The sequence below is a fragment of the Pelobates fuscus genome, chromosome 3, assembly GCF_036172605.1.
Source record: "Pelobates fuscus isolate aPelFus1 chromosome 3, aPelFus1.pri, whole genome shotgun sequence".
NCBI lineage: Eukaryota > Metazoa > Chordata > Amphibia > Anura > Pelobatidae > Pelobates > Pelobates fuscus.
In genome coordinates this window covers 400,300,475-400,419,614 of record NC_086319.1, presented here as the reverse complement: position 1 = coordinate 400,419,614, position 119,140 = coordinate 400,300,475, and the positions used below count along the sequence as shown (strand labels likewise).

The window sequence follows — 119,140 nt, the reverse complement described above, 5'->3', positions numbered from 1 at the left end:
AAAACTCTGTCTTGTTCTTGCTTTGGAGTTTTCCTACTGAGACGGCAAGAATTCCCATAATTGGTACAGAAACGCAATGCTATTATATAATTATCCATAAAAAAACAATTATATATAAGCTCAATTTCCTATCTTGTACAAAAAAGCCATTATGACATGTATAACCAGCAATACAGTGTCTGCCTCCCCCTCACACTCTACAACACACAATAACACAAGGTACATACAGCACAGGTACAATACAGTGCCAGCCTCCCCCATCACACTCTACAACACACTACAACACATCGACATATATATACAGCACAGGTACAATACAGTGCCAGCCTCCCCCTCACACTCTACAACACACTACAACACATCGACATGTATATACAGCACAGGTACAATACAGTGCCAGCCTCCCCATCACACTCTACAACACACTACAACACATCGACATGTATATACAGCACAGGTACAATACAGTGCCAGCCTCCCCCTCACACTCTACAACACACTACAACACATCGACATGTATATACAGCACAGGTACAATACAGTGCCAGCCTCCCCCTCACACTCTACAACACACTACAACACATCGACATGTATATACAGCACAGGTACAATACAGTGCCAGCCTCCCCATCACACTCTACAACACACTACAACACATCGACATGTATATACAGCACATGTACAATACAGTGCCAGCCTTCCCCTCACACTCTACAACACACTACAACACATCGACATGTATATACAGCACATGTACAATACAGTGCCAGCCTCCCCCTCACACTCTACAACACACTACAACACATCGACATGTATATACAGCACAGGTACAATACAGTGCCAGCCTCCCCATCACACTCTACAACACATCGACATGTATATACAGCACATGTACAATACAGTGCCAGCCTCCCCCTCACACTCTACAACACACTACAACACATCGACATGTATATACAGCACATGTACAATACAGTGCCAGCCTCCCCCTCACACTCTACAACACACTACAACACATCGACATGTATATACAGCACAGGTACAATACAGTGCCAGCCTCCCCATCACACTCTACAACACACTACAACACATCGACATGTATATACAGCACATGTACAATACAGTGCCAGCCTCCCCCTTACACTCTACAACACACTACAACACATCGACATGTATATACAGCACAGGTAGAGTGCAGTGTTAGCCTCCCCCTCACACACTATAACACATCAACATGTATATATAACACAGGTAGAGTGCAGTGCCAGCCTCCCCATCACACTACAACACGCTATAACGCAATTACATGTATATACAGCACAGGTACAGTACAGTGCTAGCCCCCCCCTTGCACACTACAACACACTATAACGCAATGACATGTATATACAGCACAGGTACAGTACAGTGCCAGCCTCCACCTTGCACACTACAACACACTATAACACAATGACATGTATATACAGTACAGGTACAGTTCAGTGCCAGCCTCCCCCTTGCACACTACAACACACTATAACACAATGACATGTATACACAGCACAGATACAGTGCAGTGCCAGCCTTCCCCTCACACTCTACACCATTATATTTATACACCGCTCAGATACAATGCTGTGCCCGCCTCCCCCTCACACACTACACCATGACATGTATATACAGCATAGGCACAGTGCAGACTTTACTGGATTAAGGGCTTCGGGGGCCCAGAGCTGAATATGACAATGGGCCTAAATTACACCTCCCAACTTTAGCATCTTGTGAAGTGGGACATTGGTGTGAGGGTTAAATGGGGTGAGCCAGTGATACCCCAATAGGGGCAGACCTGAATAGACAGGTCAGCCAGGCATGAATGCATGCCAGCCTGCCTGCCATTGCAGTAAGTCAGCCCACCAAGCATGTCCTTAACATATTTTATCGAGGTCAGTTCCTGATGTCCCCAAAAGCTGGACACCAACGAACAAATTCGGGGAAGTGGGCAGGATCTGAAAACCAGGACTGTCCCACCGAAAGCGGGATTGTTGGGAGGCCAAATTGTTAATTTTTGCTTTCCTGGTCTCTTGTGCTTAACCCCTTAAGGACACATGACATGTGTGACATGTCATGATTCCCTTTTATTCCAGAAGTTGTGTCCTTAAGGGGTTAAAGGAGTATGTGTCTAACCTCTGTCTGCAGCTGGTAACTAGTAACTTTATGTTCTAACCATCTCCATATACATGCAAACTGGACATTTCAAACATAAAAAATCTTCACAAGGAAGCTGCTCGGAGAGCAAGAGGGGAAGGAAAAAAGTTTTACTGTCTATAACTAACTATAGGACATGGGACACAGAGAATCATTCGGGTAACCAGTTGCAATGAATATCGTAATGAACCCAAGGCACAAGGTTTGCACATAAAAAACATTTATTCATGCATTGAAGAAATACAACAAGAAACTTTGACATAACAAAGTGCATAGAATAGTGCATACCAAATAAATAGTACCAGTACCACAATAGTAATGAAGTAGTAATATCATACACCCATAAAAAAAGTATACTGACCAAGAGCAGGAGAAATGAAAACCCAGACATTCTGCTCTTAAGCCTTCCTCTGGGGAACCTCTCACTGACTGATCTATGATCCCACTTATATACCATGCTAACTCAAACAAATAAACCTAAGTGTGGTCAGCTGGATATGGGAAGGTACTTGTAATGTAGTGACGCATAGGATCTTCTGTATATTGTCGGAGGATACTTCCTGGTGTCAGTGACGTCATGACGTAAATGCATCAAATTACGTTATTACTTGCAGGCATGGTCACATGTTCCGGCATCACAGAGTAACTACAGGAAAACGTAGTGGCCAAACTTAATATAAATCAAAGGAAATTGGTACTATTGCATAATGGCTAATTGTATATACCATCTATTGGCCAGTATATCCTAAATCTCCTGTAGTACATCACAATAATATTATGTATATGCAAATATATGGAATATATTCTTACAAGAATCATGGGGTACAAACCTCAAATTACCCAAAATTAATAACAATTAAAAGTGCACATAATACAATCTGTCCTCATTGAAACCATAATACACAGTGTATAATACTACACAATATAATATATGGCATGCATTTCAACAAACTGCAAACTGTAAATATATTATTCCACAGTCCACCAATAAAGGAAAACAAAGCAGTAGAGTAAAACACTAAATACATATAATAATATAGAAGTAATATGCATATGAGGCCCCATATTTCACAAAAGAAAAGTAAACAATATATATAAAAAAGTATACTAAATAAATAATCAAAAAGTTAAGGAAAGACAAAGGGGTGAAAGAAAGTATACAAACACAAAAATAAAAATATATAACAGATAAATAGAAAAAAATAGTGATAACAATAATAACTAGAAAAGCTACACTTTCTGGGAAAATTGTGTGAAGTGTTCTTGCCTCCACCATTAGTCTACAGCTGGAGTGGGCGGAGTAACTGTTTTTATTTATTTATATAGCACATTTAATTGCCACGTTGTTGCCCAAAGTGCTTCACATTAAAACATACATTTATAAAAACATTAGCAGGTGTACAAAAGGCCCTGTCTATGACATCACTTGTTGCTGCAGCCTGGCACAGGTCAGAGTATTTTTGCGGTTGCCATTTTAAAACGGTCGTATTTTAAAAACTATACATCCTACAGCGAAGAGCTTTATATTGTGAGGATCACAAGACTCAGACCTACATTATGATACATAGTATGTCTCTGAAGTATTAAAAATGAAGGCAAAGTCGCAGTTTAGAAATTGCCCTTCAAATTTGAGCTGGCTAGAGTGAAGTTTCAATGAATGTCAATGGACGGCGTGAGTTGCAAACAAATGATCATATTGTGAAAACTATCAGGACTATGGCTTAGCCGTGGACATTTCTAGTGGCAGCAGGGGTAGCTGAACGTTTCGATATAAGATTTGTGTAGGTGGGCTTGAAAATGAGGGAGTGGTGTCAGTTTAGAAATCATGTCCTGATTTTTCAGCTTTTGCCAGCTCCCACTCTAGTTTTGAACATTTTGCCATTCATTCCTATGGGACCAATTTCGCCACAATAACAACGATCTTCCGTGAACCATTCGGCGAAACGTTCCACAAAGTAATAGCAATCCGATCGGGAACAATCCACATGTTTCAGTATATTACTGTCTATGTAGTGTAAAAACTGTGGGAGGAGTTAGGGTGGCAAATTTGGCTATAATAAGAATAATAAGAATATATACATATGTGAGATAACATTAAGTGGTCTTGCTATGCAAGACCACTTAATAAAAGAAGAGTGCAGGATACCAGATGCATGGGTCCCGGGGTAAAAATTGATCAAATATAAATAGTATTGAAAAAGAAATTGATTACAAAAAAAAACAAACAAACAAAAAAACAGAAATGAACTTCTAATAGACAGAAATATAAAAGTTCCTGCTGAAGGCTTTAGATATGCATTTGTACATAGGATGTATTTGATTATTAATCCAATATCTAGAAATATTTTTGATTATAGTATTTTATGCCATTTGATATATTTTATAATTGTGTGAAATGTCATGTGATTCTGTATATATTTAACTGATTGTGGATGGAGGGTCTGTTTGCCCTATTTTTTTCACTATTTGTCTCTTGTACACCATTCCACAGTTGTTGAATACCCTTCAAATTAAATTTAAAAAAAAAAAAAAAAACATTTGAAAAGATATGCATTTGTAATTAAATATAATGTGGAGAATTACATTTTATTTACGTAAACATTGGTCTACATTATTCCAGGATCCAGTTTATTATCCAAAACACCCTCAATCATTTATGAAAAAATAAATAATTTGAAGAATTTATTGGCACCTAGCTATGTCAGGAGAAACAACAAAATAACAATACAATAAAAAAACAAACAAAAAAATAACAATAACAGATCGCTTTTGGATAAAGACTTTAGGGGATGTAGTATGTATAAAGCATGTTTACAGATAAAGTTGAGTCACAATTCACAGTGTCCAAGTGAAGTCCCGGGTGAGGTTTCTCCAATCCGTTCTGATGTTTGCTGCCACACATACTTTGTGGTATATTTGCTACAGTGTCCACGTGACAAGCAATATGTGAAATGAACAAAGAGGGCTCATGGAACACATGCCCCTCATCTATTAGGAAATAATTCAGTTGTTTGGGTTTTTTTGTTTTTTCAAAAAACATTTTAGACACAACAGGGCAATCACTAAATCCTTGACTGTTAGGAGGTACTTGAAGACTGGGTTGAAAACCACTGAACTAGGAGAAATGTCCGACAAGTCACAATGAACGATAGGGATTAGGCCTAAATACAGGGTGTCAAGGCTGTAGGTTCTATGGTAATTATATTTTGATTGTTTTTATCTACTTTCATCACTGAGAAAGTCCAGTAGGTGGATAACACTTTTAAACATTTCACATTTATTTTATTGTCTGTTAATTTGTTTCCAATAAACCTTTCTAATACCTATCTGGATCCTTGAGATTTTTCCCTGGTTGTGCTAAAGGAAAGGTGAAGAAGGTTCTAGCCCTCCATCCACATCCTCCGTGAGAGCAACAATTATAGCACTGTTCTATAGATGTGCAACAATGTGCTGCTAATTCCTATATAGATACACAGCTGTATCCAATTTCTGTCATATATTTATCTGTATAGGGGCATATGTGGGCATAAGGGATGTCATGAATGTGTGGGTATACGAGTTGTAGCAAATTTGTGTATAGGGGCTATAGTGTGTGTATAGAAGATGCAGTGTGTGTGAATAAAGTTTATGAAGTTTTTCGGTGGGATAGGGGTTGTATTGCAGTGGGTAGAGGGCAGCATATTATTTTTTTAAATGTTATTTTAATTTATTTCAATTATTCATCCTCCCTGTTTCTTACCTTGGGCCTACAGCCAGTGGCGTCGCTAGGGGGGGGCAGAGTGGGCCATGGCCCCCCCTACGTCATGCTGTGCACCCCCTTGGGCCCCCCAAATGCCAGCAACCTGCTGGCCATGTGTTTAAATTCTATTCCCTCGGGCTGTAACAGTGTGTTACAGCCCGAGGGAATGCAGGACAGAGCAGCTCAGCTGGAGGCTGGGGGCTGTCTGTGGCCGGAGAGAGCACTGACAGGCTCCCCGGCACAGGCCCTGCCCCCAAACAAAGCCCCGCCTCCTGCACATGAGCCCTACCCCGCCGTTAAGCAGCAGCCCATGCTGCTGCTGCAAAGGCCAGAAGATGGCTGACCCCCAGCAACAGGTAGGCTTGATGTGTGTGTGTGTGTGTGTATGTGTATGTGTATGGACTCAGCAGTCTGTGTGTGTGTGTGTGTGTGTGTGTATGGACTCAGCAGTCTGTGTGTGTGTGTGTGTGTGTGTGTGTATGGACTCAGCAGTGTGTGTGTGTGTGTGCATGGACTCAGCAGTCTGTGTGTGTGTGTGTGTGTATGGACTCAGCAGTCTGTGTGTGTGTGTGTGTGTGTGCATGGACTCAGCAGTCTGTGTGTGTGTGTGTGTGTGTATGGACTCAGCAGTCTGTGTGTGTATGGACTCAGCAGTCTGTGTGTGTATGGACTCGGCAGTCTGTGTGTGTGTGGACTCAGCAGTATGTGTGTGTGTGTCTGGACTCAGCTGTGTGTGTGTGTGTGTCTGGACTCAGCAGTCTGTATGTGTGTGTGTGTATGGACTCAGCAGTCTGTGTGTGTATGGACTCAGCAGTCTGTGTGTGTGTGTGTGTGTGTGCATGGACTCAGCAGTCTGTGTGTGTGTGTGTGTGTGTGTATGGACTCAGCAGTCTGTGTGTGTATGGACTCAGCAGTCTGTGTGTGTATGGACTCAGCAGTCTGTGTGTGTATGGACTCGGCAGTCTGTGTGTGTATGGACTCGGCAGTCTGTGTGTGTATGGACTCGGCAGTCTGTGTGTGTGTGGACTCAGCAGTCTGTGTGTGTGTGTCTGGACTCAGCTGTGTGTGTGTGTGTGTCTGGACTCAGCAGTCTGTATGTGTGTGTGTGTATGGACTCAGCAGTCTGTGTGCGTGTATGGACTCAGCAGTCTGCGTGTGTGTGTGTGTGTGTGTGTATGGACTCAGCACAGCAGTCTGTGTGTGTGTAAGGACTCAGCAGTCTTTGTGTGTGTCTGTGTCTGTGTATGGAATCAGCAGTATGTGTGTGTGTGTGTGTGTGTATGGACTCAGCAGTCTGTATGTGTGTATGGACTCAGCAGTCTGTGTGTGTGTGTGTGTGTGTGTGTGTATGGACTCAGCAGTCTGTATGTGTGCATGGACTCAGCAGTCTGTGTGTGTGTGCATGGACTCAGCAGTCTGTGTGTGTGTGTATGGATTCAGCAGTCTGCGTGTGTGTATGGACTCAGCAGACTGTGTGTGTATGGACTCAGCAGTCTGTGTGTGTGTCTGTGTGTGTGTATGGACTCAGCAGTCTGTGTATGTATATGGACTCAGCAGTCTGTGTGTGTATGGACTCAGCAGTCTGTATGTCTGTGTGTGTGTGTGTGTGTGTGTGTGTATATGGATTCAGCAGTCTGTGTGTGTATGGACTCAGCAGTCTGTGTGTGTATATGGACTCAGCAGTCTGTGTGTGTGTGTGTATGGATTCAGCAGTCTGCGTGTGTGTATGGACTCAGCAGACTGTTTGTGTATGGACTCAGCAGTCTGTGTGTGTGTGTGTGTGTGTGTGTGTCTGTGTGTGTGTAAGGACTCAGCAGTCTGTGTATGTATATGGACTCAGCAGTCTGTGTGTGTATGGACTCAGCAGTCTGTATGTATGTGTGTGTGTGTGTGTGTGTGTGTATGGATTCAGCAGTCTGTGTGTGTGTATGGACTCAGCAGTCTGTGTGTGTGTGTATGGACTCAGCAGTCTGTGTGTGTGTATGGACTCAGCAGTCTGTGTGTGTATATGGACTCAGCAGTCTGTGTGTGTGTGTGTGTGTGTGTGTGTGTGTGTGTGTGTGTATGAACTCAGCAGTCTGTGTGTGTGTATTAACTCAGCAGTCTGTGTGTGTATTTGGACTCAGCAGTCTGTGTGCGTCTGTGTGTGTGTATGGACTCAGCAGTCTGTGTGTGTCTGTGTGTGTGTGTGTGTATGGACTCAGCAGTCTGTGTGTACGTTTATAAATCAGCCTGTGTGCATTCAGCAACACCTGTGTGCATTCAGTAGTCTGTGTGCATTCAGAAATCTGCGTGTATGTGTGTGTGTGTATGTATTCAGTGTACAGTGTGTATGTACTCAGCAGTCTATCAATAATTACAAATTTTATTCCTGTGAGTTGTTGTGTAGGAAGGGCCCCAGTGCACTGCTTTGCCCGTGGGCCCTTAACGCTGTTAAGATTGTACTGCTTGTCTGTGTCAGTGAGCTTCTATTTAGTGAGCATGTGTGTGCCAGTGAGCTTGTCTTTAGTCTTGTCTTTTTGTCTTTTTGACTGTAATATAATAGCAGTCAGTTTCCTTCACACGTGTGCATTTCAGGGCCTGCCAGGGCACAGTGTCACACCAGTGCAACTCATATCTGGTGTAACAGTAGTGTACATAAAAAAAAACCTAGAAATTTGACTGTGAAATAATAGCAGTCAGTTTCCTTCACACGTGTGCGTTTCAGGGCCTGCCAGGGCACAGTGTCACACCAGCTCATATCTCATATCTGGTGTAACAGTAGTGTACATCAGGGGTCAAGTGCTGGGGAATAAAGTGTGGGAACTCACTCGAGTTCCACCCCCACCCACCACCAAAAAAAAACCAAAACTTGTATGCATATGTAAACGCGTACACACACACTCAGGTGCACACATGCACTTACAGACACACACGTACACTCACACACAAATTCACAGATAGACACACATACTCTCACAGACACACACACACTCCCAGACACACAACACACACACACACAAGAATTATTTGTATATATTTTTTAAATTTAAAAATGTCCACCCAGCCTCCCTACCTGGAGAGCTGGCGTGGACCTGTCCCTGGGGTCCAGTGGGGCTTCAGTGCGGCCGGCTCTTGTCTCGCTGTCAGACACAGCGAGGGAGCTGTGTTCTCTCTGCTCCCTCTCGCCGCGTGGGCTGTCTACTGATGCCGGGAGCCGGAAATGACATCATCTTCCAGCTCCCAGCATCAACAAACGGCGCTCAGCGAGAGGGAGCAGAGAAAACACAGCTCCCTCGCCGCGTCTGACAGCGAGACAAGAGCCGGCCGGGGGGGTCCATCAGGTAGCCATTAGGCCACCTCTTGGGCCCCCCATGACAGGGGGAACACAGGGGCATTTGGGGGCAGCTTTTTTTGCCACCCCCTGAGTGCCTGCAGGACCACAAACGGGAACGGCGTTCCTGCTCTAAAAAAAGTGCAGGAACGCCGTTCCCACGCGTTCCTGCAGGACTCGAGCCCTGGTGTACATTTAAAAAACAATACAGGGGGCTTGTTGTCACCTTTCGGGGACTCTTGGTGTTGCACGTGGCTGGGTGAAGGAAGAGACCTTCAATGACATCAGTGAGGACAAGGAACGGGACATGGCTAGCTTGGTATCCAACCTTGTGCAAATGGGGAGTTTGAGGTTGTGCAAATGGACTGTTTGCAGTTGTTTGTGGTGCGTTAAACGGGGAGTTTGGTCTGTCACTGTGAAGCGGGCGTAACCCTTACACTACCTGATCAATACAACATCATACCTGATGTTTTAAAGCACGTTATTCTAAACAATTTAGGAATGTTAGGTGATTTATGCCCTTTATGGATTAAAACCAGACTCTGCATCAACTATGTAATTTTCCATGGTAGTTTTGCCATGGATCCCCCCCCGGCATGCCACAGTCCAGGTGTTAGTCCCCTTGAAACAACTTTCCCATCACTATTGTGGCCAGAAAGAGTCCCTGTGGGTTTTAAAATTCGCCTGCCTATTGAAGTCTATGGCGGTTCGCCCGGTTCGCCTATTCGCGAACATTTGCGGAAGTTCGCGTTCACCGTTCGCAAACGGAAAATTTTATGTTCGCGACATCTCTATTTACTAACCTTGGTTTGTTATTTTTATCGTACTTTTACCTGTTCTTGACCTTAGCTTATTACCTGAATGAGCTGCTTTCAGTAATCCAGTCTTACTTATGGCAGGAAATGTCAATTTTGTTTTAGTCATAGTCTTTTGACTCAAAGGCCATTTTACTTTTAGTCAGATTTTAGTCATCTGAATTTTTTTAGTTTTAGTTGACTAAATCTCGAAAATTTTAGTCGACTAAAATTTGACTAAAATTGCTAGTTGACAAAATGAACACTGCAGTAATCTTAACCCAGTTTAAATATTCCCTTTTTGTAAGTTGCAACCATTTTTTTTCACCTTTTCAGAGATGTTTTTATTAAAGCGTCCCAGCTATTTTTTTGTTGCTGTTATTTTTTTTTCTTATGCCTTCTGTAGGTAATGCCTTCTGTAGGTTTATTATTTTTTTTTTTACATGCTATTTCTCAATATCTTATTACAGCTATTTAGGTTTCCTCTGCATAAAATATCTGCTGTTTGTCATTTTGTGAGATTGATTTTATTGAGGATTGTGGGTAAATGTAAACCGAAATATGAACCTTGCCAATACGCTGCTCATTTTTGTTGTCATGCTTTGTCAACTTGACTGCTTAACTTAAAATAAAGTAGTTTCCACATTTCCGTGTATATTTTAAGAAAAGTAGAGTGCTCAGAAAAAATAAATAAGTAAATAAAATCAGACAAAGGGAGCTATATGGAAGCAGATAAGATAAAGTAAGAACCCACCACCTACTCCACAGCGTTACCCACACCCTACTGCACATAAGGTTTGGGCACATGCTTTTTATTTATCCCCTGAGTTGCCAGGGATTACAATAAATGCATGAATGATATAGAAGGCCTCTCTCGTGATATAGCACCCACTCAGTTGTTTATAGTTCATATTATTTATAGTTTAGGTTATGTGCAGTCTGAATGGGAAGACACATTAACCCAAAAGGGAAGACCCTAAAATCCACCACATATACAATCAGGAACAAGCTCTGATGTGAACAGTTTCTAGGCAGACACTTCCCTCAAGAAGTAAATCAATCCTTCTAAGAGGTTCTTGAAAGCTTTTATCACCCAAACCCATGCGCTAAGCAATGGTTTACTTATTTATTTATTTATTTATTACTGGCATTTATAAAGCACCAACATATTCCGCAGCACTGTACAATTGGGAAAACAATACAATATAAACAGACCGATACAAAAGGTAGATGGCCCTGCCCATGAGCTTACAATCTAAAGGTAAAGTAGGGGAATGAGACAAGAGGTAACAGAGGAATGTGCAGCTGATGGCAGAGAGAATTTATAGTGTGACTGCAGTGATTGATAACATGTAAAGGGAATGAGGAGGTGGCTGGAAGAGCATACTACGTGGATAGAAGGAACAAGGGTTGGTGGGTGAGTTGTTGAGAACTGAGTAGAAATGAAGATTCTTAGGTGCAGGGACGGAGGTTAAATTGGGTCGTTAGACTAAATACTTCACCTTGTTCATGGCCTTGCAAAATTATCACAAGTAAAAGTCCTCTTAGCAGACACTTAGCATAGACTTTTCTTGTTTCGGATTATTCAACTATATATCTGCATCAAAGAACTAAATAATCAGACGTTCAGAAGTTAGGTTAACACTCTAGTTATTGAATAGGGGATTTTATGCTATTTATTATATTCATTTTTTTAGTACTGTTGTAGACTGGAGACCCTTAGGTCACAAGGCATGTACCATAGTTATAAACTTCAGACCATTATCCAACCCCCTCACCTTTGTTCAATAATATTGGGTTAAGGGATTGGCTATCCCTGGACCATGACTGTATTATAACACTCAGCCTCAACCTATCAGCGGTGTCCGAGAGATAAGCAGAGCTAAACAGTACTGGGTTCAACTTTCTGGGGTAAACTGTTCATTAATGTTGATTAATTACCCCTGAAGGTAAGCCAATGCCAGAGACCTACTGATACCATAATAACTTCTATAAGATGAAGTTCTCATGCTGCCAAAGTTTTCCTTTAAGAAACACAATACAGAGTGGTTACTCTTACTCTAAAGTCAGCTATATAAGGTACCTTGAGAAAGATGAGAGACCCACTCTAATTGAATATCAGGAGGCCTCTTTATAATTTTCAGAGGAACACTCTGAACCCATAAAAAAATGCATCTCTATGAAGTTGTTATGGTTAGTGGAGTGCCTAGGTGACATCTAAAACTTCAGGTATTACATTGGCGTCCAGCCATTTATCCCCAAAGCTTGTTTAGCATTGTCTCAATCCTATTTTGACCACTGTACTGTCGAGAAAGGTTTGCTTTGGAGGCCAGTAATAAATCATAAGCATCAGATGATGCTCTCAGGCTAGCTGTCCACTGGGTGTCCATTGTAAGTAATAGTACCATACACCATCTTAAACCTTACTGTATGGTGGCTGGAGATTGGGGCAGGAAGAAGAGAGGACAGGCCAACTTCAAAAGTAGTTAACCCCTGAAGGTAAGACATTGCTGAGCAACCCCCTTAACAACTTCATTGAGTTAAACATTGGCAGGCATGATGTGATACAGACGTGTGATCCACAGTATTCATGTCACATGGCTATACTTTATACAATGCATGTAGGTTTAGATTTAAATAATATGCAGAGTTGCATAAGCAAATTATTTTCTTATTATAGACATGGATCAAATGCAAGCTATGTGGTGTGTAAGATCTCAAACACAGCCAGCATGGGCAGAAGAGGGTAGCTTCAGATCCAACAAGTAAGTGAACATTCAATGTCCCATATTATAGTAATACGACTCATGCCTATTCAAGCACAATTATTAAAAAGTAAATAAATTCAATAAAACTTTTACAAAAAACAAGTGGGCAAATTTAAAATTAGGGATAACAGTTAATATTTTTGAGAAAAGTGCTTAGCATTTAATTTGTTTGTTATATCAATGTTATAATGTTATTTAAAAAAAAAAAAAAAATTAAGTCATGTTTCCTCCGGTTTAATTTATTTTTTTTCAGTTTGAAAATAATTAACCTGAAAGCGTTCTTTCTCCATATGGATTTGCATCAGTCTGCAGGAAATCTCTTTGAGAATAAAACGTCTTTGAAGACTTTAATTGATCAACACCCTAGGCTGTATTTAAAGTGAATTCTCTACTGTACAATTATAATTAAATCAAACACATTATCCACAAGGAATTCGATTTTTAACGAGCGGAATTAAAATGCTGTTGTCTTAATTATGAATTAGTTCCAGACCATTAACTTTGCAAAACGCATTGTTCCTATAATTGTAGAAAATGTCAGGTGTTTTCATTAGGATAAGTAAGAAAATAACACGTATTTGTTTTGATTTGTAGAGAAATACAAGAGAAGGTCAGCTTGTGCCTGGCTCAGTACCATCTAAAGAAAAAAGAAAAAAAAAAGATAAAAACAGAAAGAAAAAAAAAGAAGTTGAAAAAGAAAAACACAATCTAAAGGATAAAGTGAATAATGTCAAACAGCATAAAGTACACAGTAAAATATAAACAAAAAGAAAATGAAAAGTTAAATACTTTAAAAAGATAAATTAATAAATACAACTATAAATAAATCAATAGTACCAATCAAATATTTTTGTAAAAGTGCCCAGGTCGCTGCTGTAAAAATTTGGTCCTGGGTAATTCGGTAACAACCTTCGGTAACAACATTTGATACAATTTCTAAATTCCCCACATCATAAGCACATATCAAACCTCCAACAAATCATATATTTTTTTTTTTAATCATTCTTTATTTGTCGGATTTTTTGTGTATTTAAATAAACATATCAATATTCGGGAGAGGGGGTACAGAAAAGAAAAGAGGGAAAGGGTTGGGGTGGGGGCATAACATTTGCATCCGTTCAGATTTGTACCATCGCAGGGTACGCATGAGAATATTATAAAGCAAGCAATGGTATACAGTGATGTATCGGTATTGATTGGTGGTCAGGAATCCATGCGTTCATTCTCGCTCTTTTGGGAGCCAGTAATTGTGTATACCAATATCGTCGCGGTGGGGGGTTGCCTTTAGGTTAAGGGGGGGGGGGGTGGGGGTCTGGTCAGGTCGTGAGTCCAGCCAGGGTTAGAGTGTCTAGTCCCGTCGGGGACATTGTTTGGTTCCTATCTGTCGTGTCCGTCGGGGGTGATTCGTTTATGGTTGCGTCAGGGGGCTTGCCTGGTTGATCGCCCAGTTGGTATTGGGTGGTGAGGGTGTTGGGGACTCGTGCTGAGGGTAGTCCTGCTGTAGATCCAGATGTCGGGTTTGTCCATCTCTTGTCGTTTGTGATAGGCTGTGCGTGGTCTCTACAGTGCCCCATCTGTAGGGTCACAGTAATGGTCTGTACTTGTCGGGTTCGGTAATGTGTATGTTGGTGGGGTGGTCGTCTGTGCGTCCCTCTGATGCGTGGGTGTGCTGTGTGTCTGTTTGTGTTGTGTTAGGGGACGTCATGATGGTGGGATTAGGTAGGTGGGTTGATATCCCTGCAGGTGGTCTTATATGGGTGAGTTGGGATATAGGAAGGGGTTACAGCCTGTGGACCGCCCGGGGCGTCGGGCCCCCCCGCCCGAGCCCCGGGAGGGCCTAGAGTGTGTAATGTGGAGTATGAGTTTTGTGGTGAGCCAGTGTTGTGGTGGAGTGTTGGCGGTTCAGTCTTTACTGATGATGTTGATCGTGTCCCTGTCTGTGTGTGCGAGTCACCAGGGGATAGTCGTGTCCCCCTCCAGCCATGTGTCCCATATTTTGTGGAACTGTTTAGGGGTGTCTCGAATTAGTGCCGTCAATTTGTCCATTTGCGAGCACTCTACTATTTTTCGTGTGATCATGTCTTGTGGTGGGATACGGGGCGTGGACCAGAGTTCTGCAATGGATCTGCGGATGGCCAGTGCGATACGGGCAATTAGTTTGTTTTCTGATCTTGTGAATGGTTCTATGGGTTTGGATAGCAACAGGGCCCAAGGGTCCACCGGGCACGGTTTGTGTAACAGTTTGGTGATTAATTGGGTGGCGCTTTGCCACAGCGGGCGGAGTTTCGGGCACGTCCACCAGCAGTATAGGAATGTCCCCGTTTCCCCGCACTGTTTCCAGCATGTGTTAGTCGGCGTCTGGTGCATGGTGGCTAGGCGTTGTGGTGTGAGGTACCACCGGAATAGCATTTTATATGCTTGTTCTGAGTGGGTTACGCATATGGACACTGAGGCTATTGCCTCCCAGATGTCGGGCCAGTCCGTCGACTCAGTTGGTGGGCCTAGGTCTCTTTCCCATGCTAAAATGTATGGGAGGGAGCGTTGTGTAGGGTGGTTGGCGATGGTCATGTATAGGTCTGATATTTGGCCTTTTCTGTTTGGGCGGGTTGTGCAGTCACGTTCGAATTTGGTGAGCGTAGCCGTCCCCGCTTGCTTGATGCTCGGTGTAGCCGCGAAGCTTCGCAGTTGGATATACCTGAAGTGGTCAAATGTTGTTAGGGAAGAAGATTCTGGGATGTCCGCGAATTGGATGGTTTCGGTGCCCTGATAGAGGTGTCCTATTCTGGATATATCTCTTTGCTCAAAGTTGGCAAAGTGTTTGGGGGTGAGACCTGGGGGGAACAGTTTGTTCCTCCAGATGGGGGTCATCGGGGATAGGAAAGAGGAGAGGTCATATTTGTCCCTCGTCTTGTCCCACAGGTCCAGTGCGTGGTTAATCGCGGGAGCCGTTGGCGGTGGTAGGGGTCTATGAGGTCTGGGTGTCCACATGTATAGGGACGGGTGGTCGCGTCCAAAGATCAGGTGTTCCAGGTCCACCCATCTTTTCTTTCCAGGCGGGATATGCCATTGCTGGATCTGGGCTAAATGTGCTGCCGTATGGTAGTGTAAAAAGTTAGGTAGGCCCAGACCTCCTGTTTTCTTTGGCACGTATAGTGTGCTCCTTCGCACCCTTGGTCTACGTCCGTTCCATATGAACGTGTCAATAGCTGATTGGAGGGCTTTGAAGTCTGGTTTATGTAGCGGGATGGGTAGGGTTTGGAAGAGGTAGAGGAACCTAGGGAGGAGATTCATTTTAATGGAGGTCACGCGCCCTATCCATGATATCCCCAGGGGTCTCCATTTGATGAGGTCCTCATGTGCTTTAAGGAGTATGGGGGTGTAGTTCTTGGCATATAGGGAGGAGACGTCAGCTGGCAATTGGATTCCGAGGTAGGAAATAGCCAGGTGGCAGATCCTAAGTGGGAATGTTTGGCGTAACCTTTCTAGGCTCGCGGGGTCTAACTGCACGGGAAGGAGTTCAGATTTGTTTAAATTGAGCTTGTAGCCCGAGATGTCGGAGTATTCCTGTACGATGCTTAGAAAGTGCCCTAGGGAGTGTTCCGGGTTGGTCAGAGTCAGGAGAATGTCGTCGGCGTACGCCGAGATCTTGAATGTCTCCCCCCTTACAGTGATCCCCTCCACCTCCCCGCTGGCTCGCGCCGCCTGGAGTAAGGGTTCCAGGGAGAGGGCAAACAACAGGGGTGATAGAGGGCACCCCTGGCATGTGCCGTTGGTGATGGGAAAGCGCGGGGGCGGTATGTGGGGTAGTAGGAGTGCCCCTTGAGGATCGTGGTATACCGCCTGCAAGAATGAGGTGAATTCCGGTGGTAGTCCTATGTGCGTTAGGGTGTGGTGTAAAAAGGGCCATGTCAGGCGGTCAAAGGCCTTTTCGGCGTCGAGTGATATTACTGCAGTTGGAATCTGTCTATGGTTAGCGAGCCATATAAGGTCCACCGCTCGTCGAGTGTTGTCCGCGGCCTGTCTGTGGGGGATAAATCCCACTTGATCTGGGTGGATCAGGGATTCTAGGTACGGGTTCAGTCTATTTGCCATGACCTTAGTCATGAGTTTGAGGTCCACGTTAAGTAGAGATATTGGCCTATAGTGAGAGGGCTCTAGGTGGTCCTTACCGGGTTTGGGCAGGAGGCAGATGTTCGCGCTAGTCATATCCGGTGGGAGGGTTTCTCCCCTAAGTGTAGCGTTAAATACCCTGCACAGGTGGGGGAGCAGTAGTGGGCTAAATTCCTTATAATATAAGGCAGAGTAGCCATCTGGGCCCGGGCTTTTGTTGGGCTTGAAGGAGCCAAGGGCTAACGCCATCTCTTCCACCGTCACATCTTGCCCCATTGAGGCCTTTGCCTCCTGGGTCATCGTGGGTAGGGACACGTCGTTCAGGAATTTATCTATACGGGCGTGTAAGGAGTCTAGGTTGTTCTGGGAATGTCGGGAGTGGTTATAGAGGTCAGTGTAGTAGTCTTGGAAGATACGACCTATGTGTGTCGGGCAATTGCTTGTATCACCTTTTTCGGTGCGTATAGCGGAAATCCGTTTAGCTTCGATTCGTTGCTTAAGGCGGCGGGCCAGCATTGTGTTCGCCTTGTTCCCTTTTTCGTAAAAAGTGCGTTTTAGCCACATCAAGGCTTTGGTGGTGTCTTTTTGCGTAAGGCTTTTGAGTAAGTCCCGAAGTGCTGTTAATTTAGTTAGCGTGTTGGGGTGTGGGTTCTTTTTGTGTATGGTTTCTAGGTGACGGAGCTCCGTCATTGCGTCTGTGATTTGTTGTTGCGATCGTTTTTTCTTATGTGAAGCTAAGCTAATAAGGGTGCCTCTAATGACCGTTTTGTGCGCGGCCCATATCATCGCGGGAGTGGTGTCTGTCCGTGTATTGAGGTCGAAGTAGTCCTTTAATTCCTTTGTGATTTTGTCTTTGATTAGGTCGTCGTGTAAGAGGAGAGGGTTTAGCCTCCATGTCCAATGTTTGTGGATGGTCGGCAGGGTCAAAGTAATAGCGATCTCAGCATGGTCTGACCATGATATGGAGCCTATTTCCGATCTAGTGACCTGGGGTACTAGGTTAGGGGTCACTAAGAAGTGGTCTATACGGGAATACGTGCCGTGTGGGTGGGAGTAAAATGTGTAGTCCCTGATTGTTGGGTGTTCTGCCCTCCATATGTCGATCAGGTTTTGTGACGTTAGGAATTGGTGGAATAAAGCGTCATTTTGCGATGGGCGGGTGCGCGTGTTATGGGGATGCGTCCTGTCGATGGCCGGAGTATGGACTGCATTGCAGTCTCCTCCCACGATGAGGCGTGCAGTGGAATAGGTGTTGAAGTGTGTCGTTAATTGTTGCCAAAATGATGTATCTGGTGTTGTAGGTGCATAAACTGAAGAGAAGGCATAGGCCGTGGTGCCCACCCTCCCTTGTATCGTGACGTAGCGTCCCTGTGGGTCCCTGTTGCATACTATATCAGAGAGGGGGCAATTGGCTTTTAGTAAAATGGCAACTCCTTTTGTTTTGGAGTCTGGGGACGTAGCCATATAGCTTTTCGTGTAGTATCTATTTGTTAAGGGGAAGGCTCGTTGGGTTGTGAAATGAGTTTCTTGAATAAGCAGGATGTCTATGTTTTGTTTATGTGCCCATCTGAGTATGCTGTGGCGTTTGGTGGGTGAGTTTAGGCCTTTTGCGTTAATGGATACGCAGCGCAGGTGTGTGGGCATTGTGCTAGTGGTGCTCGTGAACGGTAGCTAGGTGTGGAGTGTGAACGGGCGTGGGGCCCGCGCCCGGGCGGTCCAAGGCTGTGGGGCTGAGGGGAAGGGAGAGAGGGAAAGATGGGGGGGGGGCTCTAGTCCTCGCTTCCAGAAAGGGGAAAAGGGAGAGGGGGGGGAAGCCGGGGAGGAAGGGACGGTAAAGGGTAAGCGAAAAGTCGGGGGGGGTGAGCTACTGGGCTTATAGTGTGGCCAGTAGGGAATGGGGGTGAGCGTCTAGCCGCTCCGTGGGTATTCTTACCCTGGTGGTGTTGTGTCGTCTGGGGTTGGCGGTCTCTCTAACAGAGTCGCCGGCAGGCATGTAAGCTGGTGATGCGTATACCTTAGTGTGTGGTGGTCGGTCCGTGTCACTGGTGGTTCCGTATGGTCTGTAATGTCTTACCTTATGCCAAGGCGTAAGTGTCGTAGGTCAGTGCTGTCAGGTCGTTGGGAAGTTGGTACAGTATCTTGGAGTTGTCGATCAGGTAGCTGTCCGTGTCGTCCTTTGTGCGTCGGTGGGTCCAGTCTTCCATGTTGCTTACGCTAAGTCTAGAGGGGAGGCAGCGTCACAGTGAATAAGACATATAACAATCAAAACATTTAAAACATTGAAAACATGGCATGCATAACATAAACAGCTTGAATGTTCCCTAATGCGGTTTAGCTTCATATATACTAAGTCCTGATCTCTATGAGACCCTGCGCGGGGGTTGCAGGCATGGTGAGAAGGGGATGCCAATCATTTGGTGACGGTTTCCCTGTATTTCGCGCCTCCGAGGTCAGGCGAGGTGGCATCTAGTGAGCGTGGAATAAAGCGGGGTGGCCATGGGTCTTGGATTACTCGTATGTCTCCCCCAGGGGCAATGGAAAGTTGCTTGCCTATCCTTTCTTGAGCATCCCCTACATCACCTATTCCCTGTGATGCAGTCAGAGGGGTTTAAAGTCAGCGCGAGCGGCTATAGGTGAGGATCTAAGCTATAGGGTTAGGCAATCATGAATACTTTTTTTTTTGTTTTGTTTTTTTTGTGTTTTTTTTTGTTTTTATATCTTATTAGTATTTTAGCATTTTTTTTTTTTTTTTTGTATCTTTTCCCCTTTTTTTTTTTTTTCCGGTTTCTAAATGTGGGGGGGGGGGGGGAGGAGGAGGGGGGAGTGTAGCGGGTTGCGCTCAGGGACACCGGCTAAGGTCGAGGCTGGTGTTTTATCGTGCCCCTCTAGCCTGTCATAGGGGCAAGGGCTAGGTGTACATGTTCAGGACAAAGTCATATCTTATCTGGTTCTTGTCGACAATTGGCCGGGAAAATGTTGTCTTCTGGTGAGCGTGTCCGTGGGTTCGGCAATCTCACGGATACAGTCCTTATAGTCCTGGTGGCTTATTGATGGTGAGGTTTGTGGAGGAAGTGGTTGTCTAGTCCCTGATGTCTCTCGCATATAATCGTGGTTAGTTGGTGGTTGGGGGACGAGGTCCTCCGGGCGCTGGGTTTCCTGCTAGATTTGGGTGTGGGCCTCTGGCTGCTGGCCTTCCAGAGGGTCGCCTGTCTGTCGATTCCGCAGAGAAGTCAATGGCGGGTAGGCCCAGACGTTCTGCGAATTCAGCGGCCTCCGAAATGTTGTGCAAGGTGTGGGTTCTGTCATTCCGCCTGACCTGCAGCTTGAAGGGGTGTCCCCAGGTATACCTAATATGTCTTCTGGCCAGTTCCAGGGTGAGGGGCCGCAGTTCCCGCCTTTTGCGTAGAGTGCTCGGGGCTAGATCTTGGTAGAAGGATATCTGATGCCCCTCTATCTGCAGTGGGTTGTCTCTAGCCGCCCTCATGAGTGCTTCCTTGATGTGGAAGTAATGCATGCGGATAATAATGTCCCTGGGCTGGGTTGCATTGGGGAGGGGGGCTTTGAGGGCCCTGTGTGCCCTGTCGAGCAGGAGTTCGGCTGGTGAGGCTTCGGGTAGTAGGCCGCAGAATAGTTCCCGTAGCGTGGATGCTAGCGTGTCAATTCCCACTGACTCTGGCACCCCTCTAATCCGTATGTTATTACGGCGGGAGCGGTTATTAAGGTCTTCTTGGGCCTCTTCTAATTGGTGTACCTGCTCTTGTAGTGCAGCAATGGCGGTCTCGTTCGCCTGGGTCCGCGAGGATGTGCGGTCCATTTGATCTTCAATGGCTGTGGTTCTGTGTGTCAAGTCATTGAGGCTCGCAGTGATAGGTGCCAGGTGCCTGGTGAACTCAGCGGCCATGTTAGTTTTGATCTCCTGTAGCAGGTGCCGGAGGTCGTCCTTTGTGAGGGGTTTTGCGGCTGCTGTGCGGGTTGTATCACTTGCCGCGGAGTCAGAGTCCTCATCGCGGCCATCTTCCCCGCGTGTGGAGCTCTCTGCCCTGCGGGCGCGGAATATCGGCGCCACCTCCGCGCCGTGTTTCGATTTTCTTCCTCCACCCATGTTAGGTCGGTCAGGGGCGTTGTGGGGATGTTGTGGACCGAGTGTGGGGGAATTTCGTCGGGTATACTTGCGGTTAGGTGTGCTTAAGAAGCCTGCCGGTACGGAGCTCTAGCAGAAAGCAGCCATCCGCACCGGAAGTCAGGCACCGCCCTGTAATATCCCCAACAAATCATATTTTAAGGCAGTACCTTATACAGGCATTTTTTATTGTTTACATAAAAAAATGAACCTTTTATTTAGTAATCGGTGTGCTTATTTAAAGGGTCATTCATTAATGTCTAAATTATAGCAAATTTAAATTTGAATAAAAAATTGATGCCAAAATAGGTGATCTTGATAAAGTGTTCAGATATAATCTCAGCAAGGCTATTTTAACCTAATTTGTAGAAGTTGGATTTTAATTAGATAGGTATAATCCAGTGTTTAGAGAATAAGCCATAAAGCATTATTTTTTTCTTACTTTATTATGCAATAAAAAGTTAATGCTTATTTGGCGACAATAAATATTTAATACTAATCGCGATGAAGGGAGTGATGGGATGCAAGGCTGCTAACTGATATATGCAATTACGGTAAGTGTGTATTTTAAAGAGTGTGTGTGTGAATGTGTGTGAATGTGTGTCTGCATGGGTCAGTGTGTGTGTGTATGTGTGTGTCTGCATGGGTCAGTGTGTGTCTGCATGGGTCAGTGTGTGTGCATGGGTCAGTGTGTGTGTATGTCTGCATGGGTCAGTGTGTGTCTGCATGGGTCAGTGTGTGTGTGTTTGTGCATGGTTCAATGTGTGTGTCTGCATGGGTTAGTGTGTGTGTTTGCATGGTTCAGTGTATGTGTGGATCTGTATGGATCTGTGTGGGTGTCAGTCCGCATTGGGTCAGTGTGGGTGTCAGTCCTCATGTGTCAGTGAATTGATGTGTGGATTGATCACTGATTGTGAGTGTGTGGACCATTGAATGTGTGTGTGTGTGTGTGTGTGTGTTATGTGTATGTCAGTGATTGCATTTGTGCACAAAGGACAGTTCTAATTTAATTTAAAAAATCAATACTTTTAAACAAACACTATAGTTTTAGGAAGATAAACCTGTATTCCAAATACTATAGTGTTTCTGTCCCTTCATAGAATCAAAGCTTCCTCCCCCCCCCTATAAATATTATTTAAAAATATACCATTTTAAAAAGTCGTTTTATATAAGTTTTTCAATTGCAGTGAGGTGTCACTAGAGGCATTTTTAACCCTTCAAGGTAAACAATGCAGTTTCTGAAAAATGGCAATGTTTTACCTTGTGTGGTTAAAGCTACAGGACCACTGCACACAGACCACTTCATTTAAAGTGGTCATTTAAATTGTGGGAGAGTATTATACATGTATATTAAGATATGCGTATTATATTAATATGTATATGTTCTGTACACACACACGCATATATATATATATATATATATATATATATATATATATATATATATATATATATTTGTGTTCAGGGCATAGAAAGCCGTAATGACAGCATGTAACTTGTATAACTTATACCTTATGATAACATAGTAAATATGAACAGTCGGTGGTGGTGTGCCGAAACCGACGATGCGGTAGGCCTGTAATAAAGAGGGAAAAAAGAGTATACCATGCAAGATTTTATTCAGTCTACAAGGACAGTCATATACGATATATCACATATTCAGATTACAAAAGGGTTCACATATTTCTTGTATTGGATGAGGTATGTATCTGGTATATGCAGATGAATTCCACCGCCCCAATGTTTTGATAAAATGAACTGGTATGTTTCTGCTGGAAGCAGTGGTGGCTGCTCCAAAGTGGAAGGAGTGTCCTGAGTAGTGAGATGGATTAAGACAGGGGTTCTCAACCCAGTCCTCAGGACCCCCTCCCAGTCCAGGATTTGGGGATTACCTTAGACTCTAAGGTGTTTTTTTTTTCTTTTTCTAAACACCTTAGACACACCCAGGTAATCCCTAAACCCTGGACTGTTAGGGGGTCCTTGAGGACAAGGTTGAGAACCCCTGGATTAAGACCTAACTTAGTAAGCAATACTGTTATATACAGCATGAATTTACTGGTAGTAAGAACCTTACCATGTAATGTGAGCAGAAGTTGGTTTGGAGACCCTGGAACGGTGGTTAGGAATGTATCTACGACTTAAACTGGGCACCATTTGTTGCTAGTAGGGTAATAGGGTATTTTAGCCAGCTGGTCCCTTGGTGTGGTTTTGGTGTGTTTGAGGGAAAATATGTAGTGGTCCTGTATTTTAACGTTTTGGGATCTCTTAAGGCCATCTTGGGAAGTGATATGTGTGGTGAATTCTCTTGGTCTGAGGAACCCATAGAAAGCTAAGTAGATATCAATTTTTATAACATGATAGGTATGTGATTTGAAAGGGGTTGCATCCATGAGGTCTGATAATGATTTGAAGAGTTGACTATGGATAGGTGATCTAGAAGATGTTGGCATCGTTTTTTTTTTTTTTTTTTTTGCTTGTTTATTTTTTATAAAAAATTTTTCCTTTTTTTGTTTTGATAAATTACAAAAAGACAAACATATCACATAGACGAGCAAGATGCCACAGACAAAAAAAAAGAGGCATCTTAATCCGGAGATAACATATAATACAGTTACACACATCATTTAAGACACAAAATGTCAATTTACATTATTAAATTCAATAATAGCAAAACATAGCCATAACCACATCTACACAGGGAGACAAAGATGGGCTATAGCTAATAAAGACACACCGTTTTTGCTTTTTTAATGCCTTTGAGTATGTTTTTTTTTTTTTTTAATAAGAAGATAGAAAACTGTGGTTGTTTGGCCATAGTGTGAGTATATGGTGTTATATCCCTGTCAGATAGATTTTGATAGTGTTGTATGATAATTTGAATTTAAGGTGGCAAAAATAAGTGAAGGCTACAATAGTTTCCATTGAGTGTTGAGTTACAACTTTAAAGTCCAACAAGAATTTGTTATTCACATGGAAAGCTCTGTCGTATGACTTCCTAGTGTTGTCGGACAAAGCTAGTTGAGAAAGGAGTCTGCCATGCTTTAACATATCTCCGAATCCAATGTCATGTCCTGCCATGACGGAGCTGTGGTAGCCACTAGGGCTGCCGTAGGTAATGCATTGTGGAATTCCTGAAAATGAGAGCGAGATAAATGATCAGCCACTAAGTTCTGAATGCCAGGAATATGCACACATACCAGGAAGAAATTATAGTTGGCTGCCAGGCTAGTCAATTTCCTAAGAAAGCTCATGATGGTCAAAGACTTGGAACAAGCTTTGTTCATTTTTTGGCAGGTTGCCAAATTATCCGAACAGCATCTCACCACTTGACCTGACCAGGCTGTTCACCAAGCTACTGCAGCAGCTATGATTGGGTAGAGCTCGAACAGGGCAGACGTGGTGAAAAACATTATATACCTCCCTAGGTCAAGCCCCCCAAAGCCAGTGATCACCAAAAATAGCTGCAAAGCCAGAGGTGGCTGTTGCATCCATGAAAATAGTGAGGGAGTCAGAGGTAAGTGAAGGGATAAACAAACTTCTCCCATTCCAACTTCTGAGAAATTCCTGCCACATGTGTAAATCTGCTGTAGCAGGTCCACCTAGTGTAATGCGGGAACTGTCTGTCTGAAAATGGGGAAACAGATTGAGCAGTCTTGATATGAATGCTGATATGCAAAGTTGAGGGAGCCTAATAAGGACTGCAGTTCTGTGTGATTACAGGATTCAGTAGAGAGATATAAGTCGATGTTTGATAGGATGCGTTTAATCTTATCTCTCAGTAAACTGGCCAGCATGTTGACTGAATCTAGTGTGATACCCAGAAAGCTAATCAATGTGTAGGGACCTACTGTCTTTTTAGGGGAGACACGGACCCCCAGAGATTGGAATAGCTGGGTCATGATTCCTAGGCTTTTGGATGGGAATAGGTTACTCTCAACAGTCAAGAAGTCATCCAGATAGTGAATAATGTGGGGCATCTACAGACATTGAGCAGTAGCCAGCATAATATCTCAGTGAAGGTATCAAAGATCCTGGGGCTACTCTTTGCACCAAAAGTGAGACAAGTAAAAAAGTAATAAGAACCTTCCCACTTAATGCCATGTAGATGGCACAAAGAAGGGTGAATGGGGAGGAGTTTGAAGGCGTTAATGAAGTCTGTCTTACTAAGCCATGCTCCCTTCCCTGCTTTCATAATGGCGTCAATGGCGTTATCGATGATAGCGTACTGCAGGGAAAATTCCTCTGAAGGAATGAGCGAGTTCAAATTGGGTGTTGTGGAAGAGTGGGGAGCAGAGAAACATAGAAACATAGAAACATAGAAACATAGAATGTGACGGCAGATAAGAACCATTCGGCCCATCTAGTCTGCCCAGTTTTCTAAATACTTTCGTTAGTCCCTGGCCTTATCTTATAGTTAGGATAGCCTTATGCCTATCTCACGCATGCTTAAACTCCTTTACTGTGTTAACCTCTACCACTTCAGCTGGAAGGCTATTCCATGCATCCACTACCCTCTCAGTAAAGTAATACTTCCTGATATTATTTTTAAACCTTTGTCCCTCTAATTTAAGACTATGTCCTCTTGTTGTGGTAGTTTTTCTTCTTTTAAATATAGTCTCCTCCTTTACTGTGTTGATTCCCTTTATGTATTTAAATGTTTCTATCATATCCCCCCTGTCTCGTCTTTCCTCCAAGCTATACATGTTAAGATCCTTTAACCTTTCCTGGTAAGTTTTATCCTGCAATCCATGAACCAGTTTAGTAGCCCTTCTTTGAACTCTCTCTAAGGTATCAATATCCTTCTGAAGATAGGGTCTCCAGTACTGTGTACAGTACTCCAAGTGAGGTCTCACCAGTGTTCTGTACAATGGCATGAGCACTTCCCTCTTTCTACTGCTAATACCTCTCCCTATACAACCAAGCATTCTGCTAGCATTTCCTGCTGCTCTATTACATTGTCTGCCTACCTTTAAGTCATCAGAAATAATCACCCCTAAATCCCTTTCCTCAGATGTTGAGGTTAGGACTCTATCAAATATTTTGTACTCTACCCTTGGGTTTTTACGTCCAAGATACATTATCTTGCACTTATCCACATTAAATGTCAGTTGCCACAACTCTGACCATTTTTCTAGTTTACCTAAATCATTTTCCATTTGGCTTATCCCTCCTGGAACATCAACCCTGTTACATATCTTAGTATCATCCGCAAAAAGACACACCTTACCATCAAGACCTTCTGCAATATCACTAATAAAAATATTAAAGAGAATGGGTCCAAGTACAGATCCCTGAGGTACCCCACTGGTGACAAGCCCAAGCTTCGAATATACTCCATTGACTACAACCCTCTGTTGCCTGTCACTCAGCCACTGCCTTACCCATTCAACAATATTGGAATCCAAACTCAAAGATTGTAGTTTATTGATAAGCCTTCTATGTGCAACAGTGTCAAAAGCCTTACTGAAATCTAGGTAAGCAGAGAGGTCGACAATCAACCTTTGCTTATCTGTTTTTTTCCAGAGACTTCCCCAATGGGGCTAGTTCTCCAAGCTGAGAAAGGTGGAGAAATGAATGGCCTTAGTAGGAAACATTGATCGAATTCAATCTGTAACAAATTGTTTACTGATGTTGGATTGGTGAGGGTGGATAGTAGGTTCTTACATTTCACGATGCCGTAAGGCATGTAAATGATACCTGTATGAAACCCTTCTGTGAATCCCGACACCAAAAACTCCACCAAATGGGGTAAGGGGTGATTCTGCAGCAATTCGGTGAAATAAGTCACATTGATTAAGGCCATGTAGGGTTTAGGAAAACAATTTATTAGGACACATTGTTTTGGCATGTGCCCTGAAACAAAGAGAACAGACATGCAATGCGCTAAATTCACAGGAACCCGCATTGTTATTGCAGATCTGGGATTTGCCAAAGAAAACAATATTACGGCCGAGCTTGTCCTTAATCACTTTCTCAGGTTTAGCTGAGGGAGTAGGAAAAGGATAGGTCGCACCCTGCTCGGGGGTATTGGTGTGTGAGGATGAGGAGCAAACACTACAAACTGGGGACCTAAGGCCCGCGAAGTGACTGCAAAATAGTTCTTTATCCAGCTGGCCACAGTCTGTCTGAAAATTAAACTGGGCCAGGGCTGCAGACACCTTCGCAGAGTATGATCTGTGGTAATGATAAAAAGAAGTACCACCATATTTATGCCCCAGGCCCACCAACTTGTGTAAATACAAGTCAAACTCCTCTCTGCAGTGTGGATAACTTGAGCACACCACGTCCCTATGAATTCCAAAAGCTAGGATGAACTCAGGGATAGATAATTTCCTATTCAACCTGGGATCGCTAGCCTTTAGTACCACAGACACAACGCCATAGGCATACTTTTTGTTTTCTAGGATATCTTGGGAGGCAATCAGCAGCGAAACTGGATTAACACCCTTGCCTTCCAAGATATCCTTCTTAATATGTACTGGTACAATATGAGCTGGGTTAATGATGTTTGGATTTTGGAGTGGGCCAATGAATTTATCAGTCAGGGTGCTTGAGAGACCAGTAGTTTCTGAAGTAACCAATCCAGATGGAGCCACTGGCCTATCATTTGCATCCAACCGATGCAGTTTATCCATAATGCGTCCCAATGAGGACAGGACTGATGATAGTATGGCATGGAGGTCGGGTCGCTGGGCACTACTGGAGCCTTCGCCAGCCCCGGTATTTTCCATGTTGGTATTAAGCAATCTATACAACTCTGCCTTCCTGGCAGTGGCAGGGTATAGAATATTCATGCGTCTTAGTTCGGCCATGATCCTGGGTATTGTCCAGGATCTGAGAGAAGATGGGCTGGCGTTGTCCCATTCCTGAGATGGAGAGATGGACCTTGCCGGAGTACTGGGAATGGACACCTCATCATTTGCTTCTGGTAGTTCAGACATGCTAGAATAGGATAAAATTAAAAGAGCAACTCAGGAGATAGTAATGTACTGGCTAGCTTATCTAATACCAAGCGGCGAAGTAATTATCTACGACAGGAGAGGGAAGCCCTTACTAGTTGCCAAGTGGCATGAGAGGCTCTAGCTCTGTGTTGGCCCGATGGGATTGTTGAGTCCACTGACGTTGTGGCGGGGTGGAGGCCACTCAGTGACTAGTAAGGCAAAAGATGGAATGGGAGTGACAGGGGAGGCCCTCTCTATACCATGATGCGAGGCGACTAACTATGCGCTGGCAGTTTGGGCATTGAGTACCTCTGAATATGAGGATGGGTGTTGGCCTCGCAGGACCACTAAGACTTGGCAAGAAGGCCAGAAAATCAGTGGATTCTGAATCCTTTCAGCCAGTAGACCAAAACTCACCCTAGTAGGTAGAGCCTGGATTGGGATTGAAAGGTATAACTACCTCTGAGTACACCTACCTGTATTTGATCAGATGAATAGGCTAGGAAAGCATAGATGACTTTGAGTGATACCTACGAGAGTAAATAGTCATCATGTAGTAGCCATCACGTGACTGTGAGGAGATAGTAATATGACAAAATTTGTAATACCTACCAGGCAATAGACTAGGCCTAAAAATAAAGCAGCTGGAACGTAATTGGTAGTATAAGCAGTAGAGTCTAGTACCTAGTAACATAAATAAAACAGTTAGGTTTCCGAGTAAATGAGGGGAAGAATGTGAAATTGGAAGATAATCCAAAACACTAACTGAAGTAATATTGTAGTAATGACAGGAGACACATGCAAATATGCAGAGAGACCACAATCTGTACACCCTGTTCCAAATTATTATGCAAATTCTATTTATGTTTCACAAAGATTAAATATTTTGTTTTTCGGTTTAACTCATGGATGGCATTGTGTCCCAGGGCTCTTTGGATCACTGAAAACAATCTCGGGCACCTATGATAATTAGATTGCCAGGTGAGCCCAATGTGTTCCACATTATTAAGCAGAGCACCATTTTCATGCAATATGGGGAAGAAAAAGGATATCTCTGCTGCCAAAAAGAGTGAAATAGTTCAATGCCTTGGACGAGGTATGAAAACATTAGATATTTCACGAAAACTTAAGCGTGATCATCGCATTATTAAGAGATTTGTGGTTGATTCAGAGCACAGACGGGTTCGTGCAGTTAAAGGCACATTGAGGAAGATTTCTGCCAGATCCATGCATCGGATTAAGAGAGCAGCTGATAAAATACAATTACATAGCAGCAAACAGATATTTGAAGCTGCTGGTGCCTCTGGAGTCCCACGGACATCAAGGTGTAGAGTCCTCCAGAGTCTTGCAACTATGCATAAACCTTCTATTCGGCCATCACTAACCAATGCTTACAAGCAGAAACAGCTGCATTTGGCAGAAAAATACATGAAGACTAATTTTCAAACAGTCCTGTTCACTGATGAGTGCCGTGCAACCCTGGATGGTCCAGATGGATGGAGTAGTGGATGGTTGGTGGACGGCCACCCTGTTCCAACAAGGCTGCGACGTCAGCAAGGCGGTGGTGGAGTCATGTTTTGGGAAGAATCATGGGAAGAGAGCTGGTCGGCCCCTTTAGCGTCCCCTGACCTCTGCAAAGTATGTGGAGTTTCTGACTGACCACTTTCTTCCCTGGTATGGAAGCAAGAACTATGCTTTCCGTAATAAAATCATCTGACAATGCACCATGACAATGACAATGACAATGCACCATCTCATGCTGCAAAGAATACCTCTGCATCAATGGCTGCTATGGGGAAAAAAGGAGAGAAAGTGTGGCCTCCATCCTCCCCTGACCTCAATCCTATTGAGAACCTTTGGAGCATCCTCAAGCAAAGGATCTATGAGGGTGGGAGGCAGTTTACATCCAAACAGCAGCTCTGGGAGGCTATTCTGACATCTTGCAAACAAATTCAAGCAGAAACTGTCCAAAAACTCACAAATTCAATGGATGCAAGACTTGTGAAGCCGCTATCAAATAAGGGGTCCTATGTTAAAATGTAACATGACCTGTTAAAATGTTTAAAGAGTTAAAATGTTGTTATAAGTTTGATTGAAATAGCTTTTGATTTCAGTAAATATGCTGCAAACACAACAAATGACAATTTCCAGTTCTTTACAACCTATAAAGTGTTTTGAAACTTACTGTGTTTAATAATTTGGAACAGTGCATTGTAAGTTTTTTTTATATTTAAAAAATATACTGTTATCATTAGGAGGTTTGTTCAATAACATTTGAATTGTACTCTTAATAGTTGATAACTAGAGTTCAGCGAACCCGAACCACAAAGTTCGGGTTCGTACCGAACATTACGGTTTTTGGACCCCGGACCCGGACCCGAACACGAACATATCACTGTATGTTCGGGTTGGAGTTCGGTGTTCGGCGATTTAATGGTGCGTTTTGAAAGGCTGCAAGGCAGCCAATCAACAATCGTTTGACTTGTGTGCCCTTAGAAGCCATCACAGCCATGCCTACTAATGGCATGGCTGTGATTGGCCAGTGCAGCATGTGACCCAGTCTCTATATATAAGCTGGAGTCACGTAGCGCTGCACGTACATGAGGTCTTATTAGTGTAGGGAGAGGATGCTGCCGCTGTTAGGGACAGATTAGGAAAGAATTCTGCAAACTAGTACATTAGTTAGGTGCACTTCATATCTGAGAGTCAAATAGAAGCGTCAAATACTGCGGTTACATCAGAGTTTTAAAAAGTCAAATTTTTTTTGTGCTAAATAGTACATTAGTGGGGTGTACTTCATATCTGATAGTCAAATAGAAGCGTCAAATATTGTCTTTACAGCGCACTTTGACAAATTCCCATTTTTTTGATCCTAAGAAGTAAATTTCGGGTGTGCACTTCATATCTGACAGTCAAATAGAACCGTCAAATACTGTGGTTACAGCACAGTTTGACCAATTCAATTTTTTTGGGGTGCTAAATAGTACATTTGCGGCCTGCACTTCATATTTGACAGTCAAATAGAACCGTCAAATACCAATATAACAATATTGTAATTCGGGGGCAATACCCTCACAAGTCAAACTGAGAGGTCAGTTTATAGGGAAAACTGTTGCCTGGATACAATTCTAAAACAATTTCCATATGTCCTTTGCAGAGTTTACATGCTGGAAAAACACAGGTGCCAACTGCTTTGGCTTTCTGCAGTGTGCAGACCGGCAAGGAGGGAAGGGTTGAGGAATGATGTGGAGGGTGTGGAATGGATTAGTAGGGTCTGGTGCAGGGTAACCACACGCCCCCTGGTGTTGAGCACCAGTGTTTGTGCGGCCCCTGATGCAGCTTCAGTAAAAAGAGTACTGGATACCAGAAGCCATCACCAGACTGATCCGCAACTTGGAACAGGATGTGACATTCACTGTAGCGGCTGTGCGCGCTTTCGGCGTTCTCACCCTGCTGCTGCTCGCCTATCTTTGGCCTTTCCGCTCACCACCTCATATGCGACGTTCCCCCAAGGTGTAACTCCACCTTGCACATGCTGGAGAGACTGTGCAAGCAGCAGCAGGCGATAGTGGAGTTTCAGCTGCAGCATGCATTGGTCAGTCGCTCTGCACCAGACTTGCCCTCCAATTGATCAGAGTTAAAGGATTTCAAGTGGACTCATTACAATTACAGGGCCTCTAAAGAGTCCTGTATTGTTATTTGTCGTCACTACCTTCCCGCGTCGGGAGTGGGTCATTTGCGCCCCTGCTGCCTTCCTTGCATGTGGTAGCTGTTTGTCAGGGATTTGTCAATCCATATCTGCCAAGTGACCCTATGACAGGGTGAAGATTTCTTGCACATGGGTGTGACAGGGTGAAGATTTCTTGCACAGGGCGCCCAAAGGCCTAAGGCTGGCCCTGCGCATGGGTCAGTGCCTCTGCACCAGACTTCCCTCCAATTGATCAAAGTTAAAGGATTTCAAGTGGACTGATTACAATTACAGGGCCTCTAAAGAGTCCTGTATTGTTATTTGTCGTCACTACCTTCCCGCGTCGGGAGTGGGTAATTTGCGCGCCCGCTACCTTCCTTGCATGTGGTTGCCGTTTCTCAGGCTCCCTCTCCGGAATCGAACCCTGATTCCCCGTTACCCATGGTCACCATGTAAATGGCATTGAAAGTTAATATGGATGACATACGAATGCGTTGTCGCCTTGTCGTTGGGGAGCCAATTGAAAATGTGCTCTAGCATGACGAGCTCGGTGATCTCCTCTGGGAACTTGGCTTGATGTGAGTTGAGCCAGTTCTGGGTAGCCCTTGTGATGTGGCATGCCCACTCCGCATGGGAGTCCATCTCCCCTTTCCGGGTCTCCCTAAACTTTCGGCGGTGTTGCTCGGGGGTGACCGCATACCGGACCAGGAGGATTTGGGTAATAAAGGGATAGTCTCTGATCTGCTCTTCTGGTACAGCCCGGTAAATATCCGCTGCCTTCCCCACTAGTTTGCTGGCCAGGATGGTGACCCAATCGCTGGGGTCCACGTCTTGGAGTGGCACTGGCGCTCAAAGTCTTGTAAAAAGTCATTGATGCCCTCTTCTGCTTCCTTGAAGTCTTCAAAGGCATTGTATGGTAGCTTGTGGGCCAGGGTGGTTGTGCTCCCCGGCGCCCTCTGCTCCCTTCTTCCTTCATCTGGGTTCATGGAGGTCGCCCTGTGTCTATTGGCAAGCACCTCCAAAAAGGTCCTGCTGACAATCTCCTCTGAGGGTGGCTCTCATTAATATGCCAGGTGCCGTTCCACCTCCTTGCTCACTTCCTACTCATCTCCGGCCCTTGGCTGGGGTTCGTTGCCTCACTGCATGCCTGGTCGTCCTCCATGAGCGCAGCAGTCAATTCGGCCTTGTTACGCCCACCAGGCGTTATTCCTCTGGCTCCACACTAGTCCTGCAGTGTAGATCGCTTTAGAGCACTGTAGTCCATGGGTCTGTTGTCAGGGACATGGTATCCCGCCGCTTGCCACCAATTGAAGCGGGACCTGGGTAACCGATGGTTATCCCCTTTGATTAGAATAGGTCAGACCCATTTCCCCAGTAACCGGATTGGACACAGTTCCAGGATACAACGTTTGACAATCTTTATTTGGGTACACAGCTTTGCCTCCTGTTGCCTCCTCCTCCTACTCAGCTTCTTCCTCCTCCTCCTCTACCACCTCCTCCTCCGGTCAGCGTAACACCAACTTGAGCACAGCCAAGGGGAAACGACAGCAGGCTGTTTTAAAACTCATATGTTTGGGTGAAAAACCCCACACCGCGCAGGAGCTGTGGACAGGCATGGAACAACAGACCAATGAGTGGTTGTTGCCCCTGAACCTCAAGCCCGGCCTGGTGGTGTACGATAAATGGTGAAATCTAGTAGCAGCTCTGGGCCTCGCTGGTTTGATGCACATCCCTTGCCTGGCGCATGTGCTGAATTTGGTGGTGAAGAAATTCCTGAAAAACTACCAAAATATATATCGGAGCTGCTGCAGAAAGTGCGGCTATCTGTGCGCGCTTTCGGCGTTCTCATCCTGCTGCTGCTTTCCTGTCTGTGCTGCAGCGTAACTTCGGTCTTCCCACTCACCGCCTCATGAGAGTGTGCGAGCAGCAGCAGGCGATAGTGGAGTTTCAGCTGCAGCACACACGGGTCAGTCGCTCTGCGGAACAGAGTTTTCTTTTTTTATATGTCCCAATATTTTGGGGGCTGCCCCAATTAAAAAAATATATATAAAAAACAGTGTTGGCTACCTCCTCCTACTCCACCGCCGCTTCCACCTACACCGCCACGGTCACCGCCTCCTCAACCTATGGGTCACTTAGTATAAACTATGTACACAATAGCAGAGGCTTGTGAAGGCCTTTTCTCCATGCATCAGGAGTTGAGCCTTTCTCCATGCATCAGAACTGCAAGAAATGCACCGCAGGCCACAAATGTTTATTTTTTTATATGTCCCAATATTTTGGGGGCTACCCCAATTAAAAAAAAAAATATATATATATATATATATATATATATATATATATATATAAAAAAACAGTGTTGGCTACCTCCTCCTCCTCCACCCCTGCTTCCACCTACACCGCCACGGTCACGGCCTCCTCAACCTATGGGTCACTTAGTATAAACTATGTACACAATAGCAGAGGCTTGTGAAGGCCTTTTCTTCATGCATCAGGAGTTGAGCATTTCTCAATGCATCAGAACTTCAAGAAATGCACCGCAGGCCGCAAATGTTTCTTTTTTTATATGTCCCAATATTTTGGGGGCTACCCCAATTAAAAAAATATATATATATATATAAAAAAAACAGTGTTGGCTACCTCCTCCTCCTCCACCGCTGCTTCCACCTACACCGCCACGGTCCCCGCCTCCTCAACTTATGGGTCACTTAGTATAAACTATGTACACAATAGCAGAGGCTTGTGAAGGCCTTTTCTCCATGCATCAGGAGTTGAGCCTTTCTCCATGCATCAGAACTGCAAGAAATGCACCGCAGGCCACAAATGTTTATTTTTTTATATGTCCCAATATTTTGGGGGCTACCCCAATTAAAAAAAAAAAAAAATATATATATATATATATAAAAACAGTGTTGGCTACCTCCTCCTCCTCCACCACTGCTTCCACCTACACCGCCACGGTCACGGCCTCCTCAACCTATGGGTCACTTAGTATAAACTATGTACACAATAGCAGAGGCTTGTGAAGGCCTTTTCTTCATGCATCAGGAGTTGAGCATTTCTCAATGCATCAGAACTTCAAGAAATGCACCGCAGGCCGCAAATGTTTCTTTTTTTATATGTCCCAATATTTTGTGGGCTACCCCAATTAAAAAAATATATATATATATATATAAAAAACAGTGTTGGCTACCTCCTCCTCCTCCACCGCTGCTTCCACCTACACCGCCACGGTCCCCGCCTCCTCAACTTATGGGTCACTTAGTATAAACTATGTACACAATAGCAGAGGCTTGTGAAGGCCTTTTCTCCATGCATCAGGAGTTGAGCCTTTCTCCATGCATCAGAACTGCAAGAAATGCACCGCAGGCCACAAATGTTTATTTTTTTATATGTCCCAATATTTTGGGGGCTACCCCAATTAAATATATATATATATATATATATATATATATATATAAAAAACAGTGTTGGCTACCTCCTCCTCCTCCACCACTGCTTCCACCTACACCGCCACGCTCACGGCCTCCTCAACCTATGGGTCACTTAGTATAAACTATGTACACAATAGCAGAGGCTTGTGAAGGCCTTTTCTTCATGCATCAGGAGTTGAGCATTTCTCAATGCATCAGAACTTCAAGAAATGCACCGCAGGCCGCAAATGTTTCTTTTTTTATATGTCCCAATATTTTGGGGGCTACCCCAATTAAAAAAAAAATATATATATATATATATATATATATATATAAAAAACAGTGTTGGCTACCTCCTCCTCCTCCACCGCTGCTTCTACCTACACCGCCACGGTCCCCGCCTCCTCAACTTATGGGTCACTTAGTATAAACTATGTACACAATAGCAGAGGCTTGTGAAGGCCTTTTCTCCATGCATCAGGAGTTGAACTCAGTTTGAACAATGAAAGAGAATACCCTGCACTCCAACCCTCTCTCAAATGGATAATTCTGGTGATCCTCCTGACAGCCATGCTTTAGATTTTGATTTATGTTCTTCCAAAGCTAAAATCAGAGATTCCATCTAGTGCTATTTTATGGCTCAGCTGTATTTTTTATTTTTATGTTATTTTAAGTGATTTCCCTATCCACATTTGTTTGCAGGGCACTTGTCCTACTCTTACCCCCATTTTACTTCCTTTTGCAGCCCTCTAGCCCTTTCCAGGACTTTTTAGAGGCATTTTTGTGCCCAAAAGTTCGGGTCCCCATTGACTTCAATGGGGTTCGAGTTCGGGGTCAAGTTCGATCCCGAACCTGGACTTTTTTTTAAAGTTCAGCCGAACCCGCCAGACCCGAACATCCAGGTGTCTGCTCAACTATTGATAACATGAGAATTATGCTGACTGTTATTTACATCAATTATTTAGGTAAATGAGAAAAATATAATTTGCATAATAATTTGGAACAGGGTGTATATGTATTCGCAAGGACCATGAAGGGATTTCTAGTAGTACAGCTTACTAAAAACAGAATGTAAAAAACATTTTTCAATTTGAACACAATGCCCACATACAGTAAATACAGTTAAATCACATATTTCTAAAATAAATGTCTTTAAAACTGCTATAACAATCTTTATCAATCTCTTGAAGGCTAATGTAATACTAACAGTGAAAATGGTAGAGTCCATTCAATCCTCTCCCATTCTTGACTGTAGGAATGATATCATTCAGTGAATCTCCCTGTACAATTTGAAAACAGGAGGTGAGCTTATATGTTCAGCTACTTTACATTCATTATATCAGTAACTGGGGGGCGAGGCCTGACCGCGATGCCGAGCGGAGGCAAGTAAGCTGAGCTCCTGCCGAATTTAGGCCCTACAGCACACAAAAGCACACAAACAAGCGAAAATCACCCCAAAGTGCACCCCGTGCAGCAGCATGGACAAAAGAATCCGGCGAAAACCCCACAAGAAGCCGTCAGAAGCGGGCACATCTGTGGCTGACATGTTCGCGGTATCCCGCGTGGCCCAGCCAGACCAACAAGATGGCTGCCGTCACAGCCCCAAAACCTCCTCGATGCCGGCGCACCTGGAGTCTCCCCAGGGCCCCAACTCACCAAAAGGGCATACCTCCCAGATCCTCACCAAGTTGATGGAGGTGAAAACTTACCTGGCGGGGGAGATCAATAGATCCACGGCAGAGGTTAAAGCTGAGATCGCGGCACTGGGGCACCGCACGACCACCCTAGAACAAAGGCAGGTGACAACCGTTATAGCGCACAACGAGGTAACCAGCCACGTGAACAACCTCACCACATGGCTGATAGCAGCAGAAACAGCACTGGAAGACTTAGCCAACCGCTCCCACCGAAATAATATCAGGCTGAGAGGCCTACACGAAAGGGAGGGTGAGGGAAGCCTGTCAGACACAGTAATGGTGATCCTGAAGCCCCTCGCACCAGGCATCCCAGACAACAATTGGCACCTTGACCGGCTTCATAGAGCCCTGGGCACGAGGAAAGCGGATGCCAAACAGCCGAGGGATATAATCATGCGCTTCCAACACTTCTAGACAAAATAAACTATAATGAAGCACAGCAGGGAAGGCCCCATAACCTACAAAGGGGCGAGTATCCTCCTGTTTCAAGACCTGGCCCCAGCGACACTCCAGAGGCGCAGGGAATGGCGACCGATCACAGACATCCTCAGGAATCACAACATAAAATATGCTTGGGGACACCCCTTCAAGCTCATGGCGTTCAAGAACGGCAGACTGAAGATGCTATCACCTGAGGGGGACGCAGCGGCCTTTCTTCAGGCGCTAGACATTCAGGCCCCGCCAGGCCTGCAATGGCAGACAGCAAATCCAGCGGACCTGCAGCTGCTACCCAGGGAGTGGTATACAGCGGGAGAGTAAAGACACGAACCGCAGAGCAGACACACCGAACAGTTTTCACTGGACCACCTCGCATAGGCAGACAAACCCAAGAGGGAGAGATATACGAGGTCGCTAAGGGCAAGTATAGACGCCCAAACCCCCCCCCCCAGATGCAACACGTAAGAAGCCCATGAAAAAAAAGAGAGAGAAAAACATGTATAATCCCAACATTAAAAAAAAAAAAAAAAAGGGAAGGAAAGTTTAACCAAGGGGCAACAACACTATGTTTCCAACCTGAGGAGGCAAAACGCCACTAGGGCACTAGACTCAAGATAACTTTTGTAAATATGATTATGTTAAGATTAACAACCTTTCTCTTTCCCTCCCCCTTTCCCCCCTCATGGTGGCCGGAGCGACCCAAACTTGGCGATCACAGCAACAGAGATCAGAGACACCCCAACGACAAAACCCCGGAACCAGCCGGATGACAACACCTGTAAGTCAGCCCACACGCACCCACCCCAGACACCACTATGTCCACACGCATTAACTCCCAAAATGTCAAAGAGCTGAATGCCCCTAAAAAGCGCAGGCTCTTATACAGAGAACTTAAAAGACTAGGCCCAGACATAGCCTTTCTGCAAGAAACCCACCTACCCAAGACCCTGGGAATATCCCTCAGAGACCACATATACGGTACAGGATACGAGGCTAGAGCACACTCCAAATGCAACGGAGTAGCGATACTAATACACAAACGCTGTCCACTACGGGTCACGGGGGTCAACCCAGACACAGACAGACGATACCTTATAGTCTCCGGGACGTTATTCGCACACACCATACACCTTATAAATATTTACGCACCTAATGAACCATCCAGAGATTTTTGGGATTAAATAGCAGATTATTTAATAATGGGATTATAATGGGATTATAATGGGAGGCAACTTCAACGCCGCTCCATGCCCGGCCACAGACAGAGGGACCATAAGAGGCTTACCACGCTCACACGGCAGGGGGAGACAAGATAGATTGGTACACGACTTCATAAGCACGACAGGACTAATAGATGTGTGGAGGGCCCACCACCCAGGAGAGGTAGACTACACATTCTATTCCGCACCCCACGACTCATACTCCCGCATCGACTACTTCTTAGTTAACGACCAAGCCATCCAAAAGACCACAAAGTCCTCAGTAGGATCTATCACATGGTCCGACCATGCAGACATAAGCATAGAACTAGGCAACCTCTGCACCGCGACCCAGTGGAACTGGAAACTAAACACCTCCCTACTACAGGACCCAGCTATTAAAGAGACTATACGCAAAGAGATAATACACTACTTCCAACTAAACACCACACAGGACCTGACACCCACCACCATATGGGTACCCTCATTAGGGAAGCTACCAGAAAAAAAGAAACTAAAAACACAACACTTAAAATCCATCCTACGTGACCTACACACTCAAGAACAGAGACACAAATCCAACCCCACCCCCGACAGGCTCATAGCCCTACAAACTACCCGACGCCACATCAAAGAGACCCTACTAGACGACATCGCGAAGGTGATGACATGGTCTAAGACAGTGTTTTCCAACACATTCCTCAAGGCACACCTACCAGTCCAGGATTTAAGGATTACCCAGTTTTGTCTAAGGTGTTTTTAGAAAAAAAAGAAAAAAACACCTTAGACAAAACTGGGTAATCCTTAAATCCTTGACTGGTAGGTGTGCCTTGAGGACTGGGTTGGGAAACACTGGTCTAAGATAACATTCTATGAACAGGCCAACAAAATGCACACGTTACTGGCACGCACACTCCGCCCGCGACCAAAACAAACACACATTACGACAATCAGGGACTGCACAGGTCAGATTAAGACAGCACCAGCAGATATAGCTCAAATATTCACCGAGTTCTATAAAACCCTATACAACCACACACCCACAGATGCCGACAAAGCACCACACATGCGGCACGAGATCGGACAATACCTTAGCAAAATTGACCTCCCAAAACTGACCCCCTCAGCAATAGAGACCATGGAGGAAGAATTCACAGTGGACGAAATAGACAGAGCTATATCACGGGAACGAAAAGCCCCGGGTCCTGACGGATATGAGGGCAGCTATTATAAGACATATAGAGAAGAACTGACACCTCACCTATTAAAGTGGTTCAACCACCTGATGCAGGGCAGACATCCTGACCCAGATATGTCCACGGCCCACATAGTACTAATACCAAAACCGGGAAAAGACACGACTTACCCAGAACATTACAGACCCATATCGTTGATCAACCATGATGTAAAACTACTGGCCAAGATATTAGCGGACAGACTATCTCCACACTTAACGAACCTAGTCCACGCAGATCAAGTGGGCTTCATCCCCGAACGTCAGTTATTTGAAAACACTAGACGCAACATAGACTTAATATGGACACAGATGACCTCACACATCCCAACGCTCATCCTCTCTCTCAACGCTGAAAAGGCGTTCGACAGAGTTAAGTGGACATACCTGTTCGAACTCCTACGACATCTCCGATTCCCGTACATCAAAATGATCCAAGACATGTACACAGATGTCAAGGCACACATCCGGATCCCGGGCGCCATGACAGCCCCTATCACCCTACACAATGGCACACGTCAGGGCTGCCCACTGTCACCCCTCCTGTGCGTACTCACATTAGAACCCCTAATGCAAGCATTCAGATCAAACCGATCTATAGAGGGAATCACAGTGGGTGACCAAACATATAAAGTATCGGGATACGCGGACGACGTCCTTCTCACCCTTACAAACTCAGGGAGCTCAATGATGGCTTTAGATAGAGAATTAACAGAATATGGAGACCTATCAGGATACAAGGTCAACCTATCCAAATCCGCTGCTCTCCCAATAGCCATGACAACAAACGACACAACGCACATAAGGAACCAACACCACATACCTATAGCTCAAAATACCATAAAATATCTAGGGATACAACTGACCTCAGTCCCCAAAAAGCTATACAGGGCGAACTACACCCCCCTTCTTAGGACCCTTGGTGCCGACCTTGACAGATGGGCAGACAAACCTGTATCCTGGATAGGAAGGGTCCACACGATAAAAATGAACATTCTCCCCAGGCTTCTCTTCCTCTTCCAAGCCCTCCCCATATCCATCACTAAAACGGATCTGGCCCCCTTGCAGAGTACAATAGGGGATTTTATTTGGCAACACAAACGACACAGAGTGGCACGCAACATATTGTATAGACCCAAAGACGGAGGAGGGCTAGGTTTACCCCATCTCTATAACTACTCTCTAGCGGCCCAATTGGCCCAAATAGCCATGTGGCACTCGTCACCGGGCGACCGCTGATGGGCGGACCTAGAATCCGGCATAACGGGAGCCGACCTACCCCAATTCTACATCTGGCTACCCAGGGAACACAGGGCCATTTTACGCACCGATTGTCCAGCCATCCTTAACTCCCTCCGGGTCTGGGACACAGTGGTCCTAAAATATAAGCTAACCACTTCACCCTCTCCAATGATGCCCCTGTTGAGAAACAGAGCATTCCCACCGGGAATGAGGGCCAGAGATTTCAAAAATATAGAGGAGATGAGACTACAGAGGGCGATACACCTATATGAAGGGAACCAAATAGTGCCATTTGAGAAGTTCATGGAAAGGACCAGGCTACGACCCCCAGACTTCTTTAGATATATCCAAATTAGAGACTTTGCAGAACACAACCTAGCAAAAATGGCAGCACAAACTACATCAACAGGTTTTGAACAAATGTGCCTCAAAAAAATCCCCCAAAGGGACTTATCACTAACCTATACGCACATCTGTGCACAAACAGCACTGACTGGGGCGACCTACACTACACCACACAATGGGAAATGGACCTCAAAGAGACCCTAGAGGGCACAGACTGGAGAGAAATATGGGACGCAAACAAAGCTATCTCAGTGTGTGTCACCCAACAAGAGCAGGCCTACAAGACCATGCTGAGATGGTATACCACCCCGGTAAAATTGTACCGTATGCAAAAAAAAACAGACGACTTGTGCTGGAGAGGCTGCAGACACAAAGGGACGTACATCCATATGTGGTGGGACTGCCCGAAAGCACAGACCTTCTGGAGGGAAATTGGGAGCCTACTTGATAAGGTATTCCACAGGAAAGAAAAAAAAGACCCATGGGTGTTTCTGCTCTCTAGAACACTAGATGATTGGCCGAGGAAGGAACAAAAATTCCTACACAAAATCACGCGTGCTGCCAGACTTACCATGGCACAGGTGTGGCTTAAACCAGCAATCCCCCAGGTAAACACAGTAATCCACAAAATACAAGACATACAGGTCATGGACCACCTCACGGCACTGGTGAGAGGCAACATGAAAACCTATGAAAAAGTCTGGGAACTGTGGATGGCTGGAGATTGGGGGAACTGAAAGGATAACACACTAGGGTCACCCCGCAGACCCAACACCCAAAGCAGATACCAAGAGAACCTCACACCACGGCGCTCCGAACTCCACCATGAGGAGCCCCCCCTCTATCCTGCTACCCCCCCCTCTTTCCCCTCGACTCATCCTAACATCGTTGCTGGAGGAGAGACCATGTCTATCAATCCCCAACCATGAAAGGTCCTTAAACGTTGGGCCGCTCCGCAACGATTAAGGTTTCATAATTCAGAAATCTGAATCCTGAGTAAGATATTAGCCATCAGTCATAAATAATGACACCAAATAGCAAATACATGCAAACTGAGTAACTACATGCAAACTGAAGACGCGGTCAGATGCAAACTGGAACATGATCTGTTTACGAACCAATGTCGACTAATGAATATACCATGTAACATATGCATTAACACACCAGTGTACAACAATGTCATACCAAAAGTAAAGAATTAAAAAAAAAAGTAGTGACTTCTGACAGAGACATCTGTTCCACTACAGGCTGGTAATCATAACTAGAGCATAGCTACTGGTAATAATGGTAGAGCATACCTACCAACTTTCAAATGGACAAAGAGAGACACTTTCATCTTGGGGTGTGGTGTAGGTGTAGTCAAGGGCGGGATGTCCTAAGAAATTTTAGGAGACTTACGAATTGCAAATTAGGCATCTAAAATGTAATTTAGAACAAGAACAATGTATCTTATTTACACAATCTGATTTCTAAACAGATATATTGTAATTTAAAGACACATTACTGTGGAATTCCTAGAAAAGAGAGAAATTAGGATAGAAAAGATAAACAGAGGAATTTGTGCCCAAAATAGGGACTGTCCCTCCCAAATAGGGACACTTGGTGGGTATGAATTAGGGTGAGTAAGGCTTTATGGACTAGATCTCATACTATTCTTCTAGACTGTGTGCATTTTATTTGAACATTTCTGTAAACTATCTTTTGACCTCATGTTTTTTTTTAAGGTTTACAGTAGGCACCATAACTGCTTCATATCATTGAAGTGGTTATAGTGTCTAGAGTCCCTGGCACCAAACAGTTTTTAATGTTTTAATGCTAAAACCATCACCACTGTGCTGCTTGGGCTAATAAGAAATCTTTGGCCTGGGAGTAATGAGTGGTTGTGATTGGCTGGGTGTGTCAGCTGACTGCATTCAGCCTATCAGAGTGCGAATGTTGGTAGGAATTTAAATGCCTACAAAGAAGTGTATGATATCTCCTCTAGTAGAGGAGTGGCTGTTGGAAGCCAGGAACCCTAATTCATGGTTAAACTAACCCACAATGGAGGGACAGTGCCAGGGGACTCCAGGCACTATAACCAATTCAATTAGATAAAATGATTATAGTGCCTACAGTGTCTCTCTGATCTTCAAAAGATGGTCTAGCACTCCTTATGTCTGTGAACAATCAGATCCCTTTATACAGGTTATTACCAAGAATAATACAACAAACTATAAATTATAAACATTTAGTGCTGTTTTTGCAGTTTTAATGAATAAACTCACTGTGGCGGACCGCCAGTATATCGCTGCCACAGACTCCCTTTCCCAGTGTGAAGAAGCTCTACCATGTAGTGAAAGTGACTATAGCTGGTATAGCTTTCCCCCCATACATTAGTCGAGACTGAATGCTGAGAGTAAATATGTTTATTTCAGGCAAGCACTCTCAATTTATACACAGACCCCAAGCAGGGGGTCTCCATACAGAAATACAGTAAGCTCCTCCCTGTATCTGAGAGATAATTGAGTCAGGAAAATGTAACTCATTATCTCTCAGTTAAAGAGAAACATAACAAATATCATACCACAGTGAAAAAATGGTTAAAGAATGGGCAAATTTTAGTATACCTATATACCTAAAAGTTCCCCTAAAATACATGGGATCCCCACAAGAGTCACATCCACAGATAGCCCTGATCTGAGTGCCCAAGTTGGCCAAAAAGTGCTCAGATCGGTTCGGTGGTGTGGAATCTCACTGGGGTCAAGTTTTCAGCCGGCCCTGAGGTAGAAGCCCAAAATAGTTACAGGGAAATGGTGGCCTGTACAAAAACCACACAATATATTCAAATGCTTTCAAGTAGCGAATGTCCGTAGTTCCTATCTCCCAAACGCTGTTCGTTTAGCTGGTCGGGAACTGGGACGAGCAACGGTTCCATCTTCACCAGGGTTCGCATGAGGGCCTAGCCTAAATGAGTTCCAGGCACTTGACAACCAGATACTGCTGGCCGCCATCCATTCTGTCGACCCCGTTTTGATTTTGGTTTTGCACTTGATAACTGATGTTCCACGTTTTAAAGGGGTGCTGGGGTGGTCATCGTTCGGTGGTCGAAATAAGTGAGTTTGAACGAAAATCCAAAAAGGGAATGGTACCGATTCAAGTGATGGGGTATTCATTCACAATCACATTTATTAAAAAAGAAATAAAATAAATTATTAAATTATTTAAAACACTACTATTGCAAAACAGCCTTTAAATATGACAGTGAATTCCATGTAGTGTTGGACTTTTCACCATTTATATATATATATATATATATATATATATATATATATATATATATATATATATATATATATATATATATATATATTTGTGTGAAGGGCTCATGATGGCAAAGAGAAATAAGACCTAATAAGTGTAGGATGGTATAAAAGTAGCAAGTCGGTTGTGGTGTGCCGAAACCGACGATGAGGTAGGCCTGAAAATAAAGAGGGCCCACCTAGAAGAAATGTAAGAAAAAGGAGTTGATAAAGAGGTGTGGGTGGGAGGGTGATGCAACGCTGACCTCGAAGGTATGGAGCCAGGTAAGGGGTGTCCCTTAAGTAGGGAAGGGGTGTGTCATACGCCCCTCCCACAAACACAGGCCAAAGGGCCTTACTACTTGTGTGAAGGGCTCATGATGGCAAAGAGAAATAAGACCTAATAAGTGTAGGATGGTATAAAAGTAGCAAGTCGGTTGTGGTGTGCCGAAACCGACGATGAGGTAGGCCTGAAAATAAAGAGGGCAAAAATAGAAATTTCAACATTTTAATACAAACTACCAATATACAAACTTAACAAGACATGTTCTGAAAAGCATTCCTTACTTCTTGTACAGGGTTAGGAATGTACCGTGTGTAAGCGGATGATTTCCAGCGCCCCAGTGTCTTGATAACATGAACCGGTATGTTAACACTGGAGGCTGTGGAGGCCGCTCCTATGCGGAAGGAGTGGCCTGAATAGTTAGCTGGCTTGAGTCCCAGCTGTGTTAGTAATGACCTAACGTGGGTCATGAAGTTGGTAGTAGTGAGAACTGAACCTCGTAGAACAAAAAGTGGTTGTGATGGTGGTGCCTTGAGACTCTCTGTATAAGAGTCCAGTATTTGGACGGGGCACCAACTGTTGTGAGTCGGATAGTATTTAACCTCTACGGGTGGAGCGTGTTGACTGTTTTTTGAATGAGGTAGTGTCAGGATATAATAGTCCATGTGTTTGGTTAAGTGCGAATGAAGCAGTAGGTGAGTGGATTGTGTTGTATTGATGGCGGTAAACTCTCTAGGTCTCAGAAACCCATAAAAAGCCACATAAATAGCTGTTTTGAAGACTAGTGTTGTGTTGAAGGAGAAGGGTTTTAGATCTAGTAGTTGTGATAATTTCTTAAGGATATGAAAATCTATAGGAAGCCTCTGTGCTGTATGCGGGGGTTCGGATCTTTGTATACCCCTAAGGATGTTCTTGATTTGGTATGATGACATGAAACTTGAGTTGTTGGGTTGTAAGGTCAGCATGTGATGTTGGATGCCTGTAAGATATAGTTTGATTGTGTTGTAAGAAAGTTTGAGTTTGAGGTGGCAAAAAGAGGCAAAACCTAAAAAAGATGTCATGATGAATGGTTGTAATATGTTGTGTTCCAAAAGGAATCTTTTGAATAAACTGAAAGCTCTGTTGTAGGTTTTCCTGGTATTTGTAGATGGAGCTAGTTGGGACAAAGTTCTGCAATGTTGCATGATAACGTCTAGTCCATTGTTAGCTGATGGAACAGTGGAGTGGCCGTGGCTGTGAGCGCGGCTGATGGGAGAAGTTGATGAAAGGCCTGGAATTTAAAACGAGACAAATTATCAGCTGCCTCGTTACAAATACCTGGAATATGAACACAGTGCAAGAAAAAATTATGACATGCTGCCAACCAAGTGAGTTTCCTCAAAAATCTCATGATAGTAAGGGAGTTGGAGCGACCTTTGTTGATAATGGAACAGGTTGCTTGGTTGTCTGAGTAACACCTGACTGATGAACCTGTCCATAGATGTCCCCATGCCACGGCAGCCGCCACGATGGGATATATCTCGAAAAGAGCTGAGGTAGAGAAAAAACACTCCAGGTCCTGCACCTCTGAAGGCCAGCTACCCCAAAGCCATTCGTTCCCAAAAATTGCTGCAAAACCTGTGGTAGACGCCGCGTCTGTCCAAACAGTAGGAGAAGTGTCAGACAATTGAGGGAGGAACATGCTTTTCCGTTCCAGGAGTTTAAAAAGTTTCTCCACATGAGAAGGTCTGCCGTGGCTTGGGTATCTAGGGTTAATCTGTGTGCATCATGTAGAAACCGTGGGAACATGCTGAGGAGACGTGATATGAAAGCACGGCCTTGAGGTATAATACGCATGGCAAAATTGAGTGACCCCAGTAAAGATTGTAATTCTTTGCGATTGCAAGTGCGTAGTTGTATATAGAGGTTGATGTTTGTCAGAATGTTTTCTACCTTGGTGCGTGGTAGGCTAGCTTGCATGTTGGCTGAGTCTAGCATGATGCCCAGGAAAGTGATGATGGTATCTGGGCCTTCGGTCTTGGTAGGGGAGACTGGGACCCCCAACTGGTTGAATAGGCTGACAGTGTCTTTGAGGCTAGTGGGAGGGGAAGAATTCTCCTCGACCATTAGGAAATCGTCCAGATAATGTATGACTGTAGGGCATCTGGATATATTGAGTAGTAACCAGCATAGGATTTCGGCAAATGTGTCAAATATGGCTGGACTACTTTTAGAACCAAAAGTTAGTCGTGAGAAAAAGTAGTAGTTCCCTTCCCACTTGATGCCATGTAGGTGCCACAGTGTGGGGTGGATTGGTAGTAGTTTGAATGCATTTGTTATGTCGGTCTTACTGAGCCATGCACCGACTCCTGCCTGTAAGATAGCCGTAATGGCGTGGTCTATAGTGGAATATTGCAGGGAGAATTCCTCCGATGGTATTAGGGAGTTGAGGCTAGGAGTGGTAGAGGTGTGTGGTGCCGACAAATCGATAATAAGTCTCTGCTTGTTGGAAGATTTTCCTGTGACAACCCCGATAGGGTTTGTCCTCCATGTAGTGAAAGGAGGGGATTGAAAAGGTCCCAATAAAAAACCTTCTGACACTTCTTTAGCTATGAGTGTGTCAACAGCTGTAGGGTTGTGTTGGGCGGATTGTAGATTTGGACATTCCAGGATTCCTGAAGGCATATGTATGATACCTGTGTGGAATCCTTCTGATAGACCAGAGATTATGAAATCTACTAAATGTGTAGATGGATGCTGTGACAGAAATGTCGCAAGTAGGGATATGTTGATAGACGTTAGGTACTGTTTGGGATACATTTTATTGGGACACATGATTTTTGCATGTGCCCTGAAACATTTTGAGCATATATGCAATAAACGACAACCGCTGTAATTACATGTACCAACATTAAAGTTATTACATATCTGGGATTTGCCCAGAAACTTGATAGGTCTACCCAGTTTGTCTTTAGCTATTTTCTCCATAGGACCAGCGGAGCTAGGTCCTTGCACGTGGGTATGCTCGTTAGCAGTGGTGGGACAAAAATTTGCAGAATGAGACATGGAGGAGCAGTATGCACAAGCCGGCGTCCTTAGCCCTGCAAAGTGTCTGCAGAAAATCACTGTGTCTATCTTACTCCAGTTGGACCTTGTCCCGTACTGTGAGAAGGCGCCTGACACTTTTGCAGAAAAAGATCTATGATAATCGTAGAATGCCGATCCACCATATTTATTGCCCAGGTCCACCAGCTTGTGCATATACATGTCAAATTCCTCACGCCTGTGAGAGTAAACGGCACATATGACATCCCGGTAGATGCCAAAAGCCAACACAAATTCCGGGATGGTGAGTTTCCTGTTTAGGCGTGCATCCCTGGACTTGACCACCACAGAAATATCCTCATACGCATAAGTTTTATGCTCCACCACATCCTGGGAGGCAATTAGTAGTGCAGCTAAGTTGACATCTTTACCTTCCAGGATGTCTTTCTTAAGGTGCTCAGGTATCATATGGGCAGGGTTAACCTCCTGCTCGTCAGAGGTGGTGGCTGGAGAAACTAGTGGCAACTCGACCAGTGGCGGAGGGGTCACAGTGACTGACCCAGCCAAGGTAAGGGCTGTGGTGACCGATTCCAGTTTCTCCAGCCTGGAGTTTACCTTGCCCATGGATGACATGAGGGATGTAAGCATGCCATGTATATCTGTCGGGTTAGACTGGCTAGTCCCTTCCCCTGCATCAGAGTTATCAGTTGAGGTGTGCAACAGTTTGTATAGTTCCGCTTTCCTGGCAGTAGCGGGGAAAGGAATGTGTCGCCTCCTGAGTTCGCTAGTTATGCGAGGGATTGTCCAGGACCTGAATGATGCAGGACTAGCCATGTCTTCTTCCGGTGGTGGGGAGTTTGGTCTAGCCGGAGTGCTCGGGATGGAGAAATCCTCTACCCCTTCTTGAGACATACTAGATGAGAAAATATACCGTTAGTGTTGAAACCCAGGGGAGGTACTGGCGGGCTAATTATGCCGTGTGAGGCGAAAAAATTAATCTTGTCCTTTGGTGACAGGTGAGGCCCTGCTATTTGCCAAGTGGCTATGAGAGGCTCTATCTATGCGTTGGCGCGAGGGAATATTGAGGCCACCCATGTAGTGGCAGGAATTCGTAGGCCTCTCGGTGACAATAAAAGAAAAACAGGGGAAGGGAGTGACAGGTGACGCCCTCTCTAAACTTTGCGAGGCGGCTAACTAACGTGTGGCCCGAGGGGTGTATGCCTCCGAAACGTTTGAGGCGGGGTGTTGGCCTCGCGGACCTCTAAACTATAGGCGGTATGCCAAGAGGGGAGATACCTATTTGGGCCTATACCCCTAACTTGCCAGTACTCTATGTCCTATTTAGGGAGAACGTATGTGACACGTGAGCAGGCTTACGTACCTGATAGTATGTATACGTATATGGTGCGTAAGGTATAGAAAACCTGGATAAACCTAAAAGGGTAGAAATAGATATGATAGTATGAGAAATGGATCCTGTGATACTAACGTAGACTAGATATGCTGTGGTTGATTTTATTAACCGTATGTGTTGAAGGGGAACAATTAGAGTAAGGAAGTACCCCGCCTGATTGTTATGGAGAAAAACCGTAACGCAGGATTAGCTTGTAGTGTCTACATATAATGTGTATACCTGGTGACCAAAATTTAAAATATATATATGGCCGTGCTACTGTAGTAATCATAGTGCAGGGAGTATGAGTTTAAACTATGAAAATTGACCATATGCAGAAAAGTTGACGTATGAGAGGTTAAACCAAAAGTGTGATTCAAACCTGAAAGTGTGAGATGTTGGGACCGTGTTCTGTATACACGATATATCGTTTGAGTATATGCAGAAAGGTCAGGAAATGTACGTGCCATGTAAACGGGTGTACATGGTAGTGACAACGTAATATACACAATTAAATTAGAGAAAACCTTATCACATATATATATACATTATACCTAATCCTGATTAATTATCTGAGTTTCTAGTGTATGTAATTTGAGTACATAAAGAAAAGTCAGCATATGACACGTGCCATGTAATGAAAAGTGTACATGGTGTGTTTAAACAGGGAAAAGAAGAAAAGAAAAAAAAACGTTTGTTTAAAACAAATTTCCTAAGTGTAAATGGAAGGTACACAAAAAGTAAAGTTGTTCAAGCAAAACTATGTATATGTATACCAGGATAATATCATGAACTATTAATACATGAGCCCTAACCTAGGTATAATCAATGTGACAGCATAAATTATGAAATACCTGCTATAATCGTTATATGTATATAAAACAGACTGGTATTTAATACACTATAATCTGCATTAAAAATGAATAATCCTACTATCAGGTACTAAAAACTTATATAGAAACAAACTGAAATAAAGGAGGGAAAAAGAAAAGCATAAGAATGCTACATACTTAGTACTTGGTTTCCGGAAACCGGAGGGTTAATTTGCCTGAGACTTTGGCCGTAAAGCGTGTGGCCGTAAAGTGAGGCTGAAAATTATTGCGACGCCGTGGGAAGCGATCCGGACGACGGACTTACGTTTGAGAAGTCCTGAGGACTCGATCAGCGAAGAAGACCGGGTTTTTTGTGCGTGGCTGGCCGTGGAAAGACCTGTAAGGAGTTCCTGGACACAGCTGACACCGAAGAAAAACGCGGGTTTCCGAAAGCAAGATGGCGCCGTCCGTGAACCGGAAGTGGATTCAGGATGCAACGCTGACCTCGAAGGTATGGAGCCAGGTAAGGGGTGTCCCTTAAGTAGGGAAGGGGTGTGTCATACGCCCCTCCCACAAACACAGGCCAAAGGGCCTTACTACATATATATATATATATATATATTGTACTAAGTTCTGATAGCTAAATATAAGAATTGGAATATTGCCTTATAGGAGTTAGAACATTGTCTGCTGTGATGAAACAATAAAAGGTTATATTTGTTCACCGAAGGAAAGAGTGCTAGGTGATCTTTGTATATCTCTATGTATGTTGAAAAGAAAGGTCACTTGCACCCAGTAATGAAATAAGGGAAGCCATTGCTCATCTGATATTGACAGCAGATATATCTTGCTATGCACTGCTACTGGCTGTAGTATGGCAAAGAGAAATTTGACTGAAACTAGATGGATTGCACCCATACTCTTCTGGAACCATATACACTGCAATAAGCTGCTGCCATTTTAGTGCTTGGAATATCTCCTAACCAAGGGTATAGACTTGCGATTCTTTGCACCAAAACCAATGCAAAAAAAAAACTACAGTTGTTATGGTGCATAAGATGTGCATTAATCTGCAATATATACATATGTATTTGAATTAATTAATTTGTATTCTTAACTTGGAGATCTCCTTTATTGAAAGCCAGGCTGTAGATGATGCAGCTGGTTAAGATCCTCTGTGTCATTATAATTATAATTGTAATTTGTCACCAAATGGGAAAACTGTCAATGTGTTTATTACTGGATCATTCAGCAGGGAGAATGCCTTATTTAACACTTTATTTAAAATATACATAGATATGACTGCACACATGAATCCTCCCTAGATGCATTATTCAGGAATGTAACAGTTAAAGGGATTCTGCTTATAAATACAAGAAAGAATGTTTTATGCAGCACAATGAAAAGAAGAATGACTTACAGTAAGTACAAAACAACCCTGCATTATATTCTCTATATCGTATTACTGGTCCTTTCCCATACCACCAAATGCCAAACACATCCCATTCGGTCACTGTATCTATACTAAAACCATATTACTATATCGGTAAACTAAACCAAACACAACCGGTTCTGTCACTGTATCTATACTAAAACCATATTACTATATCTGTACACCTCAACCAAACACAACCCGTTCTGTCACCGTATCTATACTAAAACTATATTACTATATCTGTAAACTTCAACCAAACACAACCCGTTCTGTCACCGTATCTATACTAAAACCATATTACTGTATCTGTAAAACTCAACCAAACACAACCCATTCTGTCACCGTATCTATACTAAAACCATATTACTATATCGGTAAACTCAACCAAACTCAACGCGTTCTGTCACCGTATCTATACTAAAACCATATTACTATATCTGTACACCTCAACCAAACACAACCCATTCTGTCACTGTATCTATACTAAAACTATATTACTATATCGGTAAACTTCAACCAAACACAACCCGTTCTGTCACCGTATCTATACTAAAACCATATTACTATATCGGTAAACTAAACCAAACACAACCCGTTCCTTCACTGTATCTATACTAAAACTATATTACTATATCGGTAAACTTCAACCAAACACAACCCGTTCTGTCACTGTATCTATACTAAAACTATATTACTGTATCTGTAAAACTCAACCAAACACAACCCATTCTGTCACCGTATCTATACTAAAACCATATTACTATATCTGTAAACTTAACCAAACACAGTCCAATCTGTCACCGTATCTATACTAAAACCATATTGCAATATCTGTAATGCTCAACCAAATGCACCCCATTCTGTCGCTATATATATATATATATATATATATAATAGGATATATATATAATAGGATATTATATATATATATATATATATATATATATATATATAATAGGATATATATATATACATATATATATATATATATATATATATATATACTATATCCTATTACTATCCCTGTACTACTCAACCTAGTACATCCCATTCTGCCGATGTATACCCATTATATTATATTCCGACTGTATAAAACACTACACCTTATTTAACTTTTGCCTTCCTTACCTAGACGCATTCCTTGCAATGTATTTACCAAGAAAGGAACATTTAGCTTTTGACAGATGTGAAGAACATCCTGAGGTCTAGATATTATTAGTACGTATGTTGTGATATTGTTACTACTTAGGTAAATAGTATTGATTCTATCAACCTCAGAATGATGAAAGTCCAAGTGGATCATGTTGAAAGTGAAATCTATGAATTAAGATACTGGAGTTGGCTTCTTTACTCTGTGAGACAGGCCCATTTTTACTTGACATCTTGTAAGTTTTCTACCTCCTGGAGTCTATATATATCACATTACATATTTCACCAAATTCAATCTTTCTTTTTTAGAATCCCCTTGGCTTAATATCCACTCTGATTTTAAGGTTGTATTTCCTTGTATATCCTTATGTGCAATCTATAACCCCATTTTTTTATATATCCCTACTTGGTTATATATATCTGTGTTATCTAATCAAGGCTGTATGTCTGTGTGAGTACAAGAGTCTCCCTAGGCCTTGACATGAACTATAACCCAACAACTGGAGATTGAGTGATAATCTACTTAGTTTTATTCATACCAAGTGTTCCACTACTGCTCTACTTCTCCTTCAAAATGCTCACACTAGCTCAAGTATTAAGCATTTGTTTGTTGGTTAAAGTGTGAATTGTATTCATGTATTTATTATTAAACAGTAAACCTTTCCTGAGATTCAGAGAGGTGGATGTCGGTTAATGTGCTATTTTGCATTTACATCAGTTGAATAGAACCACTAGCTACACCTTGAGAAAGAACTCTTAACCCCTAAATCTTTCCAATATGATCCATTCTCCTTTAACAAAAAACTCCTGAAAATTACCTAAAAGCACTTTCTTTTGTATTTTTTATTTTTTTTTTAAATGGGAGAGAGGCCAGATTATACTTTTGTTAAACTTCACTGTTTGTAAAAGGTTTTGTGTGGAATTCAGGAAGTTAGGAAACATCTCCTTACATGCTAACTACAACATAATAGTCGGTGCACAATGATCATCCTATTTCCCACACACTAGTTCTATCTCATCATAGGTAATAAATAGAAGTTCTGTTGAAGATTTAGAATCTAGCTATGGTGGAAGTGTTGGGGACAGTTTTCTGACTAGATGTTATATCTTTCATCAAAATAAATGCATGCATCAATGAACAAAAACACAAAATAACAACGTTACATCATTGCATAGTTCTCAAAAGTATTACAATCGGCAGCCTGTTCCCCAGAGTTAACAGTAATAAGTTAAGCTTTCTCTGTTTTCCATATCAATAGGTATTTCCCTCATATTGGAAACATGATGATCAGTATATACAGAGCCCTCTGGCATATAATCCTGTCCCACCTCATTCCAGCCTTTTGCTTTGAAGACCAACAATGCAAAATTGGAGTCTCAAAACTCAGCCGGATGAACCAGCCTGGAGATATAATGATAGGAGCCATTTTTCCTGTGCACATTGACCGAGTGATCGAACGTGTCACGTTTAATGAGAGACCACCTGACGTCAAATGTACCGAGTAAGGACTATTTTTAAGGGTTGTTCTATTTTAATAAGAGACCATTTCTGGTCTTGCTCATGTAAGTGGCTGAAGCATAATTGGATTGTCAACTTACAAATCTTTCCATTTGTTAGCAGAACAATATACAGTGTGCATATTTTTCCTCGCAGAACTAAAAACAAAAAGTAAAAAAGCCTATCAATTTCAACAAAGCACATATTATTTTTAGGTGTATGTAAATACAATGTAAGATAAAAGGGAGCTTTAGCATATACTGCGTGTAAATACTAGAATTATGCATGGTGAGAAATGTTTTACTTGGCAGATCCATTTCTTCCAAAAATAGAAAATGTTATCAGGTTACACGAATTTCAGCCGAATGAATCGCATGTAAGAACTTGTTATATTTTCTTGGAGAAAAGATAATAATCTCTCCAAGTTGTGAAGTTATACCCAAAGATGTACATCAAAGTCTCCTATTTCACATGATGATAAACACAGGTTCTACTTATTGGGGTGAAAAATAACTTATTATCCTTTTACTCAAACTCAATTTCTGAGCTTGGAACATCATTTACAACAGCATGGATGGGTTCCTCAGTCTTAGATAGACTTTAGATTTCTGAAAAATATGGATGGTGGATTACCAAAAAATTACCCACACCTTATTAGATATTTCATTTATTATTCTAATGAGGTAGACACATACAATGTACATTTTCTCTTTGTGAAATAATCAGCTAACCTATGGAATGCTGTTGTTTTTGCTAAGACTGTATCTAGGAATCATGTGGGGAAATAACAATTGGAAAAATAATTCACATGAAGAATATTTTAATTGCATTTACAAACATCAAGACTATTCATATATTCTTTTCTGAGAATAATGGATTTTTTTGAGAAACAAATCTCTTTCACTGAACCATGTACATGTTAATTTGAAAGAGAAATGTATGGACAGTAAGTTAGCCTGAGTCCATCCAAATTCACTCAGAAGCCCATACCTAAAACGTGCAGGTTGCAGAGGAGATAGCAATACTCTGGAATGGGAAAAAGGAAAAAAATACATTATGACAACATGAAAATATCCCACAAAGACCAAGCAGATTACACCATTGCATGTGATATGCAGAGGTGGCTACTGAACAGGTCTAGCTCTAAGAGAAAACATATATTTGGCAGTTTAAGTTATGGTTTGGACATGGTAAATTGATGCTAGGAAAAGCATTTCCTGAGATTCAGAAGTCGTTAACCGGAAGCACACAACCCACAAGTGTTCATTTTCTATGTTGCAAGAACTTGCTTCACCAAGCCCATTGACCAACATTGGATCTACGCCCCCTTAAAAAAGGTTGAAGGGTTGATAGAATGATGAAAAAAGAATATAAATAACAGTTTTAAACAAAAAAATTGCATGTTAAAAAATGTATATGTTCAATAGTGTTTGAAAGTAACATAATTAGCAAGAATCGAATTGCAAATTATAATATATTAGTTATATAATAAGATCTACTCACCCTGTTTCTTCCATTCCTACAGATTGTTTACATTCAGAAGTTACAGTTGTCCTCAATTTCCACATGCAGGATTAATGTGGTTAGCATGTACAGACACAGCAGAGGATATTTATCCAGTGACTTATATGTTTGCCAATTGTAACATGTGGACTAAGGAAGAGGAGTTCCATAAAGATTGGCACATACTGAACATTCTTTGAGGAAAACCTATCTTTTGGTTACCTTCTTAAATATTTCACATACCGTATATACTCGAGTATAAGCCGACCCGAATATAAGCGGAGGCCCCTAATTTTACCCCAAAAAACTGGGAAAACGTATTGAGACGAGTATAAGACTAGGGTGGGAAATGCAGCAGCTACTGGTAAATTTCTAAATAAAATTAGATCCTAAAAAAATTATATTAATTGAATATTTATTTACAGTGTGTGTATATAATGAATGCAGTGTGTGTGTGTATGAATGCAGTGTGTGTGTGTATGAGTGCAGTGTGTGTATGAGTGCAGTGTGTGTATGTATGAATGCAGTGTGTGTATGTATGAGTTCAGTGTGTGTGCATGAGTGCAGTGTGTGTATGTATGAATGCAGTGTGTGTATGTATGAGTGCAGTGTGTGTGTATGAGTGCAGTGTGTGTGTGTGTATGAATGTAGTGTGTGTGTATGAGTGCAGTGTGTGTGTATGAGTGCAGTGTGTGTGTATGAGTGCAGTGTGTGTGTGTATGAGTGCAGTGTGTGTGTATGTGTCACGTCTAAACATTTGTTATGAAGGAACACAACTGCAGATTTCTTATAGTTTGAATATTTATTATAAAAAGTAAAAGGTATTGACTTTAATTCCAATTTACAGGTACTGTAGCTTTAAGTAATAAACGATAACTGAAGTCCACAATTATATGCACTGTAGCTTTAAGTAGTAAACGATAACTGAAGTCCACAATTATATGCACTGTAGCTTTAAGTAGTAAACGATAACTGAATCAGATAGAGTCCTTTAGAAGTAGTAATTAATTAGGTGATAAGAAGTTACAATAGCTGTTCCATAGACTTTAACTGAAGTAAGATAGATGCAGCTAACTGAGACAAAGTATGAGTTGAAGTTAGCTGTAACGGGTTTGTTTTAACGAAGGACTTTGGAGACAGGAAATAACAGCTTTGAGATGCAACGCTTATCACAGAGGTTTTACTTAGCTTCCGGCACATAGAACACTGGTTCCCGAGATCTCCTCAGAGGCGGTTTATCCTGAATGGTGAGAGTTCAGCTTTAGTCGTGGATGAGGAAAGGTGAAGGGAACATGAAGTCTTCCAGTCCGGTCCGGTAACAGAGGGCTTTCACAACGATGTTGCAGCCGGTTCGTGAGTACGGAACGTAGTTCAATAATCCAGCGTCGATCAGCTGGTGCGGTCAGATTAAATAGGGAGACCGTGTCATAAAGAGGTGTGGCTAAGCTCCGTGGAACCAGGAAGTAAGAGGATATCATAATTAAGGCATGACAGTATGAATGCAGTGTGAGTGTGTATGAGTGCAGTGTGAGTGTGTATGAATGCAGTGTGTATGAGTGCAGTGTGTGTATGAGTGCAGTGTGTATGAATGCAGTGTGTGTATGAGTGCAGTGTGTGTGTAGGAATGCAGTGTGTGTGTATGAGTGCAGTGTGTGTAGAAATGCAGTGTGAGTGTGTATGAATGCAGTGTGTATGAGTGCAGTGTGTGTATGAGTGCAGTGTGTGTATGAATGCAGTGTGTGTGTATGAGTGCAGTGTGTGTGTATGAATGCAGTGTGTGTGTATGAGTGTAGTGTGTGTGTGTATGAATGCAGTGTGTGTGTATGAGTGCAGTGTATGTGTATGAGTGCAGTGTGTGTATATGAGTGCAGTGTGTGTATGAGTGCAGTGTGTGTATGAGTGCAGTGTGTGTGTATGAGTGCAGTGTGTGTGTATGAATGCAGTGTGAGTGTGTGTGATGCAGTGTGTGTTTGTGTATGTGTTGCAGAGTCTTGGTGGGGGGTGGGCATTTTTCTTATTATTTTTTTAATTATTATTTTTTATTGTATTATTATTTTATTTTATTATTATATATTTTTATTTTTTCGTCCCCCCTCCCTGCTTGTTAGCTGGCCAGGGAGGGGGGCTCTCACTCCCTGGTGGTCCAGTGGCATTGGCAATTCAGTGGAGGGGGGCTGGTAGAGAGTGTTTACTAACCTCTCCTGCAGCTTCTGTCAGCTCCTCTGCAAGTCCCAGTGTAAGTCTCGCGAGAGCCGCAGGGTCATAGCGCGGCTCTCACGAGACTTACACTGGGAGCTGACAGGGGAGCTGACCGGACTGGCGCGGAGGAGGAGGGAGCTGACAGGAGCTGCAGGAGAGGTAAGTAAACGCTCCCTGCCATCCCCCAACAGCCCCTAGTCTGTATTATGGCAATGTAAGTTGCCATAATACATACAGTGACTCGAGTATAAGTCGAGTTGGGGTTTTTCAGCACAAAAAATGTGCTGAAAAACTCGACTTATACTCGAGTATATACGGTATGTCTATTTTTATTTTTTTCTACTAATATAGAGGGCATTGTGACTGAACACTTAAGGAGTTTGTGTAGTGTTGGTTACAAGTGATTAGTGTCATCAAGATTCTTTGAACATTCTTGAGGTATTTATGAAAATAATGGGTATGTCTGTCATACATTGAGGTGAATTCTGATTAATATTACATAAACAGTTATGAGCAGATTTGCCCAAATATAACATGGACAAAGGACACTTGATCCAAGATCACCACAAGATTGTTGTTTAGAGAGTGAATTAACGTTACATTATGTATTTAAACTCCATAATACAATGTGTATTTTATTATTACAATTTAATGCTTGTTTGAATTAATATATATATATATATATATATATATTTTTTTTTTTTTTTTGTTTGTCTGCATTCCAGTAGAAAAAGTCTTGTAGTGCCCAGTGCTTGTCCGCATAAACATATTAAGGTTAAAAATTATAGCACTCCAAGCACTTGGTAAAGGTGAAAAAGTAAAACTTAACTTTTATTCAGGTCGGATGCCAATAAAATCAATCGACGTTTCAGTTCAATACATGAACTTTCATCAGGATGAAAGTTTATATATTGAACTGAAACGTTGATCAATTTTATTGGTGTCCGACCTGAATAAAAGTTTAACTTTTTCACCTTTACCAAGTCCTTGGAGTGCTATCATTTTCAACCTTTTGAAGAGGGTTTAGCAAAGAATATATTTCAGTGGTATCTATGTATATCTGAAACATATAAGAAAAATATAAATACATATTTAAAAATCACAACGGACTCTGTTTATTTCTACTTCAAATTCACTGAAATTTCAACACAACCCAAAAATATCATAAGACAAAGAAATGACAAACCTGAGGTGACTAAAGGCAGAGCTTTTCCTCAAATGTTTTGTCAAATTCAGACATGGGATTCAGACATTGTCTATGGAGAAACCAGCAGTCTTGCTGGATCTTCCATGAACCTCAATGTTGAACTCTTGCACATGCATCAGAGTACAGCACTGACATGGCTCCTGACAACTGAAGTGCCAGGAGCTGAAGAGGAACTACAGGATGAAGATGGCAGCAACCACAAGTGACAGCTTGAGGTAAAAAACGTACTTTCCTCTGCACCCCGTGGCCATCAAACCCTCACCAGATCTGCCACTTGTGGTGGATCTGCTTTAATTCTATTGCTGTTGTGCCAGTCATGAAAAGTCAAAATGCTTAATGGCATCCATTCCATGACTTCTAGATAATTATTTATCCAGATAAGCTTTGACAAAACATGAAAACAATATGCATTTTATCCTGATTCCTACCACACATTAGAACCACTACTGACCCAGTTGTAGTCTAAACCAGCTTGGAATTGATCTTGGTGTTCAGGTGAGTGACTAAACCAAGAGAAGCATTACTGAAATGATTGTATCTATTCTTCATTGAAATTAAATAATAATAACAATAACAACGTATTTAACCAGGAAAGGTACATTAGGATTACTCTGGAATTCAAGTACATCCTGGGAATGTAAGTAATTGTTTTTCAAGGAGACACTTCAGTTTATGAGTGTAAAACACCAATGTGGTCTCACACGCTTTAATTTCACTTGACTAGTAGAGGTATGGCAACATACACAATTATTTTGGTTTTAATATTGTTAAATTATTACAAAATTAACTCAGTTCCAAGAGACCGAGGTGGTTTTCACTTGAATTTGTTTTACCAAATTGCCTATAAAACTTTTACAATTTTAAAGGGCTTCTCTAAGTCGGAATTAAACAATTTCTTAGTCCACTGTGTAAAAATAAGTTTTAAAAATATGAAAAAAATAAACCTGAGTATTTGAAGTAGCTGCATCTGCAATACACTCCCAGACTTTATGTGTACTGCAAGGTAGCACTGCCCGGACAAGAAAGTGATCTGCCAATCAGTATGTCATATCTTTCTATAGGAGTTGGGCTTTGATTGAATTGGTTTGAATCAGCATCAGAAATTATTCCAAACTGATAAAACTTTTCAATTGATTTATCTACAAGAGTTCTTGTAGAGCTTAATGGTGACTTCTGTAGATAAATCATTTGAAAAGTTTTTCAAAGAGATTGAAATAATTAACCAATTAAATTAAAGCCTTAATGTAGCCCCATGTAGCTAGAGCGCAGCTAAGCGGAAAAAGGCCTTGACAGGGGTTAGGAGGCGGGCTTAGGAGGAAGTAAGCGTGGGTTGGGATTATGGGTAAGTGGGATTGGCTATTTAAATGAGCAGCCATCTTAGGTGAGTCATTCTAACTTCCTACCTGGTCGAGTTTGTGTTCGCCTCGGTGTGCGCGGACTTTGCTTGGTCGGATTTCTTTTGTCTCCTCTGCAGGAACAATGGACGACGTGGAGCGTTTGCTGGAAGGGATCAGGTCGGCAGCACGGCATCAAGGTGTGGACTGGCTTCGGGCACAGCTTGGCCCTGCCCTGGCGGAGGCGGCGGATCGGGACGGCGATGGCGGGAGACCGGTCCGGGCCCGGAGGCCCCCGAGGAGGCTAAGCCCGGGCGCGGGGCCCGGTGAAGTGGTACCCGGTAGCAGTGGAGTTCCAGTTACAACCGGCAGCAGGCCCGGGAGCCGCGTGGTCGAGGCCTTGCCTCCCCGTGTGCGGACGGAGCCTCGGATGTGCACTAGGCGGCAAAGGGATATCGTGGACGGGGGCGCGGCTGCTAGCAGGTCGGAGGCGGCCGGGCGGCCCCCTGGTGCTTCGAGACCCACGGAGGGGAGGCCCAGGAGGGCTTCCCCCCCTTCGGACAGCGGAGACAATGAGGAGGCTGGATCCGGGAGACCGCATGGCAGGCATCAGGCAAGTGCAGAGGGCTCAGGTTGGGGCCCTCTTGGCGGGAAGGTTGTTCGGGGGAGCTCTGCCACTGTGGGGGGCGGGAGTAAGCCGGTTGGGGGTACACAGGCCTTAGTGGGAAAGGGGGAGGGCCCTGGGGCCCCGAAGAGGAAATGTGGCTCTAAAGGAGTAAGTTCTACGGGTGGTAGGGGTTCCCGGGGGGGGGGCCAGGTCAGACAGAGGGTCTCCCGTAGGGGTGGTGGGTAGTTCGGGGCCATCGGGGTCTGGCAAGCAAGGGGTCAGAGGTAAGGGGGTGGGGGAGGGGGTTTCGGAGGTAGCTAGGCAAGGGCGTAGGGTAGGCCGGGAGTCGGGTCTTTCCGTAGTGGAGGGGCGCAGGGGGGGCCCGGGTTCCAGGAGTAGTAGTGACAGTCCCTCGCCCGTTAGATCTCTGGGGTCCCGGGATGCTCGGGGGCGGTCGGGTCGGCACTGCTCCCCCTCGGATAGCTCAGCAGGGGAAGGTGCGGCAGCCCCTCGGTATGGACAGCAGGGGCGGCTTGCTGGTAGAGACGGGAGGAGCCGTAGCCCCAGGGGTTCCCGGGTGCCACGTGGTGGTAGAGGTCAGCGGGAGGCTTCGGTGCAGAGCAGGCGCTCCCGGGGTCGGGACGGGAGGGGAGTGGATGTTCGTTACCCCCTACCCAGGACTTCTTCTCCTTGTCCTAGATTTCGGAGCCGTTCTGCTTCCTCACAGGCTGGGCACCGGGTGGGCTCCCCGGTCGGCGAGATGGCGGCGGAAGTTCCCCTTCCCGGACGTCAGGCGACCTGCACTGCAGCCCCCACCGCTCCGGTGTCGGGGGGCTTGGCCGGTGAGTCCAGTGGGTCACTACACTCTAGCGCACTAGTTACCACACTTCAGGCACTACTCCACTCATTGGGGGCGGGGGGTGACACTAGCGGCGTTGGTCAGGTGTGGGCTCCGGGTGCAGGGGCTTCAGGTTCTCGGATCCGGGATTCCGCGGGGCCTAGTTCGGGCGGGGATTTGGCGGGGCCGCAGGACGTAGGAGAGGTTGGGAGCGAAAGGGCTGAGTTGTCCGGGGGTATCCCCGACGCGGCTAGGCAGCACGCGTACGTATCTTTTGCGGGCCCACTGGGGGTCCATTTGAAACAGGACGTGAAGGATAAGATTTGGAAGGGCGAGTTCTGTGAGATCTTCTCCCTCCTCCCGTTAGAGGACTTCATTGACCTCAAGGAGGAGGATAAGAAGGATGAGAAAAAAGAGGAGGAGGAGAAGAGGAAGCGGTACCGCAAGATACCGAAGTCCTTCGGTAATTGGTTGCGGGCCTTTTGTGTGCTGGCTAGTGTGCTCGGCGAGAAATCGCCGGGGTTGTGCTCGTCTTTGTTCTGCTATTTGGATGGCATTTGGGAGGCGTACCGGACTTACGGGGGGTTGGCATGGTGGAGGTACGACGAGCAGTTTCGGCAGCGGCTGGCGGCTAACCCGGGTATGCGGTGGGACCAAATGGACCTGCCGCTCTGGATGAAGCTAATGATGGCGCAAAAAGCGCAGCCCTTTCAGAGTTCGGCCGGCGCCAGGGGGCAGTCCGCCTCGTCGGCCACCTTACAAAAGGGCTTATGCTGGCTCTATAACGAGGGCCAATGCAAATGGGGAGCCTCCTGTCGTTTCAAGCATGAGTGCTCCGGCTGCGGGGGAGCTCATGGGCTCAACCGCTGCTTTAAGAAGGGTAAGTCCGGAGGCGCCGGCGCGGCTGTCGCGCCGGGGGGAGGGGGTGCATCCGCTTCCCCTGGGCCTAACCCCAGTGAAGCTAAGCGCGATGGAGCCGTGGCTAGGCCGCTACGGTAACAGGGCGGACGCTGCGGTGCTCCTGGCGGGGTTTGCGGTGGGGTTCTTTATTCCGTTTCAGGAGCGACGAGGGGGTCAAGGGAGGCTGCGCAACCTGAAGTCTGTGGCGGACTTCCCGGATGTGGTTAGGGAAAAGCTGGGCAAAGAAGTAGGACTGGGCCGCATGGCAGGCCCATTTGTAGTGCCTCCGCTGGAGGGCCTGCGGGTTTCCCCACTTGGGGTGGTCCCCAAGAAGGAGCCGGGTAAATTTAGACTCATTCACCATCTCTCATACCCGAAAGGGGAGTCGGTGAATGACGGTATTCATAAGGAATTGTGCTCGGTGTCATATGCATCTTTCGACCGGGCGGTCGATTTGGTCCGGCGGGCCGGGCATGGGGCCCTGATGGCTAAGGTGGACATCGAGGCCGCGTTCCGGCTGCTACCGGTCCACCGGGACTGTCATCACCTGCTGGGGTGTTTCTTTGAAGGGGCCTACTTCGTGGACTTGTGTCTGCCCATGGGCTGTTCCATTTCCTGCTCCTATTTTGAGAAATTCAGCACTTTTCTCGAATGGGTGATACGGGTGGAAGCGGGGAGTCGTCTTATTGTACATTATCTAGATGATTTTCTGTGTGTGGGACCGGCCGGTTCCCTGGATTGCCTGCGCCTGCTGCGGACGGTTGAGTGGGTGGCGGGCCAATTCGGGGTTCCGCTGGCGGCGGATAAGACCGAGGGCCCGACCACGTGTCTGAGTTTTCTAGGTCTGGAGATTGACTCTGGGAGGGGAGAATGTCGGCTGCCCCAGGATAAGCTGGCAAGGCTTCGGGGGGCGGTGGCTGCCGTTGCTGGGGCACGCAAGGTGACTCTGGTGCAGCTACAGTCCTTGATTGGGTTGCTCAATTTTGCGTGTCGGGTCATCCCGATGGGAAGGGTGTTTAGTCGCAGCTTGTCGGCCGCTACCGCGGGGGTTAAATCCCCGCACCATTTTGTACGGGTGTCGGCGGCCATGCGAGCGGACTTGGGCATCTGGGATGCCTTCTTGGGGGACTTTAATGGGACGGTGTTGTTCCGGCAGGAGGGCCAGTCGTCGGCCGAGCTGGAGCTTTTTACGGATGCTTCGGGCAGTATAGGCTTTGGGGCATATTTTGGGGGCTCCTGGTGTGCGGAGCGGTGGCCGGACTCTTGGGGTTCGAGCCCTCTTATGCGCAACTTGGCTTTCTTGGAGTTGTTCCCGTTGGTTGTTGCAGTAGCGTTATGGGGTGACAGGTTGCGTGATCGGAAAGTGGTATTTTTCTCGGATAACATGGCGGTGGTTCACGCGGTGAATCGCCAGTCGGCGGCATCAAAGCCGGTGGTTCAGCTGCTTAGGCGACTGGTATTGCTGTGTATGTCCCGAAATGTTGTTTTTCGCGCGCGCCATGTTCCCGGCTATTTGAATGAGGTGGCTGATGCTCTATCTCGTTTTCAGTGGTCCCGTTTCTGGCTGGCGGCGCCGGGGGCATAGAAGGAAGGGCTGGCTTGCCCGGACGAGATTTGGCAGCTGGGGGCGTCCTGCTTGGAGGACTCGTGAAGGCTTCTCTGGCACCGGCCACTTGGGCCTCGTACAGTAAGGTTTGGGGCTTGTGGGAACGGTCACTGGAAGGGTTGGCCGTGGACAGCGGGGAGGCCCTGCGGGACGCTTTCTTGTGGTACACCTGTCAGTTGCTGACAAAAGGGCCGTCCCCTGCCGTGGTGGACAGATCCATGGCGGCGATGGCGTTTTGGTTTCGGTGGCATGGGAAGGAGGACTTTACCAAGACCTTCGTCATCAGGCAAGCCCTGAAGGGTTATCGCAAGGGGCGCAGGGCGCCGGATACCAGGCGCCCAGTGTCGGTGCGGCTGCTGGGGGATTTGGTGGGTATATTGCCTGAGGTTTGTTTTGATGGGTTTGAGGCTTTACTGTTCAAAGTAGCGTTTGTTTTGGCGTTTTTTGGGGCATTCCGAGTAGGGGAATTGGTGAGTGCTAGTAAAATGGCGCAGGGGGGCCTGCAATTTTCGGGGGTCCGTATCTTGGATAGGAAGGTGGTGGTGCACCTTGGCAGGTCCAAAACGGACGTCCGCGGCGTGGGCCGGGACGTGACACTGGGGGCCTTGCCGGGCTCGGCTTTGTGCCCGGTGGCTGCTACGGTGGAGTATCTGGCGCGGAGGCCAGCGGTAGGGGGCTCCTTATTGGTACATGCTGACGGATCGTCCCTTTCTCGGTTCCAGTTCACGAAAGTTTTTCGGTTGGGCTTGGGCAGGTTGGGGCTTCAAGCTGCACGATTTGGGACGCACTCGTTCCGTATTGGGGCGGCCACGGAGGCCGCACGGTTGGGATTGGGGGACGAGGTGGTGAAGAGGATCGGGAGGTGGGAATCGGTAAGATTCCGCTCCTATGTCCGGTTGGGTCTATTGGATTAATGGCATGGGACTGTTTTGTATTTCAAAAAAAAAAAAAATAACCATCAAATTTAAAAGGTGTTGTGTTATGATATGAGGGGTTAATGGCTATGTTGGGATGTTTCGCTGTGTTGGTTGGGGATGGGGTAGGGGTCTCTGTTGGACTTCCCTCATCATTTGTTTTCTCCCCCCAGGGCGTGTGGCATGGATCGTGGGCCATTCGTTTGTCTTCTGGGCCGAGAGGAGGGCCGCAGCTCGAGCGCAAGGCCAGCAGCTGGGTTTTCCGAGAGGCCAGTTGGCAGTTCGTTGGTTTGGGTATCGGGGTTTTTGCTGGGGGGATGTTTGTGGGAAACTGTTTGGGATGCTGGCAGCAGGGTACACGCCAGACGTGCTGGTATTACATGTGGGGGGTAATGACCTGGGCCTTACGCCGCAGCGCCGGCTGGTGAAGTGGATGAAGCAGGACATTAATAAGTTGAGGGGCCTGCTTCCGGGGGTAATGTTGGTCTGGTCTGAGATTGTCCCGCGGCGCCGGTGGCGGCACGCTCGGGATACGGGGGCTATGGAGAGGTGCAGGAAGAAGGTGAATAGCTTGATGGCAAGCTTTGTGCGGAAAGTAGGGGGTGTAGTGGTACGGCACCTGGAGTTGGAGGAAGGGTTGCCAGGATACTACCGCTCGGATGGTGTTCACCTCTCGGATGTGGGTTTGGACCTGCTCAACTTGGGTTGGCAGGATGGTATAGGGATGGCCCTGTTTCTTCGGGGTGGCGGAGCTCAGACAGCTTAAGGGGTCAAGGTCTGAGCTTGTGGCGGGACGGGGAGCTGAAGGAGAGGAAATAGGCTCCCCTGGATGAACGTGAGGTGGAATAAACAGATTGTGGTCATCGGTGGTTGAGAGGTTTCGAGTCCTGGAGGTGGCTCAGAACCTGGTGGGGCAGGGGTATCCGGGTATACCCCTGCCGTGGTTAATGGTGGTTGGCAGGGGTATCCGGGTATACCCCTGCCGTGGTTAATGGTGGTTGGCACTTTGATATAAAGTTGGTGTATGTTATAATTATGTATATGTGTTATTATATGGGGGTCATTGCCTTTTGTATGGTAGCCGAAGGAACAGGATGCGAGGGGGCGGAGTATGGGGGGCAATGACCCATGTTTACCTGTTAATTTATTATCGATATTATTATTATTATTATTATCATTATTATTATTATTATTATAATTATTGGTTAATAAAGCTGTGGACAAATTTCCCCATACTACTTAGTGTCTGTGTATTATTGGGTTAGGTTATGGGGGTGGTTTGTCCTGGATTCCGACTGCCCAAATGGCGACTATAGACCTGTCATGTAGCCCCATGTAGCTAGAGCGCAGCTAAGCGGAAAAAGGCCTTGACAGGGGTTAGGAGGCGGGCTTAGGAGGAAGTAAGCGTGGGTTGGGATTATGGGTAAGTGGGATTGGCTATTTAAATGAGCAGCCATCTTAGGTGAGTCATTCTAACTTCCTACCTGGTCGAGTTTGTCCCACCCACCCTCCCTTTGTTTGTTTTGTGTTTATTTAACCCGTTTCTTTCACAGCGGCGGGACGGGGAGCTGAAGGAGAGGAAATAGGCTCCCCTGGATGAACGTGAGGTGGAATAAACAGATTGTGGTCATCGGTGGTTGAGAGGTTTCGAGTCCTGGAGGTGGCTCAGAACCTGGTGGGGCAGGGGTATCCGGGTATACCCCTGCCGTGGTTAATGGTGGTTGGCAGGGGTATCCGGGTATACCCCTGCCGTGGTTAATGGTGGTTGGCACTTTGATATAAAGTTGGTGTATGTTATAATTATGTATATGTGTTATTATATGGGGGTCATTGCCTTTTGTATGGTAGCCGAAGGAACAGGATGCGAGGGGGCGGAGTATGGGGGGCAATGACCCATGTTTACCTGTTAATTTATTATCGATATTATTATTATTATTATTATCATTATTATTATTATTATTATAATTATTGGTTAATAAAGCTGTGGACAAATTTCCCCATACTACTTAGTGTCTGTGTATTATTGGGTTAGGTTATGGGGGTGGTTTGTCCTGGATTCCGACTGCCCAAATGGCGACTATAGACCTGTCATGCTATACTTCCTCAAAGAGCAGGGCTTCGTAGATAGACAGGTATTTGTGGAAATGTTTGTTTCATTTTCAGCTGTTTGCGGAAAATATAAGTCCTGGAAACTTTTGTTTGTTTGTAATACCATCTATAAAGGATAAATATTATGTGTGGTTGTCATGATAATTTCAGTATGCTTTTTTTTTAATCCTCAAGGTTCTTCTTCAGAAACTATCAGAGTCTTCAGACCTTGAGGTTTGCAGTGGAAGAGATCAATGGAAACTCTAATATCCTCCAGAATATTACTCTGGGATTTCAGATTTATGATTCTTGTGATATGACCAGGCTGGCTTTAGAAAGTGCATTACAAGTATTAACAGGACATGACAAAATTGTTCCAAATTTCCAATGTTTTGAACATATTCCACTTAGTTCCATGATTGGCCCTTCAACTTCCACTCAGACAATGCTTGTGGCTCATATTCTAGGACTCTACAGATATCCGCAGGTAAAATGCATTGAAAATATATATTCCAACATGCAAATTATTATTTTGTATCAGTCTTTCAAGTCATCTTGTAGAGCATTTCTTTTTCATTAACTGGTGTATACAGTTGTGTGCAAATGTTTGCATACCCTGGCAGATATTTTTAAATGTTGGCATTAATTTTGAAAATATAACAGATCATGCAAAACATTTATTTTATTGAAGGATAGTGATCATATGAAGCCATTTATTATCACATAGTTGTTTGGATCATTTTTAAATCATAATGATAACAGTAATCATCCAATGTGGCCTTCTTACAGACACACAAGGTGACACACAAAAGTTAAAATGGCAATTAAAGGTTACTTTCCCACACCTGTGGCCTTTTAAATTGCAATTAGTGTCTGTGTATAAATAGTCAATGAGTTTGGTAGCTATCATGTGGATGCACTGAGCAGGCTAGATATTGAGCCATGGGGAGCAGATAAGAACTGTCAAAAGACCTGTGTAACAAGGTAATAGAACTTTATAAAGATGGAAAAAAATATTTAAAAAAATATCTAAAGCCTTGAAAATCCCAGTCAGTACTGTTCAATCAATTGATACCACGGTCAAATAGCCAAATAAAAATTTCAGCCACAACTGCCAGAAGAATTGTTCGGGATGCAAAAAAAAAACCCACAGGTAACCTCAGGAGAAATACAGGCTGTTCTGAAAAAGGTGGTGTGGTTGTTTCAAGGAGCACAATACGACGATACAAAAATGAGCTGCATGGTCGAGTTGCCAGAAACAAACCTTTACTACAATGCCACAAATAAGCCATATTACAATATGCCCGATAAAACCTTGACATGCCTCACAGCTTCTGGCACACTGTAATTTGAAGTGACGATACCAAAATAGAGCTTTATGTTCACAACCAAGCGCTATGTTTGGTGAGGGGTCAACAAGGCCTATAGTGTAAAGAACATCATCCCCACTGTGAAGCATGGTGGTGGCTCACTGAAGGTTTTGGGATGTGTGAGCTCTAAAGGCACGGGGAATCTGGTGAACATTAATGGCAAGATGAATCCAGCATGTTATCAGAAAATACTGGCAGACAATTTGGAATCTTCTGCCCGAAGGCAGTGCATGGGACACTCTTGGACTTTCCAGCCTGACAATGACCCTGAGCACAAGGCCAAACTGACCCTCCAGTTGTTACAGCAGACAAAAGTGAAGGTTCTGGAATGGCCATCACAGTCTCTTGTCCTTAATACCATTGAGCCACTCTGGGAAGATCTCAAAAATGCAGTTCATGCAAGACGACCAAAGACTTTGCATGACCTGGATGCATTTTGCCAAGATGAATGGGCAGCTATACCACCTGTAAGGATAAGGGGCCTCATAATATTTACAAAATACTGCACTCTGTCATTAATGCTAAAGGCTCATTACACAGTATTAAGAACTAAGGCTATGCAGACTTTTGAACAGGGGTCATTTCATTTTTTTCTTTGTCTCCATGTTTTGTTTTAGGATTGTGCCATTCTGTTATAACCTACAGTGAATATGAATCCCATAAGAAATAAAATAAATGTGTTACCTGCTCACTTACTCCAGATAATGATACAGTTGTGCTCAAAGGTATGCAAACGTTTGAGCACAACTGTATCATTATCTGGAGTAAGCATCCCAAGCAGGAACCTTGTCTGTCTTCTAAATCTGTTGACTGGGATTGGGTTAGATGTTTCTTAACAGTTATGTATCCTATTATCTTAATAGACTTCTGATAGCTTTCTAACCATATCCATGCTTATTCATTATTAATGTAAAGGGCCAAAAAATATTTATTTTTATTTTTTTTTATATATATAAAATAAAAGTATATACAGAAATTATTGGTATAACAAAATTAAAATATGTCACATTTGATGTCATATATATATATTGTGCATTGAATTGCCCTATTTGTATTTAAGACAAATTTGAGTTCTCCAGTTGAAACTTTATAGATTTTCTCCAAAATATACTAATTACATTTCTCTGAAACAAAATACTGCTTTTAAAATTGTGGCTCTTGCTTAACAGATTGGTTACTCATCATCTACCAACCTTCTTAGTGATCGGACAAAATTTAAATCCTTTTTCAGGACTATTCCCAGTGACACTTACCAGTGCCAAGGACTTGCACAGCTGGTTCTGCATTTTGGTTGGAACTGGGTTGGACTGTTATCAATAGACAATGATTATGGTTTGCAAGGAATTCAGATGGTTAAGAAGGAACTTGTCAAAGCTGGGGCTTGTGTGGCCTTCAGTGAGATCATTCTTACAAGTCAGCCAGAGCGCAATGCCAGACACATAGTCAAGGTGATAAAGGACAGCACAGCAGTGGCCATTGTTGTCTTCTGTGGTAATGTTGATTTGGTTCCAATTCTGGGTGAGATGAAGAGACAGAATATTACAAATAGGATATTTGTTGCTAGTGAAGCCTGGTCCACATCAAGTGCAATATCCTTGGAAACATTTTCGGACCTTCTCTCTGGCACAATAGGCTTATCCTTTCAAAGTGGAACTATACCAGGGCTAAAGGAATTCCTGAACAAGATACACCCTAGTGAAAATTTTCTGGTTAAATTATTTTGGGAAGAAGCATTTAAATGCACATTTTTTGATGATAATATCACACGATCTTTGAAGACTTTCATTAAAGAATGCACAGGGACAGAAAGTCTAGAAAGTCTCAACAATAGCTATAATGATGTATCTAGATTAAGACACACGTACAGTGTCTACAACGCGGTCCATGCTGTGGCCAATGCTTTGGCAGATATGAAAAACTGCAAACGTGAAGAAGGTTCATTTGTTAATGGAAAGTGTGCAGACATTAGGAATTTTAAACCATGGCAGGTAACATTCACAGGGAATCTTCTACTAAAAATAGAAGGTTCCTTTGCATATGGAATAATTAGCAGGATAGAATACCTCCTTAGATATGCCATTGCGCAGTTATTAAGTAGGTGTTAATTTGCCACCAGGCACGTCCTGTTGGGCTCCTAATTCCATTGTACCAGTTCAGAGTCCGCAACTTTCAGTGCTCACTGCAATGCTTATTACATTGCAAATAGAAACTGCACGGTGTATGTGTGTTTCCTCAATGTCCTTTAAAAAGTACTTCTTAAAAAAATACTTTAACCCCTTAAGGACCAAACTTCCGGAATAAAATGGAATCATGACGTGTCACACATGTCATGTGTCCTTAAGGGGTTAAAATGGCCGGCAGAACACAGGTAAGAATTTAAACCAGTATTAAACAATTTGTCAGCTTACACTGGTGGGCACTTATGGGCACAAAATTAAACAATTTGCCAGCTTACACTAGTAGGCACAATTTGCCAGCTTACACTGATGGGCACTGGTGGGCACAAATTAAACAATTTGCCAGCTTACACTAGTAGGCACAATTTGCCAGCATACACTGGTGGACACATTTTGGCAGCTTACACTGGTGGGCACTATAACCACTACAGTGCAGTCCAATGGTTATGGGGCTTAAAATGGTTGTTTACGGTATTTTTGAAATAAAGAAGACATTTTAAAATGACACAAAAAGGTGTCTTCAATGATGTGGTGTTTGGCACACACCTGGAGTCACACTCAGAACATTGTCAGTACAGACACAAAACAGCAAAAACTATACATTTAACAGTGGCAAACAGAGATGGGATCCAGCTGACAATATAGTGGTCTTAATCATTGGTAGCATAATCCCAGACAGGATAAACACAATTTTAACGTTTCATAATACACAAAAAAGCAAGAGGAGATTAGGGGCACTGAAATATAATTTATGCCTGAAACTACTTTCCTTTAAGTCTTCTCACTTTACTGTTGCTTGAATAACTTTTGCTTGACTTTGTCCCTCCTAATGTTTCCTCGTTTCCCAAGTCTGATTTATATTCTCCCCTTTTCAACCATGTCCAACTTAGTATTCCAGGTTTATGTCATTGCCATATTGTTTAGCCATGCATTCATATTTCTCAAAGTGCTAGAATAAATACATTTCCTGTTTCCAGCTCCTACACTATCTGAAGAAGGTGAAGGTGATGATGAGCAGTGGGAGGGAGCTTTACTTTGATGTGAACGGGGATCCACCAGCCATCTATGACATTGTCAATTGGCAGATAACTCCAGAAGGCACCATACGACACGTCAAGGTGGGGAGTTATGACATGGCAGCACCTAATGGTCAAGTCTTCAGCATTAACAAAAATAATATAAAGTGGCCGACCAGAGACCAAAAGGTTTGTAAATCTAAGCACCCCTTGGTTCGTCCTCAATCACATCCTCAACAGGTTTTTGCTCACTTGTCTTATTAAAGAGAGAACCTGTACCATTTGCACATCAGACTGATCTCAATCATTAGATCAGTCCACATCCGAAATGGTCGCAATTTCTCCTTGCACGAGAGATACAATAATGCCAGACATGTCAGCTTTCTTTCATCAGTGAGGTGTAGCTGAAACCCTTCTATGCACAGTGAGCACACACATACAATACACACACACACAAAATCACCCACCCTCTGCACAGAAACGTTTATGAACTAAAGCGGGGTTCTCCAAACCCTGAACACTGGAATAGCTTAATAACTATTTAGACACAAACATTATTTAACAGAAGATTCCTTCCTTCCCATAAGTACAATATTGACCATTTGAATTTATCTAGCTTCCACACCTTCTATAAATAACAAAAAATGTACTTCTGCATTCATGCTGATACTTCATTTCCTGTCTGGAATATTGCAAGATACAATATAATCTCTAATGTGTTTCATGCCATCTACCCATTTATGCAAAATGGCTGTTTTAAATTCATAGTTATCTATATTTCAAGTAAACATTATGTTTTTTTTTAAATATATTTAAAATATATAAGTAGTGAAGGGCTTAAAGGGACACTATAGTCACCAGAACAACGTCAGCTTAACCCCGTAAGGACACATGACATGTGTGACATGTCATGATTCCCTTTCATTCCAGAAGTTTGGTCCTTAAGGGGTTAATGTGGTTGTTCAGGTGAGTACAAAAGCTCCCTTTATCATGTAAACACTGTATTTTCGGAGAGAGAGTGAGGGTGATAGAGAGAGAGAGAGGGAGTGAGTGTGGGAGAGTGTGTGTTAGAGAGAGTGAATGTGTGAGTGTGAGAGTGAGAAAGTGAGGGAGAGTGAGGGAGAGAGTGAGTGTGAGAGAGTGTGAGTGTGAGAGAGAGTGTAGATAGAAATAGATAGATAGATAGATAGACTTTTGTCTTAGGAGGGTTGCGGTAGGAGGGGGGCAGGAATAGACAGCGAGCTAAGCTGTCAGTCAGCTCAGTTTGCGAACGCGCATACTGCACACATGCGCGGTAGAGTGCTCATTGTTCATTCATAGGTGGCATTCAATGCCGCTCTATGAAGAACCCGATTGCTATGATGCTTCTGTAAGAGAAGCGTCTGATTGAGCTCTGCTACTTTGATATTTTGGATTGGTGGTAAGTTTATATGATAAAAAGCATTTGGATTTTTATTTTTTTAATTACAAACTAATATGAAAGCAAGAAAGAAGGCTAGGGGACCTGTCTTTCTGGCTTTCATATGCTGACTATAGTGGTCCTTTGACATTTTAGTATTCTTTAATCTCATATTTCCCACAGGCTCCTGTCTCAGTCTGCAGTAAGAGCTGTCCCCATGGCTTTCGAAAAGCTGTAAAAAGAAGTGAACCAGCCTGCTGCTTCCAATGTGTCCCTTGTCCACAAGGACAAATCTCCAATCAGACAGGCAAGTGAATTCTTTAACACATTAAATGTTATGTTAGGTATGAGAAAAGGCACCTATAAAAACACCAGTGCATTGTCTTTGAAGGAAAAAAGTGGAAAAGGTTTGGAAAAAAGTGACAGGCATACAATATATTGTAGCCCAATGTAGCCAAAGCACAGCTTAGCGGAACAGGGCCTTGACAGGGGTTAGGAGGCGGGCTTAGGAGGAAGCGGCCACGACTGGTGGTTTGTGGGTAAAGGGGGTTTGGCTATTTAAATAGGTAGCCATTTTGTAAAGATCACTTTTAATCTCCTACCTGGTTAAGTTTGTTGCACTCCTGTGCTTGCAGATTTAGCTGGGTAGGGCTTTTCTTTTTCTTTTCTGCAGGGCCATCGAAGATGTGGAGAGACTCCTGGAAGGGATCAGAGTGGCTGCGCGGCAACAGGGTGCGGACTGGCTGAGGGCCCAACTGGGGCCGGTTTTGGCGGCGGCAGTAGACCGGGACGGCGGTGGCGGGCGCCCGGCGAGGGCCAGGAGGCCACCGAGAAGACTGAGTCTGGGCGCAGGAGACGGTGATGGCCAGACCGGCTGGGGCGAGGTGGCTGGCAGTAGCCACGACAGGCCAGGTGACCGCGTGGTCGAGGCTCCGCCTCCCCATGTGCGACCGGGGCCTCGGCGGGGATCTGGACGACGGGCGTTTGCCCAGGACGTCGGCGGCGTGGCCCCCAGATCGGACGGGGCCCCACTGGATGCAGAGGCCGCGGAGGCGGCTGGACGGCCTAACGGAGTGCCGGGCGGGACGGGCTGCGGCCCAGGAGGGCGCCCTCTGCATCGGAGGCTGGGCCCAGCAAGGAAGTCGCCAGGTCTGCGCGGCGCAGACCGCAGGGAAACCAGGCAAGTGCAGGGGGAAATCGCCAGGATCCTGCTCCTCCTTGTTCTGCTACTTGGATGGGATTTGGGAAGCGTACCGCACCTACGGGGGGCTGGCCTGGTGGCGGTACGATGAACAGTTCCGGCAGTGACTCGCTGCCAATCCGGGCATGAGGTGGGACCAAATGGACCTGCCTCTCTGGATGAAGCTTATGATGGCTCAGAAGGCACAGCCCTTTCAGCACGCGGCTGGCGCAAAGGGTCAGTCCGCCTCGTCGGCCGCCTCTCAAAAGGGCTTATGCTGGCTTTTCAACAAAGGCCAATACAAGTGGGGGTCGTCGTGCCGCTTCAAGCACGAGTGCTCGGGTTGTGGAGGGGCCCATGGTTTGCAGCGCTGTTTCAAGACGGGTAAGTCGGGGGGAGCCTCGGTCCCTTCCACAAGTAGGGGAGGGGGGGGCTTCCCCTGCCCCGGGGCCTAACCCCGGTGAAACTAGGCGCGATGGAACCTTGGCTAAGCCTCTACGGTAACAGGGTGGATGCCGAGTTACTCAGGGCTGGGTTTGGGCGGGGGTTCTTCATCCCTTTTCGGGACAGGGGTGGTACTCGGGATTTGTGCAACCTTAAATCGGTGGCAGAATTCCCAGGGGTGGTACGGGACAAGCTTGCTAAGGAAGTGCTGTTGGGCAGGATGGCGGGGCCATTTCAGACACCCCCGATGTAGGGCCTTCGGGGTTTCCCCGCTCGGGGTGGTCCCCAAGAAGGAGCCGGGGAAGTTTAGGCTCATTCACCACCTTTCCTACCCCAAGGGAACGTCGGTGAACGACGACATCGACAAAAAGTTGTGCTCGGTCTCCTATGCATCTTTTGACCAGGCGGTCGAGCTGGTGAGACGGGCGGGGCGTGGGGCGCTGATGGCCAAGGTGGACATTGAGGCTGCTTTTCGGCTCCTCCCGGTACACCCGACGTGTCACCACTTGCTGGGGTGTTACTTTGAGGGGCAATACTTTGTGCACCTATGTCTCCCGATGGGTTGTTCCATTTCATGCTCCTACTCCTACTCCTACTGAGAAATACGTTTGTTTCTCGAATGGGTAGTCCGGGTTGAGGTGGGGTGCAAAGCGGTCGTACACTACCTGGACGACTTTCTCTGCGTGGGGCCAGCGGACTCACCCGAATGCGGACCATGGAATGAGTGGCAGGCCATTTTGGGGTGCCGCTTGCGGCGGATAAGACTGAGGGCCCAACCGAATGTCTTAGTTTCCTGGGACTGGAAATAGATTCGATGAATGGGGAGTGTCGGCTCCCGCTGGCTAAGTTGGAAGGGCTGAGGTGCGTAGTGGCCGCGGTGGCGCGGGCGCGAAAGGTGACGCTACGTCAGTTGCAGTCGCTGATTGGGATGCTCAACTTTGCCTGCAGGGTCATACCAATGGGCAGGGTGTTCAGCCGCAGCCTGGCAGCGGCTACAGCAGGGGTGTGTTTCCCGCACCACTTCGTACGAGTGTCGTTGCTCATGCTAGCTGATTTGGAAATATGGGACACCTTTCTTATTTTTCCGGCAAGGGGGTGTATCCACGGCCGAACTGGAGCTGTTTACCAATGCGTCAGGTAGTGTGGGTTTCGGGGCGTATTTCGGAGGGAAATGGTGCGCTGAAAGGTGGCCGGAGGGGTGAGGGCACAGCCCCCTTATGCGTAACCTGGCCTTCCTGGAATTGTTCCTGTTGGTGGTCGCGTTGGCACTGTGGGGTGAGGGGCTCCGGGACCACAAGGTGGTCTTTTTCTCTGACAATATGGCAGTGGTGCACGCCGTCAACAACCAGTCGGCAGCATCCAAACCGGTGGTGAGGCTCCTCCGGCGCTTCATCTTGTTGTGCATGTCGCTTAATATAGTATTTCGCGCGTGCCATGTGCCAGGGTATTTGAATGAGGTGGCTGACGCTCTCTCTCGTTTTCAGTGGTCCCGATTTCGGACGGTGGCCCCGGAGGCGCAAGAGGTGGGCCTGGCGTGCCCGGACGAGATGTGGCAACTGGGAGCGTCCTGCTTGGCGGACTTGTGAAGGCTTCGCTGGCACCGGCCACTTGGGCCGCCTACAGTAAGGTTTGGAGTACATGGGAGCCTTCCTGGGAGGGGATGGACCTGGGGTCGTCGGGCGAAATGCGTCCCCGGCGGTGGTTGACAGGACCAAGGCGGCGATGGCCTTCTGGTTCAAGCTGCACGGGAAAGAGGATCTTACCAAGGCTTTTGTCATTCGGCAAGCGTTGAAGGGGTACAGAAAGGGTCGTAGGACGCAGGATAGTAGGCGCCCGGTGTCGGTACAGGTGTTGGGCGACCTAATAGGGGCGCTGCCGGACATCTGTTTTGACGGTTTCGAAGTGGCGTTGTTTCGGGCGGCATTTCTGTTGGCTTTCTTCGGGGCTTTCCGCATAGGTGAACTGGTGAGCGCCACGCGGGTGGCGCTGGGGAATCTCCAGGTGTCGGGAGATCGCGCGCTTGAAGGGAAGTTGTTGGTGCACTTGGCCAGGTCAAAAACGGACACTAAGGGTGTGGGCCGCGATATAGCTCTGGGCGCCCTGCCAGGTTCGGCGTTGTGCCCGGTGGCCGCGGTGACGCATTATTTGACTCTGAGGCCGGCAGTTGGGGGGCCTTTATTGCTGCACGCGGACGGCTCCTCACTTTCCCATTTTCAGTTCACTAAGGTTTTCCGCCTGGGACTGGGCAGGTTGGGGCTGCGGGCTTCTAGCTTCGGGACACACTCCTTCCGCATCGGGGCAGCTACGGAGGCAACACGTTTAGGGCTAGGGGATGATTTGGTAAAACTGATTGGTAGGTGGGAATCCGCGCGGTTCAGATCCTACGTTCGTTTGGGGTTATTGGATTTGTAATGCGGGCCGGGGGGACTACGGTGGGGGGACCTGGTATTGACACTGTTGTCTCCTTCTTCCCCAGGCCAAGTCGCATGGATCGTGGGCCATTCCTTTGTCTTCTGGGCCGCAAGGAGGGCTGCAGCTCGAGGTCGGGGCCAGCAGCTGGGCTTTCCAAAGGACCAGTTTACTGTGAGATGGTTCGGGTATAGGGGATTTTGTTGGGGAGACGTATGCAGGGCACTATTCAGAATGGTAGCGGCTGGGGGGGGCGGACCTACTGGTCCTTCATGTGGGTGGCAATGATCGGGCCTCATACCGCAGCGAAGATTGGTAAAATGGATGAAACAGGACCTCAATAAGTTGAGGGATCTGCTCCCCGGGGTTATGATAGTGTGGTCAGAAATGGTGCCACGTCGGCGTTGGCGACATGCAAGGGACCCGGTGGCCATCGACAGGTGCAGGGGAAAGGTTAACAGCTTGATGGCTAGCTTCGTGCGAAAATTCTGGGGCGTTGTGGTACGGCACGGGGAATTAGAAGGCGGCTTGCTGGGTTACTACCACACGGATGGCGTGCATCTCTCCGAGGTGGGTTGGGACCTGCTGAACCTAGGTTGGCAGGAGGAGATGCAGAAAGCGTTTTTTCTTCGGGGGGCGGAGCTCAGACAGCTTAAGGGGTCAAGGGCTGAGCTTGTGGTGGGATAGGGAGCCTAAGAAGAGGAAGGAGGCTCCCCAGGAAGAACGTGATGGTCTGGAAACATTGTGGTCATTGGTGGTTGGTAGGTTTCGAGTCCTGGAGGTGGCTCAGAACCTGGTGGGGTAGGGGTATCCGGGAATACCCCTGCCATGGTTAATTATGTTAACTTATGTATTATGTTAATATATTATGTTAATTACTTTAAGTTATTTATGTTAGAGAAAAGGTGAAATGTTATATATATATATATATATATATATATATATATTTATTTGTGTTATCTATGTGGGGTCATTGCCTTTTATATTAAAAGAAGGATACGGATGTGAGGGCGGAGCATGGGGGGCAATGACCCATATTACATGTTAAGTTATTATGGTTATATATTATATTATTATTCTAATTATTCTAATTGTAATTTTGGAGGTCTTCAATAGAGTTGAGCGGACATCTGGTTCGGCCGAACTTTGAAAAAAAGTCCGGGTTCGGACTCGAACTTGACCCCAAAACCGAACCCCATTGAAGTCAATGGTGATCCAAACTTTTGGGCACAAAAATGGCTCTAAAAAACTCCTGGAAAGGGCTAGAGGGCGGCACAAGGAAGTAAAATGGGGGTTAGAGTAGACTAAGTGCCCTGCAAACAAATGTGGATAGAGAAATCACTTAAAAATAACATAAAATAAGCAGCCGCTTAGTAGATAACTCCCTAATTTCCACGGTATTAGAGAGCTATCTACCAAAAGGCTGAAAGACCTAAATTGGTCACCTAGATTGGTCTTTCAGCCACATTTACTAATACTAAGTAAAGATTGCTTAGTATTAGTAAACTCAGCCTCTACTCGCTATACTGCTCACTGTAAAAAAAAAAAAAAAAATATTGTCCTCACCCTTGTGTGACGGGTGGGGGCCCTAAATAAGAATGTGGAGGGGGACCTAATGTCCTCCCCCCTGGCCCCCACCCCTGAGCGGCAGGTGGGGGCCCTAAATAACAATAAGAGGGGGCCTACTGTCCTCCCCCTGCCCCCCACCCCTGAGCGGTAGGTGGGGGCCCTAAATAACAATAAGGGGGGGACCTAATGTCTTCCCCCCGGCCCCTACCCCTGCACGGCGGGTGAGGGCCCAAAATAACAAAATACTGTCCTACCCCCCGGCCCCCACCCCTGAGCAGTGGGTGGGGGCCATAAATAAAAATTGGGGGGGGAACCTAATGTCCTCCCCCGGCCCCCACCCATGAGCAGTGGGTGGGTGTCATAAATAAAAAATTGGGGGGGAACCTAATGTCCTCCCACCGGCCCCCACCCATGCGCGGCGAGTGGGGGCCATAAATAACAATAAGGGGTTGACCTAATGTCCTCCCCCCCGGCCCCCACCCCTGAGTGGTGAGTGGGGGCCTTAAATAAAAATTCCCCCCCAGGTGACTAGGGGTCCCCAAACCCCTAATCACCCCCCCTCCCCCCAAAAAACACCCCTACCTACCTTTGTCTAAATACCTGTTAAAAAAAATAGACTTACCATTTGATGTCTTCTTTCTTCTAAAATCTTCTTTTCCTGGCTAATCATGGCAGCATCACTTATGGGTAGCTCCGCCCCAATCAGGAAACAGACAGGAAAAGGTTCAATTAATCTGGACCAGACTGGGGTATAAAAGGTTCCTCCTCCTTCTATCCCACAGTCTTTTTTCCTGTCCTTTCAGGACAAACAGGATATGTTTTGGGGGGCCATCTTCCCATGTGTACCATGGGCTTCCAGATGAAGTTCAGCCTCTCTTCATCTGAAGAACTCAGTAAACAGCTTGCACGGGCAGGACTAACTGAGTTTGGTACAGATTAGCATCTGTACTGCTTCATGGGAGAAATTATAAATAGCCTTCTATATTAATGATGTGGGGTCAGCTGTTGCCTTAAAAATTCCCCTTATGGCATCAACCACCCCGCCCCCTCCCTCCCCCCCCAATCTAAGGGCAGAGAAGCTAGGAGAAGCTAGGGTAAGTCTTAGGACTTATTGTTGTTATCTATATATATATTCTTGGTTATCTATAAGGTTGTAAGTATAACTAAGGGGTATTGCCTGTTATCTCATAGTTTCATTCCATACTTGTGCCGTTCTTCATCTGTGGGGAGAACCTCAGACTCTGCAGAAGTTTTTATTTGATGCTGGACTCTTATGTGCTCGGATATCCTGAGCAAGCGCAGTAGTGGCGGCGTTTCGCGCTTAAAGGTATATCGCTCCTAAAATAAAAAATGTTTAAATTCAATCGGTTTTGATGTTAACATCTTACCTTTTCATCAGTTATCAAGAAGAGCTGCCTTTTGCATCCAGATTCTGTCTAAAAGGTAATTATTTTATTATCTTGTTTTTTCTCTTATTATTCTCTTTTTTCAGTATTAAGTGTAGTAATTATTTGTTCTAGATGGCTTCTCCCTCTGCCTCAAGATCTCGCTCTAGAAGACATAGGTGAGCCTCCTATTTTCTTTCATAATTATTATTATAAAGGGGGGGAAAGAGTGCCATGACAGGCCTATAATATATTATATATTGGCCTCTGTTTCAGCCCAGAAAGATCTCAAGAGAATTCTCCCAGAAAATATATAGAAAAATCTAATAGATGTACAAACTATAACCAAGTGGCTCCTCCTGGGAATAATTTGTGCAAAGCTTGCCTGGCGGAAGCAGCAAATGAATGGGAAAAGAAAAGTTCCCCACAGGTTTATTTAAAAAATGGATATCAGAAGCGATTGCAGAAGGATTCAGATCTACAAATAGAATGACTACTTCTAAGCGTCCTAGAGTGGAAAGTTATGAAGAATCTGAGGAAGATTCAGACTAAATGGAAGAATTTTCAGAGGAAGAAGATGATGATAATGCCTCAAAATCCCTGGATTCCAGGGCTGTGGATAATTGGTTTATCTTATCAGAGAAACCTTAAGAATCCCTGAAGAGGGTATGGAAAGAAAGGAGTCTGACAGATATTTTGAAGATCTGAAGTCTAACAGACCCACATTTTCAGTTCACACTGCTATTAAGGAGGTCATCCATGAAGAATGGAATAGACCAGAGAGAAAGGTTACTTTAAAGAGTAAGACTCCCAGATTATATCCTTATGCGCATGAGGACTGCAAATTGTGGATTTCTGTTCCTAAGATTGACGCGGCAGTCATCCATATGGCAAAAAGAACTACTCTTCCCATAGACTCCATGGCATATTTAAGAGAGCCAATGGAAAAGCGATTGGACGCTAACCTTATTAAGGCATACCTGGTCTGGGATCAGCATTACATCCAGCTATTGCCCTAACCACCTTGTCCAGAGCTCTTAAAATCTGGATTGAAAATCTAGAAGATGATATTACTAGAGGAGTCCGTAGAGAACACCTGATGGAGTGCCTTAAAGATTTAAAATTAGCCACAGAATTCTGCTCTGAAGCTTCCCATCCCTGGATCTTACCAAGATGGGAGCAAAAAGTATGGTGCTGCCTGTAGCCTCTAGGAGAGCATTATGGCTTCACTCTTGGGGTGCAGATTACACCTCTAAAGCTTCTCTACGTGCTCTCCCTTTTCAAGGTGACCTGCTTTTTGGTAAAATCCTAGAAGATGCAATTCATAAAGCAGCCGATGGGAGAAAGGCTTTTCTTCCACAAGGGAAAAGAAGATTTAGTGCATCTTACTGGAAGGATAAAAAATTCAGAGACCGATCCTTTCGAGATAGCAGAGCATATAGACCCGGGAGAGAATATTCCAGAAATTCTAACTGGAGAAGCTATCAGACTACTACATCAAAACCTGTTAGAGGAAGAGGATCCAGACCAGCCAGTAAAAACTTCTGAACGTTTGCTGGCCCAGTGTCACGACTGTCATCGTGCCTTCCACATTTATTGTGGGTTTGGTCCTGACTGGGTTTGAACCTGAGTCTCCTGTATCCCAGCTAGTGGCCTTATCCTTGGCTCCATGTGTCTGTGTATTATCTGCTTTTTCCAGGTATCCAGTAGCCTGAACCTGCACTCTTGGACTGACTCACCTGTTCCTAATACCTGCTGATACCAGCCTATATAAACCCCGCCTTGGCTAGTGATCTTTGTCAGATCGTTGTTCTTGTTTGGATATCCTGTTATTCCTCTGACCCCTGATTTTGGACTTTTGCTTGACCTTCGTTTACGCCTGTCTGCTGCCTGTCCTGACCTCGGTTCCATCCCTGACCACTTCTTTGGATCCTCCTTGTCTGTACTTCGCTCCTGGAAGCACTGGTTGTTATCAGCCCCAGTGCACTGGTTCACAGCCTTGGGAATTTCTGCCTTGAGTCCCCTTAGCTTGTGTATAATTGCAAGGGGAGCTTTAACTCTGCGTGTCGGACTCATCATCAAGGTAAGATCCTTACAGAACGATCTGACCATGGAGTCTGCAGAGTTAAAGCAAACCCTAGCCACCTTGACCCAGCAGGTTTCCCACCTTACCCAAGCGTTACAGGGAGTAAGGCATGAACTGGCTTCCCTTAAAGGGAAAGTACCCTGTGTCCCTGAACATGAAGAACCGCTGGTGAACTTGCCCGAGAGATATTCTGGGATTCGGTCAAAGTTTGCTACGTTCAAGATGGACTGTGAGCTTCTGTTCTCCCTGAAACCTATGACATATGCTACGGATTTCGTTAAGGTGAGAACAGCCATCACCCTACTGTCAGGGCAACCTAAGATGTGGGCACACCAATTGCTGCTCACCGAAGATCCGGTCCTGGATTCTTGGGGATCATTCATTCAGTCACTGGAAACACAAAGCACTAATACACGTAAGCCTTGTGTTCACAGAACGCCTTCTGTAGCTCCACATAGACTGCATCCTAGACAGGACATGGAATATACTGCCCCGTACACTTGGTATGAGGACTTAGCAAGCCCAACTTGTCTGAAGCCCCTGGGACTTCATATGCACCTGCCTTGGAGACCGAGGAGCCTATGCAGATAGGGTTGATCTCGGTCAGACAGCCACCCTGTGAAAGGGCAAGAAGGAGGGATCACGGACTGTGTTTTTATTGTGGGGAGAGGGGACATTATATTTATTTTTGTCCTGTTCGGCCATCCAGGCCTCAAGCTCTCCGACTGGCAACTACCCATTCATATCCTGCATGGCCTGTATACCATCCTGCGACATGTCTGTTTGGCCACCCTGACCACTCCACACCCTCCTAAGGCTGTGACTCCTGAGGTCTTGCAAGCTGTCAAGGAGAAACCAGATCCTCCAACTACTGTGGTGGAATCGACTTCTAAAATGACAGTTACCGCAACATCTGATGGTCCTGTTGGTAGAGATCCACCTCCTGGCTGTACGTACGCTTCCAATGGGACTCTAGTCCGTACAGAAGATTTGACGGTCTTTGAATTGGCACTGCTTGCTATGGAACCTGCTCCAACTGGTAACCCTAAGACCAGAAAGTCTAAAAAAAAGTGAGGAAGTCTTGCCTCTTTTTCGCCTTACGGCGGCTTTGAGGAGGGGGTACTGTCACGACTGTCAACATGCCTTCCACATTTATTGTGGGTTTGGTCCTGACTGGGTTCAAATCTGAGTCTCCTGTATCCCAGCCAGTGGCCTTATCCTTGGCTCCATGTGTCTGTGTATTATCTGCTTGTTCCAGGTATCCAGTAGCCTGAACCTGCACTCTTGGACTGACTCACCTGTTCCTAATACCTGCTGATACCAGCCTATATAAATCCCGCCTTGGCTAGTGATCTTTGTCAGATCGTTGTTCCTGTTTGGATATCCTGTTATTCCTCTGACTCCTGATTTTGAACTTTTGCTTGACCTTCGTTTCCGCCTGTCTGCTGCCTGTCCTGACCTCGGTTCCGTCCCTGACCACTTCTTTGGATTCTCCTTGTCTGTACTTCGCTCCTGGAAGCACTGGTTGTTATCAGCCCCAGTGCACTGGTTCACAGCCTTTGGGATTTCTGCCTTGAGTCCCCTTGGCTTGTTTATAATTGCAAGGGGAGCTTTAACTCTGCGTGTCGGACTCATCATCAAGGTAAGATCCTTACACCCAGCCAGATGTTATAGGAGGCAGTCTTCGCTTCTTTTATCCAGTGTGGGCCAAAAGTATTCAAGATACTTGGTTTCTTTCTATCCTTATGCAAGGATACAAGATAGAATTCAACGAATTCCCTTCTCAAAATACCTTCATTCGTTCAAGAGTTGCAAAAGGAAGGAAAGAAGTCGCACTGAACAACATTATTTCCCAACTACTGCAGAACCAGGTTATACAGAAAGTTCCTTACAAAGAGCGTTACAGCGGCCACTATTCTACTATATTTCTGGCTCCAAAACCCCAGGGAAAATGGCGTCTAATTCTGGATCTAAAAGGTTTGAATACAAAATTGAAAACAAGAACGTTCAAGATGGAGTCTATTACTACAATCCTGCCAAATATAAAGCCCGGGAACTGGATGACATCTATCGATCTCAAAGATGCCTACTATCAAATACCTATTCAAGACAGTCATCGCCGGTTCCTGAGGTTCTGGATTTCGGGGAATCACTACCAGTTCAAGGGACTTCCCTTCGGCTTAAGTTTGGCCCCCAGAACGTTCTCAAAGATTCTAATTTCCCTTGTGGCCTTTATAAGGACAAAGAACATCGAGCTTTATCATTATCTGGACGATTTTCTGATCATAGGTCCGTCCAGTCAAATAGTGAATCTCCACACAAGAATTACCATCAAATACCTTCAAGAACATGGTTGGTTGATAAATCCCAAAAAGAGTTCATTGGTACCTTCCTGTCAGGATCGGGTCAGGGATCCAACACGCAGAGTACAAAGAGTAGCAGATACGTATACCGGACCTTAGAATGGCCGGACTTAACGTAAAACTACGTATAGAATGGTCAGTGACAAGCCGAGGTCGAGGGAACGAGAAGACAGGTAAGCGAGAGACAAGCCGGGTCAAGGATAACAGAAAGACAGGTAAGTAAATAACAAAGCCGGGTCAGAACCAAAAGACAAGAGAATAACAGAGCACTGTGTGACTAGGCAGACTAGAACCACGACAGGGCAATGAGTAAATGAGAGAGACACTGTTAAATACCCTGGTTAGGGAGAGAAGACACGCCTCCGGCGAGTCCTGATTCGTCTCCACAGATTTGAGTGACAGGCCGTTCCGGGTTGGCGTCATGACGTCGGCTTCCGGGCTTCCTGCTATAAAAGGAAGTGACTCCCTCGCGGCCGGCGTTTGCAAGACCGGGTGAACCGCGAGGAACCGAGAAGGCATGCCGTCCGGACGGATAAACTTCTAAGTCTCTACCTCTCTCAGAGGTAGAGGCTTCAGGTACCCTGACAGTACCCCCCCTCTCAGATACGCCCACCGGGCGGAAGGAGCCGGGGCGAGATGGAAAGCGGGAGTGAAATGCCCTGCGAAGGCGAGGAGCATGAACATCCTCTTGTGGTACCCAACTCCTCTCCTCAGGACCATAACCCCTCCAGTCAACCAAATATTGTACTCTCCCCCGGGAGATACGAGAATCAATAATGGAGTTAACCTCATACTCCTCCTGACCCTCCACCTGAACAGAGCGAGGAGGGGCGATTGTGGAGGAGAATCTGTTACAGATTAGAGGTTTCAGCAATGACACGTGAAAGGAGTTCGGGATGCGTAAAGCAGCTGGGAGAGCTAGACGATACGCCACTGGGTTAATTCGAGTCAAGATCCTGTAGGGACCAATATAACGAGGAGCGAATTTCATGGAAGGAACTTTAAGCCGAATATTCCTAGTACTAAACCAAACTCTATCGCCTGGAACAAAATTCGGAGCCGCCCTTCTACGTTTATCAGCATGTTTCTTAACCAGCAAAGAATTGTGTAGAAGAATTTGTCGAGTTTGATCCCACAACCTCCTCAAATTGGCAACATGGACATCAACCGACGGCACTCCTTGGGAAGGCGAAACCGAGGGAAGAATAGATGGATGAAAGCCATAGTTCATGAAGAAGGGGCTTGAATGAGTAGAATCACAAACGAGATTGTTGTGCGCAAACTCCGCCCAAGGAATCAAACCGATCCAATCGTCCTGGTGTTCGGAAACAAAACAACGTAAGTATTGCTCAATCTTCTGGTTGGTACGTTCGGCAGCTCCGTTAGACTGAGGATGATAGGCGGAAGAAAAATTCAATTTGATGCCTAATTGAGAACAGAATGATCTCCAGAAACGTGAAACAAATTGGGAGCCTCTATCAGAAGTGATTTCAGAAGGTATCCCATGCAAGCGAAAAATCTCTTTAGCAAATATCTCCGCCAATTCAGGAGAAGTCGGAAGTTTAGGTAAAGGTACGAAATGTGCCATCTTGGTAAACCTATCAACTACGGTGAGGATAACAGTGTGCCTTTTAGAAACAGGCAAATCCACAATAAAGTCCATCGCCACACAGGACCAAGGTTTGTCAGGAACTTCTAGAGGCTGTAGAAGGCCACAAGGAAGCGAATGCGGTAGTTTAGTTTTAGTACAGACCTCACAGGCTCCGATAAAATCCTTAATATCCCTCCGTAACGAAGGCCACCAGAAATCCTTAGAGATCAAAGAATAAGTTTTGCGGACACCTGGATGACCAGCCACCTTACTCTTGTGAAGACACTGTAAGAGCTCCAGTTGGAGTTCAGGAGGAACGAAATGTCTAGAAGCAGGAGTCAGTCTAGGTGCCAGATGCTGCAAGCTCCTTATCTGATCAAGCAGCGGAGAGTGGATCTTGAGAGTAGTGTTAGCGATAATGTTACACTTGGGTACTATAGAGGACAAAACCGGCTCAGATATGGCAGCAGGTTCATATTGGCGAGACAAGGCATCGGCTTTAGAATTCTTAGAACCAGGCCTATATGTGAGTATGTAGTTGAAGTGAGTGAGGAATATGGACCAACGAGCCTGTCTCGATGATAGTCGTTTAGCCTCTCCAATATAGGATAAGTTTTTATGATCTGTCAAAATAGTAACAGGATGCAAAGTCCCCTCCAATAAATGTCTCCACTCCTTTAAGGCCATGATAACCGCTAGGAGTTCCCTGTCACCAATGTCATATCTGCTCTCAGTACCTGACAATTTTTTGGAAAAGTATCCACAAGGATGTAATGGTTTATCCACACCCAACCTTTGGGACAGAACGGCACCTATACCTGTCTCAGAAGTGTCAACTTCGAGCAGGAAAGGTAGTGTAGTATCAGGGTGAACTAAAATTGGTGCGGAAGCAAACAGCTCCTTGAGTGTCTTAAAAGCCAGAAGTGCTTCAGTAGACCAATTCTTAGTATCAGCCCCTTGTTTGGTCATATTGGTGATGGGAGCAATGAAACCAATAAATCTCTGAATAGCCTTGAGACCCTTAGGTAAAGGCCAATCTAATATGGATTGGAGCTTCTCCAGATCCATTTCAAACCCCTCTCCAGAAATCACGTAACCAAGAAAGGTAGTTTGGGATTGGTCAAAGCTGCATTTCTCTAATTTGCAGTACAAGCCATGCTGAAGAAGTTTGTGTAAAACCCTTCTGACTTGTCCGTGGTGAGTTTCAATATCCCTGGAATGTATAAGTATATCATCGAGGTATACAATAACACAGTCATTTTGAAACTCCCTAAGAACCTCATTAATTAGATCCTGAAATACCGCCGGGGCATTGCAGAGACCAAAAGGCATTACAGTATACTCATAGTGCCCATATCAAGTATTGAACGCAGTTTTCCACTCGTGTCCGTCGTGAATTCTCACCAAGTTATAAGCACCTCTAAGGTCTAACTTAGTGAAAATTTTAGAACCCTTTAATCGATCAAAAAGCTCGGTGATCAAGGGAATCGGATATGCATTTCTAATGGTTATCTTGTTCAGACCTCGGTAGTCAATGCAGGGTCTTAAAGAACAATCCTTCTTTTTAACAAAAAAAAATCCAGCCCCAGCAGGAGAGGAGGATCTCCTAATGAACCCCTTGTCTAGGTTTTCACGAATATACTCCTCTAGAACTAAGTTCTCATTCGTAGACAAAGGGTATACATGACCCCTGGGAGGCATAGTACCAGAAAGTAAATTAATTTTGCAATCAAAAGGCCTATGTGGTGGTAAGGTATCAGCCTTTCCTTTGTCAAATACTGCCTTTAAATCTTGATACAAGGACGTATCTGTATTTTGGTAGAGTCGGTAGCGTTATTAAGTGCGTTAACACTACAGAGAGGTGACACTTTCTTTAAACAATTCTCTTGACAATCCTGACCCCACGAAACTATTTCCCCTGATTTCCAATCTATAACGGGGTTATGTCTCTTAAGCCAGGAGTATCCCAGGACTATGGGAACAGAAGGAGATGAAATGAGTAGTAGGGATATCTCCTCCTTGTGTAGAATACCAGTAGTTAAGTTAAGAGGTGTGGTTTCCCGGAAAATCACAGGCTCAACTAAAGGTCTACCATCAATGGCTTCAACAGCCAAGGGTGTCTTCCTTAACTGGGATGGGATAGTGTGTTTGATGAGAAAATTTTGGTCGATAAAACTCTCAGCAGCCCCGGAGTCTATCAATGCCATAGTCTCTAAGGTTCCCTTCTCCCAAGTTAAAGAGACAGGTAATAGGAGTCTATGTTCTTTGTAGTTATGAGTAGAGGACAAAATCGAAACACCCAAGGTCTGTCCTCTAGAGAAACTTAGGTGCGAGCGTTTCCCGGACGACTGGGACAGTTCAAACGTACATGACCTCTGGCTCCACAATACATACACAGTCCCTCCCTTCTCCTGTACTGTCTCTCCTCCTCTGACAGGCGAGTAAGGCCTAACTGCATAGGTTCTGAAAACTGTGGAGTTTTGGTTTCAGGACTTTGAAATGATGGCGCTAGTCTAAAGGAAGATCTACCGGTTCTATCTCGAGTATTCTGCCTCTCCCTTAGACGTTCGTCACTGCGAGAGATAAAGGAAATTAAGTCCTCCAAGTTCTCGGGAAGCTCTCTTGTCGCTACCTCGTCAAGTATTACATCGGATAATCCATTAAAAAATACGTCTATATAGGCCTGTTCATTCCATTTTACCTCTGCCGCCAAAGACCTGAACTCTAGTGCGTAATCCACAAGTGTTCGGTTGTCTTGTCTAAGGCGCAACAGTAATCTGGCTGCATTGACCTTCCTGCCAGGGGGATCAAAAGTTCTTTTAACCCCTTAAGGACCAAACTTCTGGAATAAAAGGGAATCATGACATGTCACACATGTCCTGTGTCCTTAAGGGGTTAAAAGCAGCTACAAAGGCATTATAGTTATAGACTAATGGATTATCATTCTCCCACAACGGATTAGCCCATCTCAGAGCCTTCTCAATGAGTAAGGTGATAATAAATCCCACTTTTGCCCTATCAGTAGGGTAGGAACGGGGCTGTAGCTCGAAATGGATACTGATCTGGTTCAAAAACCCACGACACCTCTCAGGAGAACCAGCATAACGTACAGGAGGGGTAACTCGGGAAGAAGCACCTACAGTAGCTACCTCTAGCCCTGAACCCACAGGAGGAACAGACGTATTACGCATCTCCTCAGGTGGATTAATAGGACGTGATAGCAGCGCCTGTAGTGCTAGTGCCATCTGATCCATCCTATGCTCCATGGCGTCAAACCTAGGATCAGGAGAACCAAGCTGACAATTTGTACCTGCAGGATCCATGGCCCTGTCGTAATGTCAGGATCGGGTCAGGGATCCAACACGCAGAGTACAAAGAGTAGCAGATACGTATACCGGACCTTAGAATGGGCGGACTTAACGTAAAACTACGTATAGAATGGTCAGTGACAAGCCGAGGTCGAGGGAACGAGAAGACAGGTAAGCAAGAGACAAGCCGGGTCAAGGATAACAGAAAGACAGGTAAGTAAATAACAAAGCCGGGTCAGAACCAAAAGACAAGAGAATAACAGAGCACTGTGTGACTAGGCAGACTAGAACCACGACAGGGCAATGAGTAAATGAGAGAGACACTGTTAAATACCCTGGTTAGGGAGAGAAGACACGCCTCCGGCGAGTCCTGATTCGTCTCCACAGATTTGAGTGACAGGCCGTTCCGGGTTGGCGTCATGACGTCGGCTTCCGGGCTTCCTGCTATAAAAGGAAGTGACTCCCTCGCGGCCGGCGTTTGCAAGACCGGGTGAACCGCGAGGAACCGAGAAGGCATGCCGTCCGGACGGATAAACTTCTAAGTCTCTACCTCTCTCAGAGGTAGAGGCTTCAGGTACCCTGACACTTCCCAGAGGATGATATTCCTGGGAGCAAATAGACTCGGTAAATGGCCTGGTATCTCTGTCTACAGAAAGAAAAGAACGAATTGTGAATAAAATCAGAGGCCTGCGTCAGAAATCCTGCATCTCAGCAAGAGAATTTATGAGCCTATTGGGGTCTCTTACTTCCATGATAAGCCTAGTAAAAAGGGCCCAGTGGAGGATGCGACCTATTCAGAGGCAGTTTCTCATGCAGTTCAAGGCAAATACAGGCAATTGGGATCAGAAGATTCGCTTCCTCCTGAGTATTTCAAAAGATCTGTATTGGTAGACAAAGGAAGAAAACCTATTTCAAGGTTTCCCCCTGGAAGAACCGGCTTGGATAACTATAACAACAGATGCCAGCCTTCTGGGATGGGGAGCACACCTGAACAACTCATGGATTCAAGGAACATGGTCATGGAAGGAGACAAAGCTTCATTCAAATTTGAGAGAAATGAGAGCGGTTCTCAGGGCACTAAAGGGATTCCGTCCTCTCTTGAGGAATGCTTGGGTGAGAGTACATACAGACAACAGAGCGGTTGCTTCTTATATAAATCACCAGGGAGGCACCCGAAGCTATTCTCTTCTGATGGAACTGACCCCTATAATGAAGTTTGCGCAACTCCAGCAGTTTACCTACCGGGGCCAGAAAATTTATTGGCAGACTATCTCAGCAGACGTAGGATTCTCCAAGGAGAATGGAAGTTGCACCCAGATTTATTTCAGTTAATTACCCTACGGTGGGGAGTACCTCAGATCTGATGGCATCATCCAAAAATACTCAGGTCAAATTGTTTTACTCTCTATATGCGGATCATCAAGCAGCAGGACAGGATGCCCTGTCTCTTACATGGAAATTAGACCTGGGGTACGCGTCCCTCCCCTACCAATGATTTACAGACTGCTGAGAAAGATATGGAAAGAAGGTCTCAAGGTAATTGCCATCATCCCAATTTGGCCTCGCAGACCTTGGTTCCTCTCCTGAACAAGATGAGCCTGGAACCTCCTTGGCCTCTTGCTCACAGACCAGACATCTTGACTCAGGGACCGGCTGTTCATCCCAACCACAGCCAGCTGAAATTGGGGGCATGGCTCTTGAAAAGGAGAGACTACTAGCTCAAGGTATCTCAGAGTCTGTTGTTAATACTCTCCTTAAATCCAGAAAAGGGTCAACTTCATCTTGCTACCATAAGATATGGGAGGTTTTTCGTTCATGGTCTCAAGATAATAATGTAACTTTTCTTCAGCCCTCTAACATCAAGATTTTAAATTTTCTTCATGCAGGTCTGGAGAAAGGGCTGAGTCTTAGTAGTCTGAGAGTCCAATCATCGGCTTTATCCGCTCTCTGCAACAGGTCATGGGCATCAGATCCTCTAATTGCCAGATTTTTTAAAGCAAGCATCCGTATAAGACCTCCGAACAGGAATTATTCTCCTCCTTGGAATTTACCGATGGTACTGGAGGTTTTGTCTGAAAACCCCTTTGCTCCATTAGATGAGCTGGGTATTGTCTTACTTACTTATAAGACCTTGTTTTTGGTGGCTATAACTACTGCAAAACGCATGTCAGAAATTCATGCATTCTCCTGTGATGAAAACCACTTTCACGTGTTCCACAACAGGGTGGTCTTGAGATCTAGACAAGAGTTTCTGCCTAAAGTAGTCTTGAATTTCCACATCCTCCATGAAATTGTTATTCCTTCCTTTTATCCGTCTCCTTCTTCTCCAGCGGAAGTGAAACTTCATCAATTAGACGTCAGACAGTACATCAAAGTTTCTCAACATTTTCGGGAGTCTCAACATCTGTTTGTTCTTCCGATAGGTCCCAGAAGAGGGGAAGCAGCCTCTACTTCCACTTTGAGACGTTGGATCTCCAATACTATAATCAAGGCTTATCAGTTAAAACACCTTACTCCTCCTAGTAAGATCAAGTCTCACTCTACAAGGGCTTTAGCAACATCATGGGCAAATTGGGAAGAAGTTCCATCTGACGACATCTGTAAGGCAGCTACGTGGTCTTCACCTCTTACTTTCATCAAGCACTAAAAACTGGATTTGGCATCATCCTCTGCGGTCTTTGATAGAGGTGTTTTATCCTCTGTGGAGTCTAACTAAATTAAACTTAATTCAGCATCCTCTTGTTTAGAGTGTTTGTTCATTTGGGGTTTTCCCACCCTATGGTGAAGCTTGGGTATTACCCATAAGTGATGCTGCCATGATTAGCCAGGAATACAGAAAATGTTATCATACTTACCGTAATTTTCTTTTCCTGGCTATTATTCATGGCAGCATCAGAACCCCCCCCCCCCTTAAAATTATATTAAGCTTTGGAACTCGACTGTGGGATAGAAGGAGGAGGGACATTTAATACCCCAGTCTGGTCCAGATTAATTTTCCTGTCCTGTTCCTGATTGGGGCAGAGCTACCTATAAGTGATGCTGCTATGAATAATAGCCAGGAAAAGAAAATTACGGTAAGTATGATAACATTTTCTGTATTTTCAGCCCCAAAAAAGGCCAAATAAAAATCCAGAATAACCGACGCAAATTCCAAAGAACTTTCCCACGCTGTGTAAAATGACACAGAGCACTCTGATTGGTTAGCTTGAAATCCAGCCAATCAGAGTGCTCTGTGTCATTTTACAATTTTTATTTATGGCCCCCACCCACTGCTCAGGGGTGGGGGCCAGGGGGAGGACATTAGGCCCCCCTATTGTTATTTAGGGCCCCCACCCACCGCTCAGGGGTGGGGACCAGGAGGGAGTACACTAGGACCCCCCCAATTTTTATTTATGGCCCCCACCACTCAGAGGTGGGGGCTGGGGGTAGAACAGTAGGTCCCCCCTTATTGTTATTTAGGGCCCCCAACCACCACACAGGGGTGGGGGCCAGGGGGGAGGACATTAGGTCCCCCCCAATTTTTATTTATGGCCCCCACCCACCGCTCAGGGGTGGGGACCAGGAGGGAGTACACTAGGACCCCCCCCAATTTTTATTTATGGCCCCCACCACTCAGGGGTGGGGATTGGGGGGAGGACATTAGGTTCCCCTCAATTTTTATTTATGGCCCCCACCCACCGCTCAGGGGTGGGGGCCAGGAGGGAGGACACTAGGATCCCCCCAATTTTTATTTATTGCCCCCACCACTCAGGGGTAGGGACCTGGGGGGAGGACATTAGGTTCCCCCCCAATTTTTATTTATGGCCCCCGCCCACCACTCAGGGGGGCAGGGGGGAGGACAGTAGGTGCTCCCTTATTGTTATTTAGGGCCCCACCTACCACTCATGGGGGAGAGTGGGGGGGGATAAAATCAGCCCGGGCCCTTTGTGGATGATGGATATTTTCCAACTCATTCAGATCTCTGGAAATTGAAAATTAATAGCAAAGACATGTTCAATAACCAATCCAACATTTTCATGTCGGTGGGGGCCGTGAGCATTAATTACATAATTTGTTTTTCACAAGTTATAAACAGCTGTTTCTAGTTATAATCTTTTGTTATATAACGCATTACATATTTGATTAAAAACAGATATTTACAAATACCGATATCTTGGACAATTAACAAGAACATTTCGAAATCAGTACTTTTCCCGTAACTAGGATTTTAGATAAATCCTATTTCCGAGAATCGGAGATAAAATGCCAAATTTATTCTTGGTTCAAATTAACCCTTATATGAACAGCTAGGATAGATAGCAAAATGGATATTCGTATCTACAAATAGGTCCCCCCCAATTGTTATTTATGGCCCCCACCCACTGCTCAGGGGTGGGGGCCGGGGGGGAGGACAGTAGGTCCCCCTTATTGTTACTTAGGTCCCCCCTTTATTGGTATTTAGGGCCCCCACCTGCAGCTCAGGGGTGGGGGCAAGGGGGGGAGATTTAGATTAAAAGCCCCCCTTGCGCGTCGCGGGTGGGGGCTCAGGAGCCACAGGCTGCTCACTGTTTAATAGACATGCCCCTACTAGCCCCCACCCTCCGTGCAGGGGTGGGGGCTGGGGGGAGGAAAATAGGTCCCCCCCTATTGTAATTTAGGGCCCCCACCCACCGCTCAGGGGTGGGAGCTGGGAGAGAGGACATTAGGTCCCCCCCAATTTTTATTTATGGCCCCCACCCACTGCTCAGGGGTGGGGGCCGGGGGGGAGGACATTAGGCCCCCCTTATTTTTATTTAGGGTCCCCACCTGCCGCGCAGTGGTGGGGGCTGGGGGTGAGGACCGTAGGTCCCCCCATTATTGTTATTTAGGGCCCCCACCCGTTGCGCAGGGGTGGCGGCCGGGGGTGAGGAGAGTAGGTCCCCCCTTATTGTTATTTAGGTCCCCCTCTTATTGGTATTTAGGGCCCCCACCTGCAGCTCGGGGTGGGGGCCGGGGGGGAGATTTCGATTAAAATCCCCCACTCGCGCGTTGCGGGTGGGGGCTCAGGAGCCACAGGCTGCTCACTGTGAGTTTAATAGACATGCCCCTACTAGCCCCCGACCTCAGCGCAGGGGTGGGGGCCGGGGGGGAGGACATTAGGTCCCCCCAATTTTTATTTATGGCCCCCACCCACCGCTCAGGGGTGGGGGCCCGGGGGAAGGACAATAGGTCCCCCACTATTGTGATTTAGGGTCCCCCTTATTGTTATTTAGGGCCCCCACCTGCCACGCAGGGTGGGGGCCAGGCGGAGGACAGTAGGTCCCCTCTTATTGTTCTTTAGAGCCCCCACCCCCCGCTCAGAGGTGGGGGCCGGGGGGGACAATAGGGGTGGGGGCCGGGGGGGCAATAGGTCCCCCCTTTAGATTAAAAGCCCCCACTCGCGCGTCGCGGGTGGGGGCTCAGGAGGGGTGCTCACTGGTTAATAGACATGCCCCTACTAGCTGGGTCACATGTTGCACTGGCCAATCACAGCCATGCCATTAGTAGGCATGGCTGTCATGGCTTCTAAGTGCACACAAGTCAAACGCTTGTTGATTGGCTGCCCTGCAGCCTTTCAAAAAGCGTCATTAAATCACCAAACACCGAACTCCAACCCGAACATACAGTGATATGTCCGTGTTCGGGTCCGGGGTCCAACGTAATGTTCGTTACGAACCCGAACTTTTCAGTTCGGGTTCGCTTAAATCTAGTCTTCAGCACTCATCCATAAATTCAGGTGGTTTATTCAGTTATCAAAGTGAAAGGGAATGTTTCACCAAATACATGTGTCTTTCTTAAGCAATCACATATACAGTGAGGGGAAAAAGTATTTGATCCCCTGCTGATTTGGAACTTTTGTCCACTGACAAAGAAATGATCAGTCTATAATTTTAATGGTAGGTGTATTTTAACAGTGAGAGACAGAAAAACGCATGTCAAAAAAGTTATAAATTGATTTGCATATCAATGAGTGAAATAAGTATTTGATCCCCTATCAAATCAGCAAGATTTCTGGCTCCCAGATGTCTTTTATACAGTTAATGAGATGAGATTAGGAGCACTCTCTTAAAGGGAGTGCTCCTAATCTCAGTTTGTTACCTGTATGAAAGACACCTGTCCACAGAAGCTATCAATCAATCAATCAATCAGATTCCAAACTCTCCCCCATGGCAAAGACCAAATAGCTATCCAAGGATGTCAGGGACAAGATTGTAGACCTACTCAAGGCTGGAATGGGCTACAAGACCATCTCCAACACAAAATAACTGTCAGTCTCCCTCGGTCTGGTGCTCCATGCAAGTTCACACCTCGTGGACAATGGACGAGGCCATGTAACGTCAAATCTTGGGTGAGAACCTCCTTCCCTCAGCCAGGGCATTAAAAATGGGTCGTGGATGGGTATTCCAGCATGACAATAACCCAAAACACACAGCCAAGACAACAAAGGAGTGGCTCAAGAAGAGGTCCTGGAGTGGCCTAACCCATAGAAAATCTGTGAAAGGAGCTGAAGGTTCGAGTTGCCAAATGTTAGCCTCAAAACCTTAATGACTTGGAGAAGTTCTGCAGAAAGGAGTGGGACAAAATCCCTCCTGAGATGTGTGCAAACCTGGTGGCCAACTACAAGAAATGTCTGACATCTGTGATTGTCAACAAGGGTTTTGTCACCAAGTAGTAAGCCGAAAGGGGTCAAATACTTATTTCACTCATTGACATGTAAATCAATTTTTTGACATGCGTTTTTCTTTTTTTTGGTTAATCTGTCTCTCACTGTTAAAATACACCTACCATCAAAATTATAGACTGATCATTTCTTTGTCAGTGGGCAAACATTCAAAATCAGAATTTGTCCTCATTGTACATGTCAGATTGTTGCCCTTTCACTTTTGATGGCTGAATAAACCAATTGAATTTATTGATAAGACCTTTAGTTTTATTTGTGCTTATCACCATGGTTCCTGGTGAACAGGGACTCCACCTTGTAGCACCGGCACCAAAATTTGCAATTTGTTTGTGAGTCAAATAATTATGTTAATTTTGTTTGTTTTTGTTTTTTAGACTCTATTGACTGTTTGATATGTCCATGGGATATGTGGCCAAATAATCAGAAATCCATGTGTCTTCCAAAACACATAGAATATCTCTCCTATGATGATCAACTGGCAAAAACATTGACTGCTACCAGCATCTTGTCATCTCTAGTCCCTGTTGTCATTTTGAGAATTTTCACACGTTATAAAACTACTCCTATAGTAAAAGCCAACAATTATACTATCAGTTGCCTTCTTCTGGTGTCATTGTCCCTTTGTTTCCTCTGCTCTAATGCTTTTATAGGTTATCCCCACCCTGAGAAATGTCTTCTTCGTCAACCTGCATTTGGAATGGCATTTGCCCTCTGTATCTCTTGTATTTTGGCTAAAACTATACTAGTGGTTTTTGCATTCATGGCCACAAAACCTGGCAGCTTTCTAAGATTATGGTCCAGTCCGTGGGTATCCTATATTATAATTTGTATCGTCTCTCTTCTACAAATCATTTTGAGCATAATGTGGTTATCTATAACACCTCCCTTTCCAGAAGTGAACACTCACGCTAATCCAGGGCTTATCTGTGTTGAATGTAATGAAGGCTCTCCAATTGCTTTCTGGTCTATGTTTGGGTATCTTGGTCTCCTATCCATTACAAGTTTTTTCGTAGCTTTTCTTGCTCGTAGACTTCCCGATAGCTTCAATGAAGCTACATTTATTACATTTAGCATGCTTGCTTTCCTTAGTGTTTGGGTTTCTTTTATCCCAGCCTCACTCAGTTCAACAGGAAAGTATGTTCAAGCAATGGAAGTGTTTGCTATCCTGGCTTCAAGTTGGGCCCTAGTGATTTGCATGTTTGTTCCTAAATGTTTTATCATATTGTTTAGACCTGATATGAACTCTAAAAACTATCTGATGCAGAAAAATCCAATTAGGAAAAAATAACCAAAATCTTACAACTATGCTGCTGTTTAACCCCTTAAGGACACATGACATGTGTGACATGTCATGATTCCCTTTTATTCCAGAAGTTTGGTCCTTAAGGGATTATGGACACACACTTTATTATTGTATATCATTTGTTATGCATTAATAAAACGTATTTTGCACTAATAATATGTTGAGCATATTGATACTAACTAATATTGCAATTATCATGTAATTATCAAATTACTTTTGCTATGATGACAATAATTGTGTACTCCACTCTATTATGAAATAAGACATGAAACACTGAAGAATGAAGACACAACTAAGACAAGTAAAAAAATCGGAGAAGAAAAGTATGCCTAGAAGTAAATAGGCTTAACAGGTAGGAAAAGCCTCAAAACAATGAGCTGCCCAAATATGACTAAGAAAAATAACCAAGTTGCTGAAAATAAAGCAAATAAACTAAAACAGGGCAAGTCCATAGACTAAATGCAAAATCAATAATAAGTAAAACATTTTTCTACTTATGTACTCAGTGGTCTCCAAATATATACACTGAATTCACTATGAGAGGGTCAAGGAAGAGGGTCAAGGAAGAAATGTCCCTAGGCATTATTTACCCAGCCAAAGACGCTGAAGATATAAAATGTATGACTATGTCCAGCATACACAACTTGGGCCACTACAAATGGTAGGAGCAGAGCTAAGTGCTCTTACCTGGTTTCTGTTTGCCATCATAATATATACAATGCATATTTAATATCTGAAATAAAGTGAGACAGTTTAATCCCATGCATCTTTTCATTTCAATTTTATATATTTAGCTTTATCATTTAGGACATTATGCTATTACTGTAATAAGAATCATTTGATAGAAAAAGAGTTTACATGTTAAAGTAGCACTCCAAGTACCATAGTCACCATAACCACTACAGTGTGCCCTGGTGCCCTCCAGTTAAGTAATGGTTTGACTTCATCCCTGCGGTCCTCCAAGCGCTGCTTCAGCCCTCTCTACAGCTGGAAGTGAGAGCTGGAACCTCTGTCTATGAAAATGTCACATGGAAACGTGACGTGGATATAACTGGGTGTGTTGTGCACAATTCTTTTAACAAATGACATTGTGAAATCAGAACTCTTCACCACCAAATATGTATGGATATACTTATAAACCTAGTTTTGTGAGGTACTTATTGGTGAACAGTTTGGGTAATTTGCTTGATTGATGGGTTAGGGGAGTGAACAAGGTATGCAAAGTGAAATTAGATTGGAAGAATTAATAGTTTAGTTAATATGCTGCCCATTTGTTCCAATGCTTCCATGATATTGAAGATTAGAATAATTTTTTTTGCTGATAAGACACATTTGAGGAAAGATTTCTAATCGGATACTAACATTCTAAGTGGAATCCTAAAGGTTATAGCAGTTAGCATGTGTCACGGCCCATCTTTCTCTCTTAACTTATTCAGCATTCCAATAGCTGTCTGCACTCTCAGTGCTCTCCCAAATAGTCAAATGCCTCTGATGGAGAATGGCCACACTGAATACCCTCAGCCATTTCCAAACATATGGCTTAGCCAAGTATTGGTTGAGCAACAAGTGAATCAGGCACTTAAAAAGCTACCTTTGTTGCCTTCACTACTTTATTGTGTGTTTTTCCATAATAGTGTGCAATTTAATATTTTTTAGTGTAATCTCTGAATAGAAAAAGCTTCAACTCAATGTTTAGATGATGTGCTCCACCAAATGAAACATAAAGTGTGAGTGTAACGCTAACAAAAGCATAACCTTACCACCTTGTGTCAATTTGTAGGGTGTCACCTAGGTCTGCTAACTTGGAGCCAGTTACAACATGCCTATTTAGAATTTAGAGATGGTTGTTTTTAAAATATATTTTCTCTCTCTGTATTTTTACTTCTATATCTTTGTGGATATCTATCCTGAAGATCAACTTAAAGAAGGTATTGGTTGCAGCTTTAAAGGCTTAGAAGCCTTTGCATTTAGATCCTGTATCATTAAAAGGCTCTAATAAATGTTAGTTTTTTTTTACTACTCACCTTGCTCTTCACTTTCATTTGTTTTTACAATAATACACTGTAACAGAGCTCCCTGTACCCCAGCTGGGTACTTCTGCCAAGGACCACTTCTTAGCTGGAACAGGATAGGGGACTGGCTCTATTCCCTCCTAGGGACTGGACGACTCACAGTCCTGGGAGCTCTAGTCCTTACAAGGACTTTCCTCACTAAATCCTCCATAAGCTGGAACAAGGTGTTGATCAGTGATAAGCCCTTTTCCTTCCCAGTAACTAGACGACACATGTCCTGGGAGTACAACTCAACTAACGCTGTATTTAGGGCCACATACAGCCTTTTATGCAAACGCCCCATGCTAGGGGTCTCCAACACAACATTATAGGGTCATCCCTCCCATGATACTCTGTAACTGAGAGAGAATTCAGTTCCCTCTCAGGTACAGAGAAATCAACTTATTTTGTCACACATGGTTTGTTAGACACAGATCCATACATGGGGTCTCCAACACAATACAACAGGGGTTTCAATCCCAAGATCCTGATGGGAGAGGGAGGAGGGACAACGCCCTGCTGGGACAGGAAAAGAAAGGGAGAGAGGGAGAGGCACAGACAAGCAATGCATTCAGAAAAGGAAGGGGAAGGGGTAGAGGCACAGACAAGCAATAGATACACAAGAAGCAATAAAGGTAAGCACTAATTCACAGACAATATGTGGGTAGGCAGCAACCTTAATGAAGGGAATCCCTCCAATCCTTCAAAAGGACACAGATTAGTAAAAAGACAGGCAAGGCTGCGCCAATAAAATACTAAAAAGCAAATAAAAGAGAAACAATGTCCCAACACTAAAGGTATAGTCCACTGGAATACATAGACTTTTAATGTTTAAAATACACAATTAAAAAAAAATACACAATTTGAGTGTTTTACTTACCTTCATTGAATTTTATCCCTTGATTTTGACATATTGCACTATTAGTAGTTGTATCTCCCCTTTGTCTCTTCACATATTTGGATATTTTAAACCATACGGATGGATAAACTTCTGAGGATTTCACCCCCACCTTATCCTGATAGTTTAGTGAGACTTTTTGTTTCCAACTATTTATTCCAGTGGACTATACCTTTAGTGTTGGAACAGTGTGTCTCCTTTATTTGCTTTTTAGTATTTTATTGGCGCAGCCTTGCCTGTCTTTTGACTTCAGACAAGCAATACATTGTTAAATAGCCCTGACCTGAACCCCATAAGCAGGCAAGCATGTGGGCATGGTACGCAGTGACGGCGTTTCGTCACATACACTATTTTTTTTTTCTTTTTTATGTATGAAACCAACCCACATAATGTTTGAGGGTAAGTTCATGTTTTTCCAATGCTTTCATTTAGTGGGCACATCATCTAAACATTGAGTTCAAGTTTTTTCTTTTCTTTTTGTATACGTTTGTGTATCGTTTGGAATATCCACTGATTGTTTATAGCAGCTTTTTTATTCACCATTTATTAGCTCCTTGTTGATCACAATTGTTTGTTTGTATTATCTTTAATCTCTGTGAATGGATGAGTGCAGAGAAAAAATCAGTCATTTTGCCATGCATTGGTCATCTTTTTATAACATTAGATTGTCGTTTTGTCTTTTACTGTCATTGTTTTTTGGTTTTTTTTTTCAATGTGTTCTTAATGTACAGTTTACATGATGTTTGATATATACAAAAGTGTCATCATTGATATTATATCATGTACATTATTCAATGGAAAAATAACACTAATGTAGTATTTGTCAATAATCATAAAGAATATACCCAATATCAAGGTATTAAGAAGAAATTAATAATTGGAAATTAAACATAAACAGATGCATATACATAAATTTAAACCCATCATGGTTTAAATTTAATATTTTTAGATACATTTTTCAAATGATTTATCTACAACAGACTTTAATAGTGATTTCTGTACATAAATAATTCAAAAAAGATTATCCAAAAATATATCATGGCTATATAACCCTGTATATCACACATTGCTTAAACTCCTTTACTGTGTTAACCTCTATCACACAGTGGTAGAGGTTAACACAGTAAAGGAGTTTAAGCATGCGTGGGATAGGCATAAGGCTATCCTAACTATAAGATAAGGTCAGGGACTAATGAAAGTATTTAGAAAATTGGGCAGACTAGATGGGCTGAATGGTTCTTATCTGCCGTCACATTCTATGTTTCTATGTTTCTTTATTTCTATGAATTTAATGTGCAAAATTCTATAAATGTGAATGCCTTTGTATGTTTCTGATACATATACATGTGCAATGTATATGATGCATATGCAGTTTTAAGATGTGTGATTTGTAAAATATATTTTTGTATGTTGTGTATTTAATGTGTCTGTTTTATGAGAGTTATTCACTAGTTCGAACGGCCCCAAACCGAATGGGGCAAAACAATCTAGATGCATAAGGGACTACATTTGGACTGCATAATTTGGACGTTGTTGAATGTAGAAAAAAAGAATAAATAAACATCCTATGGTCAATAAGACACCTATTGCTATAATATAAATTTAAAACTCTTTATTCCCTACTAAATATCTAAACTTAGGGACATTCTCTAGAAAAAGGCCTGATAAATAAAAGGAGGAGCATTGAGTGAGATGGACTGATGGGCACATCGTTAAAGGCTACTTTAAATATTAACGGTGGTTGACCTATTGGCATCAGTTAATTATTGTTTGTAACCTCCTCATCATGTTGAATCCATCGCCATCCTCATGATCAGTGATCCCAATGAAGGGATATCATCTTTCACATGCATGCTGATGTCCCGAGAAAGGGTCCATGTGAACTGAAATATTGCTTTTGTGTTTGCATGCTAACACATGTTGTTTATGGTTAAAAGTTTATTTTTTATTTCCACAAGTGTAACTGATTTATGAAAGCCTTGTTTGGGATTTGTTATCATTTATTTTTGGTCACATTTACTAAGTGATCTCAGCTCTGTCTGAGATAAGGAGTGCTCTATAAGCTCCACGAGCTGGAACAAGGTGCTAAGCAGTGACTAGCCCTTTCCCCTCCCAATAACTAGATAACACATAGTTCTGGGAGCACAACTGATTTTAATGAGTCAAACTCGACCTTTTATGCACAGACCCCAGCAGCGGGTCTCCATTGTATTCAACACAAGCCCCTCCCAGGAATCTTTGTGCCTGGGAGATAATTGCATTAAAGACTGGTAAGCTTATTATCTCCCAGGAACAGAGAGCCAAACACAAAAATATAAAAACATAAAAGTACCCCAAAACATAATAAAAACATAAAATAACCCCACAAATAATACATCTTTAAATAGCCCTGATATGAGCACCCAAGTTTTCCAAATAGCGCACAGATCCATGCAGTGTAGGGGAAATGCCACTGTGTTCTGACTGCCCGCACATGTGGTCCTATGCCGAAAATAATTCCAAGGTGTTTAGTGCTTTTGCCAGTCAACTTTTGGGAGCTCCTGCGGTCGCAATACGGGGTGCTCCACCTGGCTCTTAGGTAGTGTTTGTTCCATTTTTATGAATGACTTAATTAGTTACACTGTAGTAAATGTTGTAATTACCATGCAATTGTGTATCCTGCTCACATTTGTTGTTAAGTTTTTGTAATTTTTGTCAGAGGGGTATTCTAATTTTTTTTAAAACATTGTTTGATTAAACAAGCTTACAGAGAATATATAACACACAAAAGTCCCATATTTAAGACCAAACTTCTGTGTCTTTCTTTGATGCAGTGTGAAAGATGAATAAGGAGATTTACCTCCAGCAGGCCAATGTTTGAAGGGACACTATAGTCACCAAAACAACTTATGCTTAATGAAGCAGTTTTTGTGTATAGATCATGCCCTTACAGTCTCACTGCTCACTACTCTGCCATTAAGGCTTTAAAACACTTTTGTTTCTGCTTATGCATCCCTAGCCACACATCCTTTGGCTGTGACTCACACAGCCTGCATGAAAACAAAATAGTTTCATTTTCAATCCGATGTAATTTACTTTAAACGTTTGTATCTCCTGCTCTTGGGATTGAACTTTATTACATACAAGAGGTTCCTGTAGGGTATAGCAAGCTAAAACCAGAGCAGGAGATAAGAAATTCTCAATTAAACAGAATTTACAATGAAGGAAGTATAAACAATAGATGACTCTTTACAGAAGTGTTTAGGAAGGCTGTGCAAGTCACATACGGAGAGGTGTGGCTAGGACTGTATAAACAAAATATTTAAGTTCCTAAATGGCAGAGAATTGAGCAGTAAGACATGATCTATACACCAAAACTTAGTCATTAAGATACAGTTATTTTGGAGACTATAGTGTCCCTCTCGAGATCCACAATTAAAAATACTCGATAAAGACTTGTTCTGTTCTGACAATTAGCATTGTGAATATGTGTTAGGTAATCAGTTGTATATTTATTTGTTTATAAAATATTTTACCAGGAAGGATACATTGAGATTTCTCCTGTTTTCAAGTATGTCCTGGTAAATGTGTTATCTAGTGTATATGAACAGTTTTCAGCAGTAGACTTAATTTAAGTGTTATTACTTATAAGCTCCATTCAATAACATTTTGGAAAGTAAAATCATACAGCTATTCAATCTGAGATGTTTATTTAGCAAGCTCTAGAAAAGTAAGTATAATAAATGTTTTATTCATTTATACATCTGCATTATTTTCTTCATCATATATTCTTTTGTGTTCATGTCAGGTTGGAATAATATAATAAAGCATTTTGGGCCAAGCATACATATAACCAAGGCCCAGCTAGAAGAATGGATGGCAAAGACCTCCATGGCCACAGTGTACTTTCCTTTAGAATTGAGAGAAGCCGGGATATAGGACATCCAGACACTGAAAAAAGCCAGCATGCTGAAGGTGATGTATTTGGCTTCATTGAAGCTGTCAGGAAGTGTCCTGGCCAAGAAGGCAATGATAAAACTGATTGTGGCAAGGAGACCAAGGTATCCTAACATGCCCCAAAAGGCAGTGGGATCCCCTTCATTACACTCAATAATAATTAGACCAGGATGGGATTCAGTGTTTGAAACAGGGAAGGGAGGTGAGAAGGCAAGCCAAGTAACACACAGGATTGCTTGAATAAGTAAGCAAATAATAATGACCATGGAGTTGTCAATTTTTTTAGACTGCTGTCTGGTTTTGTGGCCATGAAGGCAAACACAACCATGATTGTTTTGGCTAAGATACAAGATATGCAAAGGGAAAAGGCAATCCCAAATGCAACTTGACGTAGAAGACATTTCTCAAATTGAGAATAACCAATGAAAGCTAAAGAGCAGAGAAAACAGAAGGACAACAACACCAGAAGAAGACAACTGAGGGGGTAATTGTTCGCTTTAACTATAGGAGTCATTCTGTAGTGGATGAAAAACCTCAAAATAACAACTGGAACTAAAGAAGAGGCAACACTAGTAGAAGTCAAAATTGTGCCCAATGAGTCTTCATAGGAGAGATACTCTATGAGTTTGGGAATACAGCTGTTTTTTTCTGGATTTGGCCACATGTCCCATGGACACTTGGTGCAATCAGTAGAGTCTAAGAAAAATATAAAATACACAATCACTTTGTATTTCTACATGCAAACAAATTCATGTTAATCAGTGTACCTGGTATTCAGTTTCCTTATTTCAGAGTGTCCATTGTTTTTGAGATAGCTACTCAGGGTTCTTTTTGTCACAGTAATTTGTGTTGTTTGCACATTGTCATTTCTATTAAAGTTTAACTCCTAGTATACTAATCCAGGTGGTACTGCCTTCCAGATAAAAGGTTTTACATGTAAAGTTTGTGGTGGCATGTATTTGAAATAGTTGAAAAGCCCTCATAGATTGCAAGCTCATTTGAGCAGGGTCCTCATCAACCGATTGGTCCTGTAATATTGTGTAATTGTCTCATTTATTGTAAAATTTACCATTTTTATATTGTTGTAAAGTGCTGTGGCATACGTTGATGCTATATAAATGTCAATAATACTAATTATAAGAAAATACATTTTATATTTTGGCTAACTATACCATGCTATCACATTATGTCTTTATTGTATGTAAACATAATAAGTGTTTTAACATATCATCTGTGTATGTGAGCTCTCTAAGGTCTGGGTATCATATTATCTCATGTGGTTATTTGTTACATGTTCAGAATTATGGACAACTCACTAAGAAATTGTACACAATTTCCATATGGCAAAATGGCAAATACCTAATGTATAATAATAATAAAAAAATGTAATGAAACAAAAAAAATATTAAAATAATAATTAAAAAATAAAAATGCCCACCCCCCACCAAGGCTCTGCATCACACTCTGCATTACACACACACATACACACACTGCATTCATACACACACACACACTGCATTCATACACACACACTGCACTCATACACACACACACACTGCATTCATGCACACACACTGCATTCATACACACACACTGCATTCATACACACACACAGCACTCATACACACAGCATTCTCATACACACACACTGCACTCATACACACAGCATTCATACACACACACTGCATTCATACACACACACTGCATTCATACACACACACTGCACTCATACACACACACACACTGCACTCATACACACACACTGCATTCATACACACACACTGCATTCATACACACACACTGCACTCATACACACAGCATTCTCATACACACACTGCACTCATACACACAGCATTCATACACACACACAGCATGCATACACACACAGCATTCATACACACACACTGCATTCATACACACACACACACTGCACTCATACACACACTGCACTCATACACAGCATTCTCATACACACACACTGCACTCATACACACAACATTCTCATACACACACTGCATTCATATACACACACTGCATTCATATACACACTGCACTCATATACACACTGCACTCATACACACACTGCATTCTCATACACACACACTGCATTCTCATACACACACACTGCATTCTCATACACACACTGCATTCATTATATACACACACTGTAAATAAATATTCAATTAATATAATTTTTTAAGGATCTAATTTTATTTAGAAATTTACCAGCAGCTGCTGCATTTCCCACCCTAGTCTTATACTCGAGTCAATACGTTTTCCCAGTTTTTTGGGGGTAAAATTAGGGGCCTCGGCTTATATTTGGGTCGGCTTATACTCGAGTATATACGGTAATCGTTTTTCACTTATCACTTTGCTCACTATTTCAAGCACACTGTTTAATAAAACACAGTGTATGTCTATAATACATACACATGTTTAACTTACCTTTCTGATTGGAGATCTCTCCATATGGACAAGGAACACACTCATAGCATGCTTTCCCTATTTTAGGTGCTCTACGGAAACCAGGGAAACAGCTATTACTGCAGATTGAGACAGGAACCTGGAGAAAATGTTAAGTTTTATAAACCTTGTTTTTCATATGAAAAAGTCATGTAATTTCAATGCTATTGATATGGACTTTTCTGTTGGAGGAGGTTAGACCATTGTTGTTAAATCTTCAATGATCATTTACCTGGAACATGTATTTTACAATCTTCTCTGAAGCAAAATGAAATCCATAAATGTAATGATATTTACTTATTCTTATAAACATAGAAACATAGAATTTGACGGCAGATAAGAACCATTCGGCCCATCTAGTCTGCCCTATTTTCTAAATACTTTCATTAGTCCCTGGCCTTATCTTATTATAGAAAATTTTCTCCATACTTACCGTAATTTTCTTTTCCTGGCTATAATTCATGGCAGCATCACTAATGGGTTAGCTCCGCCCCTAACATGAACAGGACAGGAAACAATCAATCAATTAATCAACCAGACTATAGGTATAAAAGGTCCCTCCTCCTTCCAACCCACAGTCTAGTATAAAGCTTAAAAAAAAAATTATTGGGAGGGTTGCTGATGCTGCCATGAATTATAGCCAGGAAAAGAAAATTACGGTAAGTATGGAGAAAATTTTCTATATTCCTGGCCATTCATGGCAGCATCACTAATGGGTAATACCCAAGCTCCGAATTAAGGGAGGGTGAAGAAAATAGAGACTCCAATATCATGCAGCAAAGGAGAATTTATTCACGAGAGATTCACTGAGGACAAAACCCCTCTACCGAAGGAAGATAAAGAAGAGACCACATCCAGCTTGTAATGTTTGATGAAGGTTATAGGTGACGACCAGGTGGCTGCCCTGCATATGTCATCAGAAGGAACCTCTGCCCAATTAGCCCAGGAGGTGGCCAATGCTCTCGTAGAGTGCGTCTTTATCTTTTCCGGAGGAGATATTTACTTTAGTTTATATGCCATATTGATGGTATTAGAAACCCAACACCTTAAAGTAGCTGTAGATGCCGCCTCCCCTTGTCTGTATCCTGACGGGATAATAAACAATTGCTCCGACTTTCTAAACTTGTTTGAGACCTCAATATATTTCATGACACACTCCCTCACATCCAACTGATGGAGCTTAACTTCTTCCGCAGAAGAGGGGTTCTGGTAAAAGGAAGGTAGAACCACTTGTTGAGCCAAATGAAAACTAGAAACCACCTTTGGTAGGAATTCCATTCTAGGTCTTAGGATAATTCTATCATGAAAGACTTGAACGTGTTCAGGATCACTGGAGAAGGCTTGAATCTCCGACATTCTTTTTGCTGTCGTGATTGCCACCAAGAACAAAGTCTTGTATGTCAGATTAATAATACCCAACTCATCCAATGGAGCAAAGGGGGTTTCTGACAACACATCCAGTACCAAAGGAAGATCCCAAGGAGGAGCATAGTTTCTAGAAGGAGGTCTTATGCGTATAGCTGCCTTAAAGAACCTCGCAATGATGGGGTCTAATGCCCAGGAGGTGTTACACAGGGCTGATAGGGCTGATGACTGCACCTTCAGAGTGCTTAAGCTTAAGCCCTTTTCTAGACCTTCGTTTAGGAACTCCAGAACATCTAAATTTGAAGGCTGTAGGAAATTCTTGGACTTATTATTCGCCCATACACGAAACACATCCCATATCCTGTGGTAACAAGCAGATGTGGAACTTTTTCTGGATTTCAGCAAAGTATTCACCACCGGCTCTGGTACTCCTTGTTCTAAAAGTCTCTGCTTTTCAAGAGCCATGCCGCCAATTTCCATTGGTTCGGATTGGGATGCACCGCTGGACCTTGTTTCAACAGGTCCATTCTTAGAGGAAGAGGCCATGGAGGACCCACGCACATCTTGTTTAGGAGGGGGAACCATGGTCTTCTCGGCCAACTCGGAAGTATTGCAATCACTGTCTTCTTTTCCTTCCGAATCTTCCTCAACAACCTGTGAATCATAGGCAGGGGAGGGAAAGCATACCCCAGATCGAAGTCCCAATGATGGGAAAAGGCATCTTGTCCTGCTGACTGATATTCTGCCTTCAGAGAAAAAAACTTCGGGACTTGAGCATTCTGATACGAAGCCATCAAATCGACCTGGGGTGTGCCCCACCTTGATGCTATGAAAAACCTCTGGGTTTAATTGCCATTCTCCTGAAATAATTTTTGTTCTGCTCAAATAGTCTGCCAGAACATTTTCTTTCCCAGGTAGATATACTGCTTTCAGGCCCTGCAATTTGTCTTGAGCAAATTCCATCAATGGAGATATTTCTCGTAACAGAGCCCAGGATCCTTGAATCCAATCCCTTTCTAAGTGTGCACCCCAACCACATATACTTGCGTCTGTCGTTACCGTGATCCAAGTTGGATCCTCCAGGGGAAACCCCACAGAAAGGTTTTTGGTATTCTCCCACCAAGTCAGGTCGTCTAATGTTCTTCGAGAAAAAGGAATGTTTCGATCCTAGTTTTCCTCTTTCGTCTTGAATTCTCGTAGAAACTGCAACTGGATCGGGCGCATCTTCCACTGTGCCCATTTCACCAGGCCTATAGTTGATGTAAGGGAACCTATAAGGCTCATACATTCCCGTACTGTAATGCAACTCTTGTAGTGAAGATTCCTTATCTTTGTCTGAATCCTCTCCATTCTTTCCACTGATAGATTCACTTGCCCGGTTACTGTATCTATGGTAGCCCCCAGGAATATAATCTTCTGAGAGGGAACCATCATACTCTTCTCCAAGTTTAGTTTCCACCCATGCTCCACGAGTATATTCACGACCCACTTGGTGTGGAGTGCTACCGTCTGGCTGGATGGTCCTATAATCAGAAAATCGTGCAAGTAGTGGTATAACTCTATCCCTTTCTTTCTGATTACTGCGACTAATGCGATAAGCACCTTTGAGAATGTTCTCGGAGCCAGGCTTAATCCGAATGGGAGTCCCAGGAACTGGTAGTGACTTCCAAAAACACAAAACCTGAGGAACTTCCGATGCCCCATGTTGATTGGGATCTGGTGGTACGCATCTTTTAGGTCGATTGATGTCATCCAATCCCCCGCACTGATGTTTGGAATAATCGTTGAAATAGATTCCATCTTGAATGATTTTCTTTTTAGTGTTAAATTCAACTTCTTCAAGTCCAGGATAAGCCTCCACTTCTTTTGAGGTTTTGGGGCTAGAAAAACAGTGGAATAGTGACCCTTCTTCTTTTCTCTTTTTGGAACGCATTCTATTACTTGATCTTTCAGGAGTTTTGAGATGCAATCTTTCATGGCTTTCTCCTTTTCTCCTTTTGCTACCCGAGACTGGGTAAACACATTTTTTGTTGGCATGGTCTCGAACTCTAACCTGTATCCTTCTTCCAATATTGAAAGGACCCAGGCGTCCGTCACACTTCTGACCCAGACAGGATAGAAAAGATGTAGTCTTCCCCCTGTAATACCTGGCTGGGCCGGCACACGTTCAGAAATTTTTACCTTGTCTAGCTCCCCTTCCTCTGGAAGATTTTTGCTGGGTGTTTCTCCAGTTTGGTCTGGAATATTCTTTCCCCGGTTTATATGCTCTACTTTCTCGAAAGGCCCGGTCTTTATATCGCCTATCTTTCCATGTTGTAGAGCCGTATTTTCTGACTTGAGGAAGAAACGCTTTCTTCCCATCTGCAGCCTTATGTATCGCTTCATCCAACACCTTCCCAAACAGGAGATCCCCTTGAAAAGGAAGTGCGCACAGGGATGCTTTTGAAGCGTAGTCTGCCCCCCAAGAGTGTAGCCATAAAGCTCTTCTTGCTGCTATAAAGAGGCCCATGCTCTTCGCCACCATTCTGGTAACATCCAGAGATGCTTCAGAGCAAAATTCAGTTGCCAGCTTCAGATCTCTCATTCCTTCCAGTAGATGCTCTCTGCGAACTCCTTTAGTGATATCTTCTTCTAAGTTGTCTAGCCATACCTTAAAAGCTCTTGTTAATGTTGTTAATGCTACTGCTGGATGTAGTGCTGATCCTAAAGCCAGGTACGACTTTATCAGGCTGGCATCTAGCCTTTTCTCCATAGGTTCTTTCAAATAAGCCATGGAATCAATGGGAAGGGCTGTCTTTTTTTGCCATATAAATGACTGTGGCATCAATCTTGGGAACAGAATTCCAGGTTTTGCAGTCTTCCTTAGCGTAAGGATACAATCTGAACACCTTACTTTTCAGTGTCGCTTTTCTTTCTGGTTTTTGCCATTCTTGAGAAATTATCTCTTTTATGGTAGCGTGTACTGGGAAAGTAGGCCTATTGGCTCTCAAATCCTCAAAATGTCTATCAGATTCCTTCATTTCAGATTCTTCCTCTGGGAATCTCAGGGTCTCTCTGATTATGTTGATCAATTTGTCAACTGCTCTAGAATCCAGACTTTTTTAAACATTTTCAGCTTCATCCTCTTCGTCTGACATATCCTCCATCTCCATATTATCACTAGACTCCGAGGAGATTTCTTCTCTTCTCAGGCGTTTAGATGAGGACATCTTGCTTGTGGTTTTGAACCCTTCTGCGATCGCCTCTGCAATCCATTTTTTCAATTCTGTCTGTGGAGACTTTCTTCTCTCCCTTCCTTCAGCGGCTTCTGTCAGACAATCCAGACATAAGTTACGTCCACTAGGTGCAATTTGATTGCAGTTCACACACCTATTCGTTTTCTCTTTATGTTTTCTAGGTGAATCTTCTTGTGGATTGCTCGGGCTGTAAAAACAAGAGCCATATTTATAATCGTATATATTTTTGGCCCATAGTGGCACTCTTTTAACCCCCTCCCATACGGGATAACTTATATATATGAGGCTCACCTATTTTTTCTAGACACAGATCTTGAGGCAGAGTGAGAAGCCATCTATTTAAACAAAAAAAAATATTTTTTGTTATCCTAATACACTTGAGAACTAAGCCACCAATGAAAAAACTATTAAATTTTTCAAGAAGAAGAATCTTTACCTTACTTAAGCAGAATTCAGTCTAGGGCAGCCTTAACACACCAAAACAGTTCCTAAACATCAGCCAGGGCATTGGGAACATTAAAAAAAAAACGCTTATTTATGGTTTCCCAGTTATTGAATTTTGGCGCGATATAGCTTTAAGAGCCCCGGCGGTTCGCGCATGCGCAATAGTGATTTCCCGACGCCGGTGCTACTGCGCATGCGTCGCCTTCCGAACCCGGAAGTGGCTTCAGATAAGCGAACAGCCATAGAAGCAAACTCTCTACTCCAGGGGAACACAAGCCAACACCAGATTTTAATCCCAGACACCAGCCTGAGACAGGAGATGAAGTTAACAGACACAAAACACTATACTGAAAATCCCCAGTATTTAGGGTAAGATTAATTCAGTCACTTACCCAGCTTCTCTTCTGCCACAAATCTGAGGGGGGGTGGGGTTATTGATGCTTAAAGGGGAATTTTTAAGGATACACCGACCCCACATCATTTAATCTTTTATACAGCCCTTCCATTTAAAGAGGTACATATACTAAAATGTACCCTAACTCAGTTAGTCCTGCTCTTGCAGGCTGATTACTGAGTTCTTCAGATAAAGAGAGGCTGAACTTTATCTGGAAGGAACCCATGGTAAACATGGGAAGGTGGCCTCAAAAATAAAAATTAAAGGTATAATTCCTGTTTGTCCTGCTAAGGACAGAAAAAAAGACCGTGGGTTGGAAGGAGGAGGGACCTTTTATACCTATAGTCTGGTTGATTAATTGATTGATTGTTTCCTGTCCTGTTCATGTTAGGGGCGGAGCTAACCCATTAGTGATGCTGCCATGAATGGCCAGGAAAGTTAGGATAGCCTTATGCCTATCCCACGCATGCTTAAACTCCCTCACTCTACCACTTCAGCTGGAAGGCTATTCCATGCATCCACTACCCTCTCAGTAAAGTAATACTTCCGGATATTATTTTTAAACCTTTGTTCCTCTAATTTAAGACTATGTCCTCTTGTTGTGGTAGTTTTTCTTCTTTTAAATATAGTCTCCTCCTTAACTGTGTTGATTCCCTTTATGTATTTAAATGTTTCTATCATATCCCCCCCTGTCTCGTCTTTCCTGCAAGCTATACATGTTAAGATCCTTTAACCTTTCCTGGTACATTTTATCCTGCAATCCATGAACCAGTTTAGTAGCCCTTCGCTGAACTCTCTCTAAGGTATCAATATCCTTCTGAAGATACGGTCTCCAGTACTGCGTACAATACTCCAAGTGAGGTCTCACCAGTGTTCTGTACAATGGCATGAGCACTTCCCTCTTTCTACTGCTAATACCGCTCCCTAAACAACCAAGGATTCTGCTAGCATCTCCTGCTGCTCTATTACATTGTCTGCCTACCTTTAAGTCATCAGAAATAATCACCCCTAAATCCCTTTCCTCAGATGTTGAGGTTCTATCAAATATTCTGTACTCTGCCCTTGGGTTTTTACGTCCTAATGCATTATCTTGCACTTATCCACATTAAATGTCAGTTGCCACAACTCTTACCATTTTTCTAGTTTACCTAAATGATTAGCCATTTGGCTTATCCCTCCTGGAACATCAACCCTGTTACATATCTTAGTATCATCAGCAAAAAGACCTTCTGCAATATCACTAATAAAAATATTAAAGAGAATGGGTCCAAATACAGATCCCTGAGGTACCCCACTGGTGACAAGCCCAAGCTTCAAATATATACTCCATTGACTACAACCCTCTGTTGCCTGTCACTCAGCCACTGCCTTACCCATTCAACAATATTAGAATCCAAACTTAAAGATTGTAGTTTATTGATAAGCCTTCTATGTGCAACAGTGTCAAAAGCCTTACTGAAATCTAGGTAAGCAATGTCTACTGCACCACCCTTTTCTATAATTTTAGTTACCCAATCAAAAAAATCAATAAGATTAGTTTGGCATGATCTCCCTGAAGTAAACCCATGTTGTCTCTGATATTGAAATCCATGTGTTTTTAGATGTTCAACAATCCAATCCTTTAACATGGTTTCCATCACTTTCCCCAATACTGAAGTAAGGCTTACTGGCCTATAGTTGCCCGACTCCTCCCTATTACCTTTCTTGTGAATGGGTACAACATTCACCAGCCTTTTTTGGGGCTGAAAAAAGAAGATTGTAGAAGAAAGAAAACATCGAATGGTAAGTTGTTTTTATCTATTTTTTTTACAGGTTTTTAGTTAAAGGTCCCCCCCTCATTATTTTTAGGGTGAGGGGGGTAGGTAGATAGATAATTTTTTTTGGGGGGTGGGAGGGGTGACTTGGGTCCCCCCCCTTTGTATTTAGGGCCCCCACCCACCGCTCAGGGGTGGGGGCCGGGGGGGGACAATAGGTCCCCCCCTAATTGTTATTTGTAGGGCCCCCACCTGCCGCTCTGGGGTGGGGGCCGGGGGGGACAATAGGTCCCCCTAATTGTTATTTTTAGGGCCCCCACCCGCCGCTCAGGGGTGGGGGCCGGGGGGGACAATTGGTCCCCCCCTTATTGTTCATTTTAGGGCCCCCACCCACCGCTCAGGGGTGGGGGCCGGGGGGGACAATAGGTCCCCCCCTAATTGTTATTTGTAGGGCCCCCGTCTGCCGCTCAGGGGTGGGGGCCGGGGGGGACAATAGGTCCCCCCCTAGATGTTATTTTTAGGGCCCCCACCCGCCACACAGGGATGGGGACAGGGGGGGACAATAGGTCCCCCCTAATTGTTATTTTTAGGGCCCCCACCCGCCGCTCAGGGGTGGGGGCCGGGGGGACAATAGGTCCCCCCTTATTGTTAATTTTAGGGCCCCCACCCACCGCACAGGGGTGGGGGCCGGAGAGGGGGAGGACAGTAGGTCCCCCCCTCATTATCTTTATGGCCCGCACCCGAACCCAGGGGTGGGGGCCGGGGGGGGAAGGAGAGTAGGTCTCCTCCCCCCCCCCATCAACCACTATTGTGGTTATAAAGAGTCCCTGTGGGTTTTAAAATCCGCCTGCCTATTGAAGGCTATGGCGGTTCGCACGGTTCGCCGGTTCGCGAACATTTGCGGACGTTCGCGTCCGCCGTTCGCGAACCGAAAATGTTGTGTTCGCGACATCACTAATACAAAGATATAGAACGGAAAATGCAACTTATTGAGTAGTATAATACAGAAAACCTTCCGTATATTAAATAAATCCCTCCCCAACAAAGGCTGTATTACTTTTTGATACTAAGGAAGGTACAAAATAATCACTAACATAAACAAGAATATCATCACATAAAACACAATATGCCCTCACATTGTACACTTGATCCTGGGTGGGCTCTCATTGAAGAAGCATTGTTGATTCATTGTATCAACATGCAGTGGTATCATTGCTCCTATCATAATATCTCCAGGCTTTCCAACGCCCTCAAGACCTATAATGGGGAGTCTGCATTGCTGGTCTTCAGAGTAAAAAGCTGGAATGAGGTGTGTCAGGATCAGGTGCCAAATTGCTGCATACAAAATGACCATCATACTTGATTCGTTAATACCTTTCAACATAAAAAAGACACAATATAAGTGTGATTAACCTCTCAGTATATGTCTCTGAAAGCTGGATCTATACAATGAAATTTTGATACAAAGATAGATTTCCATTTCCTGCTTATGACTGTGAGTGCTGCTATGCAGATGTGGTACAGTAGATACTTCAAGTGCAGGTGTGGCAACTTTGGGAGTGAGAGCAGCAGGAACGTTTCTGGTGTGGGGGGTATCTGTACTGTGGTACATTTTGTAGCTAGGTTCGCGACTCGTGACCAGTATCATTGTAATAGCGGGCATTGACACCATATGTGTAGTAGAGGGCCTCAGTGCGCTTGGCACCTGTTAGGGTAGCTATGTTTGAGTTTTGCGGGACCAGGTACCACCTGTAGAGTAGTTTGCGTGAGAGTTCTAGGTGGGTCGTACAGAGGGTTAGTCGTTTATGGGCTTGATATATATCTTGCCATTGTTCGCTTGAGAGTGTGTGTCCGATGTCTTGTTCCCATGTCGCTTTGAGGGAAGATGGGCCCATTAGGGCCTCTGTGCGTTCCGAGGCGTAGATTGTGGAGATGAGTTTTGTCGCAGTTTTTTCCCTTGTGCAAATCTTCGTTAATTTAGTCCAATGGAGGTCTGGAGGATCAGCAGGTTGTGTCGGTGTTTGGAGATTTATATATGATTGTAGTTGGAGATAGGAGAAAGCCGCCCTGTTGGGTAGCTTGAATTCTGTGCAAAGCTCTGAGAATGGTTTGAGGCTTTTTCCTTGCATTATGTGCGATATTGTGGTTATGCCGTGCCTTTGCCAGAGTTTATAATTGAAATCTGGGATGAGCTGTCGGAGTATCTCCAATGGCATCGCCGGTGAGAGTAGAGCTGTCGCACCCCTTTTTTTTCGGTAGCTGTCCCATATGGACAGGGTTAGTGCTGTGGTAGGGAGTATTTCTGATGCTTTGGGTCTGTGAGTTTTTGGTAGCCAGGCTAGGGTATGGATAGGGATCTTCCGAGCGTGCCTTTTCTCCAGTTCTGCCCACGCCATGGGGACCCGGCTGTGTGTTGCAGCAATGAGTGGGGCAATGTGAGCTGCCCTGCAGTATCCTGCCAGCTTGGGCAGTCCCATCCCTCCCTGGGCGTGTGACTTGTACATTGTGGCTTTGGACACCCTTGGTTTTTTATGATCCCAGACTAAGTCGTTTATAATGTGTTGTAGTTCCATTAGATACTTTTTGGGGAGTAGAAGTGGGAGTGTGCGGAACAGATATTGAATCTTAGGTAAAATCACCATCTTCACCGAGGCTATTCGTCCAGTCCAGGACACATATTTCCCTCTCCAGCTTTGCATTAGGGATTTAACTTCCTTGAGCAACTTAGCATAGTTTGCTTTGAGCAGCGTGTTCGTTGTAGGTGTGAAGTTTATTCCTAAAAATTTGATATGGTCTTGCCTCCAGTCGTAGCTAAAATTGGTTTTAAGAGTTGTCATGACAGGGTTTTGGATGTTAATCCCCATGGCTAGAGTTTTAGTGATGTTCAACTTGTAGTATGAACAGGCGCTGTATTGGGAGAGGATTTTGTGGAAATTGGGCAGGGAGATATGCGGTTGTTCTAGGGTTAGTAAGATTTCGTCCGCAAACAGGGACAGTTTATACTCCTGACCCCTGGTCTTAATACCATGTATGTTCAGGTTGTCCCGTATGAGTTGGGTAAGGCATTCGAGCGCCAGGATGTACAGCAGTGGGGAGAGTGGGCAGCCCTGTCTGGAGCCGTTAGTTATATGGAAGGGTTTTGATATAAATCCCCCGTTTACCACTCGGGCTGTTGGTAGGGAGTATAGTGCTTTAATGAGTGATATGAACTGTGGGGGGAATTCGAATTTGTGGAGGACAGCCAACAGGAAGGGCCAATGGAGTCTATCAAAGGCTTTTTCAGCATCTAGGGATAGTAGGACGCTGGGGCTCTTTTTTTCCTGTATCTCATATAGTAGGTCTAGGTTTTTTTGCGTGCTGTCTGCTCCCTGTCTACCACTCACGAACCCCACCTGGTCTTCTTTAATTAGTGAGGGAATTATAGGAGCTAGCCTGTTGGAGAAGATTTTTGCTATAATTTTCACATCCGTGTTTAACAGCGAGATGGGGCGCAAGTTTTGGCATTTATTTGGGGGTTTCCCTGGTTTGGGGAAGGTGGCAACATGGGCCATGAGCATCTCTTGTGGCATGTTCCCTGTCTGTAGGATGTGGTGGTATACTCTTTGTAGGTAAGGGGCTAGGGTAGGCGCAAACTGTTTGTAATATGAGTTGGTGTAGCGGAGAGGCAGTATAATCCACAAGATCTCCGCTGGTAGACAGGAACACAGGCAATAATCAGCATAGGCAGGTACAGCATACAATATTCCAGGTAGCGTAATAAGAATCCTTCCCTCCCAAGAACTAGACGAAACATAGGCTGGGAGTCAACTGAGTGCTTTATTCACAGGTCACAGTATTTATGCCACAGTATTTATTTATTCCCCATGCAAGGGGTTTCCCTACTGACGTTGCAGGGGTTGTACAGTAGGGGACTACATGGGGAACTTAGCAACCTGGACATTTCTCCCATAATACACTGCTGCACGAGAGGGACACTCCCACCAGAATACACAGTTAAGTGGATTATCCCCTCGTGCAGCAGAACCAATATTTCACACAAAAATCTATAACTTATACAATATTCGTCTGATTTAAACGAATGGACGTTCGGTAGATAGTTGGGTCTGAGCGCACGTTTCGTGAAAGTACCGCTCAGATCCCAGCTTAAATAACCGAACGCTGCACGAAATACACATTATTTCTAAGTTACCTTTAAACTACCGAATGACTATATAGAAACACATTACCGAAGGACCGGGGCTCCCGAACGGCTTGGAAGTCTAGCGGTATTCGTGCCGTCGAGTAGCCGATTTTAGTTCCAGGCGCGCGACGACCAAATACCGCTGAACTTAACAAAGGATCCAAGATTGCCAACCGCCGCGTGGTCGGTAGCCGAACGACGGCCACCCTGAATCCTCTTAATTGCCGATTGCAACATTGTTGAAATCCTTAATGGGCGCCACACGACCTACTGTGTGTGGTCACCATTCGGTAGTTTGTTCGTTTCACGAAGGGTGTTGAAATTCACCGTTCGTGAAACGATTACATGAATGCTGGCGATTTTCGTATGCCGGCAGCATAGGAACGCTAGGATTTCCTTGAACCATGTTACACAGAATACATACGCTTGGTTCTTAAAGGTGTATACACGTATGCATAACATTACATATACATAAAGGACAATGAACAGTGGCTGGATTTGCCACAGTTGGGCAATCCGTCTGGGCCCGGCGACTTCCCAGGTGGTAGGGAGTTTATAGTGTCTGTAATTTCTTGCATGGTGATCTGATGTTGTACAGTGCTTTTTTGTGCTGTCGTGAGTAGTGTTGTCGCGAACCCGGAATTTTCGGTTCGCGAACGGCGAACGCGAACTTCCGCAAATGTTCGCGAACCACGCGAACCGCCATTGACTTCAATGGGCAGGTGAATTTTAAAAACAACAGGGACTCTTTCTGGCCACAATAGTGATGGAAAAGTTGTTTCAAGGGGACTAACACCTGGACTGTGGCATGCCAGAGGGGGATCCATGGCAAAACTCCCATGGAAAA

General features: G+C 44.3%; 1 protein-coding gene across 1 annotated transcript; it reads left to right on the top strand.

The window, feature by feature from the left end:
* The first annotated feature begins 39,542 nt into the window (after nucleotides 1–39,542).
* Nucleotides 39,543–97,557, top strand: LOC134601913 (extracellular calcium-sensing receptor-like). The gene is made up of 7 exons (XM_063446418.1): nucleotides 39,543–40,379; nucleotides 59,036–59,208; nucleotides 67,489–67,780; nucleotides 69,833–70,651; nucleotides 71,818–72,045; nucleotides 73,439–73,562; nucleotides 96,644–97,557. The coding sequence occupies exons 1-7, from the start codon at nucleotides 39,543–39,545 to the stop codon at nucleotides 97,555–97,557; spliced, it is 3,387 nt and encodes a 1,128-aa protein (XP_063302488.1).
* Nucleotides 97,558–119,140: the final 21,583 nt, after the last annotated feature.

Excerpts from the sequence above, each read along its gene's own strand:
- LOC134601913 (XM_063446418.1), top strand. The coding sequence starts at position 39,543 with ATGGAGGAAGAATTCACAGTGGACGAAATAGACAGAGCTATATCACGG. Across the intron at positions 70,652-71,817 it reads GGAATTTTAAACCATGGCAG|CTCCTACACTATCTGAAGAA; the intron begins GTAACATTCACA and ends TCCTGTTTCCAG. Across the intron at positions 72,046-73,438 it reads GGCCGACCAGAGACCAAAAG|GCTCCTGTCTCAGTCTGCAG; the intron begins GTTTGTAAATCT and ends TATTTCCCACAG.